At 35.5% G+C, this 139,103-nt stretch overlaps 6 protein-coding genes across 6 annotated transcripts; 3 read left to right on the top strand and 3 right to left on the bottom strand.

Annotated features, from left to right (window-relative positions):
* Nucleotides 1-4,929: 4,929 nt before the first annotated feature.
* On the top strand, nucleotides 4,930-6,808 carry LOC144452323 (RING finger protein 148-like). The gene is made up of 2 exons (XM_078143396.1): nucleotides 4,930-5,491; nucleotides 6,414-6,808. The coding sequence occupies exons 1-2, from the start codon at nucleotides 4,999-5,001 to the stop codon at nucleotides 6,620-6,622; spliced, it is 702 nt and encodes a 233-aa protein (XP_077999522.1). The 5' UTR covers nucleotides 4,930-4,998; the 3' UTR covers nucleotides 6,623-6,808.
* A 9,244-nt stretch (nucleotides 6,809-16,052) lies between these two features.
* Nucleotides 16,053-25,151, bottom strand: LOC144452193 (marginal zone B- and B1-cell-specific protein-like). Its single transcript, XM_078143239.1, has 4 exons — nucleotides 24,824-25,151; nucleotides 23,238-23,347; nucleotides 19,680-19,784; nucleotides 16,053-16,410 (listed from the first exon to the last, which is right to left on the bottom strand). Exons 1-4 carry the CDS (start codon nucleotides 25,076-25,078, stop codon nucleotides 16,236-16,238), a joined length of 645 nt encoding a protein of 214 aa, XP_077999365.1. The 5' UTR covers nucleotides 25,079-25,151; the 3' UTR covers nucleotides 16,053-16,235.
* A 4,921-nt stretch (nucleotides 25,152-30,072) lies between these two features.
* On the top strand, nucleotides 30,073-63,423 carry LOC144452088 (sphingosine-1-phosphate lyase 1-like). The gene is made up of 15 exons (XM_078143100.1): nucleotides 30,073-30,095; nucleotides 36,518-36,716; nucleotides 38,502-38,569; nucleotides 41,956-42,100; nucleotides 42,920-42,999; nucleotides 44,373-44,501; nucleotides 45,805-45,893; nucleotides 46,878-46,986; nucleotides 48,398-48,496; nucleotides 49,828-49,974; nucleotides 51,753-51,873; nucleotides 60,742-60,859; nucleotides 61,537-61,683; nucleotides 62,299-62,419; nucleotides 63,298-63,423. Exons 1-15 carry the CDS (start codon nucleotides 30,078-30,080, stop codon nucleotides 63,421-63,423), a joined length of 1,716 nt encoding a protein of 571 aa, XP_077999226.1. The 5' UTR covers nucleotides 30,073-30,077.
* Nucleotides 63,424-81,825: 18,402 nt separating this feature from the next.
* Nucleotides 81,826-88,922, bottom strand: LOC144452308 (metallophosphoesterase domain-containing protein 1-like). The gene is made up of 7 exons (XM_078143378.1): nucleotides 88,833-88,922; nucleotides 87,308-87,452; nucleotides 86,906-87,052; nucleotides 86,556-86,766; nucleotides 84,791-84,906; nucleotides 84,227-84,337; nucleotides 81,826-82,413 (listed from the first exon to the last, which is right to left on the bottom strand). The coding sequence occupies exons 2-7, from the start codon at nucleotides 87,426-87,428 to the stop codon at nucleotides 82,289-82,291; spliced, it is 831 nt and encodes a 276-aa protein (XP_077999504.1). The 5' UTR covers nucleotides 87,429-87,452; nucleotides 88,833-88,922; the 3' UTR covers nucleotides 81,826-82,288.
* Nucleotides 88,923-89,649: 727 nt separating this feature from the next.
* Nucleotides 89,650-100,078, top strand: LOC144452087 (metallophosphoesterase MPPED2-like). The gene is made up of 6 exons (XM_078143099.1): nucleotides 89,650-89,794; nucleotides 90,248-90,394; nucleotides 91,080-91,293; nucleotides 91,992-92,107; nucleotides 93,572-93,682; nucleotides 98,942-100,078. Exons 1-6 carry the CDS (start codon nucleotides 89,650-89,652, stop codon nucleotides 99,073-99,075), a joined length of 867 nt encoding a protein of 288 aa, XP_077999225.1. The 3' UTR covers nucleotides 99,076-100,078.
* Nucleotides 100,079-118,649: 18,571 nt separating this feature from the next.
* Nucleotides 118,650-137,959, bottom strand: LOC144452328 (trans-1,2-dihydrobenzene-1,2-diol dehydrogenase-like). The gene is made up of 7 exons (XM_078143403.1): nucleotides 137,645-137,959; nucleotides 134,212-134,375; nucleotides 128,745-128,883; nucleotides 126,759-126,872; nucleotides 124,321-124,445; nucleotides 120,980-121,142; nucleotides 118,650-118,780 (listed from the first exon to the last, which is right to left on the bottom strand). The coding sequence occupies exons 1-7, from the start codon at nucleotides 137,853-137,855 to the stop codon at nucleotides 118,650-118,652; spliced, it is 1,047 nt and encodes a 348-aa protein (XP_077999529.1). The 5' UTR covers nucleotides 137,856-137,959.
* Nucleotides 137,960-139,103: the final 1,144 nt, after the last annotated feature.

The raw sequence follows: 139,103 nt of genomic DNA, 5'->3' as shown, positions 1-139,103 counted from the left end.
ATTGTGACATAAACTAACATACTATAAATAACTTATGTATAAAGAATTTGGATTCGAAACGTCGGATCGTATTTATATGTACAGACTACATAACTCGTTCTTTGTATATTCCGTGAACCATCAGGTCCACTTGCTTTGTTACTTTTTAATGTTGATTGTATTACCTCTGATAATGTTATATATTTAATTATTGGTTGTCATCCTTTTTCATTTCCTACTTATGTTAGTTTTTATTCCATCTCTTTAATTATATCCGGTGTGGTGGTGGTATTTTTACCAATCAGTTTAAAATGAACAATCTATGCTGTATATGAAATTTCTTTCAGATTACTGTTCACTTTGGGAATTGGTGATAGAATTACTCTTCTTCCAGAATTCTTGTATATCTTCTTTTTTTATCAGCAAACTCTATTGCATGATAACAATTGTTGTTGGGTTTCTCTTTGCATTGTTTTTACATATTTCGTGAATTTCTTTTTCTTGGTGTAGTACAGTATTTGTAGCATTCCTTTCTATCATATTTGCCAGTGTTTGTAGTTCTTTTTTCTTCAGATTACACTGTCAGTATTTTTTCTCGTTCTCTTTGGTGTTTTTTTCTTTATATGCAATATTTGCCAGTACGTCTATCATGTTTTGAAATTCCTGTGCCATATCATTTATTTGATATATCTGTATTACTTCTATAAATATTGTCACTATGTCTTCACTTTCCTGTGTCTTCATATCTCGTTTATGTAAGTCCATATTCATTTCTTTTAGCTGAAAACTTGGTTGTATCAGTTGTAAGTCTACATTTGTATGTGTACTTAGATTGTATTTAGTGTTCTCAAAAATTGTTATGATCATAGGACAGTGGTCACTTGCTGGGTGCAATTGTCCTACTTTAATTGTATCACAGTACTGTCACCTTGGTAACTATACCATGTGATAATGTTCTGTAGTAGTGCTTTACTTATTATTGTATAATTCACAGTACTGTCACCTTGGTAACTATAGCATGTCAATTTACCTGACCAATCTCCTGATGTTCTTCCATTCAGTATTCTAAGTTCATTCATTCTACATAGCTGTGTCAGTTCTTCTCCAAATTCATTTTCCCATGTGTCAGTGTTACACCTTTTTTACTGTTGTATCATACTTATAAGTGTCTGATAGGCGAATATTTATATGTAGATTGCCTACTTCATCAATAATTGCATCATCAAGGTTCTTCATTCTTGCATTAAGGTCTCCTTGTATTATTATTATATGTCCATTAGTACTGTATGCTTGAATTTATTTATTTATTTATTTCCCACAATGGATTAGTGTCAATATCGCCGGATATGTAGAAACTTGAGTTTTTTGGTGGTACGTATGTTGTACCTATATAAATGTCTTTATCAAGGTTAAAGTAACATTTCTTCAATTTACACCACACTGAAAAATTTCCAGATGTTGGTATTAATGTGATTCCTTCTCTGATAGTGTTCTTAATAAAAATGCTGATTTTACGTGATGGTCTCTATACCTATTTGTGTTTTAATCTTCTACTATGGTATGTGTAACATCCCTCAGATTGTTGGATTCTTTCTTTACTTTGATTCTACAACTATGTTTCTATCATGCATAACAAATAGATCATGATTTATAGTGTGTGACTCTATATATTGTGTTCCTTCATTTTTTTCTGTCTATAGTTCCTTGTCTTGGTTTGTCGTTATATCTGAAATCAGCTTTATTCCAAGGACCAAATGTTATGTAATTCGGTGTCGTGTATATTAATTCCTATTTGGTTGTATTGTCATTCAATTCACAGAGCTAATTAAGGTCCTTCTGAGTTCTGTTTTAGTAACGCTGCAATGATCATTCTATGTATTCATCTCTGCAAAATGTCGATGCACACCTCTTGGTTATATGAACACAATGTTGGCATTATAGGCGAGGATCTAAAAATAACCTACGACGTCATTATATTGTGTATATTTCATGACAATGCATAGAATTAAGATATATACTGAGTCACGACTGAATGATTCCACGTTGTCACACAGAAATAAAACAAGCATGGGCTGTAAGCATGTTTTACCTTTCATAACAAACATACAGAGAATGAAACAGTACTCATCGTTGCGTTGCTGTAAACTGAGATCATATCAAAATGACGAAACATGCTGTATGACATCTGCATTCCTGATTTATAGTCTTGCATAGCAGATAATAAATGATAACAAAAAACACAATATAAAGACACGAAATATTCTTGTCTTTTGAAAAGGCATTGTATTCTCAAAGCATAATATCAAAGAATAAACATACAACATAATCAACTTAACATTCCATGTTCAGTACTTTTAAGTGTATCTGGTAAATTGCTATTCATAACTACTCTCATACAGCTAAAATGGTGTAGGCTTGATTTTTCACTCTTGGAACACTACGATTTTGACACAAAGATAGACATATTTCAACTCTAGACTAACAATAACAGAGTCACAATCAACACAGCAGAATCCTTTGCCCAAACATATTGAACACTGATAAGCATTACTACTCTTTCACATTGCAGTAAAAACAGGCTTCTAATTAAAACATTACTCATAGACTTGATGATTTTAATGGCTTCAATTGTTTTATTTTCTAACTGATAACCAACATCAACTTGACTACTTCTACATCCCACTGTGCACGGCACCTATGTAATTGTTTCTTTTGCATTAGAAGCTGTCTGAGGTGTGAATTAAATGTCGCATAAGTGAAACCCAAGCGTACACCATTTTAGCTGTAATTGTTCAGTTATAAATTATGTATCCCTCCCCTTCATAGACCAAAATGAAGTTTTTGAACACTCAGGTTTATAGATGTTTTGAATCGTGAAATGAGATAATTGTCATTAAGTTTACTGTACTACAGCTATTTCATAAATAGATTACTGATTCAGTTCACTACTGGCCATGTTTGTCTTCAGTATATTGTTGAGAACACGATAGCCTTTAAACTAAATACACTTTAATACCAAGGAAATGTAACATGGTGATCTACTGACAAAAGTTCGCTGGTAATGCTACACAGTCACTCAATGATGGATACTCAATAATTCAACATATTTTAGGGGAGATGTAAAATCTAATTTTCTGTACCATAAAAGTCCTAGTTAAGTAACCCTTTTCTAGATCATCATCAAACAAGTCTGTGTTTATAATTTGTTCCTGAGCAGTCAAATTTCATTTCTCTGAGAATACTGAGAGCAATATGGTATACATTTCAGCCACAACTTGAAGGTTGTAGTAATACAACCCTTGCACAAAGGAGTCGTCTTTATTTATATTCAGCATCCCGACTTCCTCAAGCTATTTGACAAATTCATCAGCCGCCTGATCCACTGGTTCATTCAACTGTTTACTCATTTTAAAAACAAAATTAAATCGGTCAGCTCATGATCCGTGTGCGAGTCACAACTCCGGAGCACGTACGTGTGCTTGTTTTGTATAGGATGGAACTAACCTACAATGACACAATGACAAGTCCTCATTACAGATGGTGAAAATATATACTGTAGGTAAAGGAATAAGTGTGCATGTGCTACTGTAAAAATAATGGCTTGTATAGAAAATCTGTATGATGTAGATAAGGGAATATGTGTGTTACTCATAAAACTACTGAACTTAGCAAACCTGTGATGAAAAAACTCGTATAGTCTAATATGAAATAAAAGTCGTGTACATCATGGAAAAAACTTGTATTGATAAAAAAAAAACTTGTTAAGTGTCATTTGAAATAAATGATGTGTACCCTATATAGTTCATTCTCGCAAACCAACGCTGTTATTACTTCCACGACACTACGAAATAACGAATTCTGACCTCTTAGGCGGTGAGCCTTGGACAGTGTCGTAAAAGAGGCTGTGGCTTACGACGATGTATATAAGTTTGTATACTGGCATAATAGCGTCAGAGAAAGTATCCATATTTGGCTTTCTAAGGAGGAATTGAAGACATTGTAGCAATTGGCCGATCGCCGAAAAACAACATTCATCGTCAGATCAACTATATAACATGGTTCAATGAGATAACATAGACGAACTAGAATATATAGAAAGACAGACAATCAGATGTATGGTACTAGTAAATACATACACATCAAGACATCAAGAGGAAAGAAGACGACAACTTCGTCTCACATTTTTGTTTAAAGTTGCTAGGGGCCTAACACCAGCTATACATCATGACACATATCTCTTACTACATAGACCTATGTGGACAATTAAACCCGGGAACTGTGTAGTCTAGATTTCTAAACTGGTACGGTATTACGTATTAGAAATTAAACTTCATTACTAATACCAGACTGGTATTAGTAATGAAGTTGTTAATACGTAATACTGTACCAGTTTAGAACTCTAGTTAAAACTCTAGACTATAAACTTTGCTGATTGCCAACATGGCAACCCTGTGGATAAGTACACGTCAAATAACCCCAGCTGTTTGCGAATACATCGCTCAAATACAGACATTTCCAGGAACAATAACAGACTGGAACAAACTAGACAATAATTTGGTCACATCTGGATTAGTGGATGTCTTCAAGGCATCCATGCAGTGTTTCGCCCTCCTGTCATCTTCCGTTGACTATTTACCAATATTGGTTACTTCAACATATTGATTCTCATTCTGCACTTCATATTCGTTTACACGGATTTGAGAAATCTGTAAAGACTGTCAAATATGTCTTGTCAGGCTCAACAACGCGTACGTCCTATCAGGTATCTCAACCTAGTGGAGTAATAGCTTATCATGATGATAACCTTGTGGCACTACAGCGACTCTTCAGTCAGTACCGAAAAGTTTTTTTTCACGTTTGGGCTGAACAGCGCCATCTATCTTGAAATTATGTAATACTTTGTTTTCATTTGTTGTTTTCTTTGTTCAGATCTTTTGAGGTCGACACACAACGTTTGTATCACTTATGCCTGTCACCAGTGTTTATGGTGCTAGAACGTAGGAGACTATAAGTGAAACCATGGACATTAGCAACGCTTACTTTATTGGAAAAATATTCCTTTTGGCATTCTTACATTGTCTGTTGTTTCCTTGTATTGTAGCTCCGCCGTATAGTAGTGGCGACACAGGGCACATCACTTGGAATGCATCAAATTTTGAGGGTATTTTTCGTGTTGTCAATGATCACGACGTTTGGCCTATAATTACAGCCTGGGTAAACATTTCATACTTCAGGAAAGAAGACCAGAAAATTGTGACGTCAACAGAAGAAGTGGGACTGTATGGGGCAGGTCCAGTGCATAGGTTTGGTGGGTATGTGATTCCCACGGTTCCTATCGATGCCTGTACAGACGTACAGAATATAGACCATGCAGTGAGCAAACCATGGATTGCCCTAGTTAAACGTGGGGGATGTACATTCGCTAACAAAGCTATGTACGCAGCTAAAGCTGGTGCCAATGGGGTTATTGTCTATAACTATTTTGGTGATATTACCACTATGGATATAGAAGGTAGGTAATGTTGTACATGGATACCAATTATTAACTTCAGATAAGTCTGTCTCGCATTCTCTAGCGAGTATTGTTTCCATGATGTAGTTGTCCACACCTTTATTTAAACAAATCTATGTATGGGAGAATCAAAAGTAGGGCAAGAAGAAAAGTTGAATAGTTTTATACTCTATACACAGTGAATGTGAGATTGTCTACAGACTGTTGTCGAACTCAGGGAACATTGTCTATGGGCTGTTCTCCAACTGAAGGCATAGTATAATACCATCGACTCTATTGGCATCATTCCATTGCAAATAGTGTTAACAATAGGTTAGATTGAAAGTAGAGTGACTAATGGCTGTGTATGTAATGAACAAATACTCTTACTTTCAGTGAAAATACAATACAACGAAGCCCAATTTCCCCTCCATATATAGTTTTGAATTACTTATTATATTAGCAAAGATAGGAACGTTATGTGACCAACCATAGAGACTGAATAACTATACAGTTTCGTACACAAAGCAGTCTTGCTAAGCTGCTTTAGAAGTTTTCCCAATCAGTGCAGTGTACACCATGTTTTATACAGGCTCGTATAACAGTAACAATGGTTTGAATTCAAGATGACGTAATTAGTGTTTGATTCGAACCCGGCACACACAATGGTCTACGATCGATGTTGTGGATACAGGGCCGTGATTTCACGCCATGTTGGCTTTAAAGTTGCCAGCATATACATGTACATCGGTCGGTCGGTCTGTCTGTCAGGTTTTGTTTCTGTAATCGAATCTTCAACTTCAATACTTTAAAGTTGTCCACATTAGTATTGTTACCATAGCAACCACATATCATTTGTTTTGTTTATACCCATTCCCATTGTCTTCTCAACTTGATGAGAGTATCTAATTGATTCTATGTAACCTCATTTTTTTAATCCAAGGTACTGGCATTGATGGAGTTATGATACCACGTGACTATGCTGCCGTCATTAGAAAGGCACTACGACATAGAAATCAAGTCTGGGTCGATGTATCGATGGGGAAAGATATGACACCAGCCGTCGATGAGGGCGTGATTCTATCGCAATCGAAGACTTATGTGTTATTGACATTCATCTTGTGGCTATATGCCTATCTGAAAAAAATATGAATTTAGATTTTTGTGCTGTTACCACTAAATAGCAACTCCTTCATTACAACAATTACAACGTAACCTTTAATATGTAAATAATTTTGTTTTTTGTCAAATAATTTATATTTTAATATAATTTATCATTTCACAAAATATATCCTTTTGTTTTGAGTGCAAGATTTTCCAAATCCGTCTTTTTTATTATACCACTTTATACAACAATTTTATTTCAAAATGTATTGTGAAATGTTTTTTTGAAATATTGTGAAAGTAACCATAGAAACACAGTCACTGACTCAATGTATTTTGTATTACTCCTTAACAAAAATAAAAGTAACCATAGAAACAATCAATGACTCAGTGTATTTTGTATTACTCCTAACAGAAATGAAAGTAACCATAGAAACAGTAAATTACTCAGTGTTTTTTGTACTAACAATTCAATTCAATTCAATTCAATTCAATTCAATTCAATTCAATTCAATTCAATAACTTCATTTATCCCATATGAGGACATAGGAGTAATATCTGTAGCTTTCCTCGTGATTTATTGATTGTAAAATGACAAAAAATTCATTTGTGGTATGCCAATAATTCTTGAACTTGTGACAATTCTTTCAAGGGAATTCTTATTCTTCAAATTTCAATTATAAAAGCAGCAGATAAAAAAAAGGTTAGTATGCTTTCACTGAAAGATATACAAAACAGCAATAATATGGTCTTGTCCACTGAAAAAGATGCGTTTCCGAAGAAAGTACGAGCGCTATTAACTCTTTTTCAAAATAGCTTCTGTATTTACATCCCGTTTTAGCTTGTCATCGAAGATGAATCTAGTTTCTGAACTATTTCAACAAAGGGACTATTTATTGTGGTCTCCTCAACAGTATGTTGTTGTCTCTTAAAGTCAATGATCAGTCCTTACTGTAGGCACTGTCGCACCAGTTGACAAACTCGTCGACGGCGGGCCCTCATCGACGGTGGGCCCATGGTGTTGTTCTGACCCCTATGGAAGTGAAAGAAGGGCACTGTACAAAATGATGACAATCATGTCTGCTTCTACAGTCATCTGTATAAAGGATATAGAGCAGTGCAGACACAACACAGCCTTGAGGAGAGCCAGTACATGTTTGAAACGAACCCGACAGATGACCATTGACAAAAACCTTTTGAGATTTTTGAGAAAATCGATTACCCATGATACAATTTGGTTATTGAGCTTAAAGTTTGAAAGAAGTTTATTTGCTAGGATGTGAGGTTGCATGGTATTGAAAGCTGATGAAAAGTTTGCAAAACGAAGTACTCTGACATGAGCACCAGGCTTCTCAAGGTGTTTGTCTTGCAAATTCAGCCCCTCGTCCTACTCTAGACAAATTGTAGAGAATCTAACATATCCTCTGCCATGGATAAAATGAAGGATTTCATAATTTTTTTCAAGTGCTTTCATCACAAGGGAAGTGAGGGCGACAGGCCTGAAATCATGTGGTAGGTTTGGATTACTTCTTGGGATGGCTGTTGAAGCCTTCCACATTGCTGGAGATTTGGAAAAGGTGTTAAAAGTACACCACTTAACTGGTCTGCACAGAATTTAAGAGAACGACCACAAATCCTATCAGGACCTGGACATTTGTTCACATTAATCAATTTGGATTTGGCAACTTGTTCCTCACTGATTAACATGGTGTTTTCAGACAATTGTCATGAATTTAATTGGTAAATAACCCCGTTTGTCAACGTGGTCAATTGGTACTTGCCAGCTTCTTGTCTATCTGCTAAGCGAGTTTCCCCGAAGAAAAGCGAGTTCCCAGTAAAAAAAAAGACTAATTTCCCCAGAAGAGAACTCCTTCACGATTCTAATGATGTCGGAGTCAAGCGAGTGCATACAGAGAAATTACTCAAGATGTCATTGATCAAAGGAAAAGAACTTCCCCAGTCTAGGAATATGACCGACGAGGCTGCTACGTCCATAGAGGATTTGTAACCATGAAAGTCTTCAAAATCTAAGTTTGGGACTGTGAGAAGCAAAGACGATTGACGATGAGGTTGCAATTTCGAAACTCAACAGTTAGCGAAGCAAGAACAATGAGAAGAGAAGACAAGAATTTAAGGAAAGTATCAAAGCGATACAACGACAGAACGTGAACTATTTCATACAAAAACTGAACTATACGTGAACTCGGAACTATTTAACTATATATAGTATTTAATTTGACGTATTATACCATTTTGTCTATCCAATGACTTTAACTAAGTTTCGAAAAATATTTTGAGTTATGTTTTAGGCAATTGACTGAACTAGTAGCACCTGGTATAACATATAACATATAAGCAACCCGATGACGTAATTTGTTATACGTATCAAAAAATGTCGATGAATCCATACTAGAGAATCAACTGTTCAAACAAAACCAGAATGTAATTATAATGTCACAGAAGGCATGCACCGATATTAATATTATATTATATGAAGGTTTTATGTAAAAAGTATTTTCACTCGAGTTTATATAAAACGGATAAGGAAAGGAGACTTAAAGTTTATAATGCACATCTAATTAACATAACAATTTTACTATATCATTCTACTTGTAAAAAAATAGTGCAAATGACGTTGTAGAACAACTGTATTTAGCTGTTAGTATGGGTGTATGAAGTTACCAACTTACTTACTTAGCAACGTTCAATCTCATTGCTCAAAACTGGTGGCCCATGTATCAGGTTATCAGTCAGGTGGCTGAAAATTGGCGAAACTCGGAATGAAGTTACCAACTTACTTACTTAGCAACTTTAAGGCACACTTATGATAGCATCATACTATCTTCACAGGGTAAATATATTCAAAAAGGAGTTCAGTAGCATCTTAACATTAAAAGCTAGGGGGAAGCTTGAGATGGGAATATGTAGACCACATGGGGGAGGGGGGTGGGTCTAAGGGGTCTCCCCCTCGAAGCTCTGGAGATTTTCTGACGTTTTTTGGCAATAATTTCCAAGCTTTACAAGACAGCACCAACATGTAATTAGCAACTACATAGGGTTTTAAAAAAAGGTTTATTAGCATCTCGACAGTAAAAGGTAAGGGGTGGAGATTGATATGGGACTATGTACACCCCTCATGGGGGGGGGGGTCCAAGGGGGTCTCCCCCAGTAGTGCTGGAGATTTCTTACTCTTTAGGTACTTATACAGCACCATCTTTTTCTTATCTATACTTTGAAGTTTCATCATAAAAAATTGAATATATGTACTGAAAACATATGCAAAAAAGGGTGTCCCTACGTTGGCCCACAGGTGACACATGAACAATAAATTTGTGGAATATATAATTGATTTTTGAGAGCAAAATATTTACGATAAAACTTGTCTTTCGTAGGACAAGATATTATTTGAGAGAGAGAGAGAGAGAGAGAGAGAGAGAGAGAGAGAGAGAGAGAGAGAGAGAGAGAGAGAGAGAGAGAGAGAGAGAGAGAGAGAGAGAGAGAGAGAGAGAGAGAGAGAAGGGGGTGGGTGGGGTGGAAAGAGAGATCATGGCATACACAAACACATTCACATGGCAGTCACTCACCTCATCACTGAATACAGGCTTTAGATAGAATATAGGCTGAGGTTTGCTTTAAATAATGGGTAAAATATTCCGTGTATGTTATATGGAAGATGTGTAGACACAGACAAAAGCATAACATAACATTTTGTAAAAATGTGTACAATAATTAACAGAGAGCTTCTTTTGTCTGTGTGGTCATATTATATGTCCTACCTGTACGTTGAATCATGTACGATATGTTATTACATGGAATGTATGAACAGGTGTTGGCTTTCAAAAATTCACGTGATTCATGCCACAAACCAACATCTAACTCAATACTAGAAACCTCCCACATGTTCTCATTTTCCAGTTGGCATGTACACTTACGTATATAAGGTTTAATCATTAGGCGATTAAGTCATCATTTTTCATTTGTTTGTATCTCTCACCAATCCCTATCACTGCCCATGGGCTAATTACCTTACCATTCACCAGTCAAGTATCCTTACAATTCCCTTACTTTACCCGACCTTACCTTGTCAGTCCCCCCCCCCAGTCATTCCCTTACCCTTCCCTTAAAACATGCTAATTTGCTTGATATGACAAGGTCATGCAGACAACCAAATCAACCAGTCAACATACACATGCTGCTAAATAATGACTGAAAATGACTTTATGCTAGAGACATTGTTGAATGGTGAAGTCCAATAATAATTGGAGAACGTGTATTGAAACCCAGGGTTACTGGTAAATAATAGCTTTGATGTAAGGACATTACCAATTATAATAATCAATTTGTTGTATAAAGAATATGAAAAATAATAGATCAATTTTTGTTCTAGTAATTGAAACCAGCTTCTACTGCAAAGTCTTTTCCCTCATTTCCATGTATAAATTCAATTTTATACCAATGAACAAGAACAATGTTTTGTTTGTGGACCCATGTGTGTGTGAAATTCCAGTTTTTGTCACTGCCCTCTAGTGGCAGAATTATGGCATCTGATGGCCCACCCAGCAAATAATGGTGGAAAATAATGCGCGAGATCAATAGTTCAGTAAAGGATGTCACATTACATAGTCTGTGTTACCATAGAAATGGTGACAAATTGTATGCTGTTAGTCTAAGTCACCTAACAAAGTCTGTGTCACCATAGAAATGTTGATAAATTATATGCTGTGTTAGTCTAAGTCATCACCAAAAGAACACACATAACTATACTGATATTGCACATTTATTTCCTTTCTGATTTGTCAAATGACAATCTTGATATGTTGCAGTCACAAATTATACAAATCTTTATCGTTTGCTGTACAAACCAAATGAAACTACTACTGATAGACTATTGGTAAATCACAACTGAACCCTGTATGATAACCATCTATGATGATAATCATGTACTGGTAAGTTATTGGACCAACACTTTATGCAAATCATGTACTGGTAAGTTACTGGACCAACACTTTATGCAAATCATGTACTGGTAAGTTATTGGACCAACACTTTATGCAAATCATGTACTGGTAAGTTATTGGACCAACACTTTATGCAAATCATGTACTGGTAAGTTATTGGACCAACACTTTATATAAATCATGTACTGGTAAGTTATTGGACCAACACTATATGCAAATCATGTACTGGTAAGTTATTGGACCAACACTTTATATAAATCATATACTGGTCATTTCTACTGAATGCATCAGTAGCTGTAACCAACTCACAGCTTTTCCTGTCTGTAGAAAAATACAAAAAGTTATCAAGTTCAAGAAATAATTTAACTTGATAGCTTGATAGCATGTCATAATACAACTCCCAATACTTTGTTTCATTTTGTGACAGCACCATGAATATTACAATGTATGGACCTAAACATCTGTACAAAAGATGCAACTTGTAGACTGTATTGCTGTATGACTGGTCAATAACACTATTTTTACAAAGCAGAATAGTTGGAGATAGTCACTGGTCAATAACACTATTTTCACAAAGCATAATAGTTGGAGATAGTCATTGGTCAATAACACTATTTTCACAAAGCAGAATAGTTGGAGGTAGTCACTGGATGCAATATATGATTTGACATACAGTACATGTACAATAGGATACTGTAACAACTATCATAGTTTCAATCTATCCTAATCAAATCTATTCACATTTCCAATCAAAGAATATTATAATGTACATCATTCTTGATTTGGAGTTGTAAAGTATCTTTGGGACTTCAGTAAATCTCCTTTAAGGTGGCACAAGCTGAGTTTATAAACCTGTCATTCAAGGGTGGCACAAGCTGAGTTTATAAACCTTTCACTCAAGGGTGGCACAAGCTGAGTTTATAAACCTTTCACTCAAGGGTGGCACAAGCTGAGTTTATAAACCTGTCATTCAAGGGTGGCACAAGCTGAGTTTATAAACCTGTCATTCAAGGGTGGCACAAGCTGAGTTTATAAACCTTTCACTCAAGGGTGGCACAAGCTGAGTTTATAAACCTTTCACTCAAGGGTGGCACAAGCTGAGTTTATAAACCTGTCATTCAAGGGTGGCACAAGCTGAGTTTATAAACCTGTCATTCAAGGGTGGCACAAGCTGAGTTTATAAACCTTTCACTCAAGGGTGGCACAAGCTGAGTTTATAAACCTGTCATTCAAGGGTGGCACAAGCTGAGTTTATAAACCTTTCACTCAAGGGTGGCACAAGCTGAGTTTATAAACCTGTCATTCAAGGGTGGCACAAGCTGAGTTTATAAACCTTTCACTCAAGGGTGGCACAAGCTGAGTTTATAAACCTTTCACTCAAGGGTGGCACAAGCTGAGTTTATAAACCTTTCACTCAAGGGTGGCACAAGCTGAGTTTATAAACCTTTCACTCAAGGGTGGCACAAGCTGAGTTTATAAACCTTTCACTCAAGGGTGGCACAAGCTGAGTTTATAAACCTTTCACTCAAGGGTGGCACAAGCTGAGTTTATAAACCTTTCATTCAAGGGTGGCACAAGCTGAGTTTATAAACCTTTCACTCAAGGGTGGCACAAGCTGAGTTTATAAACCTGTCATTCAAGGGTGGCACAAGCTGAGTTTATAAACCTTTCACTCAAGGGTGGCACAAGCTGAGTTTATAAACCTTTCACTCAAGGGTGGCACAAGCTGAGTTTATAAACCTTTCACTCAAGGGTGGCACAAGCTGAGTTTATAAACCTTTCACTCAAGGGTGGCACAAGCTGAGTTTATAAACCTGTCATTCAAGGGTGGCACAAGCTGAGTTTATAAACCTTTCACTCAAGGGTGGCACAAGCTGAGTTTATAAACCTTTCACTCAAGGGTGGCACAAGCTGAGTTTATAAACCTTTCACTCAAGGGTGGCACAAGCTGAGTTTATAAACCTTTCACTCAAGGGTGGCACAAGCTGAGTTTATAAACCTTTCACTCAAGGGTGGCACAAGCTGAGTTTATAAACATTTCACTCAAGGGTGGCACAAGCTGAGTTTATAAACCTTTCACTCAAGGGTGGCACAAGCTGAGTTTATAAACCTTTCACTCAAGTGAAAATACAATGCATACAATCTTGATTAATTTCAATGTCGATGCAAGCCTTCTATGACATTATAATTACCTTCTAGTTTTGTCATAACACTGAGTTGATTGTCTAGCAGTATGGATTCCTTGACATTTTTTATATGTATCACAAATTATATCATCAGACTATTTATATGTTATATCTTAATACCAGGTTTGAGTTCAGTCAATTGCAAGTGATAGTTACATGTACATCAGTTAGTAGAATGATAAAATGAGTGACTTTTAAATAGACAGTATAAATCTCACCCCAAAACATAGAATAAACTCAGCTTGTGCCCCTTTAATATGCTAAAAGGTATGAGTCTGTAAAATATGACATACTGTGCCAGCACATCTGTACTGAATATAGATAGTCCATACTTCAGCCAAGTACCCAATACTAATAGTTATAAATTACACTGTTTATGTTATAATTCATGGCTTTGTATCCTAAATTCTAATGATGTGTCTCTCATGTAAACAAAAGGTTTCCCTTAACATCTGCTATCTTATAAAGTACAAAAAATAGTGCCAATGGCATTGTAGCACAACTGTACATTTGTTTGTTTATGTTTATCAGCTTGCCTATCAAACCCTGTTGTTACCTTTACCATATATGCTATTATTGGACCAACACTTTATGCAAATCATGTACTGGTAAGTTATTGGACCAACACTTTATGCAAATCATGTACTGGTAAGTTATTGGACCAACACAATTACTACGTTTTGGACATTTATCCATTGGTCTATTACCATCCCTGTTTATATCGATATACACAATCATTTAGCTGTTGCTATGGGCATGGTCTTGTTTCTAGACATATTTACATACATTATTGAAATCTTTTTTCACTTGCCTATCCTTCCCAGCTTTCATCTTTGTAATATAAACCATCATTTGCATGTTGCTATAGGCATGGTCTTGTTGCTAGGCATATTTGCATACATTTCTTTATTCTTTATTCACTTACCTACCCATCCCTGTTGTTATCTTTGTAATATGCATCATCATTTCACTGTTGCTAAGGGCATGGCCATGGTTGCTAGTACCAGTTTTGTCAATATCTTTTGAACAATAACTGTAGAATAACACCTCCAGAAACATCCCCACCAAGTTTTAGCCCTATTCCCCATGTAGTTTTTGAGATATAAGTTTTTGACCAAAATTGACCAAGTTTTGAATTCACCTTCATATACACATCTCCAGATGCTGATTCCCATTAAATTTCAGCTCAATCTGTTTAGTAGTTTTGGAATGATAGATTTTTTAATTAAAGGACACATTTTTAGACCTAATTTGCATATAACTGATGGCGTCATCATGTCATGAACAATTCTTAACTTAAAAGACCCTAAGAATGTTCCCACCAAATTTCAGCCCAATCGGCTCAGTAATTTTGAAATTATAAACTTTTGACCAAAAAGACACATTTTTAGGCCTAATTTGCACTACTATAACATGTGATATTCATACAATGATTGAAATCAAAATTCATCATAAAATGCATAGCAAATACTTGATGACTTGTTAAAGTTTGCATAAAAGTGAAATAGTACAAAAAAATCTTACTCTGCTATCCTAACACATAACAAGCATGACAGTAGATCAGAATCAAGTATAAATAACAGATCATACATATATTATAATGTGTAACTTGTATTGTAATATTTCTCATGTTTAAATTTGACTTCTAAGCACCAAAAAATGAAAATGAGGATTACAGTTTTAGAATGTGAAACCACAGAATGTTGATTGTACACGTCTAAAGATTCCATCTGTCCTGCAAATTCAATTTATAGTTTGGGACTGTCGGTCACTAAGATCATTTCATCCAATACAACCTACCAAAATACTGTAAACCTTCAATCAGGCCTATTTCTGCCTTTAGTTCACTAACTTGTATTCATCAATCGGTCGATCGATTGTATCTTTGTCTTGACACTTTTTATTTGTTATATTAATATTGAAGTTACTTATCTTCATGGCATGGATATGGGATTTGCAGACCAAGGTCGTACAGCAGAAGAACATGACTTGAACTGGCTGGAACTGGCTGGAACTGGCTGGAACTGGCTGGAACTGGAATGGTAAGCTACTAAGGTGTACAAATACTATATCTCGGCCATTAAGGTTTTATTATAGACCCAATGTAACATAACGATAAATAGATGCTATTTGAGTCACATCATTAAAAACATGTAAAATGAAAATGAAACATTACTTTATGCACAAAACCATAAAGATTGAGAGGAAAAAAGTCAAATCCATATCCCTGAATGAACAGATATTGACAAGCAAGCAACTTGCCATATTTGGGCAATTGATGCCAGGGCATGATATCAGACATTACTGCACAGGTTCAATGGACATGCTGTCCACTGAATTTTTCTGGAAATGATACTGAATACACAATAAAAGTGTAATAAAGGCAGAAATAAGTCTTACTATAGTTTCCTACTATTGATTGCTTCTTGCTTAAAACACCAAAACTTTGATAGCTCTTCTAAAACAAAACAAAACAAAACAATGTACACAAATTATTTATACTCATTAGATAGTCTATCACAGTTCTGTTTTGTTTTTCTTTGCCTTCTTTCCTTTCTTTTCTTTTACTGCACAGTCTCCATCAGCTCCATAACATAACCATTTTTCAAATTTCTTTGGGTTTTCATGGTAATTGTCATATATGACATCTTCCCCATGCTCACCAACAAAATATCCACATTGTTGGTTGATCCTGTAAATAAACATTCAGAAAATATATTGATGTATGCTGTGCAGTCTGTTTATACTTTATACTATTATAGTAGTTTAATTTTTGTCACTCCTAGCACATAGTATATTAATGTAAGTGAGGTATGTCACTCCTAGCACATAGTATATTAATGTAAGTGAGGTATGTCACTCCTAGCACATAGTATATTACTGTAAGTGAGGTATGTCACTCCTAGCACATAGTATATTACTGTAAGTGAGGTATGTCACTCCTAGCACATAGTATATTAATGTAAGTGAGGTATGTCACTCCTAGCACATAGTATATTAATGTAAGTGAGGTATGTCACTCCTAGCACATAGTATATTAATGTAAGTGAGGTATGTCACTCCTAGCACATAGTATATTACTGTAAGTGAGGTATGTCACTCCTAGCACATAGTATATTAATGTAAGTGAGGTATGTCACTCCTAGCACATAGTATGTTAATGAAAAGTTAGATATGTCACTCCTAGCACATAGCACTGGTATGTTATGTGACTGAGATATGTCACTGCCAGCACACAGTATGTTAATGAAAAGTTAGATATGTCACTCCTAACACATAGCACTGGTATGTTATGTGACTGAGATATGTCACTCCTACCACACAGTATGTTAATGAAAAGTTAGATATGTCACTCCTAGCACATAGCACTGGTATGTTATGTGACTGAGATATGTCACTCCTACCACACAGTATGTTAATGAAAAGTTAGATATGTCACTCCTAACACATAGCACTGGTATGTTATGTGACTGAGATATGTCACTGCCAGCACACAGTATGTTAATGACAAGTTAGATGTCACTCCTAGCACATAGTACCGGTATGTTATATGACTGAGATATGTCACTGCCAGCACACAGTATGTTAATGACAAGTTAGATGTCACTCCTAACACATAGTACCGGTATGTTATGTGACTGCGATATGTCACTCCTAGCATATAGTACCGGTATGTTATATGACTGCGATATGTCACTCCTAGCATATAGTAATATTTTAGTATGTAAGCTATGCCACTCCTGATACATGTACACTACTATTAAACATACCAATCCATAAACATGCCAATTTTTCCGGGGCCAAAAATGCTAGCAAATTGCTGTCGGAAGGCTAATTCATCTGGATCAAGATAATCTTCTTCATATTCCTCATTAAATCCAATCTCTTCCTCATCATAGTATTCATAAATAACATTGTACATATGATGTTCTTTATCTTCTAACCCTACATGACTTAAGTCAATATTGCCAGGATCAAATATTGACTATATTTATCATCAATTATGTCATAATGGTACCTAAACCATAAATATGAAGTTTATACCCTCATTATTCTATAGTCCTTTCCATATCTGATCCGGATCCAATCTGAATTAAACTAATCCAGATCACTTTAATCCACATCAAATCCCCTTTCCGCCTGCACTAAAAAATTGAAAGATGGATTCGATTCGAATTACATTAGCGTACCTGTCCCCACACTACCAGCTTCGATTCGGATTACTTATTAATATCAAACTAATTCACAAGAGTATGTGCCTGTCACACCAGGCCTAACTGATTTGAATTACATTGATCCGGATAAAAATCACCACCCAGAAGTAGGCTTTGATCCAGATCAGTTAATTTGAATTAGAATGGACAGGTAAATCAAATTGGATCCGGATCAGATTTTGTAGTATGGACAGGCTTTACATCACAACGTGTGTCTAGGTCACAACACCGTATGTCTATGTTACTGCATGGTTCTCCTGTGTTCAAAATACGAGTCAAAACATTAAAAATTACCATTTCTTTCCCCGATTTTCATTGATATTACTGGCGCTTGTATAGTTGTTATTCTCAAAAAACTTTCTTCTTTCAGCCAGAAATTACTCTTCAGTGCCCTAGTGACTCATAATGACAAAGACCCCTTAGGTCACTTGTAATTTTCTAGGCTGAATGAAGAAAAATATTGGGGTATAACATCTATCTGTCTGTCTGGATTGAATCTAGCACTCACTGCATGCATATGTACAATAGTGATCTATCTATCATAGTCAAACTCAAAGCAGTTAACAACTTCATAAAAGGAAAGATCAACAGATATAGGATAACAAAACTAAATTGTTTTACTTTGAAGATGGGTGGGGGTTTGAGTCACTTTAGTTCTCATCCTACAAAATGATTTTACTTTTAATGGATCTGTTTATATATATATATATATATTATATATATATATTATATATATATATATATATATATATATATATATATATATATATATATATATATATATATATATATATATATATATATATATATATATATATATATATATATATATATATATATATACAACATTTGTAAACAAGGCTTTATAAAAGACTGACTGACTCTCCTGATGATAACGTTGTGATGAACTCAGTATTTCAAGGAACAATGTTTTCAGTAAGTGACAAGACATCTGATACAGAACAGAGAGAGTTTGACCAAACAAGTACGATTCATTCAGTTCAGGATGTTAGTGGTAGGAGAGCTGTGTTTCTGCTGTCCCTTGTTATTTCGTAAATTTACAAAAGTTTGGGGAAATTTACTAATTATCATGACGGATTTGCCTTATAAGCTGTTCAAGTACAACAAACCTGACTTGGTGATCAAGCCAGCAAGTTATTGTTTGCATCTCTAAAGCTATTTGCAATGTCACTGATAATAGGTCAATAAAACTGATAACAACTGATATAACATTGAGCTCTAAGCTTTGGCTGATATGATTTACTTCTTGAAAATAATACAATAATTGTGTGTAGGAATGAAAATCTAAAGACTTTGCCTTTATGGAAGGCATTCAGTTTAAATCTGGTTCATGTAGTTTTGAAGGACCGGATAATTTATTTATTGATTTATTTCTGAGGATGGCCTATTAACAGACTCCAACAATAACATTGTACAAAACAAACACCACAACATGGACAAAATAAAAGTTCACTTGAATGAAAAGACAGACAAAAAATTAACACCTAAAATAAAATCAATGACTATCACATTACAATATCAATACTTAAACTCATCAACTGAGAAAAAAGTCAAAACACATTAATCTAAAACAATCTGACTAAAGTAAAGTCTTAAAACATGGCATAGCACTAAAAATATTTTGATGACTTATGTTGAGTAGTTTCATTAAAACATCTCATGCTCCTTAAAGGATATAGAGAGTCAGTTAGTAATGACAGATTGTTAAACTAAGTATTTCACCAACCTGTGTGGCCACTTTCCACCTCCTTGCATCACTCCAGGTACATCTTTAGTATCTAGTCCTGGTCCAGATAGTCGTTTCACACCATCAATTTCTTTTAATCCAATGCTATGGAAAGATAAATAAGGTAAATACTAATAAAAGCATCAATGGCGTTGTGGCATAACTGTTGACAGTAAACTTTAATTTTCTGTTATGACTATGTGTTGTTGTTGTTGTTGTTGTTGTTGTTGTTAAACATATTATGACTGGTATGTATTTACAAGTAAACAATCTTTGATCATAGTTGGCTTCAAGTTCATGCATTGGAGTTCAGGTGCCTTGCAAGTCATCCATTACATTTGATAATTTAAATTAAAACTGCACATTTTGATAAACGTTGAAATTTGCATAAGATGGCCTAGATAAAACTCGGCTTTATTGAAATTGAACAAAAGGTCCTAGGTTACATGCTGCACAATATACATGTAGTAACTAAATAAATATCAAACACTCTCTCATACATGGTAAAAACACATTAACCATAAGTTTTATTTTTAACCCGAGATTTTTGAACCCGATAGACCTTGTTTGTCACAAAGATAAATGATAGTATGTGACGAACTCGCCCACTTCAATATTTTCTAAATTCTAGCGATGTTGACCACTGTTTTGTTCCCCATATAAATTACTTGTAGTTGTACATGGTTGTCAGGACAATTTCTTCAGTTTTATCTCATCTGACATAACATTGAAGGTATCATGATGCCAAAATCTACAAAAGGCTCGCTAACTAGACATGTAAGTACATGGATGTCAATCTTCAGTCCTTCCTGATTTTTTCTTTGTATTCTAGTTTGATGAATGGATAAAATAGGAATTTAATTGATTGTAGGCCTTTTTTAGTTGTTGAAAAAACATTTTTTCACTCTTTAATGTTAAGAGTTGAAAAAAATGCTAATGATATGCAAAGTAATATGTAAATTAGCTCACCCCTTTATTTTTCAAAATAGTGGAGAACCCTGGGTATATTGAAACACATTGTACAACCTCAGACTTAATTTCAAACACTCCTAAAGTCAATTACCATTTCTTTTGTTTTCTTTGTGTTCAATTCTAGAGAGTTGTCTTCACACCATTGTTTTAAGTGATGCACTTGATTTTCAAAGTGTTTTTCATCATTTGAGTAATCTCCAAATGCTGTATCATCAGCATATTTGACCATCTGTCCCTTTTCACTTGTGCTGTTAGAGCTTTTGTGTACAAAATGAACAGAACAGGAGAGATTACTGAGCCCTGGGGTGCACCAGTAGATTTACTATGCATACTAGACACTGTTGTAGATAAATTATGATTATTCACACCTGTCCCATTTACTCTTACATATTACTGTCTGTTAGTTAGAAAATCTAACACCCAGAGTATTATGTTTGGGTGTTCATTCATTGCATTTAACTTGTTCACCATCAGATGTGACTGTATGGTGTTGAAAGCTGATGAAAAGTCAACAAATAAAATACGGACAAAAGACTAAAGCTAAAGGTTGTTTCAGATAAGAAAGGGCTTGATGTAACTGTTACAGCGTCTTCAACTGATCTGTTTAGCTCTGTACACAAATTGAACTGGGTCAGTAAGATTCTTAACTTGGTCAGTAATCCAAGCTATTGGTCTGTAATCATTTAGCTTAGTGGGATTGTTGTGCTAAGGAACGGGTGAAATGACTGATGTTTTCCACAGACTTGGAAGAGTATGTGTTGATATAGACCAATTGAAAAGTGTAGTGAAGATACTAGCCACTTCTAGATGACAATGACGAAGGAATCTACCAGATATATTATCAGGACCCAGTGCTTTTCTAGGATTAATGCGCTTTAACTTTAAACTAACCTCCATCTCTGATATTTGTGGCATATCTGATTGCTCTAATTTACTTGTTACAATATTTCTAGCATTCTATTGTTGCAGTTGAAAGTTATGTGTGTCAAAACGACATCCAATTCATTAGTGAATGTCTTTGCTTCTACCACTTCTGTCTTCTTGTTCGTTTTCTCCTGTTTGCCAGAAAGAACAGCAAGGCCATTCCATGCTTTCCTCAAATCACCGGACTGGAACTGACTTTCAATTTTCATTTTGTACCTGTCTTTGCAAACCTATAACTCTTTTAACTTTCTTTGCAGACACTTTCTGTCAGAGACCCTACCTTCAGCAAAAGTTTTTACACCAAAAATGGCATTTTTTTACTCAAATCACACACCGGCTGCAATTTGAACAATTTCCTAGTACTAGACACCCGAGGTAATATACCCACCAAATATCACAGCCAGTTATTGACTTTAATTTGCTTGCACACACACACACACACACACACACACACACACACACACACACACACACACACACACACACACACACACACACACACACACACACACACACACACACACACACATATACACACAGACAGACACACACAGACAGACAGACACAAACACACACACATATGCACCCACACACAGACAGACAGACAGACACTTTGCCAGGCCTATAGAACTACTGAACCTTACAAATTGAAATACCTAAAATAGATTTAATTGGACTATATTGCAGGTACAGAAATATTCAATTCAATTAATCATTCACTCTATATATACTTGGAACTAAAAGTGTAACTACTGACCACATAACATTGTAGGAGTGTTATAATGCTGCTGTGTAGTTTTTCATATTTCACCTTTTAAAAATAGCGCCAATGGTATTGCAGCACAACTGTTTAAATTTTTGAATGTTTACTCACTTGCCTACCAGATGATGTTATTTTAGCAAAAATATACTGGCATTTATTTGTTGTTATGGGTGTGGTCATGGTTGTTAGGGTATATTGTGTCAAAAAAATTAAACATCTGTGGAATAACATGTCCAGGAACATCTCAACAAAATGAGCAACATGCTGGGGGGGTGGGGGGGGGGGGGGGCATGGGCTGAGAACCAATAAAACTTTCACTTTCACTTTGCCTGAGACTGCAAGCTCTGTTTTCAATTTTTTTGTTTGTGCATTTTTTGACCAAAACGCACATCTCTGGTGGAATCATTTTGATTTGAACAATTTCCCAACTAAACACAAAGGGAACATCCCCATCAAATATCAAAACAATCAGCCGCCTGGCATTTTTTTTTTAAAGTTTAAGTCACACATACATACATACATACATACATACATACATACATACATACATACATACATACATACATACATACATACATACATACATACATACATACATACATACATACATACATACATACATACATACATACATACATACATACATACATACATACATACATACATGCATACATACACAGAGACAGATACCACACCGTGACTATATAGAACAGTACCGAACCACTTCTTGGTTAAATTGTGCTATAAAATGCTTAGAAATAGAATTTCATCCTATTTCAGTGACACATTTTGGTGAATGGCCTCCTGGGTAATTCACAGGGGGGGGGGGATGCTGGCTTTTGTGAAAATACACCCATAAAGGCCATATTTATGGGAATAGACTTTGTACATGTACTTACTTCTCCCATTCTGCATTGCATACTGTTTCCAGCATATCAATCACTTCTGACTCTGGTAATTTTTTTAATGATGGCCTCTTTTTATGAGCTGCATCAAACTTCTCTTTCATCTGAAACAAATAAAACATAATAATCAAGACTCTGTAGAACATAATGCCCACATCAAATAAATTACTTCTATATGACTAAATGGAGACATGATTTTAAAAAAAACAAATCAATACTACAAAATGTCTGATAAAATGCAGGATATTGCTGAAATTGATAATTGAACCTGAAGATCACACACACACAGCTAGACTGTTGACAGTCATTCATACTTTTTTTTTGCTACGTTTCATCTAAAACAAACTCGTCGCTCCATAGCACTGAATACTAATGTGTACTGATAGGAACATCGAGTGCACATGCCTTCAGCACTCACTGTTACTATCAGTACACTATTATATTATTGCTCCGGTTCAGAGCGAGGCAATGACTTTAGTTTCAGATAGAACGTAGCAAAAAAGGCATGAACAACTGTCGACAGTCTAACACACAGCCTCCCTTCCACACAGCTGAGACACTAGTGCAGTACTAGTGCAGAGCTGTGCCAGAAAGCTGTGTGAGAGGCATTAATTTTTCATAAGGGTCCAACCCCATCTTAAAATGAATACATGGAATTAAAGTAAGTACACTGTGGCTGCACTGGCTCTGCTTGCAGAGATTAGGCGTTCTATAAATCATCTTTATTATTATTATTGTACACCATTGCTATTAAGTGAATTAAAGGGATTACAAAGGAAATGACACTGCAGTCAATATATCTGCTGTATTACAACATGTTTGCATCTAAAATAATAATTAGCCTAACAGCAATGGTACAGCCCACAAACCTTTTTCTTGAATGAAAATTTGCAGTAGGCCCTGTAGAACATGTAGAACTTAGCAACTTTGGTAGCGGTGTTGTTGATAAATGTTTCCATGGTTATTTGTATATTACTACAAAAATGACATTATAGGTTTGATTATAATAATTGTGTTATGAAGTCTTCAAAATGTACACAAAAATATCATTACCATGGTTTAGTTCTTAATTCCAAAAGAGATGCATTTTGAATATTTTTTAATAATAAGCTGACTGACAGGGTATATATACTCTCTATTTTACACTGAGGTATATACACATGTACTTAGTTTTGAACGTTTTACAATAATTTTGACTGAATCCAATATTCAGACCAAGTGAACTACTTTCTCCATTGTCAGGAGGGGGCGTATTTGAAATGGGGCCGCTTTCTCTTGATGCATACAAAATATCACTCTCTAGCTAGCTGCATGATAATAAATTGTACCGTTACTTTGGATTTTTCTCTTTCTGTTTTTGAGCTGTTTTCGTTCAATCGCGTAACAATTTTTTTTGACGGAACGAAGACGTTTAGTAGCAAAAAAACCCTTCAAAATCAAAAATAACGCTACAAACAAATATTACAGCTGCTATAGTCCTGCTTGCACACACACGGAGTAAATTGTCGAAACGCGGTACGCGTGCACCGTCTGCAGTCACTAACTATCGCTTTATCACAGTCTGTCACGTAAACACTTACCGTGTACGCTAAAATTCTACACGCATCACATTTCAGTTCTGGTGGTAAATGTTGTGAATGTGCCTCTTCGTCGCTTAGATCTGGTGTTTTAAAACTGAGTTTTCCAGAGTTTGGACCTGTTGGTTCATGTACTCCTTGGCCACATGAGACATCAACAAGGATGCTCACCACAACCACACATATGATAGTAGCTGACAACGTTGACATTTTCAAATGCAGACAAATTCGTTGCCTCCTATCGTTGAGAAGAAACATGCATATACCTTTTTCGACAAAATCCTCGACCCCAATCAATAACTCATATGTCGCCCCGCGGTAAATACGACCAGTGTTTACATCGACGAATCCGCAAAAGCCACGTTCTGCGCACAGGAATGCGCAAAAGGTCGTATTTGAATAGCTTACGCACATGTGTCACTGCTTTATTTGACATGAAAATGTAAACAGTACATCAGCTGGCGTCAAACACAACATATAGAAAAATATATATGTATTAGATATAAATATATATAAAAACACTAAATTTAAACAGTATTATGTATGATCACTAGTAAGACTGGGGTCATATTGCAATTTACAAGCTACAACGCAGCGCTATATGTAATTTGTAAAAAGAGTCAACGATTGTAGTCTAGTCCCTGACGACCATATATTCCGATTTTACACTACGCTATCTTCACAAATTACAGCAAAGACCATACACGTGTAGGGTATATGTATATGGTTACGGTAATGTCTGAAGATCGATAACGTACTGTAAAATCGAAATACGGCCTTCAGGAACTAGACTACAATGTCCGGTCCAACCCACATGGGGCGTGTAATATTTCATAGATTGTTGTTTTCCAGGTCTACAGACTAAATATAACAGCCTTTTGATTAATATATATTCCTACATGTAAGGGGAAGAGACTAATATTTCTTTGTAGTATCGTGATACATTTGTAGCAGCAAGATTCGTACGATATTTTCCTAAGAAAACGACATTCTAAGCAATAAGAAAACAACAATATATGAAATATTACACGCCCCTGTGGTCCAACCCTGGTCCAACTGCAGTTCCTTCAGTCTAGTGGGGGTCATATTGGATTTTGACGTAAAACCCAGATACATTGTATTTTAAGGGCAGATTAGTACAACTATATGGGGGGGGACGAAATCACACATGGTCTGTTAAGTATTAACATGATCCCCTCCCCCATTCTCCATTTGTAAAAAGTGACCATCCCCTTTGTCCCATTTTGTAAAACATGACCCGATCATCCCCTTGACAATGGTATTTTGGTTGGTACATTTTGTATATTGTTATCGTAAGCTACAGAAAAAAAAAGGTACAAAGTTGTGGTTATATTTTGTTCCAGTTCCAGTAGGTTGAGCACAACTGTGTTGTCAAGGTGTTGAGTTGCGTTACCATATTTATCTCCATCTTTTAAGACTAACATAAACTATACATGTATGTTACATGTGTCCACAAGACTGGGGCTTGTACTTCTCCAAATGTTAGAATCAGACATAGTTCTTATTTTAAACTATAAGAGTATTCTCACTTCTCTCCACACTTGATCAGATACCGTCCATTCATCAATGCACATATTCTGTACATGACTCTGTGTTGTTCATGTTGATATTTTCGGGAACTGTATATCTTAAATTAACACAATAAAGCAATCCCTGATTATTTTATGACAGTATTAGATTCATATTATATTGCATGTTTATTGTTCTATTTAATGATATTTATTTGTTTATTGTTTATGCAGAGTTTAATTTTGCAACGAAGAGGGAGAATGCCAATGTGCAGTATACAAGTACAGATTTGAAAGGCTATACAATCATGTATTTCTTCAATGAAAAAGTGCTAAACTTGGTACCGGTCACTATAACTGTTAATTATATGTAGATATTTTAACAACATTCATGGACAGTGTGAGTGATAAGGTGAGATGGTACACTCAATAAAATGCATTGTTTTATTAAACAATTTTCTTACAATACATGAATTTACATACTTTGGCATGTAAAGTACTCGTAAAAATATTAAATGTTGAGAGCTCATCTCACTTTTAATCTCAAAACAAATTGACAATAATTGAATCTTCAATTTGGTCACAAAACTACGGATTGTAAAATGTGACACTCCCCCAAACAGTGTAGCACAAAATATGACCCTTCCCCAAGAACAGGTTTGTAAACTGTGACCCCCCCCCCCGATTCATCCTGCCCTCCCCTTGTAAATACTGGAGGCCCCCCTTAGGGACCGGTCAGTTTCTTCGGCCTGGGGGGTGGATTGGTAGGGGGGTCACCCTGTTTTTGAAATTGGCAGTAGGGGGGGTCATGCTGTTTTGAAAATTGTGGATAGGGGGGGTCATTGTGTTTTAGATTGTGATGGAAGAAAAAAATCCTTTCTACAATGGCATATAGCCTTGTCTGAAATGTGGTACATGTCAATATTTGTTCTTGTCCCTGTTTCTTACATTAATTCTTTAATATTACTTATTAGTTCAAACCTAACTATACATATTCATATACATGTACCGGTATTACCTACCTACCACACTAGTTACAGAACATGTCATGTAAATGCTTGGCTGTTTCACAATCAATGCTTCGCTTATATTGCAGTTTGGGGCAAAAGTGAACTTGAAGGTTTCGTAATGGTAATTTTCATAGATAGTTTATAAATGAAGTTAATCTAAATTGTTCTACTCGTCATGCTATTGACACTACAAATCACCACATCTCATCAGATTCCAGTTACTATTATACACTAGGTATGACCACCTAAAGTTCTCTAACATACCGGTGACTTTATTATACATGCAATATTAATGCCCCTATATACTAATGTTACATGTCCATTTTATGTGATATGAGAAACTCATTTATAAACGTTTTACGTTAGCTTTTCGAAGCTTGGATATATTACCTCAAAGGTTATGAATAACCTAAACATTGCCTTAGTATCTCAACCAAAAAACTCCAGATCTGCCAGGGGAAAACCCCAAGGACTCCCTCACCCCCAGAGGTCACTCATACATTCAACCAACAATCAGATGCACCAACAACCTTTTTACTGTCATAATGGTATTAAACTTTTCTTAAATATTTTCACCCTATTCTAATTTGATATGATATTGTCTTTTCAAGATCTGAAACGTTTTTGCCAAGATAGTCTAAAATTGCCGTAAACTCCAAATCTCCCCTACCAATGATACTACCATTATAGATGTGCTGACCTTTACTACATGTATATAATGATGCCATTTAAACTTTTTAAGAACATATTTCAACCCTTAGTGTAAGTGATAAAGAATAGTTTCTGATACTTGCTGTCTTCTAAAGCATGGATTAAGTTATTGCTTGAAAGGGTCTGAATAGCCTAAATATTGGCTTTAAGAGTAAAAATCCTCCAGGGTTTCTAGAGGGAGACCCCCCTCAGACCCCCCACATGAGGTGGACATATCCCAGTCTCAAGCTCTTCCCCTCTTACTGTCAAGATGCTATCAAAGTATATTTCAAAAGTATTTCAACCCTATGTAGTTGCTTTTAACATGTTGGTGTTGTCTTGTAAGGCTTGGAAATTATTGTCTGAAAGGGTCTGAATAGTCTCAAAATTGACTTTTCAGAGTTAAAAACCTCCAGGGCTTCTAGGGGGAGACCCCCTAGGACCCCCCCCCCACATGAGGTGTACACATCCTAGTCTCAAGATCTTCCCACTATACCTCTTGCTGTCAAGATCCTATCAAACTATATTTCAAAAATATTTCAACCTTATGTAGTTGCATTTTACATGTTGGTGCTGTCTTGTAAAGCTTGGAAATTATTTTCTGAAAATGTCTGAATAGTCTCAAAATTGACTTTTCAGAGTTAAAAACCTCCTGGGCTTCTAGGGGGAGACCCCCTAGGACCCCCATAACAGATGTACATATTCCCTTCTCAAGCTTTCCTACCTTTCACAGCCAAGATGCTATTAAACTCCTTTTCGAATATATTTACCCTGTGTAGTCAATACATTTTTGTAATTATAAATATGATAGTGCTAACCTGGGATCTTATAGTAGATGCAAGACAGTCAAGCAGTCCACACTGAGTCACGATAAAAAAAATACCTGTCATGCGAATATTATATATGGGGGGGGGGGGGTCATCATGTTTTAGAATTATGTGATAGGAGGGGGTCAGCCTGTTTTTGGTTTTACAGATAGGGGGGTCAGTGACTTTTTGTCGGCCCGATTTAAGAATCCACCGCCCCCCCCCAGGCTGGAGAAACTGACCGGTCCCTTAGTTCATAAACTACAAATATGGAGTAGCTTTTCTGTTCGACGAAATTTCTATATCACTAGAAATTCTTTTTGGAAGCTATGTAAAGGGACACTTGTCGCTGGTTGACATGTGCCAACTACTGACTTTGTGTATATATATATATATATATATATATATATATACCATATATACCATATATATATATATATATATTGAGCCTCAAAAGGTACAAATCCTGTTATGCAAATAAATTTTCTGCCCTTGAAAATAAAAGTTTTGTCTTACAAATTTGAACTTTTTGCTTTGATATTTCTATTTTGAACAAAAAAAATAATGTTTTGTCCTATGAAAGAATATTTTTATCCTTGTACCGAATATTTTGCTCTCCAAAATTTAATTATTTCTTCCACAAATGTATTGTTCCTTTGTCATCTCTGGGCCGCCGTATGGAACTCTTTCTTGGTTGTAACTCGGAGTTACAACCAAGAAAGAGTTCCAGAACTACCAAAACTATAAATATAAATATAAATATATATATATATATATATATATATATATATATATATATATATATATATATATATATATAATTATACACACACACACACATATATATATATACACACATATATATATATATATATATATATATATATATATATATATATATATATATATATAGATACATTATACATTTCATTTCATTTCACTATAGCGCTTTTTCGTTGTAAACCATATTTCAGAATTGAGTCCTAGTCAGTCTATTTCAGTTTAATCAATAAACTATTTAGTGAATTATTAACACCATGGATGTTTTATGTTAAATATGCATTTTTAATGTATAATACATCCATGCTCTGTGATACGGCAAAAGTGACCTCCATCGAAGGCATGCCATGGTCATCGCACTTTCAGACTTTTGTCGAACACATCGAAAGGCGCCCTCATAGTTTACGGCATGTTGTTGTATAATACGAAGATGGCAGCGACCATGGAACAACCCGACTCGGTGAGTTCACAAAAATGCGGATATGTACTTTTAGTGGCCACGATATTTTTCGATAAAAGTTTTCGCTTTGTTTTTAATTTGAATGTGTCGTCTTTTTAAGCTGTACATAGCTGATAACATGTGAATAAGTAGAAACTTGAGATGGTAGTCGTACGTAGCCTGTGGTCATGGTCCAGTGTTGGATCAAGGCCATTCTAGCATGGTTGTGTAATATACAGTCAGTCTTACCATGGAAGTATACCATGGTCTTACAAAACATAGAAATATGTCGACTATATACGCACGAACTTTACGCTTGTTGTGTACATTAACGGTACGATCATATCTGCGATTCCAGAACGAACCCGGACTTTGATTCACTCGACTTCGGTTCACTTGTGCAATGTGTTACTGTGAGTCATCGTCGTTGAGTTGCTAGCACATCACCACGTAAACGCAAGACGCAATTTAATGTAAATATGCAGGATCACGTAACAACACTGAACACGGGCATTGGACCTGGTTCCTTTCCGCTCCGCTAAGACGTGAATGAATTACTCCAGAATAATAGTGCAAATAAATGAATTTACCATTGTTGTCTGCAACAGTATGTTGTTAGAATATTGTCACCTACTTCCACTTCATATTTCTGTCTTCCTAATATTCCCAATGTCCGCTTATTTGTTCTGTGACTTACTTGTCTGTGACCGGAGGAATCGTGTCCATTCGTAAACCCATTCTTTTGTACATATTTACCATGATCTGATCTTCCTAGCTAACATTTCTTACAATATTCCTACAGTAGTACAGTGTTCACCTTTGAAACTAAGTTAATGTATGTATCATAGATGTAGATGATTGTATTCAAAAATCATTACTTTCATTTTGGAATTCCTTCCTTTGTTTGCAATGTTACTGCTATGTTGTTTACATGTATTAGTAATAATGTTAAAAATTAACAAAGCTAGTAATGATTCACACACTGGAATCCAAAAAAAATATAGGAAATATCTCCGATATCTCAGACCACTATTCATTTACTGGTCTGAAACAGTGCAGTACCCTCTGAAAGTCAATTGACCCGCCACTGACGCACACAGTTTCTAGTGATGCACCAAAATGTGTAGTCTATCAGCTAGCCCTCGGATGTTCTTCTGATAAAATACGACACACAGCTGAACAACGCTATCGAGGATGGAACATCCGAGGTCTAGCGAATGTCATCAGGATATAAATAACTGCCAATCAGAGAACCGTATTAGCGACAAGCACAAACAGAGGACAATAGCTAAATTTTCGTGCATATTCATCTTAAGGAGGGGCTTGTAAAAATAACCACCAATGTGTTAACTAAAATGTGTGAATGACAACGTCTACACACTCATCAAACACAATTACCATAAACTGATAAGACATAGTAATGACATAAATGTGTTTGTCAACACCTGCATGCAGAGATTGAATATATTAAAGTATATATATGCATATATGGCCCAACCCACCGCTTATCATAATCTCAATGGAATGTCCGGTCTGAAAATGACATTCGCTAGACTGTTCGGGCAAGCCCTCTCATGCGAACTTCGTTCGCTTATAGTTATAGCATCGAAAGAAAGCCCGAAGGTCTAGCAGCAAGACTACAAAATTTGGTGTTCCCCTATCTCTTACTGTGTGGTGACACACAAGAAATGACAGTTTTTATCAGACTGACCCACAACAAAATTTGGCTATCGTTACAGGGCACACTGATCTGAGATCTTATGTATACATTAAAGGGTATCAAGAGAACCCAGCAGTAAGAGAACTTGGTCAGGAGTAATATGACTTAAAATGATTACTATGCAGTCACTACTACATCCATGGTGCAGCACTATGACTTAAAATTATTACTATGCAGTCACTACTACATTCATGGTGCAGTAGTATGACTTACAATTATTACTATGCAGTCACTACTACATCCATGGTGCAGTACTATTACTTAAATGTTTTACTGTGCAGTCACTACTACATCCATGGTGCAGTACTGTGACTTAAAATTATTACTATGCAGTCACTACTACATCCATGGTGCAGTACTATGACTTAAAATTAATACTATGCAGTCACTACTACATCCATGGTGCAGTACTATGACTTAAAATTATTACTATGTAGTCACTACTACATCCATGGTGCAGTACTATGACTTAAAATGATTACTATGCAGTCACTACTACATCCATGGTGCAGTACTATGACTTAAAATTAATACTATGCAGTCACTACTACATCCATGGTGCAGCACTATGACTTAAAATTATTACTATGCAGTCACTACTACATCCATGGTGCAGTACTATGACTTAAAATTAATACTATGCAGTCACTACTACATCCATGGTGCAGTACTATGACTTAAAATGATTACTGTGCAGTCACTACTACATCCATGGTGCAGTAGTATGACTTAAAATTATTACTGTGCAGTCACTACTACATCCATGGTGCAGTAGTATGACTTAAGATTATGACGGTGCAGTCACTACTACATCCATGGTGCAGCACTATGACTTAAAATTATTACTATGCAGTCACTACTACATTCATGGTGCAGTAGTATGACTTACAATTATTACTATGCAGTCACTACTACATCCATGGTGCAGTACTATTACTTAAATGTTTTACTGTGCAGTCACTACTACATCCATGGTGCAGTACTGTGACTTAAAATTATTACTATGCAGTCACTACTACATCCATGGTGCAGTACTATGACTTAAAATTAATACTATGCAGTCACTACTACATCCATGGTGCAGTACTATGACTTAAAATTATTACTATGTAGTCACTACTACATCCATGGTGCAGTACTATGACTTAAAATGATTACTATGCAGTCACTACTACATCCATGGTGCAGTACTATGACTTAAAATTAATACTATGCAGTCACTACTACATCCATGGTGCAGCACTATGACTTAAAATTATTACTATGCAGTCACTACTACATCCATGGTGCAGTACTATGACTTAAAATTAATACTATGCAGTCACTACTACATCCATGGTGCAGTACTATGACTTAAAATGATTACTGTGCAGTCACTACTACATCCATGGTGCAGTAGTATGACTTAAAATTATTACTGTGCAGTCACTACTACATCCATGGTGCAGTACTATGACTTAAAATTATTACTATGCAGTCACTACTACATCCATGGTGCAGTACTATGACTTAAAATTATTACTGTGTAGTCACTACTACATCCATGGTGCAGTACTATGACTTATAATTATTACTGTGTAGTCACTACTACATCCATGGTGCAGTACTATGACTTAAAAGTATTACTATGCAGTCATTACTACATCCATGGTGCACAACTATGACTTAAAATTATTACTGTGCAGTCACTACTACATCCATGGTGCAGTACTATGACTTAAAATGATTACTATGCAGTCAGTACTACATCCATGGTGCAGTACTATGACTTAAAATTATTACTATGCAGTCACTACTACATCCATGGTGCAGTACTATGACTTAAAATTATTACTGTGCAGTCACTACTACATCCATGGTGAAGTACTATGACTTAAAATGATTACTGTGCAGTCACTACTACATCCATGGTGCAGTACTATGACTTAAAATTATTACTATGCAGTCACTACTACATCCATGGTGCAGTACTATGACTTAAAATGATTACTATGCAGTCACTACTACATCCATGGTGCAGTACTATGACTTAAAATTATTACTATGCAGTCACTACTACATCCATGGTGCAGTACTATGACTTAAAATGATTACTATGCAGTCACTACTACATCCATGGTGCAGTACTATGACTTAGAATTATTACTATGCAGTCACTACTACATCCATGGTGCAGTACTATGACTTAAAATGATTACTATGCAGTCACTACTACATCCATGGTGCAGTACTATGACTTAAAATTATTACTATGCAGTCACTACTACATCCATGGTGCAGTACTATGACTTAAAATTATTACTGTGCAGTCACTACTACATCCATGGTGCAGTACTATGACTTAAAATTATTACTATGCAGTCACTACTACATCCATGGTGCAGTACTATGACTTAAAATTATTACTGTGCAGTCACTACTACATTCATGGTGCAGTACTATGACTTAAAATTATTACTATGCAGTCACTACTACATCCATGGTGCAGTACTATGACTTAGAATTATTACTATGCAGTCACTACTACATCCATGGTGCAGTACTATGACTTAAAATGATTACTATGCAGTCACTACTACATCCATGGTGCAGTACTATGACTTAAAATTAATACTATGCAGTCACTACTACATCCATGGTGCAGTACTATGACTTAAAATTATTACTGTGCAGTCACTACTACATTCATGGTGCAGTAGTATGACTTACAATTATTACTATGCAGTCACTACTGCATCCATGGTGCAGTACTATGACTTAAAATTATTACTGTGTAGTCACCACTACATCCATGGTGCAGTACTATGATTTAAAATGATTACTATGCAGTCACTACTACATCCATGGTGCAGTACTATGACTTAAAATTATTACTATGCAGTCACTACTACATCCATGGTGCAGTACTATGACTTAAAATTATTACTATGCAGTCACTACTACATCCATGGTGCAGTACTATGACTTAAAATTATTACTGTGCAGTCACTACTACATCCATGGTGCAGTACTATGACTTAAAATTATTACTGTGCAGTCACTACTACATCCATGGTGCAGTAGTATGAATTAAAATGATTACTATGCAGTCACTACTACATCCATGGTGCAGTAGTATGACTTAAAATGATTACTATGCAGTCACTACTACATCCATGGTGCAGTACTATGACTTAAAATTATTACTGTGCAGTCACTACTACATCCATGGTGCAGTAGTATGACTTAAAATTATTACTGTGCAGTCACTACTACATCCATGGTGCAGTACTATGACTTAAAATTATTACTGTGCAGTCACTACTACATCCATGGTGCAGTAGTATGACTTAAAATTATTACTGTGCAGTCACTACTACATTCATGGTGCAGTACTATGACTTAAAATTATTACTGTGCAGTCACTACTACATCCATGGTGCAGTACTATGACTTAAAATTATTACTGTGCAGTCACTACTACATCCATGGTGCAGTAGTATGACTTAAAATTATTACTATGCAATCACTACTACATCCATGGTGCAGTACTATGACTTAAAATGATTTCTATGCAGTCACTACTACATCCATGGTGCAGTACTATGACTTAAAATTATTACTATGCATTCACTACTACATCCATGGTGCAGTACTATGACTTAAAAGTATTACTATGCAGTCATTACTACTGATAAAACTGAATGCCTCTTGTAAAGGTCAACCATAGGTTTTTGCTCCTACACACATTATTGGAATGCATTCTTATTAAGGTATAGCCTAATTACCGAAAATAATTAACTTTGCACATAAATCATTAAAACTAAAAGCTATGCTAACTGTCTATGTGTGCTTTGTTATGGTTGATTATGTTCTAAATTATGTGGAATTTGAAGCTTACATTCTGAAAGGCCAAGATGCAAACAGGTTAGATACCCACACTATGGAAGTAGGTTTGTACATACATGTATGCAACAATTTACGGTTATTTATCATGGAGGAGCATTTGGTAAATCCGACCCAGGTAGTTTATCAACATACACACTGTAGAAGCAGTTGTTCACACATATTGGTTACATGTAGATTTTATTCCATCAGATGACACTCGTGTTTGCTTCCTAATTGTAGACAGTGATAGCTTCATGAGTAGACCCTACATGAAATGTGTTGTCAATTTACCAACACATTAACATCTCATTTAAGCTATATACACTGTCTAAATGTTTCTATGGATAATTAGCCCCTAATGGGCACTGGCCCAAAGGTAGTAAGCATTATACATGTACCTTTCATGGACCATTTAGAAACAAAAAATATGGAATGTATACTCTGGTCATTCTGTGTCACGACAATGTGTGTCTATGTCACTGGTATAAATACATCTCTGGTTGTACACAAAGATCTCCCCAGCCTCAAACCAGTGGTGGACAATCATGATTATTAATGAGATTATTTATGAATATTCATTATACGTCCCTGGCACAACCAATGGTATACACAGATTTCTATGAAGTGACACACCCAATGAAATAAATCCTGTATATTGACATGTACAAACCAATGTTGTATTTTGATTCTTGTACATGTAGGCCTTCCAAAGACTAGTAGTGTCAACAGTAAAACCAAAGTTGTAATGTGTGTTTATATTTATTATTTTGATTCTTGTAGGCCTTACAAAGACCAGCGTCAACGGTAAAACCAAAGTTGTAATGTGTGTTTATATTTATTATTTTGATTCTTGTAGGCCTTACAAAGACTAGTGTCAACAGTAAAACCAAAGTTGGAGCCGTACATTTCAATGGGTATCCAGATGTTAAACCAAACCCGTCATGAAATCAACAATTATTGCACTGATGTTGAAGCATGGCAACTGATATTATACACACTGGTTTGCACTCTTGTTGGTGTCTGGCTCTATGCCTTCCTTTTTGATCATGAACTTAGTAAGTGTACTGTTAATTATGTACCTATAGGGGAACACCAAGAAGAAAGTTATTTCAATTAACTTTAGGTTCTGAAGAATCACTTCATGATTTCACGTTATATAAATTTAGTGCCAAGAACTATCAAATTGAAATTCTTTTTCACCTCTTTTTAGAATACATGTACTACTAGTAGTTGCTTCATGGAACTAGACATGCATATGTGATAAACACTACATAAATGTTCATGATAAATTATCTGAAAGTTATAAGTTATGAGTCATGAATATTTATTGTTCATCTAATATACATGTATAATTGCTAAGTCCCATGAAGCATCACCAGACCATGGCTAGATCAATGAAGGTGAAATGGATTTTCCATTTGGTTTTTAGCCACTAACAGACACTGCCCGGAGGACCCAAGGGATATTTAATACACATGTACATGTATGTTGGGTTATGTCCATGTGTGCATGAGTCCATCCATGCATTCACCCTCATATCTTTTGCATGTACCAACCGATTTCAACCAAACATGGTGCAAGTTAAAATGCTTGGTGAGACATTGTTGTGAAATTTCACTCTTACTGTATGCATCATAACTTTGGAGGTGTAATACGTAGTGACTCCATTCAAGTGTCTACACCCATATTATCAAATATGAGCATTCTTTGAAGACTTTGACCTTGAAAGGCTTCTTCATGGTCAACTAGCCAAAGTTTGATTATCTTCATAGCTTTTTAGCACAACTGAACTGATAAGGTTCAGTAGTGCTATAGGCATGGCAAAGTGTCTGTCCATCTGTCTGTCTGTGTGTGTGTATGTATGTGAGTGTGTGTGTGTGTGTGTGTGTGTGTGTGTGTGTGTGTGTGTGTGTGTGTGTGTGTGTGTGTGTGTGTGTGTGTGTGTGTGTGTGTGTGTGTGTGTGTGTGTGTGTGTGTGTGTGTGTGGACAACTTAAACTCAAAAACTGCCAGACCACTTGCCTTGGTGTGGGGACATTACTTGTGGTATCTAGATGGGAAATTGTTCAAATCAAAATTATTGCACCTTAGGTCTGTGTTTTGGGTAAAATAAAATTGGGTAAAAAACTTAAACTCAAAAACCACTGACCGAATTCACCTGAAATTTGGTGAAGATGTTAATAGGGGTGTGTAAACAAAAGAATGTTCATGACATAGTGAGCCCATCAGTGATATGCAAATATAACTTTATAAAAATATGACTTTTTGGTAGAAAATCTTTTAATTTTAATACTTGGCTGAAATTTAACACGGATGTTTCTGGAGATTATGTGATATCTCGGACAACTAAAAGAACAGACTAGCAATGTGGCTTTTCCTTTGGTTTGATGGTGTCACTTATTTGCTTTAGCGGTAATCTTTTAATCGTAATTAGGAGCTTGTTGTTTATGTATGAAGTCATGATGTTACATTCGATCACATAAAGTAACAAAATATTTGGTCCCGAGATACACTCCAACCTAGTTGCAATAATTGTAGCGTTTGTTGTGATTTTGAGGGTTTTTGTGTGTTTTCCTGTTCTGATGTTGAACTGGAAGCAAACACTAAAATTCATGTAATGTTAACACAAATAAATGGAAGTGATTCAAATCTGAATCACAAAGTTGGGTGGATTTTTTGCTAAATTATGCCTTACCTGCCAAAAATTTGGATATTTCCTAACTCCAACATTAATTACGGAGCCTTCAAGACCCAAGAAACGTTCAGAGGTACCCTAATTCCATCAAAATCTGTAAAAGTAGCAACATTTTCAAGGTGATCTTGTCAATTTGTTTTACACAGGTCTCCGTAAACGAATCAAGTTATCATTCTTCAGATATGTGAGATATGTGCCATTTGTAGGAACCTTGGTAAGTATATATTCAGATCACATGATCACTATCTCATCAGTCACACATTTCACATGTATTAAACTCTGGTGAATATGGCAGCTGGAGAAGCAGTTTAACTTGCCTTTCATGAAACATCCAATGAAGCAAAGCAATCTCTCTGCCACTCTGTTGTGGTGGAAACTGCAATTATCTTTCATTACTGTGTCACCAATCATCAGGATAGATTGTGCAAACTCATTGGTCATGTTCAGGACACAGTTGGAAAAATGTAACATTTCAAATTTGTTGAATGGACCATAAAGGATATCATAATAATCGACACCTGTTATGCTATGTATTAAATTTACTCAACAACTGTATGATCAGTTCACCTGAAATTTGGTGTGTAGGTGTCATTTGATGAAAAGATACAAGTTTGTTGACAAGTTAATAAGCCATTTTCCGTCTCGTGGCAGATCTCGCAAGATATGCAAATATGCCGAACAACGGTTGTCAAGGAGTCAACCTATCAGTGTTGCCATGTTGTTAGTCCCCGTCAGACGTAGTCCGGGACGGGAACTTATGGATTGGGTTCCGTGCGTCCGTCCGTCCATCCATCCGTCCTTCTGTCCAGAGCCGTTTCTTGGAGATGCATGGACCATTTTTTTTCAAACTTGGTACAGGGGCAACATACAGTAGCATACATATGCACATCAATTTATTTCATGATACGATCCAATATGGCCACCTGGCAGCCATTTTGTTTGTGAATTTTCCATGTCCAAAGCCATAACTCAGATATGCTTTAACAGATCTCATTCAAAGTTGGTATTAGGACAGTGTTCTATGACATACATGTGCATATCCATTTTCCAATGTGGCTGCCTGGCTGCCATTTTGTTTGCGAATTTTCCATGTCCAAAGCCATAACGCAGACATGCTTGAACAGATCCCATTCAAAGTTGGTATTAGGACAGTGTTCTATGACATACATGTGCGTATCCATTTTTGTCGTGATACAATCTGATATGGCTGCCTGGCAGTGATTTTGTTGGCGCAGTTTTCATGTCCAAAGTCATATAACTCAGACATGCTTGAACAGGTCCCCCCCCCCCCCCCCTTCCCATACCCAACCCATCCTTTATTGTTGAATGGTTTATTCCATCACGTCATCTCTCCAACGAGGAGACACAACGTGAGTAGGCATGTTCCATGTCCAACGAGCAGACACAACATATCTAAGTTTGTTTGATTTAGGTTCACAAGTGTTGTTGCGTGATTAGAGTAGTGATATCAAGAAAATGACAACATAAACTGCCAGTTCCTTAAAACCTAATCATAGCGGGGAGTATGTCATTCTCAATGACTTGTTTACATGAATGTCAACACATTTGTCTGAAAAAATTACCCCCTTTGTGACTATCTACAACCATAGGTTGTAATGGTAAACATTGAAAATATTGATTGATCTGATTTTACACTACGTTATTCAAAATGATGTCTAAGGGTACATGTAATACAGAACAAGAGAAGAAGAGAAATATATAATATATGAATTAGATTTGGGGCTCACATGATTCTTAACTGAAATGTGACCGTGTATTTAGAGAACAATCATGATTTACTGCATAACTAAAATATTGTAATAAATGTTGATACCATTCAAGTGTCAAGCCCTAATACTATTAGGTGTAAAATTCCTATGACTTGGACCTTCAAGGTCAATTATTAAAATACAATCATTTTCTGCATTGACACTTTGAAACATTATTTGTTGCCACGGTAACTGATGTCTTTTATTAAAATCATGTCACCATTCACTCACATGGAAGTAAAGTATGGGGGGGGGGGGGTGTCTCCAAAGAAAACTTGTTTACAAAACTACAGAGATTAGACAAGGATGATTTATATCAGATTCAGAAACAGAGACACTTCAGATTTAGGGTTATATAATAATAATAATAATAATATTCTTTATTGCCAATCGATAGAATCGAGAGGAATGTGCCTTGGCGTTGCTAAAAAAACACTCAAATACAGAAAAAGACACCACAAAAGCACCATAAAATCACAAACGACTGATAAAAATGCAGTATTACGACACAAAAATACAATCTTAAAACGCTACATTCAAATGCGACAGTTTTGAACTGCTTTTGGAAAGAAACTGTGTAAAAACCGGTTTGTCTTACATTTAAAGGATCTAAAACGTTTCCCTGAGGGAAGGAGTTCGTAAAAGTGATGCACCGGGTGTGTTGTATCCTTTAATAATCTTGTCGGATCTCCGTACAAGACGAGCAGCATAAACAGAATCAACCGATGGAACCTCGCACCCGATTATTCTTGAAGCGGTCTTAGCTATTCTTTCAAGACTAATTCTATCCTTCTGTGTCGCATTACCGTACCAGACAGTAATAGAAAATGTAATAATACTCTCAATGATTGCTCTGTAAAAACGAATGAGAATATGTTGACTTAACCCAAATTTCTTAAGTTGCCTCAGGAAAAACAAACGTTGTTGTGCCTTTACCAAAATTGCGTGTATGTGGGTATCCCATCTCAATGTATTTGTAATTGTTGAACCTAAGAAGGTAAACGATTCCACCTGGTCAACATGTTGATCATTGATTTTAAGTGGGGCAATTAAACCTGGTTTTCTGCGAAAGTCGATGAGCATTTCCTTTGTTTTCTTAATATTCAGCTCAAGGTTATTATTTGAGCACCAGTCAACTAGCCAGGCCACCTCGGAACGGTAGATGACTTCGTTGCCATTGATGCTGTCCAATAATGTGCTGATAAAAATTTATTATTACTATTATTATCAGATTAACATTCATTAGGCAAAATAAATAAAACAAATAGTGTGTTTGTGATAACCTGGCTAACCCTAGTTTAAGCTGACAACCCTGAACATTTTTAAAAACATTTAAAATAAAAAGATGAGAACTTCTTTGGCTTCTTGAACTTCATTCACATCTTGTTTCTTTCCCCAGTGATGTCTGTACATATTTCATCAAACTATCTCAGAAGCGGTATTCTGACCAACATTTCATTTGTTTTTGGGTCGATGCAATATTTTTCAAAAATAAAACAATTGAAAAGATCAATTCAATATCATATAATATTATATCAAATCAAATCAAATCATATCAAATCAAATCATATCAAATCGAATCAAATTAAAATCAAATTAAATCAAATCATATCGAATCAAATCGAATCAAATTAAAATCAAACAAATCAAACCAAATCAAATCAAATTAAAATCAAACAAATCAAATCACATCAAATCAAATCCTGAACTACCTACACTATTTTCTGAGGCCATGCTATCAAAAAGACACAATTATTTGTTTTTGGCCTAATCATACCAGTGACAAATGTAACACGAAGTGACGATCTTCCCTCTTTTATTCAAAATCCAGATTCAGAAAGAAATTGATAAGACAAAGAAGAATGTTGCAGAGTCCCTCTTCAATGTGAATGCACCATATATTACAAGTCTACCTGACAAGGGATTATCAGAACCTGAAGTTCTGAAATTAATCAATGACAACTATGAAACTATAGGTAAGTATTTGTGTCTGTACAATTCTTTGTATCCACAGTAATTATTAAAATACTGTATTAATAGGGCTGCCACTACTGTAAGAATTCTGGAGGTTTTGGGTTTTACATGGTGAAAGGGGATGAAACTTGGTAGGGATGGTGGTATCTGCAGTTTTTGTTTAAGTTATTTTGACACAACTGGCCCTAGCAACCATGACCATGCCCTTAGCAACAGTGAAGTAATAATGCATATGACAACGATAACAACAGAGACAGGTAGGTAAGTGAATAACAAATCAAAAAGATGTATGTAAATATGCCTAGCAACAAGACTATGCCCATAGCAACAGCCAAATGATGGCTTATAATGCAAAGATGAAAACTGGGAAGGGTACCTAGCAACAAGACCACACCCATAGCAGCTAAATGATAATGTGTATTGCAGATATAACACCATGGAATGGTAGGCATGTGAATAAACTTTCAAAAAATGTATGAAACTATGTCTAGCAACAAGAACACATAATCATGATAGAAAATTAAAGTTTACTCTCAACAGCATTGACTCTTTTATTAGTCCCTGCCGGACGATGTGTATTGCAGATATAGGCATGTTATAGGCATGTTCCATGTCCAACAAGCAGACACAACATATCTAAGTCTGTTTGATTTAGGTTCACAAGTGTTGTTGCGTGATCAGAGTAGTGATAATTCCTTAAAACCCAATCATAGCGGGGAGTATGTCATTCTCAATGACTTGTTTTCAATAGGTCTAAATAATGACATTTATGTATGTAATCATTGACTCTCTATGTTATTTTCATGTGCTTTGTGATATAGAGGGTTCCAGTTGGTCAAGTGGTAAGGTATCTGGTGCCGTGTACAATGGATCCGAAGAACTTACCAGACTCACTACAAAGGTAATCATTGCTATAAATGTGCTCGCTCTCGATAACAGCACTTAAGATTGTATGAAACCCTTACCATGCAGATATCTAAAAAAAGGATTCATCTCCTAAACAAATGGAAACACTTTTTGAAAAAAGCACAAAAAAGTGTAGTATTTTCTTTCTGTAGGCATTATACTTTTTAGATCTATGCAGCTTTACAAGGTTCAGTGTAAGTTAGCTTAGAGTCATCTTGGGGTCAACACACTTGACTAGACCACCACCACTGGGTTATCATGATGTGATAATCCAAGATCTGATATTCCTGGGTCAACACACTTTGTCACATGGTCACATGTTCAAACTACTGACATACCAATACATTGGGGGAGATGAAAATGAAAATAGTCCAGTAGTGCTATAGGCATGGTAAAATATCTCGCTGTCTGGCTGTGTCTTTCTGTCTCTGTCTGTCAGTCTGCAATGTTTTTATTATTAAAGGTATTATCATCTATCAGCTATGATGACCTACAGCATTATGTACCAAGTCTACCACCTATAAAGATGAATATAATAAAGTAATCTATTTGATCTTAAAATAATTTCATAAATTCAAAACTTAATATTAATTATAATCAGTTGACTCTAGACTGTTCCTGTCAGTATGCAGACCTACAGCTTATATTTTTAGCACAATTGAACTGAGGAATGGGAAAAAATATATGCAAATTTGCCTAGCAACAGACCGCTTAGTGATAGGAGAAAAATACAGTTTATCCTCAACAGTTGTTCTACAACACTATTTCACTTTTCTAAAATATAATTTGATAGAGTTGATCTTAATATCCCTGGAAAACTAACAGAAATAAACCCAGAAAAAACCAACAGGAAAGTCGTGGAATTGTTTTCTACTTCAAACCATGAGTAGGGCTTCTTACAATATTTCAAAGTTAAATATGTTACCAGTGTGCAATTTCATCAGCTAAATCATGTGTAAGTTCAACTGTTGATAGCAGAAATAAATGTGACTTGACTTGTCCTTTAATATATAACACAGTATGTTTCCCTTGAAACTCAAAACTCAAAACTCAAATCCACTAAATCTCAAGTCATGAACCTCATTTGTGTTTTACTTTTCTAGTTTCTTGTTCTTTCACTGACGAATTTATTATTCTTGAATTTTCTGTAACTTTTCCTAGCGTAATATTAATTATCAATGAAAGATAAAATCAGCAATGAGTATCATCCAAGTGTCTTAGTCTAAATCTTCAGAGTATCATCCAAGTGTCTTAGTCTAAATCTTTAGAGTATCATCCAAGTGTCTTAGTCCAAATCTTCAGAGTATCATCCAAGTGTCTTAGTCCAAATCTTCAGATGTTTAATTATACAATTGGACTATTTTACAGGTGTATGGTCAATTTGCATGGGCCAATCCTCTCCATCCTGATGTGTTCCCAGGTGTACGTAAGATGGAGGCTGAGGTAGTTTCTATGTGTTGTAAGATGTTTAATGGAGGACCAGAATCATGTGGAACAGTAAGTATAGGGTCTTCCTTTATCATCATACCAAATCAATCTGAGTCAGTCTGAGTTTAAGTTAATACTGGTATGTGAATCTGAGTTTAAGTTAATACTGGTATGTGATTCTGAGTTTAAGTCAATACTGGTATGTCAGTCCGAGTTTAAGTCAATACTGGTATGTGATTCTGAGTTTAAGTTAATACTGGTATGTGATTCTGAGTTTAAGTCAACACTGGTATGTGATTCTGAGTTTAAGTCAATACTGGTATGTGATTCTGAGTTTAAGTCAATACTGGTATGTGATTCTGAGTTTAAGTCAATACTGGTATGTGATTCTGAGTTTAAGTCAATACTGGTATGTGATTCTGAGTTTAAGTCAATGTTGGTATGTGAATCTGAGTTTAAGTCAATACTGGTATGTGATTCTGAGTTTAAGTCAATACTGGTATGTGATTCTGAGTTTAAGTCAATACTGGTATGTGATTCTGAGTTTAAGTCAATACTGGTATGTGATTCTGAGTTTAAGTTAATACTGGTATGTCAGTCTGAGTTTAAGTCAATACTGGTATGTGATTCTGAGTTTAAGTCAATACTGGTATGTGATTCTGAGTTTAAGTCAATGTCAATGTCTGATTCTCTGTTTGACCAATAATTTTGTGACGCTGTCTGTCAAACAATTCATATTTCTTGAATGAAAGTCTTCAGTTTTACAAACATGTGAATTATTATTTTTTGTGTGTGACCATTTGTAGTCAATGAATAGAGCCTTTCCAGATATATGTACAGAGGAAGTTTTGACTTATACTGATTGATAAGATGTTTGACTAATGATATTATCTGTATAGATTTTAACTAGTGGCACAAACTGTGTTTGTTAAAGTTTTTACGTCAAAAAACTGTGATTAGTCTATAAGAATGTTAATGTTTATGCATTATGTCTATGGCATTACAATTTGTGTTCTGCCTTTGTTAGAACTGTTGTTCCTGTATAATGTTTTGATACATATAATAAATTACATCATGGAATAATTTATGTTATGTCCTAATGCCAGGTTTGAGTTCAGTCAATTACAAGTGACTGTTAATTATACATCAGTAAATAGAATACAGTGAGTACATTTTAATATGTAGAAAAAATTACATCCCAAAACTCAGCTTGTGCCCCTTTAACTAATTTCATATATGTCGCCCTCTAGTGTCCATGCTGAGAAATGTTGACATCACTTGAACCTGATATTCATACTAGTATGCAGTATGGCATTGAAAATACCATGTAAAATTGATGAGGCAATATTAACTTGTTTGTATTTGTTGAAAGATGACTGCTGGAGGCACAGAGAGTATTCTTATGGCATGCAGAGCATACAGAGAAATGGCATATGATAGAGGAATAAAACGACCAGAAATGTAAGTACTTATCACTAACTTTTTGATTTAGCCAAACCTGACCACAAACAGGAAAATAAAGTGATATGTAAATTAGGTCTACAAATGTGTCTTTTGGGTCAAAAATCAATAATTCCATAACTACAGAACAGAAAGGGCTGAAATTTCGTAGAAGCATCCTCAGGGGCGTTTAATTGAGGAATTGTTCATGATGTGATGAGCCCATCCGTGATATGCAAATTAGGTCTAAAAATGTGTCTTTCTTGTCAAAAGTGTGTAATTCCAAAATTGCCAAGCAGCTAGGGCTGAGATGTGGTGGGAACATTCTTAGGGGTGTTTAGATTAAGACGTATTCATGACATAATGATCCCATAAATAATATGCAAATTAGGTCCAAGATGTGTCTTTTTTGGTCAAAAATCTATCATTCCAAAACTACATATATTGAGCAGATTGTGATGAAATTTAATGGGGATGCCTAAGGAGATGTGTACTTGAAGGTGTATTCACAACATGATTGTTATTCAGTCTAAAAATCTTAATTTTGGCCAAAAACTTATACATGTATCTTGACAACCACATGATAAATGTGGCTGAAACTTAGTGGGGATGTTTCTGGAGGTGTTATTTTGCATTATTCAAAACATTTTGACAAAACTGGTCCTAGCAACCATGGCCACGCCTATATCAAAAGTGAAATGATGATGCATATTGCAAAGATAACAACAGGGATGGGTAGGTAAGTGAATATAGAATTTTAAAAAAAAAGTATGTAAATATACCTAGCAACAAGACCATGCCCTTATTAATAGCCATATACAGCTGTGCTACAACACCATTTTCCCTATTAAAAATAATAATAGCTGTACTTGATTTGTTTATAATGATTAATGTGACTATTTTTTAGCTGAATTCTTTCCTACTACCGGTATATTGAAATGTACATAAATACACTTTGAAAGAATCATTCATTCATTCATTCAATTTTATTTTGTTTACTTCTAGTCTGGCTCCAATCAGTGTTCATAGTGCCTTTGACAAAGCAGCAGATTATTTCAAAATGAAGATAGTTCATGTCCCTCAAGATGATATTACAATGAAATGTGATGTCAAGGTAAAAAAGTTTTTTATGTCCCTCAAGATGTAAATAATATAAGACAACAGGAAAATGCATTAGAGATACGGTATATTCCTAGATTGATCGATGGTTGGGGGATGGTGAATCAAAACACCACGTTAGACCTTTATCTACCGTTCCTACAGGAGGAGACTCAGGGGTTGGGAATGGTGAATCAAGACACCATGTTAGACCTTTATCTACCGTTCCTACAGGAGGAGACTCAGGGGTTGGGAACGGTGAATCAAGACACCATGTTAGACCTTTATCTACCGTTCTTACAGGAGGAGACTCAGGGGTTGGGAACGGTGAATCAAGACACCATGTTAGACCTTTATCTACCGTTCCTACAGGAGGAGACTCAGGGGTTGGGAATGGTGAATCAAGACACCATGTTAGACCTTTATCTACCGTTCCTACAGGAGGAGACTCAGGGGTTGGGAATGGTGAATCAAGACACCATGTTAGACCTTTATCTACCGTTCCTACAGGAGGAGACTTAGGGGTTGGGAATGGTGAATCAAGACACCATGTTAGACCTTTATCTCCCATTCCTACAGGAGGAGACTCAGGGGTTGGGAATGGTGAATCAAGACACCACGTTAGACCTTTATCTACCGTTCCTACAGGAGGAGACTCAGGGGTTGGGAATGGTGAATCAAGACACCATGTTAGACCTTTATCTACCGTTCCTACAGGAGGAGACTCAGGGGTTGGGAATGGTGAATCAAGACACCATGTTAGACCTTTATCTACCGTTCTTACAGGAGGAGACTCAGGGGTTGGGAACGGTGAATCAAGACACCATGTTAGACCTTTATCTACCGTTCTTACAGGAGGAGACTCAGGGGTTGGGAATGGTGAATCAAGACACCATGTTAGACCTTTATCTACCGTTCTTACAGGAGGAGACTCAGGGGTTGGGAATGGTGAATCAAGACACCATGTTAGACCTTTATCTACCGTTCCTACAGGAGGAGACTCAGGGGTTGGGAATGGTGAATCAAGACACCATGTTAGACCTTTATCTACCGTTCCTACAGGAGGAGACTCAGGGGTTGGGAATGGTGAATCAAGACACCATGTTAGACCTTTATCTACCGTTCCTACAGGAGGAGACTCAGGGGTTGGGAATGGTGAATCAAGACACCATGTTAGACCTTTATCTACCGTTCCTACAGGAGGAGACTCAGGGGTTGGGAACGGTGAATCAAGACACCATGTTAGACCTTTATCTACCGTTCCTACAGGAGGAGACTCAGGGGTTGGGAACGTGAATCAAGACACCACATTAGGGCTGAGTTTGTGATCCTTTAGGTACCAATCAACCCCCCAGGTTATACTGTGAAGTTGTACTACAGCACCACTTAAACCTTCAAGTGTACTAATAATATATTCATATTTGCAGGCTATGGCCAGAATGATTAATAAGAATACCTGTATGTTAGTTGGTTCTGCTCCGCAATTCCCGCATGGAACAGTGGATCCTATAGATGAAATGTCTAAGGTACAGTCACTTTTTATACACATTAGTAACTACTCTTGGTTACCCAGATTCTCACTACTGTGGGCTCTACCTACGAAACCTACCCAAGTGAGAGTCGGAGGAAATGAGATTCCAACTCGCCCATGCAGGAAGTAGCTTCTAGAGCAGTGAAATACTTCACATCCAACATTGCAGGCTAAATGATAGATACTTTTGAGACAGGTTATCACTTTTCAAGCGGGTGATACATCGTAATTACAACAAACAGACCTTGTTCGTAAGCCAATTTTTAGCACAACTGAACTGATAAGGTTCAGAAGTGCTATAGGCATGGCAAAGTGTCTGTCTGTTTGTGGATTGTGTGTGTGTGTGTGTGTGTGTGTGTGCACGCGTGCGTGTGTGCGTGCATGTGTGCGTGCGTGCGTGCGTGTGTGTGTGTGTGTGTAAACAACTTAAAGTCAGATGCTAGACCTATTGCCATGATATTTGGCAGGTATATTACCTTGGGTGTCTTGTAGGGAAATTGTTCAAATCAAAATGATCTTTCCACTTATGTGTGATTTTTGGTCAAAAAACTTTAACTAAAAAACTACTGGGTCGATCGGTCTTCAATTTGATGGGAACATTCTTAGGGGTGTTTTGATTAAGAGTTTTTCATGACATGGTGATTAGTTCTAAAATGTGTCTTTTTGGTCAAAAATGTATAATTCCAAAATTACTGAGCAGATTGAGCTGAAAGTAACGGGGATACTTCTTATATTTTGGAAAATCCAAAGTGAAAAGGGCTGAAACTTAGTGGGGATGTTTCTGGAGGTGTTATTCTGCAGTTTTTGTTCAAAATATTATGACACAACTGGCCCTAGCAACCATTGCCACACCCTTAGTAACAGTGAAATGATGATAACACCAGGGATTGGTAGGTAAGTAAATAACAATTGAAAAAATGTATGTTAATATGCTTAGCAACAAGACCACCACACCCATAGCAACAGCCAAATACAGTTGTGCTACAATGCTATTGGCACTATTTTTATATCTTGACCTTTAACTTTGACCTCCATTTTCAAGGTCAAATAGGAAATTGGTCAATAAATTATGCAGTTTTGTATCATTTGCACAATAACTTTGCCATATAACACACTAGTTGGGAACTATGTATTCGACTGAAGGCTTGCCTCTATTTGTTACATCTTTGCCTGCTTGTATAAACACCCAGAGAAGGTACTTTTTAACAAGACTGTTCATCTATCACTTGTCAAATCTAGAAATGTAAAATCCAAAGCGTAGTGGATTATTATACTTACATAATCCCACAGCATTCTAATGTTATTTTATACATGTTTTCTCTACAGCTTGCTATCAAATACAAGTTACCCCTACATGTAGACAGTTGTTTAGGTGGATTTCTTGTACCTTTCATGGAAAAGGCTGGTTTCTATGTACCACCATTTGATTTTAGACTAGAAGGTGTGACAAGTATATCAGCTGACACTCACAAGGTGAGTTCCAAAATGTCATTGGTTTTAATTTATCTTTCATGTTGTTAATGAAAGAATAGTTGCTTTGAATGAAGATTCTAGAATCAACAAATTGTCTATGACTTGTAGGTGCAGACAGAGAAATTCCATGTACCAGACATTCTGATCCATTCTGATCCATTTTACAATCTGACCTAGGTATTAAACTGGTCTAAACATCCAATCAGATTTGATATACTAACCATGTGACATAGGTAGTTTGTCAAAACATCCAATCAGATTTGATATACTAACCATGTTTAACACTACCACCCAGAATGGCACTTTTTTTTAGCACAAATGAAATAATGAAGTTCAGTAGTGATGTATGGCATGGTACAGTGTGTGTGTGTGTGTGTGTGTGTGTGTGTGTGTGTGTGTGTGTGTGTGTGTGTGTGTGTGTGTGTGTGTGTGTGTGTGTGTGTCTCTGTGTGTGTGTGTGTGTCTGTGTGTGTGTCTGTGTGTGTGTCTGTGTGTGTGTACATGGATGACTTTAACTCAAAACCCACCAGACCGATTGCCTTGATATTTTAGTAGGGACATTACTTTTCTAGTTGGGAAATTGTTCAATGCAAAATGGTCACATTACAGGTGTGTGATTTGGGTCTAAAAATGTCAATTTTGGTAAAAATCTTAACCTCAAAAACTACTGGGCAGATTGGTCAGAAATTTGGTGGGAACATTCTTAAGGGTGTGTAAATTAAGATTTGTTCATGACATGATGATTCCCATCAGTAATATGCAAATTAGGGCTAAAAATGTGTCTTTTTGGTAAAAAAATCTTTAATTCCTACTTTAATAACTACTACCTGGTATGCAGATTTGACTGAAGTTTAATGGGGATGCATCTGGGGGTGTATATGAAGAAGTATAAGCATGTATAGGTGTAAAAATGTGGATATTGGTCAAAAACTTACATCTCCAAGAAATTTGGTGAGGTGTCTCTGGACCTGCTACTCTGCAGATTTTGTTCAAAACATTATGATACAATTGGCCCTAGCAACCATGACCATGCTATGCCCTTAGTAACAGTCAAATGGCAGTATATTTTGGTCAAATAACAACATCAGCTGGTAGACAAGTGAGTAAACATTCAAAAAATGTATGCATATATGCCCAGCAAGAAGACAATGCCCATAGCAGAAACCAAACTGTGTATCTCGCAAAGATGACAACAGGGATTTATAGACAAGTGAACATGTGCAAATTCAAAAAACATGTGCAAATATGTCTAGCAACAATACTATTTCCATAGCAACAGCCAATTGGTTGCGGATATTGCAAAGATAACAACAGGGTTGGATAGGCAACTGGATAATCATTCAGTAAATGAACACCTATACCTAGCATGGATCAGCAGGTGGACAAACATTTTAAAAAACTGTACATTTGTGCAACAATGCCATTGATGCTATTTTGTTGCAAAAATGAAAACTGTGAAGCATGGGGAAGTGAATAAAGATTCAAAAAATGTATGCAAATATGCCTAGCAACAAGACAACACCCATAGCATCAGCCAAATGATGATGTATATTGCAGAGATGAATCCTGGGATGGGTATAGGTAAATGAATAAAGATTCCAAAAATGTAAGCAAATATGCCTAGCAACAAGATGATGCCCTTAGCAACAGCGATATATACTTGTAGTACAATGCTATTGGTGCTATTTTTGCCATTTACCATCTTGCTTAATATTTATTTGGAATTGTGTTGTCTGTGATGTCATCAGTCTAACAAGTGTCTAATGTTTATGTTGCAGTATGGTTATGCTCCAAAAGGTTCGTCTGTTATCATGTACAGAAATAGAAATTATCGTTGTAGACAGTACTATATTAATCCTGATTGGCAAGGAGGTGTCTATGCCTCACCAACCATTGCAGGTTAGTACTAGTATTAGTAGTTTTTTCATATGGTTTCACAACTCCAATGATATTACTGTACAATATATCACTGTCCAATATTTTACCCACAACTCTCTCAGATTTGTACTGTTGGACATCATCTCCTTGAAGTCAGACAAATCTCACCTGTGTACAATGTACACAAGTTTGTAAAGTCGTCCACTGATGAGTGTCTGAATACCCATTTTCTTCAGTTCTTGCATCAACAATTTATTGTAGAAAGAGATTTATTTGTCAATAGATTTTGTTAAAACACAGGCAGAATATTTGCAATGAAACTAAGGAAAACATATACAATGCCATTTATTGTCTACATGCAGTGTCTTCCCATACAGTGTCATGTATTCTCTACATGCAGTGTCTTCCCATACAGTGTCATTTATTCTCTACATGCAGTGTCTTCCCATACAGTGTCATGTATTCTCTACATGCAGTGTCTTCCCATACACTGTCATGTATTCTCTACATGCAGTGTCTTCCCATACACTGTCATGTATTCTCTACATGCAGTGTCTTCCCATACAGTGTCATGTATTCAATACATGCAGTGTCTTCCCATACAGTGTCATGTATTCTCTACATGCAGTGTCTTCCCATACAGTGCCATGTATTCTCTACATGCAGTGTCTTCCCATACAGTGTCATGTATTCTCTACATGCAGTGTCTTCCCATACAATGCCATGTATTCTCTACATGCAGTGTCTTCCCATACAGTGTCATTTATTCTCTACATGCAGTGTCTTCCCATACAGTGTCATGTATTCTCTACATGCAGTGTCTTCCCATACAATGCCATGTATTCTCTACATGCAGTGTCTTCCCATACAATGCCATGTATTCTCTACATGCAGTGTCTTCCCATACAATGTCATGTATTCTCTACATGCAGTGTCTTCCCATACAATGCCATGTATTCTCTACATGCAGTGTCTTCCCATACACTGTCATGTATTCTCTACATGCAGTGTCTTCCCATACAATGCCATGTATTCTCTACATGCAGTGTCTTCCCATACAATGTCATGTATTCTCTACATGCAGTGTCTTCCCATACAATGCCATGTATTCTCTACATGCAGTGTCTTCCCATACAGTGTCATGTATTCAATACATGCAGTGTCTTCCCATACAATGCCATGTATTCTCTACATGCAGTGTCTTCCCATACAGTGTCATGTATTCTCTACATGCAGTGTCTTCCCATACACTGTCATGTATTCTCTACATGCAGTGTCTTCCCATACACTGTCATGTATTCTCTACATGCAGTGTCTTCCCATACACTGTCATGTATTCTCTACATGCAGTGTCTTCCCATACAATGCCATGTATTCTCTACATGCAGTGTCTTCCCATACAATGCCATGTATTCTCTACATGCAGTGTCTTCCCATACACTGTCATGTATTCTCTACATGCAGTGTCTTCCCATACAGTGTCATGTATTCTCTACATGCAGTGTCTTCCCATACAGTGTCATTTATTCTCTACATGCAGTGTCTTCCCATACAGTGTCATGTATTCTCTACATGCAGTGTCTTCCCATACAATGCCATGTATTCTCTACATGCAGTGTCTTCCCATACACTGTCATGTATTCTCTACATGCAGTGTCTTCCCATACAGTGTCATTTATTCTCTACATGCAGTGTCTTCCCATACAGTGTCATGTATTCTCTACATGCAGTGTCTTCCCATACAATGCCATGTATTCTCTACATGCAGTGTCTTCCCATACAGTGTCATTTATTCTCTACATGCAGTGTCTTCCCATACACTGTCATGTATTCTCTACATGCAGTGTCTTCCCATACACTGTCACGTATTCTCTACATGCAGTGTCTTCCCATACAATGCCATGTATTCTCTACATGCAGTGTCTTCCCATACAGTGTCATTTATTCTCTACATGCAGTGTCTTCCCATACACTGTCATGTATTCTCTACATGCAGTGTCTTCCCATACAGTGTCATTTATTCTCTACATGCAGTGTCTTCCCATACAATGCCATGTATTCTCTACATGCAGTGTCTTCCCATACAGTGTCATGTATTCTCTACATGCAGTGTCTTCCCATACAGTGTCATGTATTCTCTACATGCAGTGTCTTCCCATACAGTGTCATTTATTCTCTACATGCAGTGTCTTCCCATACAATGTCATGTATTCTCTACATGCAGTGTCTTCCCATACACTGTCATGTATTCTCTACATGCAGTGTCTTCCCATACACTGTCATGTATTCTCTACATGCAGTGTCTTCCCATACACTGTCATGTATTCTCTACATGCAGTGTCTTCCCATACAGTGTCATGTATTCTCTACATGCAGTGTCTTCCCATACAATGTCATGTATTCTCTACATGCAGTGTCTTCCCATACAGTGTCATGTATTCTCTACATGCAGTGTCTTCCCATACAATGCCATGTATTCTCTACATGCAGTGTCTTCCCATACAGTGTCATGTATTCTCTACATGCAGTGTCTTCCCATACACTGTCATGTATTCTCTACATGCAGTGTCTTCCCATACAATGCCATTTATTCCCTACATGCAGTGTCTTCCCATACAGTGTCATGTATTCTCTACATGCAGTGTCTTCCCATACAATGCCATGTATTCTCTACATGCAGTGTCTTCCCATACAATGCCATGTATTCTCTACATGCAGTGTCTTCCCATACAGTGTCATGTATTCTCTACATGCAGTGTCTTCCCATACAGTGTCATTTATTCTCTACATGCAGTGTCTTCCCATACAGTGTCATGTATTCTCTACATGCAGTGTCTTCCCATACAATGCCATGTATTCTCTACATGCAGTGTCTTCCCATACACTGTCATGTATTCTCTACATGCAGTGTCTTCCCATACAGTGTCATTTATTCTCTACATGCAGTGTCTTCCCATACAGTGTCATGTATTCTCTACATGCAGTGTCTTCCCATACAATGCCATGTATTCTCTACATGCAGTGTCTTCCCATACAGTGTCATTTATTCTCTACATGCAGTGTCTTCCCATACAATGTCATGTATTCTCTACATGCAGTGTCTTCCCATACACTGTCATGTATTCTCTACATGCAGTGTCTTCCCATACAATGCCATTTATTCTCTACATGCAGTGTCTTCCCATACAATGTCATGTATTCTCTACATGCAGTGTCTTCCCATACAGTGTCATGTATTCTCTACATGCAGTGTCTTCCCATACAATGCCATTCATTCTCTACATGCAGTGTCTTCCCATACAATGTCATGTATTCTCTACATGCAGTGTCTTCCCATACAATGCCATTTATTCTCTACATGCAGTGTCTTCCCATACAATGCCATGTATTCTCTACATGCAGTGTCTTCCCATACAATGTCATGTATTCTCTACATGCAGTGTCTTCCCATACACTGTCATGTATTCTCTACATGCAGTGTCTTCCCATACACTGTCATGTATTCTCTACATGCAGTGTCTTCCCATACAATGTCATGTATTCTCTACATGCAGTGTCTTCCCATACACTGTCATGTATTCTCTACATGCAGTGTCTTCCCATACAATGCCATTTATTCTCTACATGCAGTGTCTTCCCATACAATGTCATGTATTCTCTACATGCAGTGTCTTCCCATACAGTGTCATGTATTCTCTACATGCAGTGTCTTCCCATACAATGCCATTCATTCTCTACATGCAGTGTCTTCCCATACACTGTCATGTATTCTCTACATGCAGTGTCTTCCCATACAATGCCATTTATTCTCTACATGCAGTGTCTTCCCATACACTGTCATGTATTGTCTACATGCAGTGTCTTCCCATACACTGTCATGTATTCTCTACATGCAGTGTCTTCCCATACACTGTCATGTATTCTCTACATGCAGTGTCTTCCCATACACTGTCATGTATTCTCTACATGCAGTGTCTTCCCATACACTGTCATGTATTCTCTACATGCAGTGTCTTCCCATACACTGTCATGTATTCTCTACATGCAGTGTCTTCCCATACAGTGTCATGTATTCTCTACATGCAGTGTCTTCCCATACACTGTCATGTATTCTCTACATGCAGTGTCTTCCCATACACTGTCATGTATTCTCTACATGCAGTGTCTTCCCATACACTGTCATGTATTCTCTACATGCAGTGTCTTCCCATACAATGCCATTTATTCTCTACATGCAGTGTCTTCCCATACAATGTCATGTATTCTCTACATGCAGTGTCTTCCCATACAGTGTCATGTATTCTCTACATGCAGTGTCTTCCCATACAATGCCATTCATTCTCTACATGCAGTGTCTTCCCATACAATGCCATTTATTCTCTACATGCAGTGTCTTCCCATACAGTGTCATGTTTTCTCTACATGCAGTGTCTTCCCATACAGTGTCATGTATTCTCTACATGCAGTGTCTTCCCATACAATGCCATGTATTCTCTACATGCAGTGTCTTCCCATACAATGCCATTTATTCTCTACATGCAGTGTCTTCCCATACAATGCCATTTATTCTCTACATGCAGTGTCTTCCCATACAATGTCATGTATTCTCTACATGCAGTGTCTTCCCATACAATGTCATGTATTCTCTACATGCAGTGTCTTCCCATACAATGCCATGTATTCTCTACATGCAGTGTCTTCCCATACACTGCCATGTATTCTCTACATGCAGTGTCTTCCCATACAGTGTCATGTATTCTCTACATGCAGTGTCTTCCCATACAGTGTCATGTATTCTCTACATGCAGTGTCTTCCCATACAATGTCATGTATTCTCTACATGCAGTGTCTTCCCATACAGTGTCATGTATTCTCTACATGCAGTGTCTTCCCATACAGTGTCATGTATTCTCTACATGCAGTGTCTTCCCATACAGTGTCATGTATTCTCTACATGCAGTGTCTTCCCATACAGTGTCATGTATTCTCTACATGCAGTGTCTTCCCATACAGTGCCATGTATTCTCTACATGCAGTGTCTTCCCATACAATGCCATGTATTCTCTACATGCAGTGTCTTCCCATACAATGCCATTTATTCTCTACATGCAGTGTCTTCCCATACAGTGTCATGTATTCTCTACATGCAGTGTCTTCCCATACAGTGCCATGTATTCTCTACATGCAGTGTCTTCCCATACAATGCCATGTATTCTCTACATGCAGTGTCTTCCCATACAATGCCATTTATTCTCTACATGCAGTGTCTTCCCATACAGTGTCATGTATTCTCTACATGCAGTGTCTTCTCATACAATGCCATGTATTCTCTACATGCAGTGTCTTCCCATACAATGCCATTTATTCTCTACATGCAGTGTCTTCCCATACAGTGTCATGTATTCTCTACATGCAGTGTCTTCCCATACACTGTCATGTATTCTCTACATGCAGTGTCTTCCCATACACTGTCATGTATTCTCTACATGCAGTGTCTTCCCATACACTGTCATGTATTCTCTACATGCAGTGTCTTCCCATACAATGTCATGTATTCTCTACATGCAGTGTCTTCCCATACACTGTCATGTATTCTCTACATGCAGTGTCTTCCCATACAATGTCATGTATTCTCTACATGCAGTGTCTTCCCATACAATGTCATGTATTCTCTACATGCAGTGTCTTCCCATACAGTGTCATGTATTCTCTACATGCAGTGTCTTCCCATACAGTGTCATGTATTCTCTACATGCAGTGTCTTCCCATACAGTGTCATGTATTCTCTACATGCAGTGTCTTCCCATACACTGTCATGTATTCTCTACATGCAGTGTCTTCCCATACACTGTCATGTATTCTCTACATGCAGTGTCTTCCCATACAATGCCATGTATTCTCTACATGCAGTGTCTTCGCATACACTGTCATGTATTCTCTACATGCAGTGTCTTCCCATACACTGCCATTTATTCTCTACATGCAGTGTCTTCCCATACAGTGTCATGTATTCTCTACATGCAGTGTCTTCCCATACAATGTCATGTATTCTCTACATGCAGTGTCTTCCCATACAATGTCATGTATTCTCTACATGCAGTGTCTTCCCATACAATGCCATTTATTCTCTACATGCAGTGTCTTCCCATACAGTGTCATGTATTCTCTACATGCAGTGTCTTCTCATACAATGCCATGTATTCTCTACATGCAGTGTCTTCCCATACAATGCCATTTATTCTCTACATGCAGTGTCTTCTCATACAATGCCATGTATTCTCTACATGCAGTGTCTTCCCATACAATGCCATTTATTCTCTACATGCAGTGTCTTCCCATACAATGTCATGTATTCTCTACATGCAGTGTCTTCTCATACAATGCCATGTATTCTCTACATGCAGTGTCTTCCCATACAATGCCATTTATTCTCTACATGCAGTGTCTTCCCATACAGTGTCATGTATTCTCTACATGCAGTGTCTTCCCATACAGCGTCATGTATTCTCTACATGCAGTGTCTTCCCATACACTGTCATATATTCTCTACATGCAGTGTCTTCCCATACACTGTCATGTATTCTCTACATGCAGTGTCTTCCCATACAATGTCATGTATTCTCTACATGCAGTGTCTTCCCATACACTGTCATGTATTCTCTACATGCAGTGTCTTCCCATACAATGCCATTTATTCTCTACATGCAGTGTCTTCCCATACAATGTCATGTATTCTCTACATGCAGTGTCTTCCCATACAGTGTCATGTATTCTCTACATGCAGTGTCTTCCCATACAATGTCATGTATTCTCTACATGCAGTGTCTTCCCATACAGTCATGTATTCTCTACATGCAGTGTCTTCCCATACAATGTCATGTATTCTCTACATGCAGTGTCTTCCCATACAGTGTCATGTATTCTCTACATGCAGTGTCTTCCCATACACTGTCATGTATTCTCTACATGCAGTGTCTTCCCATACAATGCCGTTTATTCTCTACATGCAGTGTCTTCCCATACAATGCCGTTTATTCTCTACATGCAGTGTCTTCCCATACACTGTCATGTATTCTCTACATGCAGTGTCTTCCCATACAGTGTCATGTATTCTCTACATGCAGTGTCTTCCCATACAGTGTCATGTATTCTCTACATGCAGTGTCTTCCCATACAGTGTCATGTATTCTCTACATGCAGTGTCTTCCCATACACTGTCATGTATTCTCTACATGCAGTGTCTTCCCATACACTGTCATGTATTCTCTACATGCAGTGTCTTCCCATACACTGTCATGTATTCTCTACATGCAGTGTCTTCCCATACAGTGTCATGTATTCTCTACATGCAGTGTCTTCCCATACACTGTCATGTATTCTCTACATGCAGTGTCTTCCCATACAGTGCCATGTATTCTCTACATGCAGTGTCTTCCCATACAATGCCATGATTCTCTACATGCAGTGTCTTCCCATACAATGCCATGTATTCTCTACATGCAGTGTCTTCCCATACACTGTCATGTATTCTCTACATGCAGTGTCTTCCCATACAGTGCCATGTATTCTCTACATGCAGTGTCTTCCCATACAGTGTCATGTATTCTCTACATGCAGTGTCTTCCCATACAGTGCCATGTATTCTCTACATGCAGTGTCTTCCCATACACTGTCATGTATTCTCTACATGCAGTGTCTTCCCATACAATGTCATGTATTCTCTACATGCAGTGTCTTCCCATACAATGCCATGTATTCTCTACATGCAGTGTCTTCCCATACAATGTCATGTATTCTCTACATGCAGTGTCTTCCCATACAATGCCATGTATTCTCTACATGCAGTGTCTTCCCATACAGTGTCATGTATTCTCTACATGCAGTGTCTTCCCATACAGTGCCATGTATTCTCTACATGCAGTGTCTTCCCATACACTGTCATGTATTCTCTACATGCAGTGTCTTCCCATACAATGTCATGTATTCTCTACATGCAGTGTCTTCCCATACAATGCCATGTATTCTCTACATGCAGTGTCTTCCCATACAATGTCATGTATTCTCTACATGCAGTGTCTTCCCATACAATGTCATGTATTCTCTACATGCAGTGTCTTCCCATACAATGCCATGTATTCTCTACATGCAGTGTCTTCCCATACACTGTCATGTATTCTCTACATGCAGTGTCTTCCCATACAATGCCATGTATTCTCTACATGCAGTGTCTTCCCATACACTGTTATGTATTCTCTACATGCAGTGTCTTCCCATACAGTGTCATGTATTCTCTACATGCAGTGTCTTCCCATACAGTGTCATGTATTCTCTACATGCAGTGTCTTCCCATACAATGCCATGTATTCTCTACATGCAGTGTCTTCCCATACACTGTTATGTATTCTCTACATGCAGTGTCTTCCCATACACTGTCATGTATTCTCTACATGCAGTGTCTTCCCATACAGTGTCATGTATTCTCTACATGCAGTGTCTTCCCATACAATGCCATGTATTCTCTACATGCAGTGTCTTCCCATACAGTGTCATGTATTCTCTACATGCAGTGTCTTCCCATACAATGCCATGTATTCTCTACATGCAGTGGGTTTTCCTTCCATACAATACCATATCTCCAAAAAAAGTTACACATGGACACCATGTAAATGTCTTTTGCAACATTATCAACAATAAACTTTCTAAGGAGACCTTGAACTTTGACCTTAACCTTAACCTTAACCAGCACTTTCATGGACAAATAGTCAAAGTTTGCCACTTTCTACCGTAACTGTAGAAGTTAAATACACATAAACTGCAATCAAATGTGTAAACCCCTAATATATAATATAATATGTCAATTTTAATTAAAATGTATCTTTATCAACATAGGAAGTCGTGCAGGAGCTCTAATTGCTGCCACCTGGGCTGTCATGGTACACTTTGGTGAGCAAGGATATATTGAGGCCACACGTAAAATTATAGAGACGACACGTTACATTGAATCTGGGTAAGTTCATGCCAAATCATAGAGACAGTTATTATTAGTCCCCGCCGGACGAACATGATATGTTGTAACATTAAACCCTAATCAGTGTACTCTTAGACTGTACTATGCTTAGTATGTTATATACCCATTACATTACATTACATTACATTACATTACATTACATTACATTACATGATGTGTTGTAACATTAAACCCTAACCAGTCTACTCTTAGACTTTCTGGAGTTTAATCAACCAGAGTATATAGTCAATATTTGTTGGTTCAACTTGACTGGTGCATGGCATAATACATTGTATCTCACTGTGAACTCTAATGTACTGTTTTGTGTTCATATCTTGTTTCAACTGACAGTGATGCTCATTTGTGTTCACAATGAGATGAAATATATCATTGTTTTATATGCTTGAATTCCATTAGTGTCTGTATACTGGTTTATGTAATTCATGTATGAGATGTAAAAACATTGTGTCACCTACTTGAAACTCTATAGTCACTCTGGTTTTGTAGTACATACATCCATGATCTATGCATGGGTAGTAAAACTTCTTACTGTATAACTATATTTGATTGGCTGCCATCAATTCTGTGATTCATGACAGGTGTGAGTGGTAGCTAATGGTGGTGGCAGTGGTGATTTAACTTTGTATAAATCATGAGTGATTTCTTACATTTGACAGAGTTGCCATGATACCTGGTATTTACATCGTTGGTAAACCTGAAGTGAGCGTGATAGCCATTGGATCATTGGATTTCAATATCTTTACTCTGGCAGATGATTTAACAAAGAGAGGTTGGAATCTCAACTCATTGCAGTTCCCTGCCTGGTAAGACCAAACACTCAATTCATTACAGTTCCCTGCCTGGTAAGACCAAGCACTCCCTTTATTCATTCCATATAACATTAATAACAACCTGTTATATTATCAGCGTCCCACCATATTCCTTTGTAGATACCTATTGGGTCGTTAGTGGCTGAGTAGTTAGTCCATATGTCGCTAACTTCAGAGTTGTTGGATTGAATACACTCAGTACTGACTGGGTCTGGGTAAATTAACTAGGTCTAGAGTTATCTTGTATCATCAATGTAATAGGCAGAATTTAGTGAAGACGTTTGTAGTGATATGTAAATGAAGAATTATCTGTGACATGATGACCACATTAGTTATATGCAGCATTGCTTGTCAGGTCTAAAAATGGGACTTTTGTGTAAAAAATCTTTAACTTAAAATCTACAAGGCAGATTGGACTGAAATGTGATGAGGTTTCTAGAGATGTGTAGATGAAGGTTTATTCATGACATGATACTCCAAATTACAAATCATGTACTTGCCATGCTGACCTGAAATTTAAGTTTTTCGAATGAGACTGATGAAATGTTACAGCTGAAAATAAAGTTCTTAATGAGAGTAATTAAGATTAATCAAATGATTATTTGACAGTGTTCATCTATGCGTAACTATTCTCCATACCAAAGAGGGTATTGCTGATATGTTTCTTGACGACGTCAAACTTTGTGCAGAAAATCTCTTGAAGTCACCTAAAACCAAAGCTGAAGGACAGGTTGGTAACTTTTGAAAATACTTTGACACAACCCCATGATGTAGGAATGCAAGTATGGCATACTCAGGGTATTTGCTTGAGTGCGTGCAGGTATCTCTGCAGCAGCACGCTCGTGAAAATGCAGCAGAAAACACTGCAAGCAAGAGTGCAATTACCACCGAGTACCCACACTTGGGTTTCAAGCAGTATCGGGTTCTGTTATTATTACATAATGGTCATCCAAGACAACAAATTTCTATAAAAATGACATAAAGCAATCATACACTTTTGTGTATAACAAACGGTTCTGTCCTCATTTGCATATCATTTGCATACAGATTTGCAATAATCAATATTGCACTGCAGTGCAAATACCACTAGTATGCACTTTCACAGTGCAAGTAATGCATGGTACATTTTTTGTAATAATATGAAAATATTGTATGATTAAAAGTTAAAGTGCCCCATCTGTTCAAATGTTTGGCTTGATTTGCTCTTTCCAAAACTGTTTTCTGTTTGTTGATCAAACAAATACAGTTACTTCGCAAGTTATAGAATTGAAAAGATAGAAAATGATGTACTCGTTGACTAAGTCTGAAATATTGACCCAGTGAGTTAGATCAGTTTATTGTTTGCACTGTTTGAATTTGTACACTGATAGAGCGATGTATGATCACAAACTAATTCTGTACAAGGCAACACTCTTGAACCTGTCTTGGAAATGACTGATGTCCAGTGATAATACATCACTTTCCATTACATCAGTAAGCTAGGGAGTCTTATGTTTATGTCAATGTCTTGCTCCCCTTACATTGAAAACATGAAATACGGCAGACAAGACTCCCAGGTAGTTTACTACAAAGTTAACAGTACCCATCATACACTGTGTCTTCTTTCAGGCTGCAATCTATGGCCTGGCTCAAACTCTTCCTGATAGATCTGTTATAAGTGAGGTGGTCACAGCTTTCCTTGATGCCTGCTACAAGACAGAAAACTCCAAACCTCATCAGAATGGCATAGAGTGATTGTGATGTACAAGAATGGTAACAATTGTATGATGCATACATCAATTGTAATAATTAGTGTTAGATAGAAATTCAAATATTGAAGTCTTTTTTAGTTTAGAAAGTTTCTTTGTAAAATTAAGAACAAGTCTTTGATAGTGTAATATACTTCACTGACTGCATATGTTCAATTTCTTTGTTCAGCTGAGGAAACTATGAGTTATAGAAATTGTCTTGTCACAGTAAGTCAATGACAAATAGTGACAACCCTGGTGGCTTGACTATTTTCTGGTGAAATGACACAACGTTTTGGAGAACAATGTGATTATACATGTGCTTGCTTTGATAGTCGCCAACATGCACCACTCGTACAGGACTTATATATTGTGTTCTGTCCATGCGTGTGTGTGTGTTCACCACTCGTACAGGACTTATATATTGTGTTCTGTCCATGCGTGTGTGTGTGTTCACCACCCATACAGGACTTATACATTGTGTTCTGTCCATGCGTGTGTGTGTGTGTGTGTGTTCACCACCAGTACAGGATTTATATATTGCGTTCTGTCCATGCGTGTGTGTGTGTTCACCACCAGTACAGGACTTATACATTGTGTTCTGTCCATGCGTGTGTGTGTGTGTGTGTGTTCACCACCAGTACAGGACTTATACATTGCATTCTGTCCATGCGTGTGTGTGTGTTCACCACCAGTACAGGACTTATATATTGCATTCTGTCCATGCGTGTGTGTGTGTTCACCACCCATACAGGACTTATACATTGCATTCTGTCCATGCGTGTGTGTGTGTTCACCACCAGTACAGGACTTATATGTTGTGTTCTGTCCATGCGTGTGTGTGTGTTCACCACTCGTACAGGACTTATACATTGTGTTCTGTCCATGCGTGTGTGTGTGTTCACCACCAGTACAGGACTTATACATTGTGTTCTGTCCATGCGTGTGTGTGTGTTCACCACCAGTACAGGACTTATATATTGCGTTCTGTCCATGTGTGTGTGTGTGTGTTCACCACCAGTACAGGACTTATACATTGCGTTCTGTCCATGCGTGTGTGTGTGTTCACCACCAGTACAGGACTTATACATTGCGTTCTGTCAATGCGTGTGTGTGTGTGTGTTCACCCTCATATCTCTGGTATGCAACAAGTGATTTCAACCAAACCTGGCACAAAGGTAGCATAGTATGTGATACATATGCATGTCACTTTGTTTTACAACCAAATCAAATATGGCTGAATGGCAGCCATATTTGTTGTTAGATTTCACAGTATGCATCATAACTTTGGAGGTATAATACGTAGTGACTCCATTCAAGTGCCTACATCCATATTATCAAATATGAGCTTTCTTTTAGGATCATGACCTCTGACCTTCAAAGTCTTGTTCAAGGTCAAATGGCCAAATTTGGGTTATTTTCATTGCTTTTTGATTCAAATATTTCAAGTGATTGTGATATTTTAATCATATCTTGGTTTTTACTATGTGAGGCATATGCAGAATGCCATATTTGTGATAATAAAGCATATGTTGCCTGTTATCTCCAAAAGTATGATACATATGACCACCATTCAAGTGTCTACCCTCACATTATCAATGATGAGCTTTCTAATGAGACATTGACCTTTGACCTTGACAAACATTTTCAAGGTGAAATGACCAAACCTTTTCTTTCTATGTGAACTAATAAAGTTGAATGCACAAAGACTCCATTTAAATGTCTATAACCCAAAGGTCAGCTTTCTTATATTCAAGGTCAAATAGTAAATTGGTCAATAAATTTTAAAGTTTTGTATCTCGAGACACCATTCAGATTTGCACAATAACTTTGCCATAAAACACACAAGTTGGGGACTATGTCTTTAATTGAAGGCTTGTTGACAAATGTTTTGGCAGCTTCTTCAAGAACTACATGTAGTGTGCACCAATTACAGAATCAGAGAAATTGTGTCATAGATGTACCACAAATCTACAATTACATTTATAATAAGGTTTATCTCCAATACATTTATAAAAAAGTTTTTTAGCACATCTGAACTGATATGGTTCAGTAGTGCTATAGGCATGGTGTGGTGTCTGTCCATCTGTGTGTGTGTGTGCGTGTGTGTGTCTGTGTGTGTGTCTGTGTGTGTGTGTGCACGTGCACGCGCGTGTTTGTTTGTGTGTGTGTGTGTGTGTGTGCTAGTAGGGACACTGTTGTGTGTGAGGTAGCAATGCTGGACCAATTACCTTGGTATTTGGTGGCAATGTAATATAATGTGTCTAGTTGGATAGTCTGTACAAGTACATGGCAGATTTGTGTGATGTTTATTTTACCAAATTGAAAGATTAATGAAGACAACATCAGCTTTTACTTGATATTACTTATTTACAAATCAGATAAATCTTAGTAATACACAATTTGTGATGAGAAGGTCAGTGATACTAAATAGTTGACCAATAAATGTAATAGTTTGTAGTAAATGTTGCTATGCTTACCAATGCTTACCAATGCAATTTATACTACAAACCACATGGAATAGTTTTTAGTAATAAATAGATTGGGGTCTGTTCACTTGTACTGCAATGCCATTGGCACTTTTTTTAAATACAAACTAAGATTTCAGTTTGGAATTGTACAATAATGTCTGACATGTATTTATTTTCTCTTATTTTGCATGACCCATGTCATTTGTTCATTTATATACACTGTGTTGTATAACTTATAATGTATGCCAGCTTAATAGTATACAGGTGTGTACATCCTAAATGCCATCCTTAAAGTTCATTCTTAACTCAGGGGATCAATTGTTTTGAAATCACCATGGCAACAATGGGAGTAATTTGTAGTTTTACTGTCATCCTGTAATGCATTGCATGATGGCTGAAAGTTCACATGCCTGAATATTACTTTATCAGAGTTTTTCATTATTTGATATCTGTAATTGTAATATATCATTTTGATAACATTTATCTAATATAGAGATGATTCAATTTTTGAGTTGGTGTGTTTTAAGTGAATTATAGATATTCAATTGACTCACAGACACATAATGAACCTTACACCTTGAATGATGCATGATGGGAAAATTTAATGTGGTATGGCCATATTGATACACACCAACCAATCACAGCTGTTATTGTGAAATGTGGTAACTAGGTAATGATACACACCAACCAATCACAGCTGTTATTGTGAAATGTGGTAACTAAGTAATGATACACACCAACCAATCACAGCTGTTATTGTGAAATGTGGTAACTAGGTAATGATACACACCAACCAATGTGGAATGGGGGGGGGGGGGCAATGATTTAACTGGGGTATAGTGGGATGAGGAGTGTCAGAATGAGATATATGAAATGATACATTGGAAAATTTTATCAGGAGATTGCTACAATACATATAAATTGAAATAATTTAATATATATATGATTGAAATTGAAAATTAGCGTGATAAAATTTAATTTAATTTTGATTTTCATTAATTATATTGGAAAGCTAAGTGAGAAATTCTTATCAAACCTTTCTGTGACATTAATAAGATAGTTGTAAAATTAATGAAATGTGTACAAAATTATAGTGCTAAGGGCATGATGTGTGTGTGTGTGTGGGGGGGGGTTAGAGGGGGGTTGATAAATCTTGATATGTTATCTGGATGTTACATTTTACTACATATCTGGTGAAAAATGTGTTCAAATCAAAATGATTGCTCCATAGAAATGTGATTTACTTTTAAAAATTCATATTAAAAACTGCTCGGCAATAGGTGTGATATTTGATTGAGATGTTTCTTGAAATATCAAATGTAAATTATTCAGTACATCTACTAATTAAGATGTAACTAACAGGAGTACTGGTATATGTATATATATATCAGTCACTACTCAATATGGAATAAGTCACTCAAAGCTAGCAGGCTGATCACATTTTGATTGATCCAATAGTGTAGCAACCTTCGGAGTATTTGAATGTTTTGATTGCTTAGAGAACGTGAATACAATGGGGAATGTATGTTTATTATCCTTGGATTGTATAAGTTGGACATAACCAGTAAGTATCCTTGTAACACTGACAAGTTTCCACTACATGTATAAAACTTAGAGATACAGCTGGTAAGTCTTTTAAAACATTGATTGTTTGAAATATTATCGGATCTAAACCGTTCTTTTCATTTGAAATTTACTGGCTAGTATTGTCAATGTACAGATAATGGGGACCTTATTTTTAGTCCCCAACAGGCACTGTCCAGAGGGGACTTATACGTTGGGTTCCATCCATGAGTCTGTTCATCCATCCATACATTCACCCTCATATCGCTAGTCTGCACAAACTGATTTCAACCTGATGTTATGATAAATAAAACATAGAATTAAGTATGATCATCTTTGTCACAACTAGCACGACATTAATGTAAAATGAAATAAAACAATAAATATATGATGAAGACTTCTAATCTTGTATAGCCCAGAAAATTGGTCAATGAATTAGGAAGTATTGTATCTAGAGACACCATTCAAATTTACACAATAAAATTGCTAAATAATACACCAGTTGGTGATGTAGACTGCAGTGAGATTTGATGATATTGTTTGTAATTTTTCCTTATTTATGAATTTGTGGTATTTTGTCATTATTCAATTTACTAACCATCAATGCAAATCTGTACTCCCAGGAAAATCTTTTTTATTTTAATTTGACGTTTGTGTGTTTTACATATAGCACTGTAGCTTTCTCTATCCTGTACTATTAATCAGTGTGTTGATGTGATTCTGTGCACAGTAAATAATTGATATTTCCCACCTGATGTGTAAAAATTTCAATTTATTTTGCTTAGCAACAATGTTGTAACATCATACTACTAGTAATGATTTACATGGACAAATTGTTTGGGATTTTGGGTCAAAAATAGAGTGGGATATTGGTTTGAAATTCAGTATTTGAAGTTCAATGAGATGTCCTAATGTAAATTATGTAATAATACATGGTGATGTGATCCTTGGTATGCATGCAAGCTGCAACTATGGATATCTATATCAGAAACTGATCAGATAAACCACCACCTGGGGATGGTATACCAAGAAGTTTTGACCAGGGAACGAAATATTTGCATGAGTGAGAGTGAGTGCATACACTGAGCTCACTGGTCAAAACCGACTAGTATAGCATCCCCAGGTGGTGGTTTATGTGCCAACTATGCAAATATCACTATTTTATTAACAGTTAGATTGATGTCTAGACCAGTCACTGAGATCTCTCAATTTGAGCCATCAATATACTGGACCTGGTACATAACCCATAACACCAAAGTAAAGCATTTTCTGTATGTATCACAATCATTTATAGCATCCATATCAAGTGTAAAAGTATACTGTTTCATTTGCTAATTGACAACATTAGAAAGACCAAATGCTCGAAGGCTTGTAAATAAACCAATTGAAACAGTATACTTTTATACTTGATATGAATGCTATAAACAGGACTAGTGTAACACATAGAAAAAGTGCTTTACTCAGTTCAGTGTTATTCTTTGCAATATAATTTGTAATTTAGAACCGTAAATGTGATTTGTAGTCAACAATTCAGACTTGTAATACATAAATTATAGTATAAATCAGGCATGCTATCGAAGCATTATCAGGTGTGCTATCGAAGCATTATCAGGTGTGCTATCGAAGCATTATCAGGTGTGCTATCGAAGCATTATCAGGTGTGCTATCCTAGCATTATCAGGTGTGCTATCCTAGCATTATCAGGTGTGCTATCCTAGCATTATCAGGTGTGCTATCCTAGCATTATCAGGTGTGCTATCCTAGCATTATCAGGTGTGCTATCGAAGCATTATCAGGTGTGCTATCGAAGCATTATCAGGTGTGCTATCCTAGCATTATCAGGTGTGCTATCCTAGCATTATCAGGTGTGCTATCCTAGCATTATCAGGTGTGCTATCCTAGCATTATCAGGTGTGCTATCCTAGCATTATCAGGTGTGCTATCGAAGCATTATCAGGTGTGCTATCCTAGCATTATCAGGTGTGCTATCCTAGCATTATCAGGTGTGCTATCGAAGCATTATCAGGTGTGCTATCCTAGCATTATCAGGCATGCTATCCTAGCATTATCAGGTGTGCTATCGAAGCATTATCAGGTGTGCTATCCTAGCATTATCAGGTGTGCTATCCTAGCATTATCAGGTGTGCTATCCTAGCATTATCAGGTGTGCTATCCTAGCATTATCAGGTGTGCTATCCTAGCATTATCAGGTGTGCTATCCTAGCATTATCAGGTGTGCTATCCTAGCATTATCAGGTGTGCTATCCTAGCATTATCAGGTGTGCTATCCTAGCATTATCAGGTGTGCTATCATACATTATCAGGTGTGCTATCCTAGCATTATCAGGTGTGCTATCCTAGCATTATCATATGTGCTATCGTAGCATTATCAGGTGTGCTATCGTAGCATTATCAGGTGTGCTATCCTAGCATTATCAGGTGTGCTATCGTACATTATCAGGTGTGCTATCATAGCATTATCAGGTGTGCTATCATACATTATCAGGTGTGCTATCTTAGCATTATCAGGTGTGCTATCATACATTATCAGGTGTGCTATCCTAGCATTATCAGGTGTGCTATCGTACATTATCAGGTGTGCTATCGTAGCATTATCAGGTGTGCTATCGTAGCATTATCAGGTGTGCTATCGTAGCATTATCAGGTGTGCTATCCTAGCATTATCAGGTGTGCTATCCTAGCATTATCAGGTGTGCTATCCTAGCATTATCAGATGTGCTATCGTAGCATTATCAGGTGTGCTATCGTAGCATTATCAGGTGTGCTATCATACATTATCAGGTGTGCTATCCTAGCATTATCAGGTGTGCTATCCTAGCATTATCAGGTGTGCTATCATAGCATTATCAGATGTGCTATCATACATTATCAGGTGTGCTATCCTAGCATTATCAGGTGTGCTATCATACATTATCAGGTGTGCTATCCTAGCATTATCAGGTGTGCTATCCTAGCATTATCAGGTGTGCTATCCTAGCATTATCAGGTGTGCTATCCTAGCATTATCAGGTGTGCTATCCTAGCATTATCAGGTGTGCTATCCTAGCATTATCAGGTGTGCTATCATAGCATTATCAGGTGTGCTACGGTCACATTATCAGGTGTGCTATCCTAGCATTATCAGGTGTGCTATCATAGCATTATCAGGTGTGCTACGGTCACATTATCAGGTGTGCTATCCTAGCATTATCAGGTGTGCTATCCTAGCATTATCACTATTTTCTTTGTGTAAATGTCTACTTTGTAACAATTAAAATACAATACAACTTGTTATGACTACATACATCTGTGTGGAGTGTCATTTTTTCAGACTACTAACACATTTCACATGGAGATGTCACAAAGTTCAATCCTGAGAATAGTACTGCTTGCTAGATTTGCCCTGTACATGTTATCACTTTAGACCACTTACATCACTACATGTATGAGGAAAGATTAGAACAAAAATCATGGTGCTCATAATAAGATATGATGTTCATGATGTAAAATGCTGTTTAAATAACCATTGTCACAACGTCTTGATCTTCCACTGTAACACTATATATAATCCTATATAACTTATATACTCCTATATCACTTGCATGGGTCTGTAACCAAGGTGATCACATTGTTATTATGTAGATTTTCCATCATATGAAAATCGTCCACCATGGATTGCAGTGTCACGGGACGAATTCCATCCTTTTCACGATCGTAGTAATGATAAGGAATACGTCTGCCTTTTTTATTCAGATTCCAAGGCCAGAATCCATAAACCTGAATATGTTCACACAGATTGATGGCAGCCGTAATGACCTGAAAACCTTCGCTTTGGATTTTTCTTCCCCAAATCCTTTGAAAAAAATAAGATGGTAAAAAAACATATCGTCAAAGTTGTCGTGAAAGACGAAATTGAAAACTAGTTTTTTTCCCAATGTGTCTTCAACAAAAACACATCAAAGGGTGTATGTGAAAGTGTTGGACAGAATTCCTTATTGTTATATTGTGAGGTCAATATTGAGTGGAATGACTTGTATCTTTACATTACACATCCATTATCAAGATTATAACAACTTGCAGGACAATACGTACCGTGTTCAATATAAAGTGAAACAGTGACTTAAAAATATGAGAACACATTTAGAATTTGTCATAACACTACTGCAGAGGGTGACCATTTCACACACATTGATCTTAGTTCAAGTAACGTGATGTACCTGACACATAATGTCAACATTTCTACACTAGTAGAACAAACACTCTTGAATATTTCACAAAGTCCTTAGACTGGAAGATTCATCGTTGAGGGGGCTATAATCACATACGATATATAAATATACTACATGCTGATATGAACACATGTACTCAAGCTTTATAGTTAGTTATGTTTACAAAAACAAATAAATAAATAAATAAATAAATACCGACAAGCATCAACAAGAGAGTAATTACAAATCATTATAAACTACAAGAATTACTACATGTTTTCATATATGTGAATTGGTCACGATTGTACATACCCCACAATTGTGACCATTTCGTATATTGGAAATCATATAGTAATTCTTGTAGTTGATAATGATTTGTAATTACTCTCTTGTTGATGCTTGTCAGTATTTATTTATTTATTTATTTATTTATTTATTTATTTATTTATTGTTTTGTTTGTTTGTATCTGTGGTTTTTTTATTTGTTTGTTTGTTTATTTATTTATTTGTTTATTTATTTATTTTGTTATGTTATGTCTGTTTGTTTGTTTGTTTTCATAAACATAACTAACTAAGCCTGTGATATGAGTGAGGAACCATAAATCGTATAGTCCAGTTTGAACTACATACCTTTTAGACGTCTCCTTCAATGGTACTGGAGCATAGGCAACTCTAAATGGAATATGACTCTTTCTAGCTTCTTTTAGCATTGTTTTGAGATATCCATTCTCTTCCTTACCTATTGCAAATGTCACCCATAATATAATGTTTGCATTCCTTGATGTCATTTGATAGAATGTTTTTAGCATTCGTTTTGCATTTGGCATATAGTTACTTGGTTTCTTTAAATATCTAGATAGTCGACGAACCGATATATAATTGGCAGCCAGTAAGTCGGTCCTTTTCCCGACATGCTTTTCGAAACCTACCATTGTTGGGAAGTTCATTCGAATAACAAAGTCATGGTGATCAATTTGTTTACCACAATTATTAACAATACCACTGCTTCCGACAATTGCACACGATTTCTTTAATCCGGGAACTTCGAGTAAATTTCTGTTAAATTCTCTGTGAAGTTTATCCGTAGAGTTATGGCAGTAGTTGTTATGACAATAGTTGTTGCTTGGCAACTGTTGAAATCCCATCTGCTTCACCGTTGTATTTTTCTTATAAATAGAAATGGACTGTTCTATGGTCTGGAACATTTTAATGTTGTCTCTGTAATAGATATAGATTTGGTGTGTATGATGTCGCTATAAAAATAACAGTTTGGTGTGAATTGTTGTTTTTCATGTACATCCATTATAATAGTATTCATGTGTCTTCTTATAATGATTTCATAAAACACTTCCAAACACTGTTCTCAAAATGCTTTGTAATTATTATCTCTGACAAGAACCCATTGTTAACTGTACATGGGCCTTTGTACTCCCTCAACACTCAACATGCATGTATTCTGAATATTTACATTGTTTGCTGAAATAATGTTACCAAAACACCAATAACACAAACACGTTAAAACATGTTCTGTACGTACACTTTGTTGTTGTAGTTAACATTTGACAAACAAATACTTTTCAAACAGTGCACGTGGTCATGGAGTCTAGCTGCTCGTCTTCGAGCTTTCTTTTGGAAGGTGCAAAAAAGTCTACACCAGGTGTAGGGTCTATGGTGCAATCGAGGGCTATGTACAAACTAATATAAACATATAAAGGAGACTGTCTTTTACACTAGTTTGCACAAAGCTGGGTGTTTGTATAGTGTGATAATCCAGTAGATAAGAGATAAAACATATTGTCATGGTAACCTATCCTCCGATAATTATGAGATTAAGGGTGTTTTGATTTAGATAAGTACACAATAGACAACTGTGGAAAGATAAACAACTTAACAAGGCAGAGCCGCATTGTTTATTTTTCCACCGGTGTCTATTGTACTTACAGTATGCCCGATAGGTTCACAGGATGGCAGTCCATCTCACCCTTGCTACACACTGTCTCACCCCTTGCCAGGCTAGGTGATAATAATACTGAGATAAAAGTGTACACATTCAGATGGGAACACACACACATCATGCAATTTCCCGTGTTCGCGGCGCAACAAATAATCCATACAACACCACAGTGACAACATTCACAAGCCCCTGTCAATGTAGAAGCCTGATACTATGATAGGGTTGAACATTGAGACGTATATCGTCTAGTTCATATGAAAACCTGTGTAAAGTTCGTGGTTTTTAAAAAAAATGTTTACTGTTTCTTTTGATTGGTAACAGTTTATGCCCCCCTCCAAGTTAAATTTTTTACTGTACAGTCACTACTACATCTATGGTGCTGTAGTATGACTTATTGAATACAGGCTCTAATTATTTTTCTCTGTAATTAAGTTCTCGTAATTTTGGCAAGCTATTTTGGTCCGGGCCGGACATGTGGTTTCTGACTTAGCTTGTTGGACTGGTTTCACTTTCGTTTAGGGTCTATGTTTGATGTCAACCCAATTCACACTTTCTAAATCCCAATTTGTCTTACACTATCCATTACTGATAACACTTCAGCAGCAACACAGACAAGGAGTTGTTTATCAGCCACTGCACATATTAAATATTAGCTCCGGTAGAAGACTGCTAATCCTGTACATGTCAAACACTGGGTCAACATTTTGACAGATTAAAGACTGTGGGGCTAGTACTGTTGTCCCGTCATCGGATTCTCCATCGGAAAATACCCCGGAAGAATCGATCCCTTGACACGTCGATTTTAAAGATCTGTTTTAATTCGAATATAACCAAAAACATAACCACCCATAGCACTCTCAGAAGTCACTTGTTCAAACCTGACAACAAACAAAATCTGTAAAAACATTGGTCATAATGTTTTTGTTTGTTTTTTATCGCGTTTCCAAAGCAATACACCGACATTCCAGTTAGTGCTCAGATCACTAAAGGAAGGGGTTAAACATTAACTAGAGGGTTCTGTTTTTGGACGTTCAATAATGTGTCATGATGGGAAAGGTAATCTGTGATTCGTGTGAAGTACGAAGTGTTGGGGTGCCCTCACACATCAATCAACCTCTTACGAACAGCTACAGGCTGGTGACTTAGAGGTCGAAGCAACACGACGTATTTTGTAGACGAGGGGGAAGGCGGAATGAAAAAAAACACGATATTGTGACGACCGTGAAAAATTCAATGACTCACCTGAATTCAACTAAACTTGATACATTTGTTACATCATAGACAGTAGAGGGGAGAGTCTCCCCTCTACTGTCTATGGTTACATCAAATTGGACCTGATGCCTAATCACCTTTACAGTATCGTTCATTGACTGTGGTGTCATTTTGGAATCCATGACAGACCTGTAACATACAATTCAAGGAATAGACATGTTAAGACAATTGCTTAGTATTAGAGTATATAGTAATAGCTAGTTGTCTATTTGGTTAGAGTTGGGGGGGGGGGGGGTTAGTTTTCATTTGCATCGAATTCACAACTAGCACCTGGTATGTACTGGCCATTTGTATTGTAATCGATATGTCATTCTCAGGATAAAAATCTGTCCTAAATGAAATTGTAGAAGCATTATGGTATTGGCTACATCTGACTGTACTAAAATAAGGCTTACTATATATACATGGATATTGGATATCCAATATCTAGACACAAGCTAGATCAGGCACTTTCAGTCAGTGTTTGCTATATACATTGTATTATTTCCAAGTGTGTATCACCCTACAGTGGTTATGTTTCAACATGTTTAGGTCAGTCCTTCCAGTAAATTTCAAGGTGTTTCGTGTGTTGTGTCACGTGTACAGCTATACATGCAATTTTTTTTATACCACAAGATGATACTATGCAACTCATGGCATCCAGTATAGAGAAGTCATTTCTAACAAAACTGGCCATAGTGCAGTGTTTGACTCCATGTCATATGCATGGGATGTATCAAGAGACAAAGAGTTTATATTATGTTTGAATGTATATTTATAGCTATTTATTGTTTATAGTTTCCACATACATTAGTTGTTTAATAAATGTATGGACATTTAAGTACAGCGGCGTGGCTTATGATTTCGCTTAGTTGTTGAAAATAAGGTGACCCCACCCCCTTATTTATTTTGTCAAAATGATGATCACGCCCTTCTTTGAGTCCCATATTGAGGTGAACGCCTGATTTGCCACCCCTTCCCCTACTGGTCGTAAAACTGATCGCTCCCTAGGTTGTCAGGTGAGACATATCAAGAAAGTAGCATTAAACTTTTAGTCTGGATTCCAACTGTGAATGGACGTTTCATGGTAATGATACTGTATAGGAACTAGACTACTAAACATAAACCCTACATGAATGACTAAACATGGTCAAACCATGGATCTACTGTGAGTTAATAGATCATAATAGATCCTAGTTTCAATACATTGGAAGCCGTGGTTTATAAGGATTGATAGAAACCAATTTGTGGATAACTTACCTATATATTGGATTGGGTTTGACAACAGCCAGATGATTTTTAGTGATGAGAAAGATGACCACCAGTACGTTAAAGCATAGTAAGAATGTGAAGACTTGAAGAGATAATCGATGTGTCATTGCCATGTCTAGCAGCAGGGCAGCAGGTTTCATTTATCGCTCCTAGTTGAGGATATGTGCACTGCTAATTTATACCGTCGCGGTGAACTACAACATGCCATTTGGTAACACAAAATATGAGTTGTTAGGTACGAGGTTGAATCGTTTTAAAATGACACGTTCCAAATATTTACAATTGTCTGGTTACACTGGAACTACAAGCTACATTTTATGGCGAATACAAAAGTTCCCATTGATTGTGAGTCTTGCTTTTATTGCATCTCATTAACATGATAAAGTAACGTTACGTCACGATATAAATGAGTGTTTTATATTCAAACTAATTCAAACTTGGTTAGATCACCCTGGACACATGATCGGAATTTGTTCCCTTGGTTTTAGCAAAGCTTTTGATATAATAAACCATATCAAAGCTTGTGAGACTGAATGAGATGGGTCGCTCATTTTCCTACAGGTAGAATGCAAAGGGTTGTCTTGAATAAACGCAGCTTCAAGGTTGGCAACATCAAAGCCAACGTACACCAGGGATGACACGACACTTTCAGTACACTAAATCAATTGAATCTGGTAAATGGGCTATACTATACTAGTATACAGAACAACGTGCAATTAAACCAAAAGAAGTGTAAAGAAGTGAGGTTATAATAAGAATGATTTATTCCCAATAATAATAATGATAATTATAATAATAATAGTAATTACAAATTACAAATACATTTACTTGTCAAGATATGTATATCAATAACTAACGGGAAAGGGGGGATGGAAATAGTTGTCTTACAACTAATCTAGTCCAGTCCCTATAAATACAATTGACAATAAATATTATCTGGGCATGTCCAATATGATATAATAAATCTGGAATCTTCAAAACTTACAAATACAAACAATACACACAACAACAACAACAACAACAACAACAACAACAACAACAACAACAACAACAACAACAACAACAGAGAATAAGTAAATACGTCTAATCTAAAGTACAATGTTACCAGACTGCAGATATTTTTTTAAAACTTTCGTTTGAACTCTGACCTGCAGTGGATGTTGGTATTCTATTCCATATTTTCGCACCTGCATACTTTATGGTAAATTGACCCGACCTGTGTTTTGGCTCTTGGAATACGTAAATACGTAAATCATTCCGTGTACTCTGTCTTGTTGAGTAGAAATGACTGATTTGAGTAAAATAATTGTGAAATATAGTTGGAAGCCAATTTTGAAAAACATTGTGCGCCCTGAGCGGCGAAGCCACGAGAAGTGAGGGACTTTAGTCCCTCGTCCCATCTCTTCTCGTGGCTAAGCCACTCGGCAGACATGCAGCGATTAGGCACAAATCTGACAGTGAGACTACCTTGACGGTTGCTATTTGTTGTTTCCAAGATAGATACTGGTCAACTATAACCCCAACAAACGATGCACTCTCAGTTCCTTGTATCATGGTGTCTTATGGCATGTGACCAAAACAGTTTCTACCGAACCCTTCATGTTATAAATGTTCCTAATTAATAAGTCCACTGTCATTCTCACACCGTTAGTAATAGGTGAAACAGTCCTACAGGTGGTTGATTGATACAGATGACTTGGTTTAATAGTCGCCAGTATTTTGAAATGGCATTCACACATTGATGGAATAAATCTATGGTGGCTCACAGGAGACAGAGGAAAACTAAATTTGTGGAATAAATAATTGATTTTTGTGAGAAAAGAAAAATATAATACAAGGATAAAACTTTTCTTTCATATAACAAGACATTTATTTTCTGGGTCAAAATAAAAATATCAAAGTTTAAAACTACAGTGCAATTTCTGTGACAAATGTACCAGGCTGAATTGTGGTTTCTCACTTATTATCGATCCTGATAACTAACTCTTTTCTAAAGCTTCAATGTTAATTTCTATGATTGGTACCATGCAATATTCATATCTTCTCAGTTGTTCATCACGTGGTTGTTTCCTTGTCTGTCTTCTCAACAATGCAAGTATCAGTTGTTCATCACGTGGTTGTTTCCTTGTCTGTGTTGTTGTGATTCATCTTCTACAGTTTTTTTTAGCCGTTTAAGTAACGATATCTGATAGAAGTCGTGATGTTCCTTCCTCAGAGGTAATATGCCACTACTTAACATTTATACATGTAATTGTTGTAATGTTTCGTTGATTTGTTGATAAAAACTGAAAAATTAAGATGACCTTGAATGTTGACTTTGACCTTGCCCGTCCCCTAAAGCCCATATACGGACACTTCCGTCATATCTATAGCACTTGAGGACCATGAGATCTTCAGTATTGCCATATTTTTTCATAATTGCAGATCTGAATATTGATAATATAGAACATTTTAGATGTGAACTGAAAACACGTCTTTTAAACAGCATTATGGACATTAATTTAATGAAGTTATTTTGATTGTAGTATTTTAGTAGTTTTATCAGGTCTTTTATGTTTGTTTATCTCATGAGTTTAACATATCATTTCCCAATGTTTTTAATTTTTAACTGTAACTGTTCAGCACTTTTGAATATTTGTTTTAAAATAGAAAGGGTGTTATAGAAAATAAATAAATGTTAGAAGGTTGACAACCTTGTGGTGAAACTGTAACTTCCAAGGTTGTATGTTGACAACCTTGTGGTGAAACTGTAACTTCCAAGGTTGTATGTTGACAACCTTGTAGTGGAACTTTAACTTCCAAGGTTGTATGGTGACAACCTTGTAGTGGAACTTTAACTTCCAAGGTTGTATGGTGACAACCTTGTAGTGAAACTCTAACTTCCAAGGTTGTATGTTGACCAGCTTGTAGTGGAACTGTAACTTCCAAGGTTGTATGTTGACAACCTTGTAGTGAAACTGTAACTTCCAAGGTTGTATGGTGCCAACCTTGTGGTGAAATTGTAACTTCCAAGGTTGTATGGTGACAACCTTGTAGTGAAACTGTAACTTCCAAGGTTGTCTGTTGACAACTTTGTGGTGGAACTGTAACTTCCAAGGTTGTATGTTGACCAGCTTGTAGTGAAACTGTAACTTCCAAGGTTGTATGTTGACAACTTTGTGGTGGAACTGTAACTTCCAAGGTTGTATGTTGACCAGCTTGTAGTGAAACTGTAACTTCCAAGGTTGTATGGTGACAACCTTGTGGTGAAACTGTAACTTCCATGGTTGTATGGTGACAACCTTGTAGTGGAACTGTAACTTCCAAGGTTGTATGTTGACCAGCTTGTAGTGAAACTGTAACTCATTACTATTTATAAGAAGGTAGGTATGCACTTCAGCATTATGGATATTCATTGCTCATCTAATATATATACATGTCTACTGACTCCCATGAGGCACCACTGGATCATTGCTAAACCAATGAAATTGAGAAATAAGCTTCAATTTGGTGTTTCTTGTGGCATCTAGTTTTGGTACTTAATGGGCAAAAACACACTTTCAAATTGTGTCCAATATTTTCCAGGAAATGATAAAGACAGTTCTGTTTAAAAAAACACATGTAGCTTTATTAAAGAAATGTAAAAATGTAATAACTTAATTGTAAATTGCACTAGTATAGTAGTTCAACAAGTAATTAAGAAAGCAATGTAAATCATTCAGCTACATTGTAGTAAAATTCTTGCAACTGATACTTTGCTGGCTTGGATAAACCAGTTTGATCCAGTTACAATGGACAATATGTCAATTTCAATGATGTCTGATAAACCAGTTTGATCCAGTTACAATGGGCAATATGTCATTTTCAATGATGTCTGGATAAACCAGTTTGATCCAGTTACAATGATCAAAATTTCTAAACTCTGCTGAATTAATTCTATTGAGACTAATCTTGGTTATTGCAGGTCACACGATACTTGAGTTGTTGGTTATTTTACTTAAGTCTTAATGTATTCACTTACATTTTCCATTTGATTGTGTGCACCAAATTATACATTTTATCACTTAAAAACATGAAAATCTTCACTTGTGTGATGTCAAACAGGACAGATCGAAAACCTGATGTAAAACTAACATTTCATGGGATTATATATAAGTGTTCTCAAATCATTAATTATACAAATGATGGATTACAATTAAAAACTACATCAGTAAACTATATCAATACATGTACCACATTATATGAAATTTGAAGTATACATTCTTAAAATATTGCCTAATTACTGTACATCATTAATTATGCAAATCTCTCATTACAATTAAAAATGACATTATCAAACTTGATTGGCCATATGCACTTTCTTATCACCAATGTATGGCACAGGGGCGTGTAATATTTCATAGATTGTTGTTTTCTTATTGCTTAGAATGCCGTTTTCTTAGGAAAATATCGTATGAATCTTGCTGCTACAAATGTATCAATCTCTATACTACTAAGAAATATTAAAGGGTGGTCATCTTGTTTCGTTAACCTTTCAAATTTGAACAAAACATGCACATTTGACATTCACATTTGCAACAAAAACATACCCGCATGAAGAATAGGTGCCAAGTAAAGTTATACACTATCACTGGGGGCAAAAAATGCTTTTGTAACAAGAAAAATGGACCGTTTACAATAAGTGAGCGCTGTATAAACTCCTCTGTATGTCAAAGGCAAGTCAAACGATGTACTGAGCCGTCAAATGTTCATTACTGATTGGCCCAGAAAGGGACATTGACCAATGACGTCAGATGGCCGCTACATTTCAAATTCAAATGATTCAGAAGCACGTCCCTATCACTAAACCCGGAACCATGGATCGCGAAAAGTTCACGACAGGTTCCTGGTGAGTACACTTGTACGATTTCCAATACAACTGCATTTTTACCATGTCAAACTGTGAATCTGTGTATACTGAAATTGATTTCATTTTTGGTGGCCCATAAAGTAGTGATGCTTCCGGGGGATTTGAAAGGCTTTCTTTATATGCGTAGTTTCGAACAGCCAATCAGCAACGAGCTGATTATTCAAAATAGCTTATAGCTGGACGTACAGAGGAGTTTATACAGGGTCGTGAATCGATGTCCTCCCTTGTCTCTTCCCTTTACATGTAGGAATATATATTAATCAAAAGGTTGTTATATTTAGTCTGTAGACCTGGAAAACAACAATCTATGAAATATTACACGCCCCTGTGATGTATGGTACCAATTATATTGAAGTTGAAGAGTGCATTCTTAAGATATAGCCTAATAAATTGTTAATTATGTAAATGACTCAATAATTATCATGGAATGTTGACCAAAACATCACCAGTTCTAGCCATTACTCTGGAAAATATGTGCACCAAGTTTCGTTTGAATTGAGCCAGCCATTCTTGAGAAAATGATGACACAGACAGACAGACATACATACATACATACATACATACATACATACATTCATACATACATACATACATACATACATTCATACATACATACATACATACATACATACATACATACATTCATACATACATACATACATACATACATACATACATACATACATACATACATACATACATTCATACATACATACATACATACATTCATACATACATACATACATACATTCATACATACATACATACATACATACATACATACATACATTTCATCCTTCATATATCGCCTTCCTTTATGGAAGGTAAAAGTGTATATATAAAAGTATTGCCAAGGATAACACAGGAAAGCAATTGAAAGTTATTTCCATTGTGGTTCCAACTATACACCCTGAGTAATGTCCTGTACTTCCATTTAAAGATCAGTTTCCAAACTAGACACCCCACATAACTTTTCATTTGAACAATATTTCCCAAATAGACACATACCCAAGTAACTTTCCCTGAGTAATGTCCCATACTTTCCATCTACACAATTTCCCTAATAGACACATGCCGTGTAACTTTCCCTGAGTAATGTCTCATACTTTACATCAACACAGTTAACCTAAAGTTCATCAGCTGGTACCTCATCATACAGTGTAAAGTTAACCAGCTGGTTTGTTTGTTTGTACAGTGTAAAGTTAACCAGCTGGTTGGTTGGTTTCCCCATACAGTGTAAAGTTCACCAGCTGGTATCTTTCACATCAAAGAGTGGGGTTTTCAAGCCTTGGTAAATCAAATATTATTGGAAGATTTGTTGGTTTGTATTTGGATGTACAGATAGCAGCATTGATAAATGTTGTGATACCATTAGTGTAAACACCATAACCTAAAAAATGAGGATAAATCACAAATCAAATGATGTTATAATGTCTTTAATCTCTGATTAGACAATAAGCTTATTAAGTGCTTTGCCAACAAAGTGAATGTGAACAGATAATGACAAGATGATTAGTTAGTTTATTGGCTATACATTCTATCAAAATGATGTACAATCTGAAAATAACACAGTGAGCTCATGAACTGTTTAGGGTGTATTACTATACAAGATACCGCATTAGCAATGGGGTGATATAAGCAATGGGTGATATGAGCAATGGGTTGATATGAGCAATGGGGTGATATGAGCAATGGGGTGATATGAGTAATGGGGTGATATGAGCAATGGGTTGATATGAGCAATGGGGTGATATGAGTAATGGGGTGATATGAGTAATGGGGTGATATAATGAGCAATGGGGTGATATGAGCAATGGGGTGATATGAGCAATGGGTGATATGAGTAATGGGGTGATATGAATAATGGATGATATGAGCAATGGGGTGATATGAGTAATGGGTGATATGAGTAATGGGTGATATGAGTAATGGTGATATGAGCAATGGTTAATATATGAGCAATGGGGTGAGATGAGTAATGGGGTGATATGAGTAATGGTGATATGAGCAATGGGGTGATATAAGTAATGGGGTGATATGAGCAATGGGTGATATGAGTAATGGGTGATATGAGTAATGGTGATATGAGCAATGGGGTGATATGAGTAATGGGTGATATGAGTAATGGGGTGATATGAGTAATGGTGATATGAGTAATGGGGTGATATATGAGTAATGGTGATATGAGCAATGGGTGATATGAGTAATGGGGTGATATGAGCAATGGGTTGATATGAGCAATGGGGTGATATGAGTAATGGGGTGATATGAGTAATGGGGTGATATAATGAGCAATGGGGTGATATGAGCAATGGGGTGATATGAGCAATGGGTGATATGAGTAATGGGGTGATATGAATAATGGATGATATGAGCAATGGGGTGATATGAGTAATGGGTGATATGAGTAATGGTGATATGAGCAATGGGTTGATATGAGCAATGGGGTGATATGAGTAATGGGGTGATATGAGTAATGGGGCGATATGAGTAATGGGGTGATATAATGAGCAATGGGGTGATATGAGCAATGGGGTGATATGAGCAATGGGTGATATGAGTAATGGGGTGATATGAATAATGGATGATATGAGCAATGGGGTGATGTGAGTAATGGGTGATATGAGTAATGGGAAGATATGAGTAATGGGTGATATGAGTAATGGGTGATATGAGCAATGGGGTGATATGAGCAATGGGTGATATTAGCAATGGGTGATATGACTGCATGTTGAGGATATCTTTCCACATTTAGTGAGGAAATAATTTTTTTTTTCACTTCAAATTGTCTAAAATATTTTGGAAAGACGGACCAAATTATTTATCGTGAATCACGGATTTAATTATAGACTCCCAGGGGTACTCCAAATGCAATAAAATACGTTTGATTTTCACATGACCAGAGGTGCCCAAGTGACGTCAGTTACCCTGGTCTGAGGCTCCCTGAGGACACATAATCGAACGCACCCCATTAAAATTGATTTTTTGACTACAAATATGGCTGTCATGCGGTCAAATCTGCATATATAAAAAAACAAATAGACAACCATATGTCCCATATGTCACTTTTGTATTAGGTTTGATAGAAAATGGATATTGCATGTCTGAGATATGACGTATTATGGACAGAGGGACTGACGGATGGAGGGAGCCCATTGTAAATGAGGCCTCCCCTTTTGGGGAAAGACTTAAAAAACACTTACCTTCATGTATATGACCAAATACATGGTACTTAGGTCTAACTCGATGTTCAACTGTATTGAGTAATTCAACACATCCTGAATACCCACAATCAATAGAATTGTCTCCATAACCTATCACAAATTTACATAAAACAAATACCAGAAACATTAAGTTCACACAAATAAATTCATGTCTGCACCGTTAAAAGTGTAGAGTTTGCATTGGGGCTAAATCTACTACTAATAAAACATATCAGGATGATATTAGAGGAACGTCACTTTTGGTTGTTGTGTAGGAGGTGTAAATGTTGAAGTTTTACACACACAAATAATTGTTCAACATTTCTAATTCAAGCGTCAAGTCATAATTTGGAACACTGGCTAAATGTATAAGAATATTACTATTCAATTTAACATTTGTTCCAAATACAACTTTGAAATTTTACCTGAAATGTTTGACTGCACACTTCAGTCTTTGCCAACATATTGTCCCACTATTCAGCACACATGACCTCATGGACATGTGAGCCTAGTAAGGGGTCATAGGTGCCTGGAAGTTTATATCGCATGTAAATAGTCACTTACCTAGTGGAGGAGTGTGTGTTAAAAGAATATCAGTGTCCTCTGGTATTTGTTGCCATTTGTCTAACAATGGCTGGCCACGATCTAATGTGAATGCCCCTGAGCGATATCTTGGTTGCCTGTGAAAAATAATACTGAGAGCTTACAACATTATAATCAGTCAGTCAGTCGATCAATCAATCAATCAATCAATCAATCAATCAATCAATCAATCAATCAATCAATCAATCAATCAATCAATCAATCAACCAACCAACCAACCAACCAACCAACCAACCAACCAACCAACCAGTCAGTCATAACAACATGCCTTAGCAAGAACGATAGAGCATACAAAAATAAAATCCTTTGACAGACTGCAAAAGAAATTTTCAGATAGGAAGTTGAATCATCTTAAGTCAAAATAGGCAATACAGTTATGTAAGTTCATCATTTAAGGAATGGAAAATTGCTTTTACCACAACTGAACCAATAAGGGCTATAGTTGTGGTACAGTGTCTGTCTGTCTGTCTGTCTGTGTGTCTGTCTTTTTATCTATCTGTGTGACTGTCTGTCTTTTTATCTATCTATCTGGGTGTGTGACTGTGTGTGTGTGTGTGTGCGTGTGTGTGCGCATGTGTGAGAGTATATACATGACAAAGTCAAAAAATGCTGGGCTGATTCTTATTAGGATATTGTTGATACTAGTAGCCAATCAACAGGTGTGTATGGTCAACAAATACTAGTTGATACTTGTGGCTAGTAATGGCAATATGTGTATAATATTTTCAATGAGAAAAAAAAAGCAAGCAAACACAAGGCCGGTGTACTCAGTTGTACACAGTAATAGTTTAATGTTTATCAGTTTGTCTATTTGTACTTTTGATGAAATTTTGGGTAAAAAAACTGTCAGTTTTTTTTAGACATGTTGTGTTTATCGTGTAATCAGACTGAGGTGTATATGTATACTTACCATGGTGAACCATAGATTTCTAGGACTGGGGTGTATATGTAAACTTATCATGGTGAACCATAGATTTCTAGGACTGGGGTGTATATGTATCCTTACCATGGTGAACCATAGATTTCTAGGACTGAGGTGTATATGTATACTTACCATGGTGAACCATAGATTTCTAGGACTGGGGTGTATATGTATACTTACCATGGTGAACCATAGATTTCTAGGACTGGGGTGTATATGTAAACTTATCATGGTGAACCATAGATTTCTAGGACTGGGGTGTATATGTATCCTTACCATGGTGAACCATAGATTTCTAGGACTGAGGTGTATATGTATACTTACCATGGTGAACCATAGATTTCTAGGACTGGGGTGTATATGTATCCTTACCATGGTGAACCATAGATTTCTAGGACTGAGGTGTATATGTATACTTACCATGGTGAACCATAGATTTCTAGGACTGAGGTGTATATGTATACTTACCATGGTGAACCATAGATTTCTAGGACTGAGGTGTATATGTATACTTACCATGGTGAACCATAGATTTCTAGGACTGAGGTGTATATGTATACTTACCATGGTGAACCATAGATTTCTAGGACTGAGGTGTATATGTATCCTTACCATGGTGAACCATAGATTTCTAGGACTGAGGTGTATATGTATACTTACCATGGTGAACCATAGATTTCTAGGACTGAGATGTATATGTATACTTACCATGGTGAACCATAGATTTCTAGGACTGAGGTGTATATGTATACTTACCATGGTGAACCATAGATTTCTAGGACTGAGGTGTATATGTATACTTACCATGGTGAACCATAGATTTTAAAACCACAAACATTGATACTTTCATCTTCTAAATAAGTACAATTGGTTAAACATTTGGTTATATCCTCCTTGGTTGCTGATTTTTTATAACCAAAAAACTTCAAAAAACTCCTGTGATTAAATGTTGCTGAATCCAACACATATTCATGGTTGCCAGCAATCACAACTTTGTGTGCATGGGGTTGACTACCTGGAGTAAAAAAGAAATAGTGCCATTATTACTATTATTAAAGATTGATTGATTGATTGATTGATTGATTGATTGGTAATATATGTTTAACATTATTGAAGGAATTAATGTATCAAAATAACTTATTATTGTTATTTACCGATCCATTTGTTGAATGCTTCAAATTCCTGTGGTGTAGAATCTTTAGTGAAATCTCCTGCATGAAGTAAAATATCACCTTGTGGTAAGTCTGCCATTTTATTCGTCTTGGAATGTGTATCAGATATACACACAAAACGTACATAACCTAACAGGAAGAATAAAAATAGTACTACATGTAGATATACACAGAACATAATATCCTAATAGGAAGAATGAATTGTTTGTCTGTGTTTGCATTCCTTTGAGAAATACAGAAGTAAATCAGAAAAGTGAAAATGGGTTTAAAATGAATGGATAGCTTTGACACTGAGAAAAGAAATGAAAATAAAAAGATTGAATTCAAAATTATTACAGAATTGATTTGATTTTGTAGTTGTGGTGAATTTATTATTTTACATACCTTCCTTCTTTGGATCACTACAATTTGTTGGTGATACCTTCTTGAAATGTTGTCCTTTATTCAATGCTAGCTTCCAGGCTTTATTTGGATGTCCACTTAGAGGATCAACACAAATATCCATCTCTCTTGATTGTTGTCAGTTACTCTGTAACACACAAAGAATTAAAAAAGGTAACTTTTAAACAAAGATTACAGGATGATTTGTTCACTCAGTTGCATCACGTGTTTTATCAGGCTATAGAATGTTTTGACTTAGACAAAGCACTGAATACTTTAACTGAGATTTACTCAAGGGCTGGAGTTGGCATGATGATATCTAGTGGAAATGATTAAAGTAAGGGTTGTAGTGATAACTAAACCGTGGTGGGATAGAGATTGTTTATTTGCAAGAGAGAAGAAGTTTGAACTATTAAATAACTACCGTAGATCAAATGCTCAAAGTGATCTAATACAATACATTGAAGCACGAAAGGGTTATAAAATAATTTGTAGAACCAAAAGTAAAGAGTACAAAACAAAACAGCGTAACATTTTATTAGTGAATGCGAATGACCCTTTTAAGTTTTGGAAAAATATCAAAGAAATTAGAGGTGCCAGAGAAAGTTGTTCTGCCACCGACAAGATTGGCTCAAATGTATGGTTATTTATATATTTATGTTCATGTGATTTGTTTAATGTAATTTTTAAAACATGAATGTTAATTTCCTAGTAGTTGGTGGAAAGGAATAATTTATCCACCTCATAAAAAAGTCCTCTGACCCTAACAACCCTCCCACCAACGTGTTAGGCCTATCAGAAGTCAGTCATTTGAGTTAGTACTCCACACCCCTACTAAGAGAATCAAGTGGTCCAAAGATATACATTTTTTTTACCACGATCCGATATTATATTTTCAAAAATTTTATACAAAAAACTTTGACTTTCAACTATATAATACTTAAAAAAATTCTGATTTGACGAAAAATAAAACAATAATCTCAAATAATTGAAATGTTGTTTGTTTTCTGAGTGGCTTAAGTCCTTGGGCAAGATTTCAACCATGACTGTGCTTCAGTCAACCCATCTGTATAACTGGGGACCTGGTAGGATAGAGGTTGCAATGTGAAGGCTTTAATCCTATGTGCTTATAAAGGCTGCAATGGATTGTATGCTTCCCAGGGAGCTGAGGAAGTATAAAGGGCCGTTGTACAGATAGATCCATGACAGGGGTAAAGTGCTATGAGCACAGAGTTGGAAAGGTCTATATTAAAAACTACAACATTATTATCATTATTATTGTTTGAATTAAATAATGTTACCATGGAATAAAAGTGTGGATTCCATCGAAAATATACACGTAGACGGTTAAATTAGTTTGAAACAACGAAAAATACAAAATACTGTAGCTAAACTAAAATAACACTTAACACTTTTTGACTGCTTGCCATACAGTACGTACTAATTTTGATTATGTACAAGTATCGATCGGTGGTGTAACTCCAGCAGGACTATTACTGTACACATTTGCACACTTACTCGTACTTACTTCGTACATGTAATTCGAAATGTCTCGTTGGACAGACGTGGCTTGTTCGCCGTAATCGCAAGTTACTGGCAATGCATGCAATATCTTCATGTCAACAGTGTTACCGATGACTCAGACCAGGAACAGTCGAGGAGCTATTTATAGAAATGGCGTCACTACACTCAGGTTTTACAATTGAGGGCGCTGCATAGTCTGATGTAACTAAAATACCTCAGCTCTGTGCTATTAGTTACACACTGTTTATTACAGATGAAAGATCGCAGATTGCTGACTGTAGGATTTTCAACCGGGGTCAAAGGTAACAGAATAACTGACAGACACTTGATGTCGACAAACGATAAATACTACAATCATGATATATATATATACTAGTATAAATCTAACCCATCTTTTATCGTTTGTATGGTGGCGGTGGTGTTTAAATTAGTCCCACTTGCGGACGGGTGGTACACTCGTCGATACTGACTATCCGCCCGCAAGTAGGACTTCATCTTTGCCTGCAAGCAGCCGATGGCGTAGAGAACGAACTGTCAGAATCGAGTCCCAGAATTACCCGTCAGTCAAATCAGCTAGTTAAAATTTGACGTTTTACACTGTTACGTCGTGTATAGAGGCGTCATGTCATTTATAGTAACTCTATGAATCAGTTTATTGGTATGTGCAGCATCACTCGATTTTCACACTCGAACAGGTGTGCATGATTTATAAGAAAGTGTTTTTCATGATTTCATGAGACAGAACTCGATAAAATATCGGAGTCCATCATTCGTTGTTGACAACTGATAAGTGTACACTTTACATGAGATCTAAGTGAAGCATGGAAACAGAAGGAAAAGTAAATGGACCAGAAATTACAGTGCACCCTTGCAGTTGGAATCCAACCAAGGCATGGGCAGAGTTGAAAATCAAACAGAACAAAGTCAAAGTGACACCATTATCTTATGACACACCAAAACTGCCAGGTTAGTATGATGTAATGGTGCTGAATACCAAGTACTTTTTATTGCAACTGAATACTATATGTAATACTAATAGCCTTGAAGTCAGGCTGGTTTTGTTGTGTAAAGCACAACACTAAAGTAGTTACTAGTAGCCTAGGGCACAGAGAACTTGTCTGTGAGTAGGGCTATAGTATAGGCATCCTGAAATGACTGTGTTTGTATGTGTACATGAATATGTGTGTGTGTGTGTGTGTGTGTGTGTGTGTGTGTGTGTGTGTGTGTGTAAACGACAAAAACATGACCATGAGATTTGATGGAGACATAACTTGACACTCTCTCACAGTATCCCATATAAACCATAGAAATGCTATTCATTTGGACAATGACTTTACCAATTACAACAAACCAGTTGGTGCTATGTCTTCTATGAAGGCATGTCTTATTTATTTATGTGTGTGTGTACTTTGCCAACAGGTCATACCAGATTTGTATGTGTATCAGATACCCACTCTAAGACTGACAAGATGACAATGATGCCAGAAGGTGATGTCCTTATACATGCTGGTGATTTCACTGAATTAGGATTCCCTAAAGAAGTGGAGAAATTTAATGATTGGCTAGGTAAAAATGTTAAATTTAAATTGTTTTATTAAATTTTCATCTCATTTTGGGAGAAGTTTTTAAATTAATGCATGATATACTCAGACCAGTTATGCCAAGCTGAGAAAAGAATTTCCAAGAAAAAATCTTCTGTTTCCAGCAGTTCAAGTTTACAGTTGAGTTAACAAATGGAAAACCTTCATACCTACTGTAGTCAGATAGAAACTGAATGCCTTCTGTTAAGTGTAAGGATTAACATAACAGACATGTATACCAAACTATCAAATGGCTTCTATAAGGATCAATACATACCTACACAGAACTCCTGAATGCCTTTCGACATGATCAACATATGTGTATACTATACCAAACATTGAATGCCTTCCGGCATGATCAACACATGTGTCTACTATACCAAACTTTGAAACCCTCCGTAAGGATAAACAAATACTTATATATATATTGGATGGGACATTAAGACATCCAATCTAAAACTGAACGCTAATTTCAGAAGAAAAATAACACTCGCCAGCACAAGCCTTCCTTTTGTTTGCGCCCTCACAAGGTGATTCCGACAAAACTGGTGTTTGGTTCACAAGTTTTTAGCAGATAATTCCCAATTTTTGTATCTCAGTTAATTGTTTCAGTATTTGACTCTTGTCTGTATACTATGGTACCCTTGTCACTGTTTGTTTGTATACTATAGGAAGTCTACCATACAAACATAAGATAGTCATTGCTGGTAACCACGAATTAACCTTTGAACCTAACCGGGATGAAGCCAATTATAAGTTTGCACCACAGCTAAAGAAGTATAGGAGTGAAGAGTTGAAAGATCTACATCTAAAACTGACTAATTGCACATACTTAGAAGATGCAGAGACAAATATTATGGGTTTCCACATCTATGGCTCACCATGGTTAGTATACAGTGTACATCTAAAAGTGACTATAATTCAGAAAATAAGCCATGTGTTTCCAGATCTTTGATTTATTGTGGTTAAGTTGAATTTTGTTCACCCATTGGTCACAATTTCAAGTTATTTTTTTATCAGTTTCATCAGATAAGAGAGGTTTCTAGTTGCATGATAATTTCAATGGACAATTTATTATGATTGTATAGATGATATATGTTTCCAGGTGTTTGAAGTCAATGGGGTGAGGTGTCATGTTGGGGTGAGGTGTCATGTTGGGGTGAGGTGTCATGTTGGGGTGAGGTGTCATGTTGGGGTGTGCAGCCTTGTGAGGAGAGTGGCCAGGATGGGAAATCATCGCAAATTCTTTTCTCATTTTTAGTGATAACCAAAATGATGAGGTCATCCCATTGCTACAAATTCCAATAGTGTTTCCTGACATTGCTACAAGCGCTAGCATGTACTAACATAGGCACAATAGTGTGTACTGACATTGCTACAATAGTGTGTACTGACATTGCTACAATAGTGTGTACTGACATTGCTACAATAGCGTCTACTGACATTGCCACAATAGTGTATACTGATTCTGAAGTAGAGTCTCAATTATATAATTTTATTATCAGGTTTTTTTTCATTATAAAATACAGTAGAAATCTTTCTCAAGAAGAATCATCATTATGTTTGTCTTATGTTTGTTTCAGGCAACCTGAATTTGTTGACTGGGCCTTTAACTTACCACGTGGACAACCACTATTAGATGTATGGAATAAAATACCAGAGGGTATTGATATCCTAATAACTCATGGCCCTCCACTTGGTAAGTCTTCAATTGAAATCACTTCTGTGTTCCCAGTAATTGTTTTAGGACCTTGGTTAATAGCATAAATTAGCATAAATTAGCATAACCTTTACTATTGATGACCACATTAATGATAAAATCAAAGTACATCATAGTAACAAACAAGAAGTACATATGGCCAAAGAAAAAGTTAAATGCTAGTTTATTTCTCAGTCCACATTAGTACCAATAAGAAACTTTACTAAGATATTGTACTATGTATAGAATAAATCTTCCAAAAATGTATGCAAATATGTCTAGCAACAAGACCACATAAAATGTATGCAAATATGTCTAGCAACAAGACCACATAAAATGTATGCAAATATGTCTAGCAACAAGACCACATAAAATGTATGCAAATATGTCTAGCAACAAGACCACATAAAATGTATGCAAATATGTCTAGCAACAAGACCACATAAAATGTATGCAAATATGTCTAGCAACAAGACCACATAAAATGTATGCAAATATGTCGAGCAACAAGACCACATAAAATGTATGCAAATGTGTCGAGCAACAAGACCACATCAAATGTATGCAAATGTGTCTAGCAACAAGACCACATAAAATGTATGCAAATATGTCTAGCAACAAGACCACATAAAATGTATGCAAATATGTCTAGCAACAAGACCACATAAAATGTATGCAAATATGTCTAGCAACAAGACCACATAAAATGTATGCAAATATGTCTAGCAACAAGACCACATAAAATGTATGCAAATATGTCTAGCAACAAGACCACATAAAATGTATGCAAATATGTCTAGCAACAACACCACATAAAATGTATGCAAATATGTCGAGCAACAAGACCACATAAAATGTATGCAAATATGTCTAGCAACAAGACCACATAATCATGACAGAAAATGAAAGTGGTTACTGTCAATAATACAAACATGCAACGTAAACAGACAGCAAATTTGGATTATTCTGTCTTATCTGATGGTACACAGCATCAGTGAAATCCATGCTCTCACAAACCGTATTTGATACTTCCAGGCAAGATTTATAAGTCATTATTTCCTGTTCATATCATTCCAATCTTGTCTGTAGGATGACAAAATTAAATTTCAGCAACGAGAACCCAACTTTGTCCAAGTCAGTTTTCAGTGTACATACTAGTACATCACATGGTATGCATGAGGCAATCTGATTGGTTGTAGTGTTGATGTACAAAGCCAGAGATAAATACTACCTTTATATGTGAATGAAGCCATTGCCTCTTGGCTCTAGGATGGCACAGTAAAAGAGGCTGTGGTTTACGACAAAGGTCAGATCCAGATTAGTCACTAAAGAAGACCAATTGATTTGTTTGAAACGTGTCTATTTCTCAATAAAATGTGGAAGAAGAGGACTTGTATGTGTATAACATATAACTGGTGTTAGAATAAAACCATGTCTAATTATGTTTTCTTATTTATCGTCAAGGGTATGGTGATATGAATTTTGGTGAGCAGAGGACGGGATGTGTGGAATTACTACAAACAATTCAAAAAAGAGTTAGACCAAAATATCATGTATTTGGTCATATACATGAAGGTATGTGTATCTCAGAAATCATGATACATACATTGTAATTTGTATTTAAGGGACATGGGTTTAAATAGATTGTAAGGTAAGTTGTGTAGTTCAACCCCATCAGGTTTCTAAATCATGACAGTACTAAACTGCCCAATATCCTGTACAGTGCAACCAGATTACATAATCATGAATATTCAATGTTCAACCATTGAATAACGTATTTCGGCATTCCTAGGTTACAGCGTTACAACAAACTAACTATTTCAATGTATTCCTAGGTTATAGTATTACAACAAACTAACTATTTCAATGTATTCCTAGGTTATAGCGTTACAACAAACTAACTATTTCAATGTATTCCTAGGTTATAGCGTTACAACAAACTAACTATTTCAATGTATTCCTAGGTTATAGTATTACAACAAACTAACTATTTCAATGTATTCCTAGGTTATAGTGTTACAACAAACTAACTATTTCAATGTATTCCTAGGTTATAGTGTTACAACAAACTAACTATTTCAATGTATTCCTAGGTTACAGCGTTACAACAAACTAACTATTTCAATGTATTCCTAGGTTATAGTGTTACAACAAACTAACTATTTCAATGTATTCCTAAGTTATAGTGTTACAACAAACTAACTATTTCAATGTATTCCTAGGTTATAGTGTTACAACAAACTAACTATTTCAATGTATTCCTAGGTTATAGTGTTACAACAAACTAACTATTTCAATGTATTCCTAGGTTATGGCGTTACAACAAACTAACTATTTCAATGTATTCCTAGGTTATAGTGTTACAACAAACTAACTATTTCAATGTATTCCTAGGTTATAGTATTACAACAAACTAACTATTTCAATGTATTCCTAGGTTATAGTGTTACAACAAACTAACTATTTCAATGTATTCCTAAGTTATAGTGTTACAACAAACTAACTATTTCAATGTATTCCTAGGTTATAGTGTTACAACAAACTAACTATTTCAATGTATTCCTAGGTTATAGTGTTACAACAAACTAACTATTTCAATGTATTCCTAGGTTATGGCGTTACAACAAACTAACTATTTCAATGTATTCCTAGGTTATAGTGTTACAACAAACTAACTATTTCAATGTATTCCTAGGTTATAGCGTTACAACAAACTAACTATTTCAATGTATTCCTAGGTTACAGCGTTACAACAAACTAACTATTTCAATGTATTCCTAGGTTATGGCGTTACAACAAACTAACTATTTCAATGTATTCCTAGGTTATAGTGTTACAACAAACTAACTATTTCAATGTATTCCTAGCTTATAGCGTTACAACAAACTAACTATTTCAATGTATTCCTAGGTTATAGTGTTACAACAAACTAACTATTTCAATGTATTCCTAGGTTATAGTATTACAACAAACTAACTATTTCAATGTATTCCCTAGATTATAGTGTTACAACAAACTAACTATTTCAATGTATTCCTAGGTTATAGTGTTACAACAAACTAACTATTTCAATGTATTCCCTAGCTTATGGCATTACAACAAACTAACTATTTCAATGTATTCCTAGGTTATAGTATTACAACAAACTAACTATTTCAATGTATTCCCTAGGTTATAGTGTTACAACAAACTAACTATTTCAATGTATTCCTAGGTTATAGTGTTACAACAAACTAACTATTTCAATGTATTCCTAGGTTATAGCGTTACAACAAACTAACTATTTCAATGTATTCCTAGGTTATAGTGTTACAACAAACTAACTATTTCAATGTATTCCTAGGTTATAGTGTTACAACAAACTAACTATTTCAATGTATTCCTAGGTTATAGTGTTACAACAAACTAACTATTTCAATGTATTCCTAGGTTACAGCGTTACAATAAACTAACTATTTCAATGTATTCCTAGGTTATAGTGTTACAATAAACTAACTATTTCAATGTATTCCTAGGTTACAGCGTTACAACAAACTAACTATTTCAATGTATTCCTAGGTTATAGCGTTACAACAAACTAACTATTTCAATGTATTCCTAGGTTACAGTGTTACAACAAACTAACTATTTCAATGTATTCCTAGGTTATAGTGTTACAACAAACTAACTATTTCAATGTATTCCTAGGTTATAGCATTACAACAAACTAACTATTTCAATGTATTCCTAGCTTATAGTGTTACAACAAACTAACTATTTCAATGTATTCCTAGGTTATAGTATTACAACAAACTAACTATTTCAATGTATTCCTAGGTTATAGCGTTACAACAAACTAACTATTTCAATGTATTCCTAGGTTATAGCATTACAACAAACTAACTATTTCAATGTATTCCTAGGTTATAGCATTACAACAAACTAACTATTTCAATGTATTCCTAGGTTATAGTATTACAACAAACTAACTATTTCAATGTATTCCTAGGTTATAGTGTTACAACAAACTAACTATTTCAATGTATTCCTAGGTTATAGTGTTACAACAAACTAACTATTTCAATGTATTCCTAGGTTATAGCATTACAACAAACTAACTATTTCAATGTATTCCTAGGTTATAGCATTACAACAAACTAACTATTTCAATGTATTCCTAGGTTATAGTGTTACAACAAACTAACTATTTCAATGTATTCCTAGGTTATAGTGTTACAACAAACTAACTATTTCAATGTATTCCTAGGTTATAGCGTTACAACAAACTAACTATTTCAATGTATTCCTAGGTTATAGCGTTACAACAAACTAACTATTTCAATGTATTCCTAGGTTATAGCATTACAATAAACTAACTATTTCAATGTATTCCTAGGTTATAGTGTTACAACAAACTAACTATTTCAATGTATTCCTAGGTTATAGTGTTACAATAAACTAACTATTTCAATGTATTCCTAGGTTATAGCGTTACAACAAACTAACTATTTCAATGTATTCCTAAGTTATAGTGTTACAACAAACTAACTATTTCAATGTATTCCTAAGTTATAGTATTACAACAAACTAACTATTTCAATGTATTCCTAAGTTATAGTATTACAACAAACTAACTATTTCAATGTATTCCTAGGTTATAGTATTACAACAAACTAACTATTTCAATGTATTCCTAGGTTATAGCATTACAACAAACTAACTATTTCAATGTATTCCTAGGTTATAGTGTTACAACAAACTAACTATTTCAATGTATTCCTAGGTTATAGTGTTACAACAAACTAACTATTTCAATGTATTCCTAGGTTATAGTATTACAACAAACTAACTATTTCAATGTATTCCTAGGTTATAGTGTTACAACAAACTAACTATTTCAATGTATTCCTAGGTTATAGCGTTACAACAAACTAACTATTTCAATGTATTCCTAAGTTATAGTGTTACAACAAACTAACTATTTCAATGTATTCCTAAGTTATAGTGTTACAACAAACTAACTATTTCAATGTATTCCTAGGTTATAGCGTTACAACAAACTAACTATTTCAATGTATTCCTAGGTTATAGCGTTACAACAAACTAACTATTTCAATGTATTCCTAGGTTATAGTATTACAACAAACTAACTATTTCAATGTATTCCTAGGTTATAGCGTTACAACAAACTAACTATTTCAATGTATTCCTAGGTTATAGCGTTACAACAAACTAACTATTTCAATGTATTCCTAAGTTATAGTATTACAACAAACTAACTATTTCAATGTATTCCTAGGTTATAGTGTTACAACAAACTAACTATTTCAATGTATTCCTAGGTTATAGTGTTACAACAAACTAACTATTTCAATGTATTCCTAGGTTATAGTGTTACAACAAACTAACTATTTCAATGTATTCCTAGGTTATAGTGTTACAACAAACTAACTATTTCAATGTATTCCCTAGGTTATAGTGTTACAACAAACTAACTATTTCAATGTATTCCTAGGTTATAGCATTACAATAAACTAACTATTTCAATGTATTCCTAGGTTATAGCATTACAACAAACTAACTATTTCAATGTATTCCTAGGTTACAGCGTTACAACAAACTAACTATTTCAATGTATTCCTAGGTTATAGCGTTACAACAAACTAACTATTTCAATGTATTCCTAGGTTATAGTGTTACAACAAACTAACTATTTCAATGTATTCCTAGGTTATAGTGTTACAACAAACTAACTATTTCAATGTATTCCTAGGTTATAGTGTTACAACAAACTAACTATTTCAATGTATTCCTAGGTTATAGTATTACAACAAACTAACTATTTCAATGTATTCCTAGGTTATAGCATTACAACAAACTAACTATTTCAATGTATTCCTAGGTTATAGTATTACAACAAACTAACTATTTCAATGCATTCCTAGGTTACAGCGTTACAACAAACTAACTATTTCAATGTATTCCTAGGTTATAGTATTACAACAAACTAACTATTTCAATGTATTCCTAGGTTATAGTGTTACAACAAACTAACTATTTCAATGTATTCCTAGGTTATAGTATTACAACAAACTAACTATTTCAATGTATTCCTAGGTTATAGTGTTACAACAAACTAACTATTGCAATGTATTCCTAGGTTATACTTATAGTGTTACAACAAACTAACTATTTCAATGTATTCCTAGGTTATAGTATTACAACAAACTAACTATTTCAATGTATTCCTAGGTTATAGTGTTACAACAAACTAACTATTTCAATGTATTCCTAGGTTATAGTGTTACAACAAACTAACTATTTCAATGTATTCCTAGGTTATAGTGTTACAACAAACTAACTATTTCAATGTATTCCTAGGTTATAGTATTACAACAAACTAACTATTTCAATGTATTCCTAGGTTATAGTGTTACAACAAACTAACTATTTCAATGTATTCCTAGGTTATAGTATTACAACAAACTAACTATTTCAATGTATTCCTAGGTTATAGTATTACAACAAACTAACTATTTCAATGTATTCCTAGGTTACAGCGTTACAACAAACTAACTATTTCAATGTATTCCTAGGTTATAGCGTTACAACAAACTAACTATTTCAATGTATTCCTAGGTTATAGTGTTACAACAAACTAACTATTTCAATGTATTCCTAGGTTATAGTGTTACAACAAACTAACTATTTCAATGTATTCCTAGGTTATAGCGTTACAACAAACTAACTATTTCAATGTATTCCTAGGTTATAGCGTTACAACAAACTAACTATTTCAATGTATTCCTAGGTTATAGCGTTACAACAAACTAACTATTTCAATGTATTCCTTAGCTTATGGTATGACAACAGATGGCTATACAACATATATCAATGCTTCAACATGCACTCTACGCTACAGACCAACCAATCCACCAATTATCTTTGACCTGCCCACTCCTGATACACAATCTACCGCAAGTCAATAATGTAGAAAACAGTCCAGAGTGGAAGATACCAAGTTTGATTTCCACGGTCATTTACAATATGGATATGCAATTTGGATTTCTGTGACAAGACAGTCATTTACAATATGGATATGTAATTTGGATTCTGTGACAAGACAGTCATTTACAATTGATGATATTTTTAGTGCAATAATATCTGAAATCAAAGTTCGCAGGGTCTACTAGGTAGTCCTTATTACATGAAATCAAAGTTCAGGGTCTACTAGGGAGTCCTTATTACATGAAATCAAAGTTCAGGGTCTACTAGGTAGTCCTTATTACATGAAATCAAAGTTCAGGGTCTACTAGGGAGTCCTTATTACATGAAATCAAAGTTCAGGGTCTACTAGGGAGTCCTTATTACATGAAATCAAAGTTCAGGGTCTACTAGGGAGTCCTTATTACATGAAATCAAAGTTCAGGGTCTACTAGGTAGTCCTTATTACATGAAATCAAAGTTCAGGGTCTACTAGGGAGTCCTTATTACATGAAATCAAAGTTCAGGGTCTACTAGGGAGTCCTTATTACATGAAATCAAAGTTCAGGGTCTACTAGGGAGTCCTTATTACATGAAATCAAAGTTCAGGGTTTACTAGGTAGTCCTTATTACATACGAAGGTAGGTGCACTATTGGATATGATAGAGCCAGGTAATTTGCATATGTCAGGGTGTGTCATAATATGTCAGGGTGTCATCATATGTCAGGGTGTGTCATCATATGTCAGGGTGTGTCATCATATGGGTGGGGCTAATATGTTATGTTTTATATTATATATATTATATAAATATGTTATATATTATTATAACTAAAATTGGACATATTAAAATCTAGCATCCCTATGAAAACAGCAGCCGTTATACTACTTGTACTGGTGAAACAAGTTGAGGGATTTAAGTGTTGTAACCATGGTAACAATGGGGTGTTCCTTGCAAGACAACCCATGGTGGATGGGTGGCTGTCCACATTCCACAAACCTTTTACAATGCTGGGGTTTACAAAAAGAAGTTCTCATTATTTCTCTTGTATACATTCTCTTAAACTCATGTCATTCAGCGACATATGACAACTTTTAATGGTCTTTTATTTGTAGTATTTTGAATATTAACTTTAATTAATTTATCTCTGAGAAATTTTAAAAATGAAATTTTGCAAGATTGTCATCTCAGGTTCACCTAGCAAGATTTTGGTGTTTGCCGTGTTTTTATGTGTAGGTTGTTAGTTTTGTTTGTTTGACTTGTGTGTGTGCTTTATAGACTTGTCTTGTTCTTGAGTTGTTCAGTTTTTTAAGGAGCCTGTAAATGGGACACATTCCCATTGGTCTTCCGTTAAATAAATATATATATATATTGATGGTGGGTGGGTTTATATTTAATGGTTTTGTATTTTTTTGAAAACTTATTTTGTTTCTTTCTGATCATTGGAATTTTATTTTCATGATTTTATTTGTCTTACATACAGTATATTGTTTGATATTTTATAGTTTGATCGGTTTATTACATTAACTTGATTTCCTTGTATAAAATGTTGTGTTCTTTGTTAATAAAGTTTCAATTATAATTTATGTATATGTTTTTTCTTGTATGATTATTAAGAAAGTCTGACTGAATTATTAGTTGGTCTTAGGCTAGTATTATTGTTCAAAACATGATGACTCATTTGTTTATATTTATCACATTTATCAACATTTTTCATTTTTTTTTCATGTTTTTCAATTCATGGCTTTAAAATCTGGTAACTTTGAAAATGATTAGAAATTATCTACTTATATATATATACTTATTTGATATCTAATTATGTATGCAAACATGAAACTTTCAACTCTATTACCAAAGTACACATATATATTTACCTATAGATGACTCAATACACTCGTGGTGTATATTATTATATATTTACCTATAGATGACTCAATACACTCATGGTGGTGTATATTATTATATATTTACCTATAGATGACTCAATACACTCGTGGTGGTGTATATTATTATATATTTACCTATAGATGACTCAATACACTCGTGGTGGTGTATATTATTATATATTTACCTATAGATGACTCAATACACTCGTGGTGGTGTATATTATTATATATTTACCTATAGATGACTCAATACACTCGTGGTGGTGTATATTATTATATATTTACCTATAGATGACTCAATACACTCGTGGTGGTGTATATTATTATATATTTACCTATAGATGACTCAATACACTCGTGGTGTATATTATTATATATTTACCTATAGATGACTCAATACACTGGTGGTGTATATTATTATATATTTACCTATAGATGACTCAATACACTCGTGGTGGTGTATATTATTATATATTTACCTATAGATGACTCAATACACTCGTGGTGGTGTATATTATTATATATTTACCTATAGATGACTCAATACACTCGTGGTGTATATTATTATATATTTACCTATAGATGACTCAATACACTCGTGGTGGTGTATATTATTATATATTTACCTATAGATGACTCAATACACTCGTGGTGTATATTATTATATATTTACCTATAGATGACTCAATACACTCGTGGTGTATATTATTATATATTTACCTATAGATGACTCAATACACTCGTGGTGTATATTATTATATATTTACCTATAGATGACTTAATACACTCATGGTGTATATTATTATATATTTACCTATAGATGACTCAATACACTGGTGGTGTATATTATTATATATTTACCTATAGATGACTCAATACACTCGTGGTGGTGTATATTATTATATATTTACCTATAGATGACTCAATACACTGGTGGTGTATATTATTATATATTTACCTATAGATGACTCAATACACTGGTGGTGTATATTATTATATATTTACCTATAGATGACTCAATACACTGGTGGTGTATATTATTATATATTTACCTATAGATGACTCAATACACTCGTGGTGGTGTATATTATTATATATTTACCTATAGATGACTCAATACACTCGTGGTGGTGTATATTATTATATATTTACCTATAGATGACTCAATACACTCGTGGTGTATATTATTATATATTTACCTATAGATGACTCAATACACTCGTGGTGGTGTATATTATTATATATTTACCTATAGATGACTCAATACACTGGTGGTGTATATTATTATATATTTACCTATAGATGACTCAATACACTGGTGGTGTATATTATTATATATTTACCTATAGATGACTCAATACACTCGTGGTGTATATTATTATATATTTACCTATAGATGACTCAATACACTCATGGTGTATATTATTATATATTTACCTATAGATGACTCAATACACTCGTGGTGGTGTATATTATTATATATTTACCTATAGATGACTCAATACACTCGTGGTGGTGTATATTATTATATATTTACCTATAGATGACTCAATACACTCGTGGTGGTGTATATTATTATATATTTACCTATAGATGACTCAATACACTCGTGGTGTATATTATTATATATTTACCTATAGATGACTCAATACACTCGTGGTGGTGTATATTATTATATATTTACCTATAGATGACTCAATACACTCGTGGTGGTGTATATTATTATATATTTACCTATAGATGACTCAATACACTCGTGGTGTATATTATTATATATTTACCTATAGATGACTCAATACACTCGTGGTGTATATTATTATATATTTACCTATAGATAACTCAATACACTCGTGGTGGTGTATATTATTATATATTTACCTATAGATGACTCAATACACTCGTGGTGTATATTATTATATATTTACCTATAGATGACTCAATACACTCGTGGTGGTGTATATTATTATATATTTACCTATAGATGACTCAATACACTCGTGGTGTATATTATTATATATTTACCTATAGATGACTCAATACACTCGTGGTGTATATTATTATATATTTACCTATAGATGACTCAATACACCCGTGGTGTATATTATTATATATTTACCTATAGATGACTCAATATACTCGTGGTGGTGTATATTATTATATATTTACCTATAGATGACTCAATACACTCGTGGTGTATATTATTATATATTTACCTATAGATGACTCAATACACTCGTGGTGGTGTATATTATTATATATTTACCTATAGATGACTCAATACACTCGTGGTGGTGTATATTATTATATATTTACCTATAGATGACTCAATACACTCGTGGTGTATATTATTATATATTTACCTATAGATGACTCAATACACTCGTGGTGTATATTATTATATATTTACCTATAGATGACTCAATACACTCGTGGTGGTGTATATTATTATATATTTACCTATAGATGACTCAATACACTCGTGGTGTATATTATTATATATTTACCTATAGATGACTCAATACACTCGTGGTGGTGTATATTATTATATATTTACCTATAGATGACTCAATACACTCGTGGTGTATATTATTATATATTTACCTATAGATGACTCAATACACTCGTGGTGGTGTATATTATTATATATTTACCTATAGATGACTCAATACACTCGTGGTGTATATTATTATATATTTACCTATAGATGACTCAATACACTCATGGTGTATATTATTATATATTTACCTATAGATGACTCAATACACTCGTGGTGTATATTATTATATATTTACCTATAGATGACTCAATACACTCGTGGTGTATATTATTATATATTTACCTATAGATGACTCAATACACTCGTGGTGTATATTATTATATATTTACCTATAGATGACTCAATACACTGGTGGTGTATATTATTATATATTTACCTATAGATGACTCAATACACTCGTGGTGTATATTATTATATATTTACCTATAGATGACTCAATACACTCGTGGTGGTGTATATTATTATATATTTACCTATAGATGACTCAATACACTCGTGGTGGTGTATATTATTATATATTTACCTATAGATGACTCAATACACTGGTGGTGTATATTATTATATATTTACCTATAGATGACTCAATACACTCGTGGTGGTGTATATTATTATATATTTACCTATAGATGACTCAATACACTCGTGGTGGTGTATATTATTATATATTTACCTATAGATGACTCAATACACTCGTGGTGGTGTATATTATTATATATTTACCTATAGATGACTCAATACACTCGTGGTGTATATTATTATATATTTACCTATAGATGACTCAATACACTCGTGGTGTATATTATTATATATTTACCTATAGATGACTCAATACACTCGTGGTGTATATTATTATATATTTACCTATAGATGACTCAATACACTCGTCGTGGTGTATATTATTATATATTTACCTATAGATGACTCAATACACTCATGGTGTATATTATTATATATTTACCTATAGATGACTCAATACACTCGTGGTGTATATTATTATATATTTACCTATAGATGACTCAATACACTCGTGGTGTATATTATTATATATTTACCTATAGATGACTCAATACACTCGTGGTGTATATTATTATATATTTACCTATAGATGACTCAATACACTCGTGGTGGTGTATATTATTATATATTTACCTATAGATGACTCAATACACTCGTGGTGTATATTATTATATATTTACCTATAGATGACTCAATACACTCGTGGTGGTGTATATTATTATATATTTACCTATAGATGACTCAATACACTCGTGGTGTATATTATTATATATTTACCTATAGATGACTCAATACACTCGTGGTGGTGTATATTATTATATATTTACCTATAGATGACTCAATACACTCGTGGTGGTGTATATTATTATATATTTACCTATAGATGACTCAATACACTCGTGGTGGTGTATATTATTATATATTTACCTATAGATGACTCAATACACTCGTGGTGGTGTATATTATTATATATTTACCTATAGATGACTCAATACACTGGTGGTGTATATTATTATATATTTACCTATAGATGACTCAATACACTGGTGGTGTATATTATTATATATTTACCTATAGATGACTCAATACACTGGTGGTGTATATTATTATATATTTACCTATAGATGACTCAATACACTCGTGGTGGTGTATATTATTATATATTTACCTATAGATGACTCAATACACTCGTGGTGGTGTATATTATTATATATTTACCTATAGATGACTCAATACACTGGTGGTGTATATTATTATATATTTACCTATAGATGACTCAATACACTCGTGGTGTATATTATTATATATTTACCTATAGATGACTCAATACACTCGTGGTGTATATTATTATATATTTACCTATAGATGACTCAATACACTCGTGGTGTATATTATTATATATTTACCTATAGATGACTCAATACACTCGTGGTGGTGTATATTATTATATATTTACCTATAGATGACTCAATACACTCGTGGTGGTGTATATTATTATATATTTACCTATAGATGACTCAATACACTCGTGGTGGTGTATATTATTATATATTTACCTATAGATGACTCAATACACTCGTGGTGTATATTATTATATATTTACCTATAGATGACTCAATACACTGGTGGTGTATATTATTATATATTTACCTATAGATGACTCAATACACTCGTGGTGGTGTATATTATTATATATTTACCTATAGATGACTCAATACACTCGTGGTGGTGTATATTATTATATATTTACCTATAGATGACTCAATACACTCGTGGTGGTGTATATTATTATATATTTACCTATAGATGACTCAATACACTCGTGGTGGTGTATATTATTATATATTTACCTATAGATGACTCAATACACTCGTGGTATATATTATTATATATTTACCTATAGATGACTCAATACACTCGTGGTGTATATTATTATATATTTACCTATAGATGACTCAATACACTCGTGGTGTATATTATTATATATTTACCTATAGATGACTCAATACACTCGTGGTGTATATTATTATATATTTACCTATAGATGACTCAATACACTCATGGTGTATATTATTATATATTTACCTATAGATGACTCAATACACTCATGGTGTATATTATTATATATTTACCTATAGATGACTCAATACACTCATGGTGTATATTATTATATATTTACCTATAGATGACTCAATACACCCGTGGTGTATATCATTATATATTTACCTATAGATGACTCAATACACTCGTGGTGTATATTATTATATATTTACCTATAGATGACTCAATACACTGGTGGTGTATATTATTATATATTTACCTATAGATGACTCAATACACTCGTGGTGTATATTATTATATATTTACCTATAGATGACTCAATACACTCGTGGTGTATATTATTATATATTTACCTATAGATGACTCAATACACTGGTGGTGTATATCATTATATATTTACCTATAGATGACTCAATACACTCGTGGTGTATATTATTATATATTTACCTATAGATGACTCAATACACTCGTGGTGTATATTATTATATATTTACCTATAGATGACTCAATACACTCGTGGTGGTGTATATTATTATATATTTACCTATAGATGACTCAATACACTCGTGGTGTATATTATTATATATTTACCTATAGATGACTCAATACACTCGTGGTGTATATTATTATATATTTACCTATAGATGACTTAATACACTCATGGTGTATATTATTATATATTTACCTATAGATGACTCAATACACTGGTGGTGTATATTATTATATATTTACCTATAGATGACTCAATACACTCGTGGTGGTGTATATTATTATATATTTACCTATAGATGACTCAATACACTCGTGGTGTATATTATTATATATTTACCTATAGATGACTCAATACACTCGTGGTGGTGTATATTATTATATATTTACCTATAGATGACTCAATACACTCGTGGTGTATATTATTATATATTTACCTATAGATGACTCAATACACTCGTGGTGGTGTATATTATTATATATTTACCTATAGATGACTCAATACACTCGTGGTGGTGTATATTATTATATATTTACCTATAGATGACTCAATACACTCGTGGTGTATATTATTATATATTTACCTATAGATGACTCAATACACTCGTGGTGTATATTATTATATATTTACCTATAGATAACTCAATACACTCGTGGTGGTGTATATTATTATATATTTACCTATAGATGACTCAATACACTCGTGGTGTATATTATTATATATTTACCTATAGATGACTCAATACACTCGTGGTGGTGTATATTATTATATATTTACCTATAGATGACTCAATACACTCGTGGTGTATATTATTATATATTTACCTATAGATGACTCAATACACTCGTGGTGTATATTATTATATATTTACCTATAGATGACTCAATACACCCGTGGTGTATATTATTATATATTTACCTATAGATGACTCAATATACTCGTGGTGGTGTATATTATTATATATTTACCTATAGATGACTCAATACACTCGTGGTGTATATTATTATATATTTACCTATAGATGACTCAATACACTCGTGGTGGTGTATATTATTATATATTTACCTATAGATGACTCAATACACTCGTGGTGGTGTATATTATTATATATTTACCTATAGATGACTCAATACACTCGTGGTGTATATTATTATATATTTACCTATAGATGACTCAATACACTCGTGGTGTATATTATTATATATTTACCTATAGATGACTCAATACACTCGTGGTGGTGTATATTATTATATATTTACCTATAGATGACTCAATACACTCGTGGTGTATATTATTATATATTTACCTATAGATGACTCAATACACTCGTGGTGGTGTATATTATTATATATTTACCTATAGATGACTCAATACACTCGTGGTGTATATTATTATATATTTACCTATAGATGACTCAATACACTCGTGGTGGTGTATATTATTATATATTTACCTATAGATGACTCAATACACTCGTGGTGTATATTATTATATATTTACCTATAGATGACTCAATACACTCATGGTGTATATTATTATATATTTACCTATAGATGACTCAATACACTCGTGGTGTATATTATTATATATTTACCTATAGATGACTCAATACACTCGTGGTGTATATTATTATATATTTACCTATAGATGACTCAATACACTCGTGGTGTATATTATTATATATTTACCTATAGATGACTCAATACACTGGTGGTGTATATTATTATATATTTACCTATAGATGACTCAATACACTCGTGGTGTATATTATTATATATTTACCTATAGATGACTCAATACACTCGTGGTGGTGTATATTATTATATATTTACCTATAGATGACTCAATACACTCGTGGTGGTGTATATTATTATATATTTACCTATAGATGACTCAATACACTGGTGGTGTATATTATTATATATTTACCTATAGATGACTCAATACACTCGTGGTGGTGTATATTATTATATATTTACCTATAGATGACTCAATACACTCGTGGTGGTGTATATTATTATATATTTACCTATAGATGACTCAATACACTCGTGGTGGTGTATATTATTATATATTTACCTATAGATGACTCAATACACTCGTGGTGTATATTATTATATATTTACCTATAGATGACTCAATACACTCGTGGTGTATATTATTATATATTTACCTATAGATGACTCAATACACTCGTGGTGTATATTATTATATATTTACCTATAGATGACTCAATACACTCGTCGTGGTGTATATTATTATATATTTACCTATAGATGACTCAATACACTCATGGTGTATATTATTATATATTTACCTATAGATGACTCAATACACTCGTGGTGTATATTATTATATATTTACCTATAGATGACTCAATACACTCGTGGTGTATATTATTATATATTTACCTATAGATGACTCAATACACTCGTGGTGTATATTATTATATATTTACCTATAGATGACTCAATACACTCGTGGTGGTGTATATTATTATATATTTACCTATAGATGACTCAATACACTCGTGGTGTATATTATTATATATTTACCTATAGATGACTCAATACACTCGTGGTGGTGTATATTATTATATATTTACCTATAGATGACTCAATACACTCGTGGTGTATATTATTATATATTTACCTATAGATGACTCAATACACTCGTGGTGGTGTATATTATTATATATTTACCTATAGATGACTCAATACACTCGTGGTGGTGTATATTATTATATATTTACCTATAGATGACTCAATACACTCGTGGTGGTGTATATTATTATATATTTACCTATAGATGACTCAATACACTCGTGGTGGTGTATATTATTATATATTTACCTATAGATGACTCAATACACTGGTGGTGTATATTATTATATATTTACCTATAGATGACTCAATACACTGGTGGTGTATATTATTATATATTTACCTATAGATGACTCAATACACTGGTGGTGTATATTATTATATATTTACCTATAGATGACTCAATACACTCGTGGTGGTGTATATTATTATATATTTACCTATAGATGACTCAATACACTCGTGGTGGTGTATATTATTATATATTTACCTATAGATGACTCAATACACTGGTGGTGTATATTATTATATATTTACCTATAGATGACTCAATACACTCGTGGTGTATATTATTATATATTTACCTATAGATGACTCAATACACTCGTGGTGTATATTATTATATATTTACCTATAGATGACTCAATACACTCGTGGTGTATATTATTATATATTTACCTATAGATGACTCAATACACTCGTGGTGGTGTATATTATTATATATTTACCTATAGATGACTCAATACACTCGTGGTGGTGTATATTATTATATATTTACCTATAGATGACTCAATACACTCGTGGTGGTGTATATTATTATATATTTACCTATAGATGACTCAATACACTCGTGGTGTATATTATTATATATTTACCTATAGATGACTCAATACACTGGTGGTGTATATTATTATATATTTACCTATAGATGACTCAATACACTCGTGGTGGTGTATATTATTATATATTTACCTATAGATGACTCAATACACTCGTGGTGGTGTATATTATTATATATTTACCTATAGATGACTCAATACACTCGTGGTGGTGTATATTATTATATATTTACCTATAGATGACTCAATACACTCGTGGTGGTGTATATTATTATATATTTACCTATAGATGACTCAATACACTCGTGGTATATATTATTATATATTTACCTATAGATGACTCAATACACTCGTGGTGTATATTATTATATATTTACCTATAGATGACTCAATACACTCGTGGTGTATATTATTATATATTTACCTATAGATGACTCAATACACTCGTGGTGTATATTATTATATATTTACCTATAGATGACTCAATACACTCATGGTGTATATTATTATATATTTACCTATAGATGACTCAATACACTCATGGTGTATATTATTATATATTTACCTATAGATGACTCAATACACTCATGGTGTATATTATTATATATTTACCTATAGATGACTCAATACACCCGTGGTGTATATCATTATATATTTACCTATAGATGACTCAATACACTCGTGGTGTATATTATTATATATTTACCTATAGATGACTCAATACACTGGTGGTGTATATTATTATATATTTACCTATAGATGACTCAATACACTCGTGGTGTATATTATTATATATTTACCTATAGATGACTCAATACACTCGTGGTGTATATTATTATATATTTACCTATAGATGACTCAATACACTGGTGGTGTATATCATTATATATTTACCTATAGATGACTCAATACACTCGTGGTGTATATTATTATATATTTACCTATAGATGACTCAATACACTCGTGGTGTATATTATTATATATTTACCTATAGATGACTCAATACACTCGTGGTGGTGTATATTATTATATATTTACCTATAGATGACTCAATACACTCGTGGTGTATATTATTATATATTTACCTATAGATGACTCAATACACTCGTGGTGTATATTATTATATATTTACCTATAGATGACTTAATACACTCATGGTGTATATTATTATATATTTACCTATAGATGACTCAATACACTGGTGGTGTATATTATTATATATTTACCTATAGATGACTCAATACACTCGTGGTGGTGTATATTATTATATATTTACCTATAGATGACTCAATACACTCGTGGTGTATATTATTATATATTTACCTATAGATGACTCAATACACTGGTGGTGTATATTATTATATATTTACCTATAGATGACTCAATACACCCGTGGTGGTGTATATTATTATATATTTACCTATAGATGACTCAATACACTCGTGGTGGTGTATATTATTATATATATTTATCTATAGATGACTCAATACACTCGTGGTGTATATTATTATATATTTACCTATAGATGACTCAATACACTCGTGGTGTATATTATTATATATTTACCTATAGATGACTCAATACACTGGTGGTGTATATTATTATATATTTACCTATAGATGACTCAATACACTCGTGGTGTATATTATTATATATTTACCTATAGATGACTCAATACACTCGTGGTGTATATTATTATATATTTACCTATAGATGACTCAATACACTCGTGGTGGTGTATATTATTATATATTTACCTATAGATGACTCAATACACTCGTGGTGGTGTATATTATTATATATTTACCTATAGATGACTCAATACACTCGTGGTGGTGTATATTATTATATATTTACCTATAGATGACTCAATACACTCGTGGTGGTGTATATTATTATATATTTACCTATAGATGACTCAATACACTCGTGGTGTATATTATTATATATTTACCTATAGATGACTCAATACACTGGTGGTGGTGTATATTATTATATATTTACCTATAGATGACTCAATACACTGGTGGTGTATATTATTATATATTTACCTATAGATGACTCAATACACTCGTCGTGGTGTATATTATTATATATTTACCTATAGATGACTCAATACACTCGTGGTGTATATTATTATATATTTACCTATAGATGACTCAATACACTCGTCGTGGTGTATATTATTATATATTTACCTATAGATGACTCAATACACTCGTCGTGGTGTATATTATTATATATTTACCTATAGATGACTCAATACACTCGTGGTGGTGTATATTATTATATATTTACCTATAGATGACTCAATACACTCATGGTGTATATTATTATATATTTACCTATAGATGACTCAATACACTCATGGTGTATATTATTATATATTTACCTATAGATGACTCAATACACTCATGGTGGTGTATATTATTATATATTTACCTATAGATGACTCAATACACTCATGGTGTATATTATTATATATTTACCTATAGATGACTCAATACACTCGTGGTGGTGTATATTATTATATATTTACCTATAGATGACTCAATACACTCGTGGTGTATATTATTATATATTTACCTATAGATGACTCAATACACTGGTGGTGTATATTATTATATATTTACCTATAGATGACTCAATACACTCGTGGTGGTGTATATTATTATATATTTACCTATAGATGACTCAATACACTCGTCGTGGTGTATATTATTATATATTTACCTATAGATGACTCAATACACTCGTGGTGTATATTATTATATATTTACCTATAGATGACTCAATACACTCGTGGTGGTGTATATTATTATATATTTACCTATAGATGACTCAATACACTGGTGGTGTATATTATTATATATTTACCTATAGATGACTCAATACACTCGTGGTGGTGTATATTATTATATATTTACCTATAGATGACTCAATACACTCGTGGTGTATATTATTATATATTTACCTATAGATGACTCAATACACTCGTGGTGTATATTATTATATATTTACCTATAGATGACTCAATACACTCGTGGTGTATATTATTATATATTTACCTATAGATGACTCAATACACTCGTGGTGGTGTATATTATTATATATTTACCTATAGATGACTCAATACACTCGTGGTGTATATTATTATATATTTACCTATAGATGACTCAATACACTCGTGGTGGTGTATATTATTATATATTTACCTATAGATGACTCAATACACTCGTGGTGGTGTATATTATTATATATTTACCTATAGATGACTCAATACACTCGTGGTGTATATTATTATATATTTACCTATAGATGACTCAATACACTCGTGGTGTATATTATTATATATTTACCTATAGATGACTCAATACACTCGTGGTGTATATTATTATATATTTACCTATAGATGACTCAATACACTCGTGGTGTATATTATTATATATTTACCTATAGATGACTCAATACACTCGTGGTGGTGTATATTATTATATATTTACCTATAGATGACTCAATACACTCGTGGTGTATATTTATATTATACCAGTATATTGATGGTGGAAATCGAGGGATCTGATTGGTCTAGACATCGAACTAGCGCGTCTAAAACGAGTGATAATGCACTGCTGGTACGATAATGCACTGCTGGCACGCGTCCAAATTTTGTTCGTCTACGAGCGTTGAGTTGTAGTCCGCCGTGATACTGATAGTGAACTCTTCGAATTGTCAGAGGAGGATTTTCTCTCAATGAGACAATATTTTATGAGAAATTATGAAGGAAATTTCGAAAGCAACCCAGTCATCGCGTATTTGTTCAAATCATCGCCTACTACATGTACTAAGGTCAAGGCGCTATAGGCATGCACGAGATCGGTCCCTGCCTCGGCGCGGCTGGAGTGGAAACATTGGTGAGCTGTCCTGTCCTGTCATAAAAATGAAGCAAGTGAAAAAGGTTACACTGGCCGACTTACCATTAATCTATATAGAAATTTGTCTGGGATCCTGTCCTAGAGTATCAGTCATCAATCCGAGAGGGAAATCCTCAAACCCGAAAATCTACTGACGTAACTTCCAGTAATATAAATACATTGTAAATATCAACCTGTCTATCACTTCACCGAGTCGCGAATTCGGCCGGGAACGATCGAAGCATGCTGTATTCAATAAACCACTTCAAGTTTATACCTTGAGTCAAACAGGTTGTTTATTCATCACTGTGCACTTTTAATGAGCCGATCAATGTACAGATTATCCCTAGAAACGATTCGCAGGTAAAATAAATCCAGTCGCTGCACGACGTTCACGTTGAGGCCAAGATCAGCTGTCTTGAAAGCAGCGTTATTGTTATGCAAATTAGCCACAGGGGCGCATATGAAACGAGAAAACGTTAGTTCTTATCTTGTTTCCGATATTTTCAATATACTGGTATAATATAATAGCGATAAACCACCCCCTGGGGAAGGTATACCACTCGGTTTTGACCAGTGAACTCAATATATGCACTCGCTATCGCTCGTGCATATATTTCGTTCACTGGTCAAAACCTCTTGGTATACCATCCCCAGGGGGTGGTTTATTGCTTAATATATATTTACCTATAGATGACTCAATACACTCGTGGTGGTGTATATTATTATATATTTACCTATAGATGACTCAATACACTCGTGGTGTATATTATTATATATTTACCTATAGATGACTCAATACACTCGTGGTGTATATTATTATATATTTACCTATAGATGACTCAATACACTCGTGGTGTATATTATTATATATTTACCTATAGATGACTCAATACACTCGTGGTGTATATTATTATATATTTACCTATAGATGACTCAATACACTCGTGGTGTATATTATTATATATTTACCTATAGATGACTCAATACACTCGTGGTGTATATTATTATATATTTACCTATAGATGACTCAATACACTCGTGGTGTATATTATTATATATTTACCTATAGATGACTCAATACACTCGTGGTGTATATTATTATATATTTACCTATAGATGACTCAATACACTCGTGGTGTATATTTAAGCAATAAACCACCCCCTGGGGATGGTATACCAAGAGGTTTTGACCAGTGAACGAAATATATGCACGAGCGATAGCGAGTGCATATATTGAGTTCACTGGTCAAAACCGAGTGGTATACCTTCCCCAGGGGTGGTTTATCGCTATTATATTATACCAGTATATTGAAAATATCGGAAACAAGATAAGAACTAACGTTTTCTCGTTTCATATGCGCCTCTGTGTCTAATTTGCATAACAATAACGCTGCTTTTCAAGACAGCTGATCTTGGCCTCAATGTGAACGTCGTGCAGCGACTGGATTTATTTTATCTGCTCGTCGTTTCTAGGGATAATCTGTACATTGATCGGCTCATTAAAAGTGCACAGTGATGAATAAACAACCTGTTTGACTCAAAGTATAAACTTGAAGTGGTTTATTGAATACAGCGTGCTTCGATCGTTCCCGGCCGAATTCGCGACTCGGTGAAATGATAGACAGGTTGATATTTACATTATTTATATTACTGGAAGTTACATCAGTAGATTTTCGGGTTTGAGGATTTCCCTCTCGGATTGATGACTGATACTCTAGGACAGGATCCCAGACAAATTTATATTTAGAATAATGGTAAGTCGGCCAGTGTAACCTCTTTCACTTGCTTCATTTTTATGACAGGACAGGACAGCTCACCGAGGCTGGGACCGATCTCGTGCATGCCTAGCGCCTTGACCTTAGTACATGTAGTAGGCGATGATTTGAACAAATACGCGATGACTGGGTTGCTTTCGAAATTTCCTTCATAATTTCTCATAAAATATTGTCTCATTGAGAGAAAATCCTCCTCTGACAATTCGAAGAGTTCACTATCAGTATCACGGCGGACTACAACTCAACGCTCGTAGACGAACAAAATTTGGACGCGTGCCAGCAGTGCATTATCGTACCAGCAGTGCATTATCACTCGTTTTAGACGCGCTAGTTCGATGGCTAGACCAATCAGATCCCTCGATTTCCACCATCAATATACTGGTATAATATAATATTATATATTTACCTATAGATGACTCAATACACTCGTGGTGGTGTATATTATTATATATTTACCTATAGATGACTCAATACACTCGTGGTGTATATTATTATATATTTACCTATAGATGACTCAATACACTCGTGGTGTATATTATTATATATTTACCTATAGATGACTCAATACACTCATGGTGTATATTATTATATATTTACCTATAGATGACTCAATACACTCGTGGTGTATATTATTATATATTTACCTATAGATGACTCAATACACTCGTGGTGGTGTATATTATTATATATTTACCTATAGATGACTCAATACACTCGTGGTGGTGTATATTATTATATATTTACCTATAGATGACTCAATACACTCGTGGTGTATATTATTATATATTTACCTATAGATGACTCAATACACTCGTGGTGTATAGTATTATCTCTTACAAAGTAGTGTTAACCAATATGTCAAATGCAGCTAGTGTACACACTGGGGTAATTATATGTCATTGTCATTTTTACAAATCAATTGGACAGCACACTAAATGCATTTAGTGGCAACATTTATCTTTATTACTGCTGGCTGATACACAAATGATAACAACTGCACACCTTTAACAAGTCTTCATAGAACACAGAGCCCCCCTCCCCCCCCCCCCCTCCATGTAGTTTACTTGCATGTGATTATGAACACCATTCAGTGCATGTGATATGCAAGAAATTAACTGATTTTGTCATGTGACCACCAAGGTCAAAATTCAATGTCATGATAAAAAGTTCACATCTAATTACATAGGAGTAGTCATTTCAATGAAGTGTCTATGTAATATACACAGTTAATGCAATAAAGATTGAATTTTAGCGACAAAATGGCCACCATTCTTGGCAGTAAATATTGACATGAGCTTCAAAAACAACAACTGATCAAGAATCTCCCTGCCTGTATCATTTGTAAACATGATTTAATTTAAAAAAGAAATTGAAAATAAAAGAACACCACTGATTGCATGTGATATGCAAGAAATTACACGATATTTGACAAATTGACAAATGTACAACATATAAACTGTAGACTTGTACTTCAATGCAATATTGGTGTTACTTTCAAATAGCACAACGGTATTGGAGCAAAGAAGAAATGCTTGTCAATGAATTTGTTTATTTCTAAGAAAGAACCTTAGTTTGCAGTCACTGATCCAAATTTCACTTGATTCTACAAAGGAAATCAATATTCTGTTGACCACACAAGATAAAAACTATCATTGCTATCAAGTTGTTGATGTAGGCAATCGATATAAACTGAGATTGAATTAATTCCATTCACAGTAGGGTGACACCTCTTAAAGCTAGTTTTCCTAAGGTGGCCTTTTTTCTTAAGTGGCTACACATTCCACCTCATTCAGTAAACTGTCTTGACTACTGGCAATCTGATAGACTGTCGACAGTCGCTTGCGTCTTTTTTTCCTACGTTTTATCTAAACATAAGTTGTAGCTGTGCTCCGATTCGGCGCAACACTACTATAATCGCATACTGATATCGAGGGCCAAAGGCCCGAGAGATTGAGGGCCGAAGGCTAGGCCCGGCTCGGGCCTTCAGCCCTTGATATCAGTATATGATTATAGTAGTATTGCACCGGATCGGAGCGGGGCAACGACTTAAGTTTAGATTAAATGTAGGGAAAAAAAGGCGCAAGTGACTGTCGACAGTCTAGCAATCTGATTAAAATCTGATGTGGTAAAAGTGGCTAGCTGTCTTTATTTACCTCTATTTCCATCGTTCAGTGTTGTTTGTTTTGTTGCGGGTGATTGCACCTTCCCATATCTGACCTTTTTAATTTTTTTTTATAGTTAAAGCTGTTTTACCAGGAATCATATGTAATAGCTCATCAAATCAACTTTCACTCTTATCAGCCTGGCAGGTTGTGATTTCCAGTTCACATACATTCCCATTTCCTGACAAGAAACTTCATTCATACCCATTATCATCACATCACCTCAGATCAATTCTACATATGCTTTAAATATTACACTGTATTTCTTTAACAGAATTCAAGACTGATTTTCTAACTTTCTAGAAAGTTTACATGAATTGTATCAAACACAAAATATCTTATTTAAAATTTACATTCAAGGAAAAAAGGTTGATTTTCTTTGACCAAAAACCAATGGTTTTTAAGGTAGTCTTTGATGTACACATTAACAATGTAATGGTGTTATTTACTGTCAAGTATTATAACATCTTGTATTGGCTACTCCTACTACTGCCATATATTATAATGAGTCAGACTTATTTTGTAGAAATAAAGCGTAATTATTAACCAGACTTGGACTTGTCCTTTAACTCAAACTACTAATATCTTGTATAGAGTAAACTCCAACTGTTGGCTTAACATGGTAACTTTCTCTGTATCCTGTGGCAGTAGAGTAAACTCCAATTATTGGCTTAACATGGTAACTTTCTCTGTATCCTGTGGCAGTAGAGTAAACTCCAATTATTGGCTTAACATGGTAACTTTCTCTGTATCCTGTGGCAGTAGAGTAAACTCCAATTATTGGCTTAACATGGTAACTTTCTCTGTATCCTGTGGCAGTACATAACCCAGCCCATGTCTCATATGTTGTAGAATATCGGCTATCTTCTGACTGTCTTCATGCGACATCAACTCACTCTCAATTTGACCTGTAATAGGTTGTACATAACACAACACAACAAAAAGTAACACAACATAACACAATATTAGTTCAAAATATATGACTAGTCTTTATAAACCACACAATCCCCTTAAATATCCAAGATCTTTAAGAATGCAGGTTACAAATTTCAGATGATTTTGTATATACACTGATGATAACACAAAGCCTTCATTTGAAGACATACCCCCCCCCCCCCTCTCCAACTTGTGTGTTTTATAGTAACAATAATATTGTGCATATTTGAATGGTGTCTCTACATACAAAATGCTATTTGACCTTGTATATGAGATGAAAGGCAAAGGTCACGATATGAAAAAACCACTGACGTTTGAGGTATAGACATTTTAATGGATTCTTTGTTTATTTAATTTCTTGAGCTAACATAGCGTTGTGGCACAACTGTATTTGGCTGTTGCTATGGGCATGGTCTTGTTGCTAGGCATAGTTGCATACATTTGTTGAATCTTAATAACTTGCCTGCCCTTCCTACTTTTCATCTTTACAATATAAACCATCATTTAGCTGTTAATTGCTATGGGTGTGCTCTTGTTGAAAGGCATACTTGCATACATTTCTTGAATAGGCATTCACTTACATACCCATCCCTGCTATCTTGGTAATATGCGTCAACATTTCACTGTTGCTAAGGGTGTGGTCATGATTGCTAGGGCAATTATGTCAACAACAACAAATCAATAACTGCAGAATTCACCCTGCATATATATACTTGGCAAGTTGGGTTCTTGTTGCTTGAAGTTTAATTTTTGTCATCCTCTAGACAACATTGGAATGATATATGTATAAACATAAATAATGATCTATGACTCTTGCCTCAAAGTGTCAATACTAGGGTTTGTGAGAGCATGGATTTGCTGAACCGTCAGACGAGACGTCTGATATGATAGTGAGTTTGAAGCAAAGTAGGTTACAACATGGAAGTGGGGTTATACTTCCATGGTTACAACAAGCCGAGATTTGCTGATTCATGCGAGTTCATTCAAGATAAACTTAATTCCATTCACAACCTGTAGTTATCGAAGTGTTGTTTACCATATTCTTGATTTTACAAGGAACTGAACCTTGGCTGAATGCTGCATATAAAGTGCTCTTTGGGCGCATGACTTCAGAAAGCCGGGAATGAGTTCATGGCACCCATACTGCTAATACTCTGTAAAGTGTCCGTTTATCAGCTCTTAATGTCAATTTTCAACGAATCTTTCCCGTTCTTACTTTACACTTTTTAACCCCGCCAAATATTGGTTATCCTAATAGATTTAAATGAGACTAGTAACTTTTACATGGGTCTTTTGAATTGCTCGTTCACATTAGTGCATGCATTTGTCATATACTATGTCTACCTTTTGACTCGCTTGATATGCTCAGAAAATACTGTTGCTTCACAAGAATAGCCCTAGAAACAGGCAAATTAGTCACATTGACATTTTTTCAGAGTGACTGGTCTGGTATAAGTCTGAGTGTAAGTATAATTAGTCGCCGACCAGCGTTAGATACACACGTATGGTGAACATGCTTGCACGCCAGAACATATGGTTCATCATTACGTAATTTCTCATGAATATTTATTACTATATCTGAAATAACCGTCTGTCATTGTAAGATGCCAGAGCTGTTATTTCGTAGTAAGGCAGAAGAAATAACAGCTCTGGTTTGCGAGAATGACACACACACACACACACACACACACACACACACACACACACACACACACACACACACACACACACACACACACAGACACACAAAGACACAGACACTTTGCCATGCCTATAGTACTACTGAACCTTATCACTGCAGTTGTGCTAAAAATCAAACCACAGCCACCCCAGAGAGTCATAAACAAAACATGTTTTTGTTAATCAATCACAGATTTTTAAGCAATAATATACCATATTTGGACATAACATAACTGCCCCCATTTATACAATGCCCAAATATGGTATATTTGTCAGCTCAGGACCTACTTATATACTGTTTACATCATTACAACAGTTGGGAGTTTACTCATTTGCATGAACAACTTTCTGGTTCATGATTGAATAAGTTTGACCAGATGGGGTCATTGATGATTTGACACCCCGTTGACATCCACACTAATACTAGGATTAAGCTAGATTGTATGGTACATGTACATAAATGACTTCCCAATGCTGCTGGGTAGACTAACCTTCAAGAAGACATTTCCTGACAGTGATAGCTTGATATCTCAATCCAACACTGTTGACAAAATTTAAAGTTGCTGAAGATTGAGGTAAAGGAAATTCTTTGATCTCAGTACCATTGCTGTCTTCAATACTAATCTTTGATGGACACCAGAAAGGCTTTCCTATCTGTAAAAAAACAAACATACCATTTAAATTAACATCAGAAAGTTTTTTTCTACCTGTAACAAGTCTTTGTTTAAGACATAGCCCCAAAACACTAAATGTGCCTTTAATGGTATCTAAAATAAGGTCGTCCAATATGCTTCAAGTTGATAACATGATTCCTTGAAATGTCTACTCATAACTTAATTGATCCAAACACACCACAGACAAAAATGAACATCTACTCTACAAGACATTTGTCTATGAGACAAGGTCAGTCTGACTAGATGTTGAGTTTACAACTTTTTTGATAAATAAAGAACAAAAATAGTTACATAGATGTTGATAGATTACTAGTGGTTTCCAACTTTGACTCAAGTGACACAATTGGGCATTGTTGAAGTTACACTAAAACTTGGAGATAACATCAGCACCAAATACCATGGTACACACACTTAGTAGTTACCTTGTCAAGAAATACTAGTCCAGTGTATTTATAGCAGGACTGAACTGATAAGGTTCAGTAGTGCTATAGGCATGCTGCTGTGTCTCATTTATTAATGATGTAACACACAAAATCGTTTTCAAAACATGTGCATGTCGATCCAAAACCATTGTACAAGTTTTCACACAGTACGTTAGCAAACCAGAAGAGATACGTCAATATGTATTTTCTTGTAGTTAGCACCTTAAGGATTAAGTTTGTGTATGTGTACATGCAGGCATCTGTGCTAATCTCATGAAACATAAGACTTACAATGATCTCGCGATAGTTAGTGACATCATTAGCCATATATTGGAAAATGCTTGAAATTTCATGATGTAGGATGTCAAGCTACAAACTATAAGTATTTTCAAGAGTAAAATTGAACACAAAACTGATGATTGGAAAAAATATCCCCACTTTATCCAAGGTATATTAGACTGTTACACTCTTTTGATGGTTCTTGGGGTACAAATGGACATATATTGTATAATGGCAATCATGTCAATGGCATTGAATATGTTTTCATGCTTGCCTTTACGCAATTATGTCGGCTTGTAGGTGTGAGTCACACCTTGTGTTAGAACTAAAACCAATGAACAAATCGTAATTAGCACTGGCTGTAGTTGTTGGACAACAGTGTATTAGCTCGTACGTAAGCGTCTCCTTGTAAAACAATGGGAAGTCGCCTGTCTTCAAACAAGTCTCTGAGTGGCTGGTATGTAAATCTAAAGGGGTGACAGCAGTTTTAATGGGGCGGGTGGCCCTTGTGGAGAACACTATCATAATATAATGATATCAGCTTATCATATTTTTGTTGCCATGTGTGTCTGTCAGGGTTCACTCCTGGGGTTCACTATCATTTGTCAAGTTCATTTAAAAACATTCAACCATCTCTTAGTTCACAAATCAGAGAATGTGAATCTTCCTTCAAATATGACCTAGGTCGATCTTGGTGTTTTGAATTTTGACCCTTCACTTGGTACCCATTATCTGCAGTGACCTACCCTAACTCTTTCCTTGGTACCCATTATCTGCAGTCACCTACCTTAACTCTTTCCTTGGTACCCATTATCTGTAGTCACCTACCCTAACTCTTTCCTTGGTACCCATTATCTGTAGTCACCTACCCTAACTCTTTCCTTGGTACGCATTATCTGTAGTCACCTACCCTAACTCTTTCCTTGGTACCCATTATCTGTAGTCACCTACCCTAACTCTTTCCTTGGTACCCATTATCTGTAGTCACCTACCCTAACTCTTTCCTTGGTACCCATTATCTGTAGTCACCTACCCCAACTCTTTCCTTGGTACCCATTATCTGTAGTCACCTACCCTAACTCTTTCCTTGGTACCCATTATCTACAGTCACCTACCCTAACTCTTTCCTTGATACCCATTATCTGTAGTCACCTACCCTAACTCTTTCCTTGGTACCCATTATCTGTAGTCACATACCCTAACTCTTTCCTTGGTACCCATTATCTGTAGTCACATACCCTAACTCTTTCCTTGGTACCCATTATCTGTAGTCACCTACCCTAACTCTTTCCTTGATACCCATTATCTGTAGTCACCTACCCTAACTCTTTCCTTGGTACCCATTATCTACAGTCACCTACCCTAACTCTTTCCTTGGTACCCATTATCTGTAGTCACCTACCCTAACTCTTTCTTTGGTACTCATTATCTGTAGTCACCTACCCTAACTCTTTCCTTGGTACCCATTATCTGTAGTCACCTACCCTAACTCTTTCCTTGGTACCCATTATCTGTAGTCACCTACCCTAACTCTTTCCTTGATACCCATTATCTGTAGTCACCTACCCTAACTCTTTCCTTGGTACCCATTATCTACAGTCACCTACCCTAACTCTTTCCTTGGTACCCATTATCTGTAGTCACCTACCCTAACTCATTCCTTGGTACCCATTATCTGTAGTCACCTACCCTAACTCTTTCCTTGATACCCATTATCTGTAGTCACCTACCCTAACTCTTTCCTTGGTACCCATTATCTACAGTCACCTACCCTAACTCTTTCCTTGGTACTCATTATCTGTAGTCACCTACCCTAACTCTTTCCTTGGTACCCATTATCTACAGTCACCTACCCTAACTCTTTCCTTGGTAGCATTATATGTAGTCACCTACCCTAACTCTTTCCTTGGTACTCATTATCTGTAGTCACCTACCCTAACTCTTTCCTTGGTACCCATTATCTGTAGTCACCTACCCTAACTCTTTCCTTGGTACCCATTATCTGTAGTCACCTACCCTAACTCTTTCCTTGGTACCCATTATCTGTAGTCACCTACCCTAACTCTTTCCTTGGTACCCATTATCTGTAGTCACCTACCCTAACTCTTTCTTTGGTACTCATTATCTGTAGTCACCTACCCTAACTCTTTCCTTGGTACCCATTATCTGTAGTCACCTACCCTAACTCTTTCCTTGGTACCCATTATCTGTAGTCACCTACCCTAACTCTTTCCTTGGTACCCAGTGTCTTTGGTACATGCAACCTACATAGTGACTTACCCTCAGTCTTCCCTTGGTACCCAGTATCTTTGGTACATGCAATCTACACAGTGACTTACCCTAACTCTTTCCTTGGTACCCAGTATCTTTGGTACATGCAACCTACACAGTGACTTACCCTCAGTCTTCCCTTGGTACCCAGTATCTTTGGTACATGCAACCTACACAGTGACTTACCCTCAGTCTTCCCTTGGTACCCACTATATCAGCCTCAAGACTTGGATCTAAGCTGCAATGACTATTAACAACAGCAAAACGGTTTTCACTATACTGTAATATTGCAATTGCTGTTTCATCAACACCTGTATAATTAGAAAGTAAAAATGAGTCAAACATTGTCATCATCTTTCAACAGTATTTCATTGATAACAAGTCTTCATAGAAGACACATGCCCCGCCGCCCCCTCAAATGTGACTGAATGGTGACATGGTTTAAAAGAAATTGGAAATTGGTGACAACAAATAAATACTACAAAGTGTCTGTGATTATGCAGTGAATTGCTGAATTTCAGTAACTGAACCTGAAGATCCAGGTCTAGGTCAAAGGTCAATGTCTAAAAAAAAAAGTTTAAACCTGACAATATAGGGGTAGACACTTTAAATGTAATCTCCATATATTATCCCTTTGGACCCAAATTGGTGCTTTACCGCCAATAGATTACGTCATCACAAGCTATTTATAGCAGGTTGACATAGCCTTTATTGAAGTGCCAGTTATCAAATATGACCAAGCTAGGGAGCCACAAATTCATGCTATCATAGTATGTATATTTTACTGTGTTTACTCCAAGAAATACCATGATTTTCTACATGAAATTTAAGCAAAACTTGCATGATTGAGTTTTAAAATTAGCGCCAATGGCGTTGTAACACAACTGTACAGTTATTGAAAATGTTTATCCATATGCTGATCCATGCTAAGTATAGGTTTTCATTTGCTGAATGATTATCCAGTTGCGTAGTGGCCAACCAAGTTGTTATCTTTGCAATATATGTGATCATTTGGCTGTTGCTATAATAATAATAAATAATAGTAATGTTGGTTTTTAATAGTGCTTTCCCACTGTGCTCAATGCACTTTACAATTATTACCCCTGGCTCGGATCTATATCGCCACAACGGCCCTTTCAGGACCCTTTATACATGTACTTCCTCAACTGTGTCAAGGAGATAAATATTAGCATACTAATTTGCATATTTGTATTCTCAAATGATCCAGTACATTTCACTTTACTTGTAGACTTGTAATAGCAGGGCCTGGGCTACTTGTAGTTTAGTTACTGTAGTAAAATATTTACAAATACAACTACTTCTACAAATACTTCTACAAATACAATGCTTTCAAAATTCTTCCTCCGGTTTCTAACTCCAGCCCACATCTTCAAAGCCTTAGTTGGTGAAATTAAAGCAAAATCCTTAATTTAAAGTGGCCATATGGATGAGAATTTGGTATCTATTTTGGATTTTTATTTGATAAAACAGCTTCACTATGTTTTCCTACTTGAAAAAATAAAGCGAAAGAACATACACCAAGTCCATGTTCATAACTCAATATGATGCAAAAAGCATAAAAAGTTTGTTATTGTACGTACAATAACAAAAAATTTACACATTGTTTAGTGTTTTGCTGTTTATAGACTATTGCTACACTATTCCACTATCCTAACTGTAGCCTACTTGTAGACTATTGCTACACTATTCCACTATCCTAACTATAGCCTACCTGTAAACTATTGCTACACTATTTGGCTATCCTAACTGTAGCCTACCTGTAAACTATTGCTACACTATTTGGCTATCCTAACTGTAGCCTACCTGTAAACTATTGCTACACTATTCCACTATCCTAACTGTAGCCTACCTGTAGACTATTGCTACACTATTCCACTATCCTAACTGTAGTCTACCTGTAGACTATTACTACACTATTCCACTATCCTAACTATAGCCTACCTGTAGACTATTACTACACTATTCCGCTATCCTAACTGTAGCCTACCTGTAGACTATTACTACACTATTCCACTATCCTAACTATAGCCTACCTGTAGACTATTACTACACTATTCCGCTATCCTAACTGTAGCCTACCTGTAAACTATTGCTACACTATTCCACTATCCTAACTGTAGCCTACCTGTAGACTATTACTACACTATTCCACTATCCTAACTATAGCCTACCTGTAAACTATTGCTACACTATTCCACTATCCTAACTGTAGTCTACCTGTAAACTATTGCTACACTATTCCACTATCCTAACTGTAGCCTACCTGTAGACTATTGCTACACTATTCCACTATCCTAACTGTAGTCTACCTGTAAACTATTGCTACACTATTCCACTATCCTAACTGTAGTCTACCTGTAAACTATTGCTACACTATTCTGCTATCCTAACTGTAGCCTACCTGTAGACTATTGCTACACTATTCCACTATCCTAACTGTAGCCTACCTGTAGACTATTGCTACACTATTCCACTATCCTAACTGTAGCCTACCTGTAGACTATTGCTACACTATTCGGCTATCCTAACTAATTCCCATTTACTCTGTGTATCGCACGTTGTTAGTATTTAGGCCCCCACCCTGTCATACACATATATATTACCTTGTTCTGAAAGGAATCCCTTGGTTGTTATCAGTGGTTTCTCATTTCCATACAACATAACAACTAGCTGAACTGGGTAAATTCCAACATCCAGAATACCACCACCTGCATGTTCTAAAGAGATCAAAATTCATCAGTCAGTCATGTGCTGTGATTTCAAATTCAAACGTGCAATGATTTCAAATTCAAACATGCGGTGATTTCAAATTCAAAGTGCGATGATTTCAAATTCAAATGTGCTGTGATTTCAAATTCAAACATGCAATGATTTCAAATTCAAATGTGCTGTGATTTCAAATTCAAACGTGTGGTGATTTCAAATTCAAATGTGCTGTGATTTCAAATTCAAATGTGCGGTGATTTCAAATTCAAATGTGTTGTGATTTCAAATTCAGATGTGCTGTGATTTCAAATTCAAACGTGCGGTGATTTCAAATTCGAACATGCTGTGATTTCAAATTCAAATGTGCTGTGATTTCAAATTCAAATGTGCGATGATTTCAAATTTAAATGTGTGGTGATTTCAAATTCAAATGTGATGTGATTTCAAATTCAAATGTGAGGTGATTTCAAATTCAAATGTGCTGTGATTTTAAATTCAAACGTGCGATGATTTCAAATTCAAATGTGATGTGATTTCAAATTCAAACGTGAGGCGATTTCAAATTCAAACGTGAGGCGATTTCAAATTCAAACGTGCTGTGATTTCAAATTCAAACATGCTGTGGTTTCAAATTTAAATGTGATGTGATTTCAAATTCAAACGTGCGATGATTTCAAATTCAAACGTGCGATGATTTCAAATTCAAACGTGCGATGATTTCAAATTCAAATGTGATGTGATTTCAAATTCAAACGTGAGGCGATTTCAAATTCAAACGTGAGGCGATTTCAAATTCAAACGTGCTGTGATTTCAAATTCAAACATGCTGTGGTTTCAAATTCAAATGTGTGGTGATTTCAAATTCAAACATGCGATGATTTCAAATTCAAATGTGACGTGATTTCAAATTCAGATGTGTGGTGATTTCAAGGTGACAAATTCATGACTTTTATCATGTATTTATTGAAAAGTATGATTAACATTGTGATAATTATATCATGACTGGAATTGAAACAATTATTGAGGAGTGTTAACCCTGTGATATGTATAAAATTCAGCATTCCTTTAAAGGCCAGTAAAATGTTACTCACGGCCATTTCCTAGTACCGATTCCTCTCATGTGCGGGTAATTTTTATTGAGATTTTGGTCAATCGTGGCTGTGAGCCAAATATCAAGCATGTTTGATAATTTTGGTCATTTGTGGCATATTCCTCACCATGTGCACTGAACGCTGAACCAAATGGTCACGACTTTCTCATAGAGCGCATGCATGGTGATGACATGCAGTACCAAATGTCTGAACCCCCCCCCCCCCCCATCCATAATACAGGTGTAACTCACACATCAATAATGATTGTATTTTCATGATTTTAGAAGACAAACAAGACCTATGTCACCTAGTCGATCTTTGTCCTAAATACCCACGACTATTGCTTTAGTGGTAATAATCAACAGGATGCCAGTTTATTGTGTCATATCACAACATAGTTATCTTGTTTGTATAGTTTCATGACTCGACCTTTATGCATGACTGTACAAAATGTGTATTTTACCTGGTTTAGCTATTCTTGGTACATCACATATAATATCTGTATTTTACCTGGTTTGGCTATTCTTAGTACATCACATACAATATCTGTATTTTACCTGGTTTAGCTATTCTTGGTACATCACATACAATATCTGTATTTTACCTGGTTTAGCTATTCTTGGTACATCACATACAATATCTGTATTTTACCTGGTTTAGCTATTCTTGGTACATCACATACAATATCTGTATTTTACCTGGTTTAGCTATTCTTAGTACATCACATACAATATCTGTATTTTACCTGGTCTACTTATTCTCGGTAAATCAAATATAAAATGTGTATTTTACCTGGTTTGGCTATTCTTGGTACATTAATCAGTTCACTAAAACCGATATTTGCCATGATCATCTTCACTTGTCCTATCCTACCAGATGATACAATACTGCGAATCTCATCATAGATTGGAAAATGACGACTCCAGATGGCCTACAGATGTAATTTACAGGAAACCTGTAAGTCTTTATAGAAGACACAGCACCTCAAATACTTTACTTCTATGTGACTGAATGGTGACATGATTTTAAAACAAATTAGTGTCAATAAATAACTGGTAAAAGGGTGTCTGTGATATCTAAGAAATGACTGGATTTTGATAATTGACCCTAAAGGTCAATTCAAATCATGATTATTCACTACAAATATCTCCGACCATTTAGTTAAAAGTTATGCGAACACCAAAACTAATGCATGTATTATATATTCCCAACTAGACACCCAAGGTAATGGACCCATCTAATATCATGGCAATACGCCGTATTCCGGTTATCGAAAAAGCCCCGAAAAGATAAAAGATATGATTGTTTGGCCACTAGGGGCGCTGTTTTAGAACCGGAAGTGAGGGCCAGAATTGTAGAGCATTGTGGCAAAGCATAGTAGAGTCTATAGGCATAGTAACCACTGACTAAAGATTTTCTGTCATTCCCCGTAACTTTACGCTATAATATTGCATTATCGCCTATCAATAACAAAGTATGCCGAACCACTATTGTAATGCTCCTGGATGTAATGCTGCGTCCAGAAAAGCCAGAAATCTTGAGAAGTATCCATGGATGAAAGATGTATCTTTCCATGCATTCCCAAGCGCCGGTAAAGAAAAAAGTCTCAGATCGAGGTGGATCCGGATGATGCGACGCGAATTTAGTTGGGTACCTTACCGATTTTCAAGGGTATGTAGCCGTCATTTTATTGGTGGGTCAGGTCCGTCACCAGAAAATCCAGTTCCAACTTTATTTGAGTATAAAAACTGGGGCCAAAGCCATCATAAACCAAGATCGTCAAGGCTAATAAAAAAACTACATGTAGAAGATGTCTACGAAGAAAGCCACAATGAAATAAACTTTACTTGTAGAGAAACTAGAGAAGAAATCCCCGAAGATGATTTAGCTGCTGAAGATGTGTACTGTGTTGTGGCCGGGGAGGTGGAAATTGGCAGTTGCCAAGCAAAATCCCATGTTGAAAGTAAGTCGGGACTTTGTATTTTAGCGCGCATGTGTCAAACAGTTTTGCACTTTTTATGTTTCCAAAGACGGCGTCCGTGGCCATGGCGTCTCCGTTCTGACGTCCGGTAATACAACAGTCATTACACTTTAGGTTTTTACACTTATTTGTCTGAAGTGAATGAGAATACAAAACTTTGCTTCTAATTTTTTTGTTTAATGAAGTTCGTTATGGAAGCAAAACAAAGTAAATAAAAAAATCTTCTCGACACTCAAATGTCACCTCTTATATTATTGATACTACAATCTAGGTACTAGTATGGTGTACTTTGTTCATAAAATAAATGTTGATTGAATACTTTCTAATACTTCTCTCCCCATTTATCATAAATACAGTATGGAAGAATGAAGAAATTACGCCGGTACAGAGTGACCATCAATATGCCATACTACGGACGACAGACGTCGATGAAATCGAAAGCCACAATATGGGATGCCAGACATTCCTAAATCAACGAGATGCAGCTACACAGACAGACTTGACCATGGTCGATATTGAAGAAACTGAGGATTTGAAAACTAAATTAAACGACAAAGATTTCTTAAGGAGAGAACTCATGATGGAAAAAGTACTGGACTCCGATAAATCAGTCAAATATTACACCGGGTTTCCAAGAGTCTCGGGGCTCAATAATTTTTTCACCATTTGTGAAAGATACGACTCGGGGTTGAAGTATTGGCGAGGTAAAGAGAGTGAAAGTTCAAAGCGATACCAAACAAAGAAAGGCAGTAGAAAGTCGGGTCCGAAGCGAAAACTTACGAGGTTTCAAGAATTTGTTTTGACATTAGTTCGTCTCCGACTAGGTTTAATGTCGGGTCTCGTTGGTGACTTATTCGGTGTGTAGCAATCTAATGTGTCTAGGGTATTTACAACCTGGATTTCCTATCTCGCAATTTTTTTTAAGATTCTTCTGGTTTGGCCTTCCAGGGGAATAATTGACAAGCACATGCCTTATTCTTTTCGAAAACACTTTCCCAAAACGAGAGTGATTATAGATTGTACAGAACTTTTCATACAGAAGCCACGGACACCAACTGCTCAGTCAACAACATATAGTACCTATAAAAGCCATAATACATACAAATTGTTACTAGGCATTAGTCCGACTGGATTATTCACATTTGTGTCACAATTATATGGTGGTAACGTATCCGATAAGTACATCACAGTTGAGAGCGGTTTAATAGATCTCATAGAAGCCGGTGACGAAGTGATGGCGGACAGAGGATTTTTGATATGAGATTGTCTTACAGAAAAAGGTGCCACATTGAGGATTCCTCCGTTTACCCGTAAATGTAAGACAGTGAAGGGCAAGAGACTCAATTCCTCAGAAATAGTTGAGTCACGAAGTATTGCGAGACACAGAATTAAAGTCGAACAAGCTATTGGGAGAATGAAGTGTTTTCACTTGCTATTACCAAATTATGCCACTCGACCTGAAACCCGTTGCTAACTAGTGTGTTACAGTCGCTGTTGGAATATGCAACTTTTACGAGCCGATCGGCAAAACCTGAGATCTATCAAGTTAATATTCACTGTAAAAAATTATGTAACCTGTTACTTTATCAATCAATTCCATTATATGGTATGACTGAAGTTTCTATGTATACTAGTAAATGTGTTACTTTCAAAGAAAAGATGTTGGATGAGAATATTTCATAGTAATATATTTCATTTACGTCGTAAAAATAAAGACTTTATGTGTTAAAACCAAACTTTGATATAAAATGTTGATTTATCCATACAATTTTACACATATACAAATATCATAAAATAACGACTTTGTAAATCGTACTTTGCATTTAATATCAAATTATGCATAAAATGTACATAAACCCAAATACAATACTCTGCAATATTCGTATCAATTAAAATAAATATTTATAATACATCATACTATTTATTACCTATTCCCTCACCAAATGTGGCACAATAAATTTCATGTAGAAAGTTGACAACTTCTCCTTCATGTCAGACCAGACACTAGCATTGAAATCTATCGTTTCAACAGAGATACCCCTTTTCGTGAAAAACACAAAATCACAGCGATCGAAATGGCAAACCCCGAGCTGACCTTGTATCTGTGAATACCACGTTGAGGATGTCTTTAATCTAATGCGTTCATTTTTGTCAAGGTACAAATTGTATGCTGAGTCTTGTGCAGCTTCATAAGGTAACGCATCCTGAAATTTATAGCTACATTTTATTTCCAGAAGTCTTTTCCCACAACATGAGCATTCAACAATGCCATCGGGACTCGCCCCAATATACGAATCGTCCGATGAAATAACTAAGCCACTCTCGTAAATTTTAACACCTTTATGCCCCTCATCTTGTAAATACTGATGGTATAGCTGCCTTGCGACAGATTCATATTCATGTCCAAACTTTATTGCGGGTACATTGAGATGTTTTGATCCCTCTGATAAAATCTTTGACACGAGGTAGTTGTCAAGTTTGTTACCGCGATAACGACAAATGTGATGAAAATTGTTGCATAAATGAAATGAAATCTGAATCTTGCCTGGAGTTGAACATTTCTGCGAGTTCTGCGACTGTTGCTGGTTTAGCATCTTCGACATCATTTGGTAAGTTTGTATCCAACGAATCTCTGTACAGAGCATTAGTACCCTCGCACATATCAAATACTGCTAATCTGAGTTCATCTTTGGTCATTGTCGGAAACTCAGTAACGGGTTTATATGTATCCATCGTTGGTTTTGGTGGCATTGGGGTCCTCCTTTTTTTTCGGACATCGATATCATCTATGCGCATTGGTTTTGATTGTTTCCTTGGTTTGTCCCATTTACACTGAACATCGGTACACACCTCGGTGTTTCTGTCTTTGTTTCTCTGGGTAAAATCATGTAAACTAAACAGCACTGCAACACAGTGTTTGCAAGTACCATTGTCACTGTAATGATAGAAGAAATAACGAATAGATATTCATAAAATGCGTCTTTACGATTCAGAGTGTTGGAATTTGCTAAGTTAATTTCATTTCCCCAAGAAATACGGACAAGTCAACAGTCGCGCCCACTCCCATCATCCATAGGCAATCGAAAAAAATAAAACTAAGTGGAATGTGGTGACTTTTATTACATTTTTAAATTGCTGACGAACAAATAAGTCAAAGAAACACAATAAAGTGAACGAGCATCGATTAGCACTTAATTTGACAGGGGGAAAAACTTCCTGTCGTACTTATAAATGCCGATAACAGCTGCTAGGTTTGTTGAGGACCGATAGAAATGCTTCATGAGAGTAAAGGTGTGAAAGATAAATACGCAACACAAGGACACGATCCTGAGATGATTTTTCCATTGTAATTCATCAAAATCACTGCTTCATAAGGTTTTTCAGATTGGCTGGTTTCCCTTACACATGTACTTTTTACGTACAGATGGTCGAGATTTGGTATGTGGTGGCATTTGACGTTGTCTATGTGTCGGTCCTCATTTAGCTGGAAGCTGTTGTCAGATTTGTAATTTTCTAAACGTTCTTTGGTCCAGCAACAGACACCAGTAAGGTAAAGAAAGACGTTTATCATATCTATATCGGGTATATTACGAAGGTCCTCTGTCCAACTTTCAATGTTTCCGCTGTCGATTAGTTCGATCTTTTGATGCCCGACATGCACTATTCGTCTCCTCTTCCGTTCTCTCAGAAAATCATCATTTTCCAGTGTTTCAAGACCAAGGTTGACAGCATTTCTGGCGATATCTAGTAGATCGGCTTTCCTCGTTTTAGAAGTAGTAATTTTCCGCTCTTTTATGAATGCACGGAGTTCTTTTACGCCCATTTTGTTGACAGCTTCATACATCGCCATACTATTAGATGCCATGACGAAAATTCTGGCCCTCACTTTGTCAGATATGGTGCGCCCTCTCGCGATACTTTCCTGCGAAATTACCGGAAGTTCGATAACCGGAATATGGCGTATTGGTTTTTGACTTTAAGTTGTTTACACACACACACACACACACACACAGACAGACACCGGGCGATCCCTATAGCACTACTAAACCTCAGTTCAGTTGTGCTAAAAATCACAGCTTCTTGACTGCTTCTTGAGTCTTTGATGGAACTGTAAAAGTGGCTTACAATTACATTTTATCTGCCACAAAATGCATGGTCTTAATAAACAACACTTTTTTGGGCCAGTGCTATGCAAGAGCTTCTGATTAGATAAAAAAATATATCATATTTTGGAATAAAACTACTTTAACTGATGATACACAGTGCATGCAATCTTACCTCCATAAAGAATACATTTTTTTCTTTGGCTAAGGCAATGACCTCTGATACTTCTTTACTGTTGACACCTCCAGGTTTCTCACACAGAACTGGTTTACCATGAGTCAACATAATCTTGCTCCAATTGGCATGTTGTGTATGAATGGACCCAATGTATACAATATCTGAAAATGCCATCAAAGATTAATGATTCATGTGGCCCTTTTTATTTTCACTTCCTGGAAGAGGGTTATGTTATACTTTTGTCAGTCAGTCAGTCAGTCAGTCAGTCAGTCAGTCAGTCAGTCAGTCAGTCAGTCAGTCAGTCAGTCAGTCAGTCAGTCAGTCAGTCAGCCAGCCTGTCAGTATGTCTGTCTGTCTGTCTGTCTGTCTGTCTGTCCATCTGTCTGTCTGTCCATCTGTCTGTCTGTCCATCTGTCTGTCTGGCTGTCCATCTGTCTGCCTGTCTGTCTGTCTGTCTGTGGACATATCTCAAAAAAGTTCAATGGACAAGGTGGCCCTTCTCATGACTGTACTTCTTTAATTCACAAAAATGTTTTTAAAAATAGCCCATCTGCTTAGTAGTTTTGGAATTTTTGACCAAAAGATTTTTGACAAAAAATCTCTTGTATTTCATACTAATATTAAAGCAATTGGTTTTGAGGTTTGACTTTAGGTCATTTACACACACACACACACGCACGTATATACACATATACACACACACAGATAGACAGAGACTTTGCCATAATAGCACAACTGAACTGAAATTCAGTTTGTGCTACAAATACAGTGTTCTCCCCACTATAGGCAACATTTGTGTTTCGCCATCTTGAACGCCGCACGGGGTTGTGGGATTGCTCTCGCAATGTGCACCAGGAAATTTGAAGACGACTGTGGGGGTAGAATCAGTCGAAAGCCATCTTTACTATGGACAACACCATACGAATACCGCACATTGATTACCGAATTATTTTGAATTTCAGTAAAAGTTTGAAGCGACAGCCACTCCGGTAGCTCAATTTCATTGTCTTGAATGTACTAAGAAGTGTTTTTTCACTGTACGTCGTCATACAACTAAGGAATTAATCAACACGAGTACGGCTGTAAACGCTATTTGTAGCATCGCCATATCATGTGTCCCGTTATTACTTCTGGTAAATTAAGCACAATTTCGGTAATATTTCTTTGTCTATGTCATGATTCCAACATTTTACTGCTATATTTTGACGAAAAACACGGAAGCGAACGATCGCGCATGAAAACATGAGTGGCGTGTCTGGAGAGAAATTCTGATTCAATTCAATCATTGCATGGCTTCCTTGTCAAATATACTAAAAAATAAATTTATATAATATATACATGTATAAATATTGTCTCACTATAGTTCATTGCACATTCATGTTGTAAAATCACGTACAAATAGAGAGCAATACGACATCAGAATACTGATTGTAAGTCGAAAACGCGTCATAAACTGATGTAAACAGCATTCAATTACCACTGACAGTCGATCACAACACGTCCAAATCGCCGATCGTAAAAAAATGTCTTGAAATGACGACATTCGGTGAAAAAAAAATCTTGGTACATGTACATTAAAAACGATAAAAAGAAGCTTATGGTTATCTCTTCAAACTCTCACGGAAACTCAAAACAATTCGGTAATCAATGTGCGGTATTCGTATGGTGTTGTCCATAGTAAAGATGGCTTTCAACTGATTCTACCCCCACAGTCGTCTTCAAATTTCCCGGTGCACATTGCGAGAGCAATCCCACAACCCCGTGCGGCGTTCAAGATGGCGAAACACAAATGTTACCTATAGAGAAAGCATGGTCCTTGCCATCTAGGCCGCCAAGCTTAACAGGTTTCTGCTGTGCTTCAAAAGGGTTCTACCATCCTTGAGTTTTAGCAATGTTTGAAAGACAAAATAGAATACTTTCACATGAAGAGAAATGACTGATCCTCAATGTACATGTATGTATGTGTTAAAATAAACATGTCAGAGTTTGTGTTGAAGAAATGCATACTATGTGCTGATCACTATGCAAACCAATATGCAAATTAACATGTTATTTATATGTTAATTAATAAGCAATTTAGCCACTATCCTAGTCTGTATTCAGACACGCATAATATTTACATAATCAGGGTGGACAATCTAACAACTTGGACAAGCAATCACCCATGTCCTGTGGATTTTAACTAATCTTATGCATGAACTGAACTGAACATTCTTTACCAAGGCTATATACCGTTAATTAATTTATTAGTGGGATACATCCATGCTATAAGTTAACATGAGTGGGCCATCCACAGTCTGGATCACTTTTGTGAGTCTTGTGCAAGCAAAAATGCTACATTTGTTTTGTTATGCAAATAAACAATGGTACTTCATGAATAATTCATAGAAATGAAAGTACTGTGGGTTAGAATAGTCAGCTTGACTTCATTGAAAGTCCAACACACACACCATGTTTTTTTAATTAATTTCAACAGTAAAAATGATCCGCTCTGTTGACCTGTGTGCCGTTTGAACCACTTTGTAAGTCTTTTATTTTGTTCAACACTTCCATTTTTCGAACTTTTTTATTCACCTAGCTGTATCATTTTACCATTTTATATTTTATGCTTTTATTGTATCACTGCCCAATATCTAGTTTTTAACCGGTCCTTTTCACTGCTTTTATTCATTTTTAGTACCCTGAGGAAGGTCTTCTGTGAAAGACCGAAACGTCGGAAAAATAAAGAATTTTAACTTTGGAAACTGGTCTCTTGGTTTTATTCCTAAATCAAATGTAAAAATAGTATTAAAGATAAATTACAAAAAAGTCAAGAAGACTGTTGACAGTCTATCACCATCCTTGAAATCTCTCCTGGGGAGAACACTGAAATATCTTTTTTTTTCTCTTTTTTTGGTAAATCAGACCATTATAGCACTTACTGTACTCCTAGACAATTATGAATTCTGTCCCATAGAGGATGAAGTAATGTCCATTGAACTTTGAGATTTCAAAGTTCACTTTGACGAGTAGAGGCCATTCATCAGTTATAATGTGTTCTTTTCAATTAAATCGTTCAAAAGACAAATGACAGACAGGTAGATTGTACGACCCATTCTTGACATGACAGACATGTAGATTATAATAAGGCCCATTGACAGAGATGACAGACATGTACATTGTAAGGCCCATTCTTCACATGACAATTAAATAAATGTACACTAATCATACAGTCATAAATTGACACACACAGTGCAGTGTCAAGAATGATTCACTTGTACCACTCGCTATTATAATTATATACAGATGAAATACAGCAGACAGTAATTTCGACGGTGCACGAGTCTATATTACTGACTGGACTCTGAAGGTAGGAGGGACAATTGTCAGAATCGAGTCCCGGATTACTCCGTATGCAAACAAGACTATAATATCCCAAGAAACAACTTACCTATATCACTGTCTCTTGCCAGTTCTTCATAGTCGCTGTATGCCTTATCGATCGAGTGGACTTCAGCAAATTTCTTGGCCGCTTCGAGAGATCTCGCCGCAACTGCTGTAATTTGATGTTCATTTGGGTCCAGGGTTCGAAGAGCACAGCAAAAGTCGTGTGAAATTTTGCCCGCGCTTAAAATACCCCATCTTGTTGCTGGTGCTGCCATGGCGGTAATGGTCTTTGGAAATACGTGTAGCGTGGCTTGTTTGTACACAGATAACAACTTTGCAAATACATGCACTTGCACATATAATAGCAAACGCCTTGTGTTGACTATTATTATAACAGAGACCACTTCTGCAGCGCAGTGCAGTGCCACTGAATACAGCCCCGGGGAGTCCTAAGACACCCCAACTTCCCCCTCTTCCCACGTACGTCTCAGCATGTTGCTGGAGGTAAGGGGTACACCATTTGATTTGGGGGGGGGGGCTGGAGAATTTTCGAGAGAAAAAATTGGAATATGCTGACTAACGCAAGACAGAAAAAGAAAAATTGTTTCTAGGGTATGAGCTTTAAAAATAATGGTGTGCCACAAGTGCGGAAACTGGCTACAAATGTCAAATTCCCAGGTACATGTGTTTCTGATGTAGCCATTTCTTAAAGTTCTTATCAATATCAAAGGTTTATACTAACAGTTGGTAAATGCTAAAACAAACTGAAACACTACAATCAAATTAAATTACTAAGAATACTGACCTGACTTAGTACCTTGAATGAATCCTGTAATTGTTCATAAAGATAAAATAAATTTTAAATGGCATTGCATCCCAAAATATACTTTGAGGATTTATTTTGGTCATAGTTTTCTGAATTCAAATTTCAAGTGTGATCAGGAAAGGGTATTATTATCACCTTGACATGTTAAAATAACACCAGATAGCACTCTTTTAGTCCTTAAATTCCGAAACTTTCCACCCCCACACTGCTCTCTTCTATTGTGATTCAAAGTTTAACTAGTATATTGTTTCCACCTTGACATAAAGCATTTCAATTTCAAAAATGTCTAGGGGTAAACTTACCCCATACCTGTAATTTTACCTCCTCACTAATTACCAATTCAATTGTTTGTTTACTGTATGTTTTCACAGTCTGAGGGGTAACTACACTAATGGCAAACATAGTGTGTGATGAAAATCACCAAACATGAGTCTTATTCTTTCCAGTGAATACTACCTCAGCATGCTAAAATAGCACCAGAAAGCATTCTTTTAGTCTCTGAATTTCAAAACTCTCCATACCACGTACCCCCACTTATCTCGCTCAAACTTCTATTCAACTTTTACTGCCTACTTTCAAATTTTACTTGCTGCATTCACTGTTACCTCTTAGTTTTGAAATAAACCGCATTCATTGTTACCTCTTAGTTTTGAAATAAGATACTTTCATCATGTATGTCTCTTCTCATTTAAAGCAT

This window comes from Glandiceps talaboti, chromosome 22 (assembly GCF_964340395.1).
Source record: "Glandiceps talaboti chromosome 22, keGlaTala1.1, whole genome shotgun sequence".
Lineage (NCBI taxonomy): Eukaryota > Metazoa > Hemichordata > Enteropneusta > Spengelidae > Glandiceps > Glandiceps talaboti.
Note: the sequence above shows the minus strand (reverse complement) of the source record. Positions and strands in the feature narration are given on the sequence as shown.

Coding starts and splice junctions, on each gene's coding strand:
- LOC144452323 (XM_078143396.1), top strand. CDS start 4,999: ATGGACATTAGCAACGCTTACTTTATTGGAAAAATATTCCTTTTGGCA. Junction 5,492..6,413: donor TACCACTATGGATATAGAAG/GTAGGTAATGTT, acceptor TTTTAATCCAAG/GTACTGGCATTGATGGAGTT.
- LOC144452193 (XM_078143239.1), bottom strand. CDS start 25,078: ATGTTTCTTCTCAACGATAGGAGGCAACGAATTTGTCTGCATTTGAAA. Junction 23,348..24,823: donor GTAGAATTTTAGCGTACACG/GTAAGTGTTTAC, acceptor TATTTGTTTCAG/ATGAAAGAGAAGTTTGATGC. Junction 19,785..23,237: donor TGCAATGCAGAATGGGAGAA/GTAAGTACATGT, acceptor ATCTTTCCATAG/CATTGGATTAAAAGAAATTG.
- LOC144452088 (XM_078143100.1), top strand. Junction 36,717..38,501: donor CCTTTTTGATCATGAACTTA/GTAAGTGTACTG, acceptor TGTTTTACACAG/GTCTCCGTAAACGAATCAAG. Junction 43,000..44,372: donor TTACCAGACTCACTACAAAG/GTAATCATTGCT, acceptor ACTATTTTACAG/GTGTATGGTCAATTTGCATG.
- LOC144452308 (XM_078143378.1), bottom strand. CDS start 87,428: ATGGATATTTGTGTTGATCCTCTAAGTGGACATCCAAATAAAGCCTGG. Junction 87,053..87,307: donor TAGTGATCCAAAGAAGGAAG/GTATGTAAAATA, acceptor TCTTCCTGTTAG/GTTATGTACGTTTTGTGTGT. Junction 84,907..86,555: donor AAAATCTATGGTTCACCATG/GTAAGTATACAT, acceptor TATTTTTCACAG/GCAACCAAGATATCGCTCAG.
- LOC144452087 (XM_078143099.1), top strand. CDS start 89,650: ATGGAAACAGAAGGAAAAGTAAATGGACCAGAAATTACAGTGCACCCT. Junction 91,294..91,991: donor CACATCTATGGCTCACCATG/GTTAGTATACAG, acceptor TGTTTGTTTCAG/GCAACCTGAATTTGTTGACT. Junction 92,108..93,571: donor AACTCATGGCCCTCCACTTG/GTAAGTCTTCAA, acceptor TTTATCGTCAAG/GGTATGGTGATATGAATTTT.
- LOC144452328 (XM_078143403.1), bottom strand. CDS start 137,855: ATGGCAGCACCAGCAACAAGATGGGGTATTTTAAGCGCGGGCAAAATT. Junction 126,873..128,744: donor ACCAAGAATAGCCAAACCAG/GTAAAATACACA, acceptor TGATCTCTTTAG/AACATGCAGGTGGTGGTATT. Junction 118,781..120,979: donor CAGGAAATGTCTTCTTGAAG/GTTAGTCTACCC, acceptor AACCTATTACAG/GTCAAATTGAGAGTGAGTTG.